Here is a 138,319-nt window from a genome sequence, read left to right on the forward strand (position 1 = left end):
CAGCCTAAACCCAGCAGAAGAAGAGAAATAATAAAGATCAGAGCAGAAATAAACAATATACAATCTAAAAAAACTGTAGAGCAGATCAACGAAACCAGGAGTTGGTTTTTTGAGAGAATAAACAAAATTGCCAAACCTCTAGCCAGGCTTCTCAAAAAGAAAAGGGAGATGACCCAAATAGATAAAATCATGAATGAAAATGGAATGATTACAACCAATCCCTCAGAGATACAAACAATTATCAGGGAATACTATGAAAAATTATATGCCAACAAATTGGACAACCTGGAAGAAATGGACAAATTCCTAAACACCCACACGCTTCCAAAACTCAATCAGGAGGAAATAGAAAGCTTGAACAGACCCATAACCAGCGAAGAAATTGAATCGGTTATCAAAAATCTCCCAACAAATAAGAGTCCAGGACCAGATGGCTTCCCAGGGGAGTTCTACCAGACGTTTAAAGCACAGATCATACCTATCCTTCTCAAGCTATTCCAAGAAATAGAAAGGGAAGGAAAACTTCCAGACTCATTCTATGAAGCCAGTATTACTTTGATTCCTAAACCAGACAGAGACCCAGTAAAAAAAGAGAACTACAGGCCAATGTCTCTGATGAATATGGATGCAAAAATTCTCAATAAGATACTAGCAAATCGAATTCAACAGCATATAAAAAGAATTATTCACCATGATCAAGTGGGATTCATTCCTGGGATGCAGGGCTGGTTCAACATTCGCAAATCGATCAACGTGATACATCAAATTAACGAAAAAAAAGAGAAGAACCATATGATCCTGTCAATCGATGCAGAAAAGGCCTTTGACAAAATCCAGCACCCTTTCTTAATAAAGACCCTTGAGAAAGTCGGGATAGAAGGAACATACTTAAAGATCATAAAAGCCATTTATGAAAAGCCCACAGCTAACATCATCCTCAACGGGGAAAAACTGAGAGCTTTTTCCCTGAGATCAGGAACACGACAGGGAGGTCCACTCTCACCGCTGTTGTTTAACATAGTGCTGGACGTTCTAGCCTCAGCAATCAGACAACAAAAGGAAATCAAAGGCATCCAAATTGGCAAAGATGAAGTCAAGCTTTCGCTTTTTGCAGATGACATGGTATTATACATGGAAAATCCGATAGACTCCACCAAAAGTCTGCTAGAACTGATACATGAATTCAGCAAAGTTGCAGGATACAAAATCAATGTACAGAAATCAGTTGCATTCTTATACACTAACAATGAAGCAACAGAAAGACAAATAAAGAAACTGATCCCATTCACAATTGCACCAAGAAGCATAAAATACCTAGGAATAAACCTAACCAAAGATGTAAAAGATCTGTATGCTGAAAACTATAGAAGGCTTATGAAGGTAATTGAAGAAGATATAAAAAAATGGAAAGACATTCCCTGCTCATGGATTGGAAGAATAAATATTGTCAAAATGTCAATACTACTCAAAGCTATCTACACATTCAATGCAATCCCAATCAAAATTGCACCAGCATTCTTCTCGAAACTAGAACAAGCCATCCTAAAATTCATATGGAACCACAAAAGGCCCCAAATAGCCAAAGTAATTTTGAGGAAGAAGACCAAAGCAGGAGGCATCACAATCCCAGACTTTAGCCTCTACTACAAAGCTGTCATCATCAAGACAGCATGGTATTGGCACAAAAACAGACACATAGACCAATGGAATAGAATAGAAACCCCAGAACTAGACCCACAAACATATGGCCAACTCATCTTTGACAAAGCAGGAAAGAACACCCAATGGAAAAAAGACAGTCTCTTCAACAAATGGTGCTGGGAGAACTGGACAGCAACATGCAGAAGGTTGAAACTAGACCACTTTCTCACACCATTCACAAAAATAAACTCAAAATGGATAAAGGACCTGAATGTGAGACAGGAAACCATCAAAACCTTAGAGGAGAAAGCAGGAAAAGACCTCTCTGACCTCAGCCGTAGCAAACTCTTACTCGGCACATCCCCAAAGGCAAGGGAATTAAAAGCAAAAGTGAATTACTGGGACCTTATGAAGATAAAAAGCTTCTGCACAGCAAAGGAAACAATCAACAAAACTAAAAGGCAACCAACGGAATGGGAAAAGATATTTGCAAATGACATATCGGACAAAGGGCTAGTATCCAAAATCTATAAAGAGCTCACCAAACTCCACACCTGAAAAACAAATAACCCAGTGAAGAAATGGGCAGAAAACATGAATAGACACTTCTCTAAAGAAGACATCCGGATGGCCAACAGGCACATGAAAAGATGTCCAACGTCGCTCCTTATCAGGGAAATACAAATCAAAACCACACTCAGATATCACCTCACGCCAGTCAGAGTGGCCAAAATGAAGAAATCAGGAGACTCTAGATGCTGGAGAGGATGTGGAGAAATGGGAACCCTCTTGCACTGGTGGTGGGAATGCAGATTGGTGCAGCCGCTCTGGAAAGCAGTGTGGAGGTTCCTCAGAAAATTAAAAATAGACCTACCCTATGACCCAGCAATAGCACTGCTAGGAATTTATCCAAGGGATACAGGAGTACTGAGGCATAGGGGCACTTGTACCCCAATGTTTATAGCAGCTCTCTCAACAATAGCAAAATTGTGGAAAGAGCCTAAATGTCCATCAACTGATGAATGGATAAAGAAATTGTGGTTTATATACACAATGGAATACTACGTGGCAATGAGAAAAAATGAAATATGGCCTTTCGTAGCAACGTGGATGGAACTGGAGAGTGTGATGCTAAGTGAAATAAGCCATACAGAGAAAGACAGATACCATATGGTTTCACTCTTATGTGGATCCTGAGAAACGTAACAGAAACCCATGGGGGAGGGGAAGGAAAAAAAAAAAAAAAAAAGAGGTTAGAGTGGGAGAGAGCCAAAGCATAAGAGACTGTTAAAAACTGAGAACAAACTGAGGGTTGATGGGGGGTGGGAGGGAGGGCAGGGTGGGTGATGGGTATTGAGGAGGGCACCTTTTGGGATAAGCACTGGGTGTTGTATGGAAACCAATTTGACAGTAAATTTCATATATTAAAAAATAAAAAAGAAAAAAGAAAAAGAAGTAGGGCCGTGTTTGGCTGGCTCAGTCCTCATAGCATCAGACAATCTAGGGGTTGTAAGTTCCAGCTCCATGTTGGGTGTAGAGATTACCTACAAATAATTTTTTTTACATGTTTATTTTATTTTTGAAAGAGAGAGAGTGTGAAAGTGGGGGAGAGGCAGAGAAGAGGAAGACAGGATCAGAAGCAGACTCCTTGCTGGCAGCAGAGAACCTGGTGTGGGACTCAAACCCACGAACCATGAGATGACCTAAGCTGAAGTCAGACATTTAACCAGCTGAGCCACCCAGGTGTCCAAAAATAAAATCTTAAAGGAAAAAAAAAAAACAACTAGGCACTAAAATTGGCACAAATGGATGAAATGTACAGAAAGAATATCAGAACAGATAAATTAGAGGCACCTTAAAGAGGATGTTTAAAATATTATTCTAATAACAGTGATCAAGTATAATTTTTATATTTTTTATAAACATAGGTATATTTACTTCAGTGTGTCCAGTTTAAGCAATACTATAATTGTAATGTTTCACTTACCCTTGTGATATGCATTTAATTAATTAATGCATTAATTAATAATATGCATGTAGCATCTATGAATAGAATAACAAAGGAGGTCATTGGAAGTCACAGCTGCCAATGACTTATTGTAATAATGAAATCATCCTTTTGTTTTTTTTTAGATTTGCTGGAGGCTTCTAAAGAAAGAAGCTTCCTCATTTTTTTTAATGTTTATTTATTTTTGAGAGAGAGAAAGTGCGCATGAACGATCAGGGGAGGGGAAGAAGAGAGGGGGACAGAGGATCAGGAGCTGCCTCTGTGCTGACAGCAGAGAGCCGGATGTGAAGCTCGAACTCACAAACTGCAAGATCATGACCTGAACTGAAGTCAGATGCTTAACTGACTGAGCCACCCAGGTGCCCCCTCATTAAAAAAAAAAAGGTTTATTTATTTTTTTGGGGGGGTGACCCCCCTAGGTATCCATTGGCTTAAACTTTTTTTAACTGTTCTTACTAAAAATGAAATATTGCTGTGGGTGAGAGAAAAGGGAATATATAGGAATGCTGTACTTTTTGCTATTTTTTTCTGTAAATCTAAAAACTGCTTTAAAATATAAAGTCTAATAGGGTGCCTGGATGGCTCAGTTGATTAAGCGTCTGACTTTAGCTCAGGTCATGATCTCACAATTCCTGAATTTGAGCCCCACATCAATCTCTACACTGACAGATCAGAGCCTGGAGCCTGCTTCAGATTCTGTGTCTCCCTCTCTCTCTCTGCCCCTCCCCAGGTCATGCTCTGTCTCTTTCTCTCTCTCAAGAATAAACATTAAAAAATAAAAATAATTTTTTTTTAAAATATAGAGTCTAAATGGGACACCTGGGTGGCTCAATTGGTTAAGCCTCTGAATCTTGATTTCATCTCTGGTCATGATCTCTCGATTTGTGAGTTCGAGCCCCACACTGGGCTCTCTGCTGTCAGCTCAGAGCCTACTTTGGATCCTCTGTCTCCCTCTCTCTCTGCTCCTCCCCCACTTATGTGCGTGCCCTCGCTCTCTGTCTCAATAATATAAAGTAAAAAAACTTCATAAAATAATTTAAAAAATCTAATATTAAGTTTAATTAAAGAAATTTTTGGGGCGCCCGGGGGGCTCAGTCGGTTGAGCGTCCGACTTCGGCTCAGGTCATGATCTCGCAGTCCATGAGTTCGAGCCCCACATTGGGCTCTGTGCTGATGGCTCAGAGCCTGGAACCTGCTTCGGATTCCGTATCTCCCTCTCTCTCTAACCCTCCCCCGCTCATGCTCTGTCTCTCTCTCTCTGTCAAAAATAAATAAAACATTTAAAAAAATAAAAAAAGAAATTTTTAATGAAATAACCCTTTAAAAATATTTTTAGCTTTATAACCCTATGAAAATTTTATGGCAGTTTGAGCCTTGTTGCATTGCCTTTCCTAAGAAAAATATAAAACTGCATGGGAGAAGATTATAATTGAAGAGATCCTGCAATTTAACGAAAGCAGTTCATATTCGTTAGAGACTGTGTTCTTGCTAAATCTTCAATATGCAAAAGCATTCTAATTTACTTTATTCAATAGAATTCATGATGTGTAAATTAGTAATGCAAATCAAATCATGATTTAAATCTATTTGTTGATCATTTCAAAAAAGATTAAATTGAAATTTAGAATACATTTAAATATTTGTTACTGCAGTATTGAAATTCCAAGAAGATAATTCTAAATATTTTATTAAATTTCTTAAACCTTTAATCCTCACTCCAATATTTCTTATGTATTCACAATAACTCTCTGAAATGATCATTTTCCATTAACATTAACAGTAGAAGAAAAGAAAATCTTTCCTTAACATATTTTATGTGGCTTATCCTAAGGGAGATCTGTCTATCTGTTATCTATCTATCTATCTGTCTGTCTATCTATCTATCTACCTACCTATCTATCCATCCTATCTATCATCTATCTGTTTATACACAATAAAATAGAAATATAGAATCAATCATGAAAGAAGGTAAAAAGTGATCATAATAGTGATGGACTTAGTGTGATTGATCATTTGATTTGCCTTTTAACTTCTTGGAAGCCAGTAGCAAACCAAAACAGGACCAAACTAAGTCAGGTTTCATAACTTTTAGATAGGAAGAAGCATACCTGTTCCTTAAGACATACACATCGTTCTTTCAGGTTTTAAATTCTTATAGCAATTTCTGACAATAGACACAAAGATAAAACGAACTCACTGAGCAATGAAATGGTCTGGTTTTGCTTAATAACAAACAAGACCAAATTTTACATCACTATGTGTTATAATAATTTTGGTAAAAGCTGGGAATATAATATTAAAACTCAAATTAGCATTGGCGATTTTACAAGGGGCTAAGTAATTTAGTTCAAGTGTTGCTTCTCAGGATGTAATTTAATCCAAGGAAAAAACATTACCATAGATGATTTCTCAAGAACTATTCTCTCAACTAAGCTTTCGATATGAGTTCACCAGCAGAAAATTCAAATATAAAATCTGAGGAGCCCCCAGGAATGCAGGTATTCTGCAGCTGATGATGGGTTCTAATTGCAAGTGGGCATGGTAGAATAGAAGACCTTCAAATCTGCATATAAGTAGGTCATATGACTAGGTATCAGAGGACAAAACCAGTGATTTTCCTTTTCCTTAAAAAGTACATTTGAATAGCTCTAACACTTGAATAGCTAGTCACCTGCTATCTCAGTGTTCCACACCAGAACACCCACAACGATCATTTTGGCCTGAAAAAAACTTCAAAACAACTATAGACAACCTGCAATAACATCTCATGGAGGGGCTTCTGGGTGGCTCAGTTGGTTAGGCCTCTGACTTCAGCTCAGGTCATGATCTTGAAGTTCACAGGTTTGGGCCCTGTGCTGACACCCTGGTGCCTGGAGCCTGCTTTGGATTCTGTGTCTCCCTTTCTGTCTGCCCCTCCCCTGCTCATGCTCCGTCTCTGTCTTTTTCCTCTCTATCTCAAAAAGTGAATAAAACATTAAAAAAATTTAATAATGTCTCGTGGAGAACAAAACTGTGAGAGGTAGAGCTCAAAAATATCTCAGTTTTATTAGGTATCTGTGTTATGTGGAATTCTTGTAACTTTTGAGACACTCCTATGTAGATTAGTCATTTAATCTCTACAACAATCTTGTGTTATTGTTATCTTTATTTATAAATAACTGAACTAAGGCACAGACCCATTATATAAACTAATACTTATCCCTAGAAGGGCTTAACATTGCTCTTTGTGTACATATAATTATGTATATGTTGCAAATATCTGTGTATTTAAGGCATACCTTCATTCTCAATTATTTTTTGAAGTTTATTTATTTTTGAGAGAGAGAGAGAGAGGGAGAGTGCGAGCGAACATGAGTAGGGGAGGGGCAGAGAGAGAGAGAGGGAGAGAGAGAATCCCAAGTGGGGCTCAGACCATGAACCATGAGGTCATAATCCAAGCTGAAATGAAGAGTCAGACGCTTAACCAACTGAGCCACCTAGGTGACCCTCAATTATATTTCTAAATTCCCAATAAAGAGACATTTTCTTTCATTTCTCTTTTTAATCCTCAATAACATATAGAGAATGTGTCTGAGAAACAGCAGATATCTAATTATTTAAGTCAGTTGAGGAATAAGAGATTAATCATTATGGTGATAAGCTAGTTATAATATTTTTCTCTTACTGTGGCTATAGAGTTTATGGTTTACTAACAAGCTCATACATTTTTAAAAATTTCTGTGCATTCAGATGGATAATAAAGAAGCAGCTTTGGCTAATCAAAGACAAATTAGTCACTTACTTGCTCAGACATTGAAAGTAAAAGAGATATTGCAAAACAGAATAAAGGTCAAGCTATAAGCATAGTTTAGTGAATCCTCAATGCACAATGATAAGTGAAGCCTGCAGTGGATGAATTCATCTATGTGTAATGGCAGAGAACAGAAGAACTTAGAACTGGGCTTAGGAGATCCATCATTTTGTGTTCTGGTCAAGGAGAAGTTCCACAAAGAAGACTTACAAGGAGCCTCTGGAAGAATGTTGTGTCATGGAATCCAACAGAAGAGGTTTCAAAAAAGAGGAAGTGCCAGCTTTGCCCGATGCTGAGAAGCCAAGGAAGATGACAGAAAAACAGCTGACTAATTTAGTTTTATGGGTTAACTCTTGGCCTTAGCAAGAATAGTGGAGTAATTTGGGAGAATCCATTCTGAAGAAGGTTGAAGATAAACAAAGGAGGTGAGGAAGTGAGTCAGCAAGAGCAGATATTCCTAAAGATGTGATGAGGAAAAGAAAGGGAGGGGTGGAGAGAAGGTTTTGTATTTGACTTTGCAGGTGAAGATTAAACACTGACAACGTAATCCTCAATAGGGTGCTCCAGTATGACTGAAAAGTCAGCCTTTATTCTAGAGTTACAGTAATCATGCAGAGCTTGCTCAGATCCTTGCTGCTTGATAAAATATTATTGTGTTCTTGCAACAAGGGAGTTCTCAAAGGTACCATGGTTCAAACAGAGGGTAGCAGAAACTGCTATTTCCTCCCAATATCCATTCTTCCATTAGAATTTCCAGCTGGGCACAGGGCTCCCAAAATGAAGACAATTCCCCATTCTTCCTTGCAATTGTATGTGGCCAGGAGAGTAATAATCAATGGATACAAATAACAGTATCCTGTAACAGCTTCAGAGACCCTTCCTTAAGAAATGTCTTACATGCCCTTTGACCCACTGTGTCTTTTTCCTTCTTCTTGCTGGAGCTAAAGAGCCATCTTGGACCATCAGGATAGAGGCCTCAGATGATAGAGTAAAAAACTAGAAGAATCCAAAGTCTGCACTCACTTCACAGAAGAGAGTTCCATGGCATTCCTACACTACTTGTATCTGGATGTTAAAGCAAAAGAAAAATAAGCATCTAGTTCAAGCCTCTGATATTTTGAAGGCTACTAACATCCTTAGTCAACTCTAAATCTAACTATATATAGAAGGACAGCAAGAAAAGCCCAGACTGTAACAGAAATGACAAACCATCATTGAGATGAAAATAGGAGTCATTGAAGAAGATTCTATTTGGGAGAAATAATAGTGTTTATTTGAGACCAGGCATCCTGTCCAGGAGTCCTTGATGTTAAGAAGGAAATGGGCATGGAAATGACTGTAACAGAGAGAAATCCCACATGAGGAAATGTGGTCCCATATTATCCAGTCTCCTTGTATATCACTGGTCAATCACAGCAGACAATTTTGCAAAACCTTACTTCAAGAGGAAAAATGAGGCAGATGATGATTCCCTTTTCCTACTTAATGCATACTTACATACTTTGTTAAAACCTATTTAACTGTGTATATATATATTAACCTGTTTAACTGTACATATATATCTCTAATCTGCTTAACTATATATATATACACACACATTATATGTATGTATGTATGTGTATATATATATATATGCATGTGTATATATATATATATATATATATATATATATATATATGCATAGAGTTTAATTTGTGTTGTAAAAGTCTGAGTCCATAATTCTACTGTTTACAAAAAACTTTTTTAATGTTTATTTATTTTTGAGAGAGAGAGGGCGAGAGAGACAGAGAGCAAGTGGGGGAGGGGCAGACAGAGAGGGAAACACAGAATCCAAAGCAGGCTCCAGGCTCTGAGCTGTCAGCACAGAGCCGGATGCAGGGCTCAAACCCATGAACTGCGAGATCACGACCTGAACCAAAGACGCAAGCCTAACTGACTGAGCCACCCAGGCACCCCTGCATTGTTTTTTTTTTTTAAATAGTAAGGCACATTGCAAAGTGTGCAGAAAAGATTCTTCTGGTTATTACTATTTCTTTTTCTTGATTTGAAGAAGTCAAATAAATTTTATATAAAAAATTCACTTTTGAACTAACTACTCAATCTGTTACCAAAAAAAAAAAAAAAAAAAAGCCTGACAGAAACATCATTATCTCTCATAATAAAGGACAGGATTTCTTTTCCATTTATGTGCTTTTTTTTTTTTTTATCAAGGAATCACTATTATAAAATTACATACAATGGGCATGAAGTTTATTCTACAACGCCAGGATAAAAGAAATATCACATTCCCATATTTCTTAAATAAAATGTAATCTGTTCTGAGGTTGGAGGGAAAATTCAACCAATCATTTTTGAAACTCCCTTTCCTGTTTTGGGGAGGTCCTGCACTAATCCTGGACTTCAGTATTGTCAAAACAGTGTGGTTGTGCTATTCTAGGTTCTCCATTGCTTAGCCCTCTTTGCCATTGCTCTCTTGCTTGCAAGATGCTGCTATACAGCCCTGGAGCCTGACTCTTGGGCACGAAATGTCAGGCAGGCTCAGAGATGCATGTCACAGGAAATTTCCCACTGACTTCAGGGTGTGCTTCTCATTGCCACATTCTGAGAGGGTCACTACAGGCCCTCAGGACGTGGTCTCTGCCACCCAGTGGTGGGTTACTTGTCTTATTTCCTGCTGAAGAAAGCTCGAGTTTTCCCAATGTTTGCAAATGTGATTTCTTTTCTCAAATGTACATAGAGAAGATGATAACCCTAGTTCAATTTTTCTCCTAATTATGGCACAGGATTAAACTTATGTAACTCAGAAAGCACATTAACATTTCTTTTGAGCTTATTCTTAAATATTATTCAAGCAACTGACAAGGAGAATAATTTCACTTCTCTGATTTGAATTTCAGTTCTCTTTCTGTCTCCAGTTTACATGCTAAGTGGTAGTGGAATTGGATCATCAACAGTTGTTTCTTCTCTCTTTCGATTGCCTGAAATTGTTAACTCAATCTGAACACATTTTAGCTCTGGTGAGTTTCCTTATGCCAGCTTCTAAATATAAAATTAGTGTGTGTACTAATATGACATGCCTATGTCTTCAAAATTTTTGCAGATGAATTCAGATGTGACTATCCTTATTTATATAAAAGCAACTATTAGTTTTAAAAATCTTTTCTTATTGATTTGTTTTTTGACTTAATAGAAAAAAGTAGAAATCTAACATTAGAATTAAAAAAAATCCTAATCTGATTTAAATTTAATTATGATTCCTTTGACCATTTTAATATTTTTTTGTATTATGATTAAGGCAATAAGTATGACATGTGTTCATTATAGCATTAAATATTGGGATGAACAATGGTGAAATGCTTAAGTTTGTTTACACAAAAAATCTAGAGAACTGGTGTAGTATCATACATACACATATACATACATACACATATATTTAACTTACATATATTAACCCCCCTCCCCCCACCATTAGTCTCCTTTAGAGGATACAAGGGAGGCAACTCATTTTTCTGAAAACAGTAAAGTAAAAGGTCAAATATTTAACTTTCCTTTCTATATGAACTATATTCTGGGAGAACTAAACAGCTGTTGAGGGAATTTTTATCTATTGGAATTTAGTTCCAATAATGAATAAAAAAGAAAAAATAGGATGTCACCATTTTGCAAACCCAAATGAAAGAGTGAATCCAAGTGGTGACTATCAATGGTTGCTAACATCATGGAAAGAGGCCAATAAGATATTATGTATCTGTTGGAAGTATATAACACCACTTATGGGACGGCATTGCGAAAACATTAAACCTGTACGAAACCAAACTTCCAGATGTAGCTATGAGCTTACAAGAAACACACAGGCAAGAGGAACATGTTAAAAGACACTGTGGGGAAAGACAAAGTCCAAATCCTGATAATTCCACAGGCCAAAAGACATGTTTTTTTTTTTCCAAAAAATAAGGTGCAAGGAACAAAAGAGAGAGAACATTATTAGAAATCAATCTAAAAATGTTGACTTTAATTGGATTTTGATTCATACAATTTAAAAATTATAAAATTTATGAAATAATTAGAAATATGAACACCAATGCCTAAATATTTGGCATTATTAGAGAATTATTGTTAAATCCTCAGGTGTGAAAATAATATTATTATGTTTTCGCAAAGAGCAATTTTATTGTAGAAATACATATTGAAATATTTATGGATGAAATGATATGACATATTATATATGCTTCAAAATAATATGCATGGGTAAAGGTATACATGAAACAAGTTTGTCCACATTGAAGTTAGATGGTGGTATTGGATATGAGGGAATTCATTGCATTATTATTTCTACTTTGTAAAGTACTCATCTTTTAAATACACAGGCAGAAAAATTTAGAGATGAAAAGATATGATAAATGATTTGCCTCCAAATTATCCAGCTGTGGGGGCAAGGGTAGGGTGGGTGAATGTACATCTTACGAAATAAGATGTGACCATGAGTTGTTGATACTGAAGCTGAGAGGGTTATTGTACTATTCTACTTTTACATGTGATTGACATTTTCCATAATAAAAAAAATTAAAAGCAAAACAAAATTCACTGTTACTCTGAGAAGCAATAGAGGTAAGTATTCATTTACAATGAAATGTATTCACCTGGCATATCATAATAATTATGAGTACTGAGTAATTCAGGTGTGAAGGAAAAACACTTTAGGAAACAATGCTGCCACAGATAGACTCACTGAGGCACGCAGTATATCATTCAGAATAGCCACCTCCAAATGTGAGGCTTAAAACAAAGTTTATTTACCATGTCAGGCTAAGCTATGCTGCAGTAACAAATCACCCCCAAAATCTCAGTGGTGTATAACTACAAAGTCTATTTCTTATTCTAGAAGTGTTCTGTTCACTGGAATCTCTCAAGCACTCAGACTGATAGAGTAGCCGCAGTATCAAGTCTTGCCTGTTGCTGTGCCCGAGGGACAGCAGGCTCTGGAATATCTTACATTGGTGCGTAAAAAAAATCCAGTGTGCAAAGACACGTGTTACTTCTCATAGTTCACTTGTCTGAATCAGTCACACGGCCCTATTCAACCACAAGGGGGCCCGGAAGTACAATGCCATCGTATGGCCAGAAGAGAGAATTGGAATTATTTGGCAAAGAATTCTGACTTCCTTGCTAAGAGCACCTGGTCATTGTGTTGAAGCTGTATCATATGAGCCCTCCAAATAACTGTACCTGTTGCCACCCCTAAGACAGTCTCCAGACAGAAGTGCTTATCCATCCTTTTGGGTTATTTCCCTGTTAATGACCATACTCATGCAATATATTGTATGCAGTATGCAATGTATTGATTGCATAAGGACTGTAAAGTAACTGGTTGACTCAATTATGAATTTAGCAATACTTCTTAAAAGTGTTCTATTTTCCTTTTGGATTATTAAAGCAATACATTCCCATTGTAAAACACTTAGAAAACATAAAAAACTAGAAAGAGGGAAATCACCCATAATTTCACCTTCCAAAGATAATCACAGTTAATATTTTAGTGGATTTCCTTCCAAACTTTTTCTATGCATTTTAAAAATTAGTTCTCATGGTTACCAAAACTATAGCCATTTCTTCATTAGTGACATTGCTTCAGGTAGCTGATCTAAGTGGCCCTTAAGTAGATAATTTAAAACAAAATTAGCTCTTTTCCTCGTAACATGGGTGTTCTAACATGGTTAGATAGCATTAAATACTAATGATTAACAGTTCCATGTCACTTTCTGTGTTTGGGAGCAATGAACTCCTAGTTCTAAAATTGCTTGTTAGTATAACACCAGCCATGAAACAAATGAATAATTGTAATTGTTATCTTCATTTGCTTCTGGTATTTTCTCCACCCAGACTACCTATGAAAAGGGAACAGCTTTGCAAGTTCATGTTACTGTGGAATTTAAGCCTCTTAAGATAATCAAGATTCTGACAACCTTCAAAATAATGAAAACTGTTTATGGTCCAAGTAAGAACTAGTTCAAGTCTAAAGAATAAGTTGGCCACATATGTTACAATTGGGACGATTTCCTCAAGTCATAACTATTTAGTAATAAATTGGGATCTTTAGAGGTTAAATAATACATGGGAGTTTTTCAATAATTATTACTCAAACTTTGCAAGGTCTCTTTTTCATTAATATTTTATTTGACATTGCATTCAATGTGCAGATTTCTTCTTCATTTCTATCAGCAAAGGAAATCATAGGAAATTTAATTGACAACTCCACAAACATCTTGTTATTTTATGATATTGCAGCAACCTCTCAACTATTAATGTTTGTAAGTAAAAGAATGACACAGTGGATTGTGAACTTCTTAGGGCAAATTTCATGAATTCCCCATCTTTGTGATCCTTACAACTCCAAACCAAGTATAATGAACCACACAGAGGAAATGCCCATAAACAAATAAATGTGATACAAAGTACAATTGCATTTGTATGAGAAAGGTATTCCAGTTTGGGGAGCTTTTTCACTTCCCTTATTATTATTTCATATAAATGTTTGTATTCTGGAATATCTCCTTATAATTTCCAGAAAGGAGATTATTAATTTAGGTCATGCGAAAATTTGTTATGATTTGACAAATAACTTACCAAAATCTTTGTCCTAATTTAGATCCCCAACAGGATGAGTGTTCATTTCACTCTACCCTCACCAATGGAGTTAATTCGCATTTTAAACAAATTGGCTAATTAGATCCACTGGAAATATCTCATTTGTCTTCATTTCATTATTAATGAGTTTGAATATTAGTAAAACATGTACTAGGCACTTATGAATTTATTTTGTGAATTGACCATTCATGTATACAGTTTTCCTATTGATCTGTAAGGTCTTAGTGTTTCTTTTTTTTTTGTTTTAATTTTTTTTTTAACGTTTTATTTATTTTTGAGACAGAGACAGAGCATGAACGGGGGAGGGGCAGAGAGAGAGGGAGACACAGAATCTGAAGCAGGCTCCAGGCTCTGAGCCATCACCCCAGAGCCCGATGCGGGGCTCGAACTCACGGACCGCGAGATAGTGACCTGAGCTGAGGTCGGACACCCAACCGACTGAGCCACCCAGGCGCCCCAAGGTCTTAGTGTTTCTATTTCTATTCTTTGTCCTCACACTATATAGATATAGATATATAGATATAGATATGTGTTATACTATATGAATATTTCTATATAAATATTTCTATCCCAAACACTTGTATCCATGAGTTTCTGCTATTAGATGGTGGTTCCATAAGGGCAATGACCCTTTTATCTGTAAACAACATTTAACGCATAGTAGAGAAATATGCATACAGTACTTTGTAGAACTACTTAGGATTAAGTGAGATAATATAAGCAAAGCATTTAATGCAACGTTTGTCACATGGTAGATGCTCAATAAATTATCAAAATTATCAAGTATCAAGAAAAGTTTTACTGTTGGACTAAAACAACACAATTTCATTTCAGGTTTAGTAAAATCAGAGAAAGAAAATAGAGATTCAGTACTTTTGAAAGAGCACAACCTATTGTTTGTTGCAAACTGCAGATTTAGAATTTGAACCGATTCTCAAATCTTTCACCATAAATCACATCTGAATGAAATACCCCTAACGTACTACATACAACTCTTGAAATTTTTGAAAGACCAGTATGAATTACCGGTAAAACTTTTTGGCAACAGATGGGATTCTTCTCCCCATACCCATGATCTCCTTTTCCCTCACTTAAATTTATAGGAAACTTGTGGTAAAAATAGTAAAGCTCAACAAGCACAAACGTACATCACATGAGGAGCATTTATTTCTCCAGTTGGTTAGCTTTTGTTCTTAGACGCGGGGAGGCAGCTGTTCTCGTGGTCACTGTTAGAAAAGCAGAACTAAAGCAATGAGAGGGAAGGCCAGCAGCCTTGGGAGCAGGCAGTCAACTGGAGGGCTTGAAGCTGGGGGATAGGTGGGAGCTTTTCAGTTGCCGCCGAGAGAAAAACGGGGGTGGGCAACACCAGCGTTAAGTAAAAAGGCTTTCCGGGAGGACAGCGGAGCGGGGAGCAGGACTGGTTCGCTGCCTGGCAGGCGGGCGTGTCCAGTACAGGCCGGTGCGCTGCGCCGGCTCCGCTGAGGCCGTAGGGTGGGGGCGGGGGAAGCTGCGTATAGGTCATCCAAGGGCAAAGGAAGCCGGACACTGACGCAGGTGGCCTCCCGATTCCGGCTCCCAGACGTCTAGGGGGAAACTCAGTCCCCGTCTAATGCGGGTCTTCAAGCTGCCTCATCAACGCACAACCTTCTCAGGCACTTCCGGTAAGAATCCCGGCACCCTCGGCTCAGACCCCGCAGAGCCTCGCGCAGGCGCCTCCGGACTTGGCGGAGGCCGCGGACTCGCAGGGAGGGAGGGAGGGAGTGTGTGTGTGTATGTGTGTGTGTGCGCGCGCGCGCGCGGACTCGAAGGAAGGAGGGGAGTGTGTGTGTGTGTGTGTGTGTGTGTGTGTGTGTGTGTGTGTGTGTGTGTGTGTCGACGGAAAACCTCTTCTGCGCCTGCGCTGTCTGCTCCTCCCCGCCCACCCCGCCTTCCCCCCCAAACAGGTCCGGGGGAAAACAAACCCTGAGCCGACGTAGCTCACCCCCGGGACTCCCGGCCGGGGTCGCTCTTCACTCCTCTGCGCCTCGTCGCATCGAGTCCTCAGAGAGCTCCTCAGGGTTGTGGGGGAGGTAAGAGCCCCCCCCCCCCCCCCCCCCCCCCCCCCCAGTAACTGGCCTCTTGGCCCTCCCCTCACCCCTGCTGCACTCGCGGAGGGGGCGGGGTGGCCGCTGGGTCGGCCGACCTGAGTGCCGGGTCTGGCCCTCCTTTTCCTCCAAGGGCCGAATCTAGGCCCCCGACTTGTTCTCTTTCCGAGCTCCTTGAGTTGGCCAGGGAATCACGACCCTCAAACCTCGTGCCCCTTCGGTAGAGCCTGGCCGGGTGGACCAGGCAGGGAGGGCAATCTCGGCGGCTTTTTGCCGGGTCCCACCCACCCGGGCCGTCGGGAGTGCTCGGGGCTGCGGTGGGAGCGGCCCGGGGGGCCGCGGTGGGGGCTGGGAGAAGTGCCCCCAGGGCTGCCTAGCCCACCTTGGGAGGGGCTGTGCCTGCTAGAGGGGACTGTCGTTCCCGCGGAGAGGTAGCCTGTGCGCTGGGAGGACTCCAGCAGAAGAATCTGTCATCGCCGCCTGTGCTCTTTCGCAAACCCCATTCTCGCACCGATGCATTTTCTCATCATTTTAGATCTGAAGGATGCGGTAGTGTTCCTTTCCTCTACCTTTTCTTTGGTACCTCTGAAAAATCCTAAAAGATGGCCTAACTTTGAAACTATTAACTTACTTGTTCTACCGTGATTACAAATTATTCCAGACTGAGTGTTCTTATTAGCTTGACTCGTGTGGAAACCATCCCATATATTTGATAAAGTCATCTTTTTCATTTAACAAAATAAGGCAATTTGTTGGTTGAATTAGGTTCCTTAAATTATTAGAACTTGTTCCTTCTGAATTGGCAAGAGTGCAGTGGTTTGATCCAGTAAAACTGTAATTTTGCACCCACTTTCTCCCCTTTTTTCTCCCATGGATGTTAAACTGCACACTTAGTGTCACAAAAAATCTTAAATATAATAAAGATTAAGAAAAAATAAGCCATAATTCAACCATTTAAAGTGAATCAACCGCAGTTAATATTTTGACTTTTAATCTCCCAGGGTTTTTTCTCATGGCATTTTCTTAATTAAGATGATGAGATGTTATATACAGTTGGATTGCCCGCTTTTTTTTGCTTAAAATTTTTTAAGTATTTCCTCCAGTTTTTAAAAAGCTTCATGAGTATCTTTATGATGTTTGATTACACAAGTAATACATGAGTGAACTATCTTTTGGAACATTGCAGTTAAAGCTCAGTTCCCATTTAATTATCACCCCAATTGTAATGTTAGGTAATATGATGGTATCACAGTTTTTTTAACCCAGTGGGTTTCAGGATCCCTTTACAAACTTAAAGGTGACTGAAGACTAAAAGATTTTTTTGTTCTTTAATGCAGTATTTTGCTATTTTAGAAATTAAAATTCAGAAAATATTTAAAAATTGTGCATTAAAAACCCTTTATATATTGAATTAAAGAGTATTTTTGAAAAATATATTTTTCTTAAAAAATATAGTGGGAAGGGTGGCATTGTTTTATATTTTTGTAGATCACTAATGTCTGGCTTTATAGAAGACAGCTGGATTCTCAGATTTGCTTGTCTTTTCACTCTTATGTGCTATCTTGTACACTAAAGCATATTAAGAAAGTCCAGACTTGCATAGATAGGTGTTTGGAAAAGGAAGGACCTCACAGATCCCCTGAAAAGTTCTAGAGTCTTCCAGGGGTCCTTAGACCAGTTTGAGAAAGGTGATTTGACTATTCTTATGTTGATGAGCTGTTAGGTTCTTTGAAATTTTGCACCATTACAAACATTGCAGCATTCAAATTTCTTTGTGATGTGTTCCTGCACACAAGTGCTAATGTTTTTCTAGAAGTAGAATTACTTTTGATGCCTGCATAATTTTCTAATGTTGGTGTTTAGATGGTTTCAATTAATGATTTGGTAGAATATCTTTGCATATTTTCAGTTGCTTTGGATTATTTTAAATTTTTAAAAAGAATTGTTACATCAAATGTTAGGAAACTTTTTGAGGCTATTGATACATATTATCACATTGTTTTTCTGAGAGGGTATTCTCGTTTACTTCTTGTCATCGGTATTGGAGATGCTTGTTTTGTCACACCCTTACCAACACTTTTATCATTATTATTATTTTAATAAGTTTTTTAAGTTTATTTTTTTTTAGAGAGAGAGAGACGGTGTGAGCAAGCATGGTGGAAGGGCAGAGAGAGAGAGAGAGAAAGGGAGAGGGAGAATCCCAAGCAAGCTCTGCACCATTAACACAGAGCCTGACACAGGGCTGAGACTCACGAACTGCAAGAGCATGACCTAAGCTGAAATCAAGAGTGGGATGCTTAACCAACTGAGCCACCCAGGCACCCCTGATCCCTTATATTATTAAAAGAAATTATGAGACTCTGGATCTTGGGGGTCGTGAGTTGGAGCCTCATGTTGGGTGTAGAGATCACTAAGAAAAAATTGTGTTCTGATTTAGTAGGCAACAAATGATATATGTTATAATTCAGATTATTTTGATAGTACAGATTGTGCTTTGAATATTTTTTCATAATCTTACTAGTTCCTATTATTTGCCCATTTATAATCCAGTGTCAATGTGTTGTTTTCTAAAGGGTTTTTTAAAAAGTTTATTTATTTATTTTGAGAGAGAGAGCTGGGGAGGAGCAGAAAGAGAGGGAGAGAGAATCCCAAGCAGGCTCTGCACTGTCAGTGTGAGCCTGACCAGGGACTTGAACCCATGAACCTTGATATCATGATCTGAGCCAAAATCAAGAGTTGATGCTCAACTGATAGAGCCACCACATGCCCCCTAAAAGATTTTTAGAAATATATTTGTTTATTTTTTCAGAGAGTGCAAGTGGGGGAGGGGCAGAGAGCGAGCGACAGAGGATCTGAAGCAGGCTCTGCTCTGACAGGCTGATAGCAACAAGCCCGATGTGGGGCTCCCAACTCACAAACTGTGTGTGAGATAATGACCTGAGCTGAAGTTGGACCCTCAACTGACTGAACCACCCAGGTGCCCCGCCCCCTACCAGATTTTTATTATCTTTTTCTTTTTTAATTTTTAAAAATGTTTATTTAGTTTTGAGAGAGAGAGCACGAACAGGGAAGGGGCAGAGAGAGAGGAAGACACAGAAACCGAAGCAGGCTCCAGGGCACAGAGCCTGATGCAGGGCTTGACCTCATGAACTGCAAGATCATGACCTGAGTTGAAGTTGGTACTTAACTAACTGAAATACCCAGGCACCCCTTTATTATCTATTTTATATTGTAAGGATATGCACTATAAGTTTCTAGGAAAGGAAGAAAATTATCTTTTTTGTTATTTACAAAAGTAGTACATTTTTGTAAACAAAAAGTAAAATACAGATATGTATTATGCATTATCTATAGAATTACATAATGTAGATGTGAAAGGCATGCATTATCACAGATACCATTATTACCAGTTTGGTATTTGCCTCTCTATATTTTTTTCCTGTGCCTTTGCTAACTTTTTTTTTTTAACAACTTACTTGTAAAAATGGGTTTGTACTGTACATGACGTTTTGCAATTTGATTTTTAGTCATTTAGTACTCTATACTGGATATTTTCCTATCAAAGTGCATATAACTCTGGGCAAAGTTTAATCCAGAGTGGCTTTAGAAAGACTAATTGTGATCTGTAGTTATCTGATGTCAGGCTCCTGTCCTCTTCTATATTCTCTTCCTAGGTGATCTCATCCATTAACAGTTATGTGCTGCCAGTTCCCAAATCTTTTATCTATCTCAGACTTCTCTCCTGCATTCCAGATCCTTATATTCAACTGCCTATTGGACATCTCCCCCAGGATGTTCTCAAGGTACTTCAAACAACAGTCCAAACGTGAACTTACTTTTTCCCTGAGTCCTGCTCTTCTTTGTATTGCCTGTCATAGTCAGTGGTACCACTGTCTGCTCAGTCACCCATGATGGAAACCTGGCAGTAATCCTAGCTTTCTCCCTTGTTTCACTCTCCAGAATTTCCCATTCTTTAGTCACTTTTCTATTGATCCCTTTTCCATCTGCTCTGCATTATGTCAGTTCAGGCCCTCATTGTGTCTCATCTTAACCATTTAGGAGTCTCCTTACTATTGGTTTTGTTGGTTTTCTGATTAATTTTCCATGTTGTTGCCAATTTTTTTAAAATCATGAAGAGATTTTTAAAAACCATTTTTTGTAAAGGAAATATTGTAAATATGTTATTGTAAATCTGGGAGTATATAAATGGTCAGGTAAGTAAAGATATTACCTAAAACGGGTGCCTGGGTGGGTCAGTCAGTTAAGCGTCCGACTTCGGCTCAGGTCATGATCTCACGGTCTGTGAGTTCGAGCCCCGCGTTGGGCTCTGTGCTGACAGCTCAGAGCTTGGAGCCTTCTTCTGATTCTGTGTCTCCCTCTCTCTCTGACCCTCCCCCATTCATGCTCTGTCTCTCTCTGTCTCAAAAATAAACATTAAAAAAAATTAAAAAAAAAGATATTACCTAAAACAGGTTGCTATATGTACACATAAATAAACTTCTTTAGAATAGGGAGTATATCTTATATTCCATTTGTGTCTTTTTACTGTACATCATAGATTTTTGGCACAGTAAGTACATCTTAGTTGATTGAAATGGGAATTATGTGCAGCTTCAAATGCCATGTTAAAAGGTTTCATTTACGTGGGGCGCCTGGGTGGCTCAGTCGGTTAAGCGGACGACTTCGGCTCAGGTCATGATCTTGGGGTCTGTGAGCTCAAGCCCTGCGTTGGGCTCTGTGCTGACAGCTCAGAGCCTGGAGCCTGTTTCGGATTCTGTGTTTCCCTCTCTCTGACCCTCCTCCGTTCATGCTCTGTGTCTCTCTGTCTCAAAAATAAATAAACGTTAAAAAAAAAGGTTTCATGTACAGTATTTGCATTATATCTTTTATAAATTATTAGATTCTATTATTATTTAATTATCTTTCCTTTTTTGCACCTTTGTAGGCACCTCAAATGACATAATGCTTAGTAGTACACTGGTATACATAGAGATACTCTGTAAACATTTAATGAATTCCATTATTTTTTTAAAAAATGCTGGTTTTTTTCCTAATGAGAGACTATTTCTAGGCCTTCTAGTTCCTGTGCTTTAGTTTTTTAATATTTCTATATTCAGAATTCCTTCAGTACTTAAAAAAATTTTTTTTTAATGTTTATTTACTTTTGAGAGAAAAAGAGAGAGAGAGAGAGAGAGACTGAGGTGTGAGTGGGGGAGGGGCAGAGAGAGGGAGACCCAGAATCTGAAGCAGGCTTCAGGCCCTGAACTGTCAGCACAGAGCCCAGTGCAGGGTTTGAACTCATGGACTGAGATCATGACCTGAGCTGAAGTCGGATGCTCAACTGACTGAGCCAACCAGGCACCGCCTCCCCCACCCCCCGCCAAATTTTTTTTTAGTGTTTATTTTTGAGGGGGAGAGAGAGACAAAGCGTGAGTGGGAGGCAGGGGCAGAGAGAGAGACAGAGAATCTGAAACAGACTCCAAGTTATGATCTCTCAGCACAGAGCCTGATGTGGGGCTCGAACTCACAAATGGTGAGATCATGACCTGAGCTGAAGTCTGATGCTTAACCAACTGAGCCACCCAAGCGCTCCTTAAATTTTTTTTTAATGTTTGTTTATTTTTGAGAGAGAGAGAGACAGAGCATGAGTGGGGAGGGGCAGAGAGAGGGAGACACAGAATCTGAAGCAGGCTCCAGGCTCCGAGCTGTCAGCACAGAGCCCGACATGGGGCTCGAACCCACGCACCATGAGATCATGACTTGAGCTGAAGTTAGACACTTACCTGACTGAGCCACCAAGGCGCCCGATCACCTGACCTTATAAATAATTTTTAAAAATTTGGAAATACTGAGGTTTATTCTTTGTGTCATAAAGTTCTGTAGATACTGACAAATGCTTAATGTCTTATATTCACCACTATAGTATCATATAAAGTAGTTTCACCACCCTAAAAAATCCACGGTGCTTTACTTTCAAGTTCAACTGCCCCCCACCCAAACTACTAGCAATCACTGATGTGTTTATTCTCTTTGTAGTTTTACCTTTTCCAAAATGTCATTTAGAATCATACAGTAGGTAGACTTTTTAAGATTGGCTTCTTTCACATACAATACATATTTAAGGTACATCCCATGTCTTTTTGTGGCTTGTTAGCTTATTTCTTTGTATCATTGAATACTATTCCATTGCATGGATGTATCACAGTTTATTTATCTGTTCATTTACTGAAGGTCATTTTGGATGCTTCCAAATTTTGTCAGTTGTAAAAGAAGCTGTTATAAACTTCACATCTAAATTCTTGTGTGGACATAAATCTTTAAGTCAATTGGGTAAAATACCTAATTGTATGATTGCTGGATCATATGGTAAGACTATGTTTAGTTTTAGACAAACTATTTTTCAGAGTGGCCGTACCATTTTGTATTCCCATCAGGAATAAATGAGAGTTCCTGCTGAATAGCATCCTTGCAGCATTTGGTATTGTCAGTTTTTTGGATTTTAGCCATTGTAATTGATGTAAAATGGTATCTCATTGTTTTAATCTGTAGTCCCTAAAGACAAATGACGTTGAGCATTTTATCATATATTTATTTGCTAACTGTGTGTCATCTTTGGTGAGGTGTCTCTTTGTGGAACTTTTGCCCGTTTAATTGGATTGTTTGTTTTCTAATTATTTAATTTTAGGAGTTTTTTGGAGATTTAGATACAAGTCCTTTATCAGATATGTGTTTTGCAAATGTTATCTCCCAGGATATGGCTTGTCCTCTTATTCTTTTAAGTGTCTTTTTCAGAGCATATGTTTTTTAATTTTAAAGTCTAACTTCATCAGTTTTTTTAATGGATCATGCTATTGTTATGATCATAACCAAACTCATAACCAAACCCAAGGATATGTAGATTTTTCTGTAATGTTTTCTTCAAGAAATATTATAATATATTTTACATTTAGTTCTTTATCCTTTTTAAGTACATTCCTGTGTAAGGTGTAAGGTCCATATCTAGGTTCGTATTTTTGGCATGGGATGTCCCATTTTTGGGATGTCCAGTTTTCTCAGCACCACTTGTTGAAAAGATGAGCCTTTCTCCTTTGAATTGCCTTTGCGCCTTTGTCAAAGATAATTTGACTGTATTTATTTGTGTGGGTCTATTTCCAGGATCTCTATTCTTTTTATTTTTTATTTTTTTATTACTGTTTTTAATGTTTATTTATTTTTGAGACAGATGGAAACAAAGCGTGAGCAGGGGAGGGGCAGAGAGAGAGGGAGACACAGAATCTCGAACAGGCTCCAGGCTCTGGGCTGTCAGCACAGAACCCGATGTGGGGCTCAAGCCCATGAACCATGAGATCATGACCTGAGCTGAAGTCAGATGCTCAACCGACTGAGCCACCCAGGAGCCCCGCAGGCTCTCTATTCTTTTGCACTGGTTTATGTGTCTTTTTTTTTCTTTTTTTTTTTTGCCAGTACTACATTGCTTTAATTATTATAGCTTTATGAGTCTTAAAATTAGAGTGAGTTGTCCAAATTTGTTCTTCTTTTTCAGCGTTATGTTGGCTATTCTAGGTCCTCTTCCTTTCTGTATACACTTTAGAATTCTGAGTTTCCTGAGTCCTACAAAAAAGCTTGCTGGGATCTTGATTGGGACTGCACTGAATCCAGAGATCAAGTTGAGAGGAACTGACATCTTAACAATATGGAGTGTACCTATCCTTGAATGTGGAATATATCTTCATTTAATTAGGTCTTCTTTAATTTTTTTCATTCATATTTTGTAGTTTTCCACATATGGGTCCAGTATGTATTTTGTTAAATTTATACCTAAGTATTTACTCTTTTGATGTGCTATCATAAATGGTATTTTTTAAAATTCCAAATTCCAGTTGTTCCTTGCTCATGTATAGGAATGCATTTGATTTTTGTATATTAACCTTGTATCCAACATCCTTGCTATATTCACTACTCTATTTTGGGGGGGATCAGTTTTTGGGGATTTTCTACATTGAAAATCATGTCATTGCAAATAAAGACAGTTGTAGTTCTTCCTTTCCAAATGGTGTATTTTTTATTTCCTTTCTTACGGCAGTTTCAGTACTCTGTTGAATAGGAGTTGTGAAAGAAGATATCCTTTCCTTGATCCCAATCTTTGATTGGAAAGCATCCAGTTTCTCATCATAATGTATATAATATTAGCTGTAGGCATTTTGTAGCTATTCATCAAATTGAAGAAGTTTCTCTTTGCTCATAACTTGCTGAGGGTTTTTATCATAAGTAAGTGTTGAGTTTTGTCACATGCTTTTTTTTTTTTTTTTTGCATCCATCGATATGATTATATGATAATTCTTTAATCTGTTAATGTGATATTTTCAGAGGTTGAACCAGCCTTGCATACCTGGATAAATTTCACTTGGTTGTTCTGTTAATTTTTTTTATACATTGTTGGATTCTACTTGCTAATATTTTGTTGAGGATTTTTATGTCTGTGTTCATGAGCAATATTGGTGTGTAGTTTTCTTCTTGTAATGTCTGTATTTGGTTTTGGTATTAGATTAATACTGGTCTAATCAAATGAATTAGGAAGGATTCCCTCTGCTTCCTTTTTTCTGAAAGAGATTGTGGAGAACTGGTATTATTTCTTCCTTAAATATTTGGTAAAATTCACCAATGAAGCCATCTGGATCTGGTGATTTGTGGAAGGTTACTAATTATTGATTCAGTTTCATTAATAGATACAGGGCTGTTTGGGTTATCTGTTTCTCTTTGTGTGAGGTTTGGTAGCTTGTGTTTTCCAAGGAAATGGTTTATTTCATCTAAATTATCAAGTTTGGAGGCATAGAGTTGTTCATATTTCCTCATTTTCCTTTAAGTTCATATTATCAGTAATTTTGTTCCCTCTTTCATTTCTGATATGGTAATTTGTGTTTCTCTCTCTTTTTTTTCTTTTTTCCTTTTTTAGTTTGAGACAGCATGTGTGAGCAGGGGAGAGGGGCAGAGGGAGAGAGAGAGAATCTTAAGCTGCCTCCATGCTCAGCATGAAGCCTGATGTAGGGCTCGATCCCATGACCCTGGGACCATGACCTGAGCCAAAATCAAGAGTCGGATGCTCAAGCTACTGAGGCACCCAGGTGCTTCTCTCTTTTCTTGATTAGCCTAATTTATCAGTTTTACTGATTTTTTTTTCAAAGAAAGGAGTTGTTGGTTTCACTGATTTTTTTTTTTTCCTATTTCTCTGTTGCTTTCCTGCTTTTAATCTCATTGTTTTCTGTTCTAATCTTTGTTATCTTTGTTTCTACTTGTTTTGCTCTTCTTACTCTCCTTTTTCTAGTTTCCCAAGGTGGAAGCTTAGATGATTGATTTTTAGATCTTTTTTTAAACATATGCACTTAAGTTATAAATGCCTCTCTATGCACTGCTTTAATTGCATCCAACAAGCTTCACTTGAATTTTTAAGATTTTTGCCATCAATTTTCATGATTGCTCCCTGCCCCCCCCATATGTTCCTTATTTATGGCTTCCTGTTCCTGTGTCATATATGCATTGCTGTTTTTCTGAGAATATTAGTTTCTTTGAAGTTTTCTTCTGTTTCCTGCATTTTTCTCTTATTCCAAGTTCCTTTTGTTTTTTTGGTGTGTGTGTTTTTGTGTACTATTGTATATGTATGATATAACCACAATTTAAAAATGGAAAATGTGTTGACTGGGTGGCCCAGTTGGTTAAGCATCCGACTTCGGCCCAGGTGATGATCTCGTGGCTCATGCATTTGAGCCCCGTGTCAGGCTCTCTGCTGACAACTTGGAGCCTGGAGTGTGTTTTGGATTCTGTCTGCTCCTCCCTTGCTCCCTCCCTCTCTCTCTCTCTTTCTCTGAAAAATAAAATAAAATATTTAAAAAATTTAAAAATGGAAATAAAAGAAGTAATGTGCTTTGTTAAATTAGGATGACATGCCATTATTATTGAAAATTGTTCTGAAGTTTACCTGTTTCCAGAATAATTATTGTTTTTAAAAAAAAAATTTTAATGTTTTTATTTTTGAGACAGAGAGAGACAGAGCATGAGCAAGGGAGGGGCAGAGACAGGGGGGAGACACAGAATCTGAAACAGGCTCCAGGCTCTGAGCTGTCAGCACAGAGCCCGACGCGGGGCTCGAACTCACGGACCGTGAGATCATGACCTGAGCCGAAGTCGGACGCTTAACTGACCAAGCCACCCAGGTGCCCCTAATTATTGTTCTTTTAAGGTGACCTTTTCTGAAGGGTCCTCTACCTTTGGAGTATAAAAGTTTAACTATAGAGTGGCCACCTGTGCATTTCTCTTTATTGAAATGGCTTGGTATAGGGGTTACCTGTATCTGTTGAGTTGTATTTTTCATCAATTCTAGAAAAATTCCTACCATCTTTTTAAGCATCCTTGTTTCATGCTGTCTATCTTCCTTAGAGGTCTCCATTCTTATGATAGATGACTTCTGCCATCCATGTCTCTTACCCTGTCATATGTCCCTCTTGTCTTTCTGGGCTGCCTTTTAGGTTGTTTTTTCAGGTAGGTTTTCTAGTTCATTCATTTTTCTCTTAAGCTGTGTCTAAGCTTTTTAACTCATTTTTAAAGTGTCCTTATTTTTTTCTGGACCTCAAGTGTTCATTTCATGACACTATCATAAATGGTTCTTGTAAAAAACTGTCTCATTTTTGTCTTTTATCCCTCATTTCCCACTCTTATTCTTCACCCCAGGGAACTGTTCAGATGTGCTTAATAATGTATATCTTTTTGTTTGTTATGTATTATTGCAAAATTTATATTGTTGATTATGCTTTACAAAAGTAGCAGTATGGAACAGATTGGAAATTTTTTTTAGAAAAGGTCATTTACCAAAGACAGTGTGAGGAACGTTGCTGTAGAGTGTTCCACCTTCTGGATTTAGTTGATTGCTTTGTTTTGATATCATCTAACTTGTCTCTCTATGCTTGGATTTCCTGTAAATACGTGGTTAGTTCTAAAAGCTTGATTAGATTGAGGTTCAGTTTTTTTGGGTAAGAATATATTATATGGGATATTATGTCTTCCACATGAGGCACATAATGTTTGGTTCTTCCACACTTATTTATTTTTTAATGTTTATTTATTTTTGAGAAACAGAGACAGAGTGTGAGCAGGGGAGGGGCAGAGAGAGGGAGACACAGAATCTGAAACAGGCTCCAGGCTCTGAGCTGTCAGCATAGAGCCCGACGCAGGGCTCGAACTCACGAACTGCGAGATCATGACCTGAGCTGAAGTCACACGCTTAACCGACTGAGCCACCCAGGCACTCCCTTCCATATTTATTGATAGTGAAATTGATCACTGGAAATCAGATGTGTTTGTCTGTTCCCACCATTATAAAGTTCTCCTCCAATCTTTCATCTAACACTTTAATTAACATCCATTGATAGCCATTGCCTAGTCTATTACTTGCATTAAGGATTGCAAAGAGATGATTTAAAAAATTTTAATATACATCTGCATTTATTACCTGAGATTCTTACCTAAAGAACTTTCCTTCAGCAACTACTTAAAGTACATTTTGTTAATAAAGGGAAGGATAAGTTATTGGCTCTTTTCCCTTAATGTATCACCTTTCAGAGCAATGGGTTTATGCCCTGGCAACCCTCTAATGAGTGGTGGTATTTGTTTTTGTTTTTAGTATCATTAAGATCTCTTTGTTTTTTATCTATTTGATTTGTGTTCAGTCCTTTGCAGGCTTAGTTAATTTGATGTTTGGTTGTCCTATTTAAGACAGTAGGAACCCCTTTAACTAGGCTCCTGTGTCCTTTTGATTTTATCCCATTAGTCACTGATAGATTTCTTTAAGGTGTCTCCAGACTTATATGGAGAAGTTCTTGACACAGATCAGAGATTTATCTGCTTTATTCATAAAACTAACTTTTAGTTTTTTTTATATTTCTCTTAATATGTTCATTTTCTATTTCTTTAACTCCTGTTCTTAGCTTACTAATCTTCAGTCTTCTATTCTAACATGAGGATCTAAAGCTGTATTTGAAGTACTGCTTTTGCTGAATCCCATAAGTTTTTACATGCAGTATTTTTATTTGTAAGTGGTATATTTTATATTACCATATCATATATATTATTTGATATAAAGTTCTTATAACTATTTTTAGCATTCACTTATGAATTCTTCTTTGATTATGTACCTTAAGTAACTCATGTCACTTAGATAAGTGTTTTAAAATTTACAATAGTGTATGTGTGTTATGTTGTTAGAGTTGGTTTTCTTGTCATTTTGTATATAGAGAAGCAATTGCTTCAACTAAATTGTAAATTCCTCAAAGGAATTTATTTGTGTCTATTTCTCGACTATGTTTCTCGGTATGCAGTAGATGGCATAATATTTATATGTTAGAGAATTAAATGAACTTTCATGACTTTTTATTTTCTAGGCATAGAGAATTAAATTCTGAATAAGTCTTTAAGTAGGATGGACAGTTATTTTAAAGCAGCAGTCAGTGACTTGGACAGACTCCTAGATGATTTTGAACAGAATCCAGGTGTGTTGGTTTTTAATTTTTGTTACTAATGGAATTTTTAAATGTCTGTGCATCAGTTGTCTAAGATAGAGAGTACTGTTAGCAAATTTGGTTTTAGTTCTGGTCACAAGGTTATATTCTGTAAGGAGTTCATGTTTTATTATAACATGCTAGTTTATTCTTATACAGAATAGAACCAATAGCCAGAAATAGAAGTAAAGAAGCTAGTTTTCTCTACAGATACAAATTTAACTAAAAGACCTTTAAAATCAACATATGAGCCAGCTGAAAGCAACTTGAAAACTTTACATGAATTGGTATTTCATTACTATGAGAGATAGTGTTTTACTCACTTTATTATTTTTTATAATGATATTTTATAAAGACCAACCCCATTTTTTTGAGTTTATTTGTTTGCGAGAGAGAGCACAAGTAGGGGAGGGGCAGAGAGAGAGAGAGAGAGAGAGAGAGAGAGAGAGAGAGAGAGAAGGAACCCAGAGCAGGCTTTGCACTGTCAGTGTGGAGGCTGATGCAGGGCTTGAACACAAGAACCTTGAGATCATGACCTAACTTGAGGTCAGACACTTAACTCACTGGGCCACTCAGGCACCCCTGTTTTACTCATTTTAGAATGAAGACTAGGAAACTGGAGAGAGAACCAAGAAGTTAAATTGTTTTTCAGCTCTTCCTCAGTCTGGTTTTTATAGTGCAGCTGAGTTATTTTGGTGTGTGTGTGTGTGTGTGTGTGTGTGTGTGTGTGTGTGTGTGTGTGTTTCTTTAAAGTTTACTTATTTCTTTTGAGAGAGAGCACGCAAGTGTAGAGGGATGAGTGGGGGAGGGGCAGAGATAAAGGAAGCAGGCTCCAGGTTCTGAGCCGTCAGCACAGAGCCTGATGTAGGGCTTGAACTCATGAACTGTGAGATCATGACCTAAGCTGAAGTCCAATGCTTAACTGACTGAGCCACTCAGTTGCCCCTATTTCAAATGCAACTTTTATCACATTGTGACATTTGCATTGAATAGTAAAAACTCCCAAGTAATTTAAATAAAAATAATGGGGGGTGGAACGCCTGGCTGGCTCAATCAGAGCATGTGACTCTTAATCTCAGGGTTTGAGCCCCACATTGGGTATAGAGACTACTCAAAAATAAAAAAATCTTAAAAAAATGTTTTGGAGGTTGTTACTGTTTGTAAGAAAGTAGTCTACCTCTGGTCTAAAAAAAAGTTCAGTTTAGAAGTCTTAGAAAATGTAACATCTTTGTGACAATTTTAATTTGGCTCTCCTGAATAACATTGTATCTCTCTTTTAATTAGATGAACAAGATTATCTCCGAGATGTGCAAAATGTATATGATTCTAACCACTGTTCAGTTTCTTCAGAGTTGGCTTCCTCCCTACTACCAAAGGATCAACAATGCATTAATTGTTGTGCCTCATCAGAAACATGCTATGAAACAAATCAGATTTCTCCGAAAAAAACACTTGAGGGACTAACTTCTATACAAAATGAAAAAAATGTAACAGGACTTGATCTGCTTTCTTCTGTGGATGGTGGCACTTCAGATGAAATCCAGCCTCTGTATATGGGACGATGTAGTAAACCTGTCTGTGATCTGATAAGTGACATGGGTAACTTAGTTCATGTAACAAATAGTGAAGAAGATATTAAACAATTATTGCCAGATGATTTTAAGTCTAGTGCAGATTCTTTGATTGGATTGGATTTATCTTCAGTGTCAGAAACTCTTCATGCCTCTTCAACAGACCGTGATAATAATACTGTCAGAGAGGAACAGAATGATGTCCACTCTGAATTACAAAATAGAGAAATTAGTGGAGCTGAAGAATTGGGTATAAAAGTAGATACAACACCTTCAGATTCATGTAATTACAGCGGAAAAGAGAATTTAAAGGATAAAAAGATCTCTAATCAGTTAGAGCCAGTTGTTGATGGTTTTAACATGCCATCTGCTTTGACTCAACAAAGTTCTAAAATGTTTGATACCAAAGACAACCTACAACACAAGAACCAGCCATGTGAATTACTAAAAGCTGATAGCTGTTTGGTGGAAGATGAAGTAGACGTGGCAGTCATAGCTGCCACAGAATGTTTAAAAGAAGGCGACTGCACAAGTGCTGTGCCCTGCAGTGTTCCAAAAAATGAAGATTTATACTTACATGACTCAAATTCAAAAGATGAAAATTTCAAATTACCTGACTTTTCCTTTCAGGAAGATAGGACTGCTGTATTTGTAAAACAATCTGCAAAAGAAGACTCAAGAAATATAGGTCTTAAAGATAATCAAGATACAATCCAAGATTCCTCTCCAGCTTTACAGGTTTCAGATGAAGAGATCTATTCCTCATTGACCTGTCTTCCAGTACCTGGGTCTTTGTGTGGATCATTAATTGAAAGTAAAGCACATGGTGATTGTTTATCACAGAATGAACATAAAGATAACACACAAGACCCAGTGACAGTCCATGAAGAAATACAGAAGAGTGTTATTCTGGGTGGGGAACTGTTGAAGGAGACTGATCATTTGAAACAGGAAAAATGTGAAAACGTAATTGAAAAGGTGGGAGATAGAAAGGAAGAGTCCAACCAGATGGTAATCAGAGTTGAATCTTTGGATTACCCTGGTAACACAAATTCTTCTACAGCTACAGAATCTCAACTGGAGCTTTCTGGTGCTGATGCCCCAGAGTTTCCTGATGGTTGTGAAGGTCTCCCTTTTTTAAGCACTGATATCAATGGGCAAGACTTAGATTACTTTAATATTGATGAAGGTATGAAAAGTGGAACACTAATTAGTGATGCTGAACTTGATGCCTTTCTAACTGAACAGTATCTTCAGACTAGTAACATAAAAGCCTTTGAAGAAAATGTGAATGACTCAAAATCTGAAATGAATCATATAGATGTGAAAGGCCTAGATGATGGAAATGTCAGTAATACATATTTCAATGCTGAAACAGGAGCTACTGGGGAAAGTCTTGGTATTAATATGATTTGTGAAACAGTTGATAAACAAAATACAACAGCAAATGGTGGCCTTTCTTTAGGGGAAAAAAGTACAATTGCAAATGAACAAGGGTTACCTAACAATAAATCTGAGATTATGAATGAATTCTCAGTCTCTGATATTAATAGTCAGTCTGTTCATGTTGGAGGGGCTAGACCTAAGCAATTGTTTAGCATTCCATCAAGACCAGGGAGTTCAAAGGAACCAGGTAAACCAGATGTTCCAAATATCCCTGAAAGTGAACCCAGCACAACAAATATGATTGTTCCAACCAATTGTACTACTGATTCTACAGCTGATCCTCAGGTTAGCTTCAACTCTAATTACATTGATATAGAAAGTAATTTTGAAGGTGGATCCACTTTTATAACTGTGGGTGAAGAATCTCTACCTGTAAACACTTGCAAAGAAGGCCTGGTTTTGGGCCTAAAACAACCTACTTGGGTTCCTGATTCAGAAGCTCCAAACTGTATGAACTGCCAGGTCAAATTTACTTTTACGAAAAGGCGACACCACTGCCGAGCATGTGGGAAAGTAAGTTATAAAAATCTTTGTTTTTTATTCTTTTGAAACATTTATTTTTTTTTTAACATTTATTTATCTTGAGAGAGAGTGTGTGCACATGTATGAGCGAGTGGGTGGAGGGGCAGAGAGAGAGGAGAGAGAGAAAATCCCTACCAGGCTCTGTGCTGACAGCACAGAGCCCGACTTGGGGCTCAATACCACAAACTGGGAGATCATGACCTGAACTAAAACCAAGAATCGGACACATAACGGACTGAGGTGCTCCTATTCTTTTGAGACATTTAAAATGAAATTTAATGTTACAAAATGGATTGATAGATGATTTAAAGTTTTAATTTAAAATCATTATTTTTCACCTACGTGGAAATAAATAAAACACTTTCATTTTATAGATTGCTTGAGAATGAATAAATGTCACATTGTCGTTAGTATTACATACTGGGAAATAAGGAATACTAATTACTAGTTTTTATGAAATCTAAAGAATATGTGTCTTTATCTCTCTAACATTTACACTTGAGATGTCCCAAATTCATTATATCCCCCTGGGTCCTTGAAGTCTTAATTTCAAGACCATTTTGCAGTTAGTGTTAGAGAGTCTATCTAGGGAAATACTGGGAGAAAGAAAAACAAATTGGTTGCCACAAGGTTCAGAATGCTGAAGCTGGCGTTGTTTGCATTCTGACTGCATTGACTATAAACTCTAAGGGTTTCCTATAGAAATAACATTTAATTCTTTCAATTTTTTATTTGTATTCATTTATTTTCATTTTATTTATTTTAAAGAGAGAGTGAGTAGGGGAGAGGGGCAGAGGGAGGGAGAGAGAGAGAGAGAGAGAGAGAGAGAGAGAGAACCCCAAACAGCTCCATGCTCAGCACAGACCCCAGTGTGACCTGAGCTGAAATCAAAAGTTGGATGCTCAACCGACTAAGCCACCCAGGCACCCAACATTGCATTTTTTATTCAGCATTGATTTTCAATATTGGGTTGGTCTCAGATCACCCCTCTTTTCTTTTAGAAAAATAATGACATTCTACCTTTAAAAGTTGTAAATAAAGGACCACAGAAAACTTTTTAAATTGTAAAGTTACTCATTAAAGAACATTTTTGTTCCTTTCCAATGAACAGAATTGACTTAAAGGAATTCCCCTTGTGAGAGATACAATTTTATTTTTATTTTTTTATTATTTAAAAAAATTTTTTTAAAGTTTTATTTATTTTTGATAGAGAGTGAGAGAGCATGAGCTGGGGAGAAGCAGAGAGAGAGAGAGAGAGAGAGAGAGAGAGAGAGAGAATGAATCCAAAGCAGACTCTAGGCTCTGAGCTTTCAGCCCAGAGCCTGATGTGGGGCTCAAACTCATGAACCACAAGATCATGACATGAGCTGAATTCGATGCTTAACCAATTGAGCCACCTAGCCACTCCAGAGATATGATTTTAAGTTGCAGAAACCTCATTGAAGTAAAACAAACAAAAAATAATTATTTTAATAACTATCTATGATTATGGTGATTAGAAAAATTATTTATATCATCAAAAAAATGGTGTTTGGTTAATTAGATTTTGGGCCTCCTCTCTCCCTGCCTCCTGTAGGTATAAACATGCTTGACACAAAACCAAATTCGATATTTTATTCTTTATAGGTCTTTTGTGGTGTCTGTTGTAATAGGAAGTGCAAACTGCAGTATCTAGAAAAGGAAGCAAGAGTATGTGTAGTCTGCTTTGAGTCTATAAGTAAAGGTGAGTATTAACCTGACATATTTTCTTCCAGTAATTGAATATATCTTAAAAACAATTGGATTGTGACAAAGAAAAACTTCTTTATTTTCTTAAGGCGAGGACCTAGTGTTGACTTATCTGGCTTAGGTGGGCCATCCCACGGCTTGGTTTCTCTTCTTTTTGTTCTACTCTCACAATTAATACTACCAATCCGGAAAGGAAGCAGTTTCTGGAGTGGCAGTTCATTAACTTTTAACAGGTACCAAGTCCCTAAATGCTGCATTTCATCTGCCTATTTGTTTTGTCAACATCATTGTCATCCTTATCATCTTAATCTAAACTTTTATAGAATAGTTACTGTTGAATAGTATTTAGTGTTACACACTAATAGCATAAGGCAAGATAATTGTTCCCACCCTTTAGAAAATTATAATCTAAGATGGGAATAAAAAATAAGGTAGTAATATTTATGATTTTATATATAAATTCATAGAACTGTCACAGTATTAGCACATTTTGTCTCATATTTTTTTCCCTTCTCAATTTTAGAATTTTGTTTGTATGAATTTCCCATTGTTTCTGGCTCCCTAGCTTAGCTACCATTATCAGCAATAGTCTTGGTAGTCTTATTTGTGTTCTCACAGTATGTGTGTGTGTGTGTGTGTGTGTGTGTGTGTTGTATTGTGCTTTTTCCCTCAAATACACATTTGCTCTTTTGAGTACTTCTTGGCATTTTGAAAGATTTGTTGACAGTTTAATTCCCAGCAAATATGACTTGGGACTTTTCAATACCAGACCTGTGCTTTTAGCTCAGGTACTGCTTCCCCTGTGAGCTAGGAGAATAAATACCTGATAATAATTTGTTTTTCTCTTTTGAATGAAGATAAAATTTTTCATCAGTTTTCCAAAAAGCTCTGATGGGAGTCTATTAGCCTGAGGTAAGCTACTTTACTCCCTGTTGTTGCCCCTTGCTCTGGAAGATAACAGAGTGTGAACTTTTTATATTTCCATATTACCAACATTGTTTATGAAGAGGTTAGTTTAAGACTTTATAGTTGTTTTGGTTTTTTTCCCATGCTGTTTCAGTAGCCCCAGAAGACTGCTGGTGCTGGTGGTCAGACAGCCTGCTAGAATTCAGGAATAGAATTCAGGCTCCCACATAATTCTCTCTCCCTACTTGAAAAAAAATAAAATAGCCACTAATATTTGAAACATTATTTGAGTTGACATGTCAGAGTTTTAGGTGAACATTCAAACATTTTGACTGTAAGGTACCAGGAGAAAAGATGCAGTCATTAAAGAGACTCAGTAGGATTTTGGGATCATGCTTTGGTTTCTCAAAGAAAATATCTTGGAATGAATTTGGTTATTTAGTTATCTGTTTTATTTATTCTGTATGATACCTTCTAGAATATATTCTCACAGTTCTATTTAACATTAATTTATACACCACAAGAAAACAGACACAAGTTATTTTAATATCAACTTTAGGGTTGAAGATGGTAGACGTGACCATTTAAAATAATGTTATTAAATAAGATGAGAAAGATGGCTCAAGAAGGGTTGTTAGATTCCATAAAGGATTAAGAAGAAAAGATAGTTTAAATAGAGATTATGGATAATGAGGAAGCTGTGCTGAGACTGTGTAAGTTTCAAGGAAGCCTGCATGTGAGTGCCATTAGGTAGATTTGGGGCAAGTTGGATATTACTCAAAACTCAGAGTAAGATGTTTGGATTTTATTTGGTGAGGGGAAGCTGATTCATGAGAGTGCTGTCATTCAGTGGCCTTTGAGGAAGATGACTGTAGCAGTGGCAACATATCTAGCAGATTGGTTTGGAGAAATGCTGAAGGGAGAGCTCTCAGTGCCTGTTCTATGTTATTTGGATAAAAAATCATTCACCAACATTCAAGCAATATTTTGCATTTTGGAGCTTTAGCTGTGAAAGAATGTATTTCCTGTTCTCGTGGAGCTTAGGAATGTGGGGAGAGATGGATAGTTAGGAAAGAGAATATCAGATGGTGATAATATCCTAAATGAAAATAAAAGATTATAAGAGGGATGGATAGTGCCGGATTGGTAACAAGAAGTAGTGTTTTTTAATGTTGGGCAGAATAAGGCTTTATGATATGACATGAGAGCAGAGACTTAAAGTGAGAGGATAAAGCTGAGAATAAAGTGAGTATTTGTGGAAGAACATTCCAGGCAGAGAGAATAAGAGCCAAGACTCTAAGCTAGGAGAGTGCTTATTTGACTTGTTGAAGAACAAGGAGGCCTGGTGGCTGGATCATAATGAGCAAGTGGGATCGTAGTGAGAGATGAGGTCAGAGAGCTAAGTGGGAAGACAGAGGAGGTAGGGATGTAGACTGTGTAGGGTCTTGTGAGCCACTGTAACAACTGGGATTTTCACTCCAGTTGGGAACCAGTTAAAGGATTTTAAACAGGAATGATGTGGTAGGATTTATGTCTTAAAAGAATCACACTGAACTGTGTCAAAAACAGACTGTAGGGGTACAAGGACAAAAACCAAGACAGTCATATTAAATAGCAGTTATTTCCTTTAGTAGATATCAAACATATGCTAAATAGAATATTGAGACAATTGGTAACTTATAGTGAAGTAGGGTGCTGCCAGCTGGAGTAAGGTCATTGTCTTTGCCAAGTGCCACTTCTTTTTCTTGCTTAGCCATTGAGTTCTTTCTCCTCACAACTTGAAAAAATAGATAATTTATCATAATTTACTTTGAAGTTCAAAAATATTTTAATATTTTAATATTTTCCCCCTTTATAGCTCAGGCATTCGAAAGGATGATGAGTCCAACTGGTTCTAATCTTAAATCTAATCATTCTGATGAATGTGCCAACATCCAGCCTCTTCAGGAGAGTCAAACATCCAGTATACCTTCACCTACAACTTTACCGATCTCAGCACTTAAACAACCAAGTGTTGAAGGTAATTAGAAGAAAATGCTGTGTCTTAGACTAAAGATAATTTTTAATGGAATTTTTCTAGTTTGATAGAGTCTAGCGAGGACTAGACTAGATATCAGAAGAAATTTAGTACGGGGAACTGGTAGGTATATGTGTTAGAAGGCTAGAAGAGCAAAAATGGCATGCTCAAGTGACTCAGAGATTGCTAACTGCAGGAAACAACCACTACCCATAGGGTTGGGGTAATGAACGGTGAAAGGCAGTATTCTATTTTTTTTTTTAAATGTTTATTTATTTTTGAGACCGAGAGAGACACAGCATGAGCAGGGAAGGGGCAGAGAGAGAGGGAGACACAGAATGGGAAGCAGGCTCCAGGCTCTGAGCTGTCAGCACAGAGCCCGACGCGGGGCTTGAACTCACGAACTGTGAGATCATGACCTGAGCCGAAGTCGGACGCTTAACTGACTGAGCCACCCAGGCGCCCCTGAAAGGCAGTATTCTAGAACTCAGTGCAGGAGTACCAGGAGGTGTTTGGTTCTCAGAACTGGGATTCAGGGCTTGGGGTACTATGTGGCTGGTATTGTGATTTCTGGGGGAGCACCAAGTGGCAAATCCTGGAACCATCAAGGGCTCTCATACAATTGGTGTTCAGTTGAGCAAAGGAGTGATCCAGGCTTGATATTAGGAGTACTGAAAATTGCATGGCATGCACGTGTATCTGGTGGTACTGCTGCTGTAAGGATCCTGGAAGGAATTGGAAACAGAATTCCTTCTCTTCCCACCTTCCAGTCTCCCACCAACATTATTGGCAGAACATGGTCAGAGCCAACCAGCAAGGGGGTCTGGGAGTTGCACTTTCCAGACTTTAGCCTGGCATCAAAGAGCACCTTATATAGAAGGGTGGGCTTGGGTTTGAGAGACAAGTAAGTAACTGGCACATCTCCCTCTCTTCAAAAATGTGTTTTTAAATGTATATTTTACTACAATAAAAATGTTTTTAAAACCTATTTAAAAATCTTTGGGTTCTCTGGTCTTTTTTTTATAGCTGTTGTAGTTTAGGGTCTTCAGTAAAGCCTGTGTACATTTTTTTAAAATGTTTATGAGAGAGAGAGAGAGAGAGAGAGAGAGAGAGAGAGAGAGAGAATATGAGTGGGGTAGGGGCAGAGAGAGAGGGAGACACAGAATCCGAAGCATCTCCAGGCTCTGAGCTGTCAGCACAGAGCCAAGCGGGGCTCAGACTCATGAACTGTGAGATCATGACCTGAGCCGAAGTTGTACACTCAACGACTGAGCCACCCAGGTGACCCAGTCTGTGTACATTTTTAAACGTAAACTATTAGCCTCTAACTTGCTAGAAGATAAGTGTAAATGTCAGTTAAAGGCAAATTCAGATACTTCTGATAATTATTTTGGATTTCAGTTTATCTTTTTAATTTTAAGTATACTTTTTAAAAAAAAATTTTTAAATATCTATTTATTTTGGAGAGAGAGAGAGACAGAACGTGAGGAGGGGAGGGACAGAGAGAGAGAGGGAGATACAGAATCTGAAGCAGGCGCCAGGCTCTGAGCTGTCAGCACAGAGTCCAATGCAGGGCTTGAACTCACTATGAGATCATGACCTGAGCCGAAGTTGGATGCTTAACCAACTGAGCCACCCAGGCGCCCCTCAGTTTATCTCTTAATACAGCTGTTTTCCATTTGTCATTATAACTTAAATAAGATTCAGAATATATGGTTGTATGTTATAGCTCTAAAATGAATAAATATACTTTAAAAATATTTACATATTCTAGGGGCGCCTGGGTGGCTCAGTCGGTTAAGCGTCTGACTTTGGCTCAGGTCATGATCCCATGGTTCATGAGTTCGAGCCCCGCATTGGGCTCTGTGCTGACAGAGCCTGGAGCCTGCTTCAGATTCTGTGTCTCCCTCTCTCTCTGCCCCTCCCCCGCTCACACTCTGTCTCTCTGTCTCTCTCTCTCCCTCTCTCTCTCTCTCTCTCACAAATAAACATTAAAAAAATTTTTTTAAAATATTTACATATTGTCTTATCTTGACATCCTAAATTATTAAATTATAAAAGTATTGCAGATACATGAAAGATACCGTATTTAAATTTTTTTTAACATTTATTTATTTCTGAGACAGAATGCAAGTGGGGAAAGGGCAAAGAGAGAGGGAGACAGAATCTGAAGCAGGCTTCAGGTTTTGAGCTGTCAGCACACAGAGCCTGGGGTGAGGCTCAAACTCACAAATCCTGAGATCATGACCTGAGCCGAAGTCAGATGCTTAACTGACTGAGCCCCCAGGAGCCCCGAAAGATACCTTATTTAGAATGTCTATCCATAATGCAAAAGTTATATGTGATGCCAGTTTTCTCAGTGTTATCTGTATTATGTTCTAGAAGGTAGATGTCAATCTTTTGATTTTTATATTCTAAAACCATCTGGCAGCTTTTTTCATAACCTCCATCTGTGGATGCTTTGTAATAAAAGAGAACATATATTTATGCTGATAGCTAATTATTTTCTCCAAATTTGGGAGGGAAATATTAATAAAATCCAATATCCATATTATAAGAACAAAAATTATTATGCTTCTTTTGTTAAGTAAATTAAAAATAAGAAATGACTTCTGATGCACAAGTGATCTTGTTGCCCTTTTTAGACTTTTTATACTTCTTTCTGTTTTTCCATGTTTTTCTTTGCTTATCTACCATCCTCCAGTGTACTCCATTTTTCCACCTTGTGCTGTGGTCTTTAAATTTTATTCAGTTTTCACTCACTCCTCAGAAACGTATGCTTAGTAATACAGGCTTTAAATCTGCCCCCAGTGTCCTAAAGATATAACCTGTCCTGTCCACTTTTTCTGAGTATGTAATTCCCAGTGTTACTCCTTCCTTTTTTATGAATTAGGAAAAGACTTCCATTCTGGGTAGATAAATCATAAAAGGTCATTTCTCTAGGCCTTTGCAATCCTGAGAAGGCAGGTCTTGCCAATGGGTAGCAAGAAGCTTTTGAAATCACTTCCCAACCGATTTAGTATTAAATCATTGTAATATTACCAAATTCAAGTACTTTACTTTATAAACTGATCCTAGGATTATGCTCCAAAGAACAGAAGAGAGTATGGTTCGCAGATGGTATACTGCCCAATGGTGAGGTTGCAGATACAACAAAATTATCATCTGGAAGTAAAAGGTGTCCTGAAGACGTTAGTCCTCTCTTGCCTGATATGCCCTTGGTAAGGAATCTAAAGAATGACTTGTTGATTTAATAAGATTTTATTTTAAGTATATTCTGTAGCATGATTATTATAGTACTTATTTTTTTTAATACTGTGAGCTTCCTAAAGTGAGAAATATATGATGTAGTGAATATATTTTAGATTTTACCTTTTTTAAAAACATTTATTTTGAGAGAGAGAAAGAGAACATACATGTGAGAGGGAAGGGCAGAGAGAGGGAGAGAGAGAATCCTCAGCAAGTTCCACCCTGTCAGGGCAGAGCCCAACATGGGGCTCAGTCTCACAAGCTGTGAGATCATGACCTGAGCAGAAATCAAGAGCCAGATGCTTAACTGACTGAGCCACCCAGGCACCCCGGATTTTACCTTTTTTAATGTCAGTTTAAGGTCATGATTCTCAGACTATTTGCTCTCAGGATGCCTTTATGCTCTTAAAACTTACTTAGACCTTCAAAGAGCTACTATAGGTTATGTGGGTTATACCTAGTGATAATTCCTGTATTAAAATTGTGAAAAATATAAAAGTTAATTTAAAAATAAATTTGTCATATTAATAGAAGTAGTATTTTTATAGACATTTCAAAATAAAAGTTGAGTGAGAGGAATGACACTTTCATATTTTTGCAAAATTCTTTGATGTCTGTCTTAATACAAGATTCTCACATCTGCTTCCATATTCAGTCTGTTGTGTTATGTTGCTTTTAGTTAAATTATATGAAGAAAATCCTAGGACCTCACTGACTCCCTGAAAGGATCTTGAGGACCTCAGAGATCTCTGACTCACATTTTTAAAAAAATTTTTCCTAATCTTTATTTATTTTTGAGAGATAGAGAGAGTGCAAGCAGGGGAGGAACAGAGAGAGGGTGGGGGACACAGAATCCAAAGCAGGCTCCAGGCTCTAAGCTGTCAGCAAAGAGCCTGACGCGGGGCTCAAACCCACAAACCATGAGATCATGACCTGAGCTGATGTCGGACGCTTAACCGACTGAGCCACCCAGACGCCCCCCTGACTTACGTTTTAAGAACCACTGGTGTAACAAAATAGAACTGAGATTTAGTAATTTAATTTAGACTAATATGTGTTTAGTGATTTTCATACATTCAATAAAGTATCTGATAGTGGTATTTATGTTTGCATTTAAACAAATATGCTAGGTGTTAAATAAAAGATAAGTAAGACGGAATCCCAGCCCACTAAGAACTCTTATTGTAAAGTAGCAAAATATTAATAGAAGTGAGTATTAATACATGAAGTTGGAATGCTTTTACTCAGTAAACAAATTTATTGAGCATCTACTCTGTGCCAGTTACCTGATTTATCCTGGGTATAGACAAGATTGTTATGTATCCTACTCTGTTTAAATTCACATAGCATATAAACCTATGCTTTTTTGTCAGGGTTCATGAGCTAGAATTTACAAATAGCCATAATTACCCAAAGTATGTTTCTTAGCTAACACCTACCCTCAATTGATATTTTAACAAAATAAAAGTTCTAAACAGGCTAGTAAGATTTACTTGAGTTCAAACTGGTTCTCATTTAATAATGACTCAGCTTTGGCCAGTTCAAAAAGAAAGGGGCTTTATTGAAGCCAGCTTGAAATGTTGTTTATTGGTGGTTACTAGTGAGGAATATACCTACCACTCTGCTTCCTAACCACTCCCCTCCCTGCTCTACCTGCTGATCTCTCCCTTGGTCCCCTCCCCACACCCAAGGCTTTTTGGCTATTGTCAGGAGAGTTTAGTTGAACTAAATTTGCTTAGTGTGTGATATGGTACAGGATCCTGAAGTTCTTCTTGCCTCCTTTTTCTAGTCTATAAAATTAAAGTCATTAACACCTACTGAGTATATGATATAGTAAAGTTAAGTCTTACTCTTCAGAATTTAAAGAGGCAAAATGGTACTGTTTCTTGGCAAATTTGGCTTCTGAAGAATTTCCGAGCCCATTTTGGTTTTATTTATTCTTGTTAAAAAGGTATCTTTGGTTATAGCGATTAACATTTCACAGTTGAACAGAGAATATGAACTGATGTGTTTTGTTTTGTTTTTTTAATTCCATATTTTACAGACAGTAAACACAGTGGATCATGCCCATTCTACTGCAGTGGAGAAAGCAAACAATGAGATAGGAGAGATAACAAGTGACATAATTCGGAGTCCTATTTCTCAGGTTCCATCTGTGAAAAAACTGCCTATAAACACAGGAACTGAGGGGTTACCTACTTCTTGTTCTTTTACACTAAATGATGATGTTTTTGCAGAAATTGAGGGACCACCTACTCCTACTGATGTCTTAGTTCACAGCAATTTACCTGTTGCTAGTACTTCGGATTATAGGTTACTGTGTGATATTGACAAGAATGTCTGCAATAAGATTAGTCTTCTACCTAATGATGAGGACAGTTTGCCCCCTCTTATGGTTGCATCTGGAGAAAAGGGATCAGGTAGGATAGCAGTTATTTAAATTTTTTTTTTTTAACATTTATTTATTTTATTTTTGAGACAGAGAGAGACAAAGCATGAACGGGGGAGGGTCAGAGAGAGGGAGACACAGAATCTGAAACAGGCTCCAGGCTCTGAGCTGTCAGCACAGAGCCCGACGCGGGGCTCGAACTCACGGACCGCGAGATCATGACCTGAGCCTAAGTCGGCCGCTTAACCGACTGAGCCACCCAAGCGGCCCTATTTAAATTTTAAAAGAGGGTTTTTTTGAAAGAATGTACTGGTGAATTTTGTGATGTATGAAATGTACTTTTTAGGCTTAGACAATTTGGTTGAAATATGTACTATGGCTTGGTATCTTAAGTTTACAAAAAGTCTTATTATGTGAAAACAAATTCTAAAAAGATCTGAACTTTTGAGTTGAATGGATATGATTCATTTATGACATCTTGAGTCCCTAATTTAGAATGAGGCAAAAGTCTAGTTCAACAGGGAAACTCATTGATTTTTAGTCCTGAAAATATTTCCATTGTTTTAGGGTTTTGTTATTTTTTCCCCTGCCCCCCTCCCCCCATATCATTTTTCTTTAAAGGAGCATAGCGCCCAAAGAAGAGAGTATTGGATTGGACAGCAAAGTAGGAACTTTAGTTCCTCATTTACTACTTAATACATCTATGACTTGAAGCATGTTATTTAATCTCTATGGGCTTCAGTTTCCTGTGTAAAAGAAGAGAACCTGTACGATCTCTAAGGTCCTTTTCAAGCTGGAGTTTCTGTGGCTAGCTCCCAACTCAGAGTAGTTCCCTAGGATACATCCTTGTCACCCCAGGCATTATGCTGCATCCTGCAACATGAAATGATTATGTTCTTTGCATCATAATATAGGGGAATAAAGCTTAGGATCTCTGTTCTGTCAGTAGGAGCTATTTCATGAACCTGCCTGTAGTGGCAGAAATACCTTAAGTCCTATACTTTGCTTGTTTTCCTGTTGATGATATCAAGATGTTTTTTGACACTTGGTCACTGACATAGGGCATATGGCAGCAAGCAGTATGTACAATTTGAGAGTTATAAAGCTGTACTTTCAAGAGTTGTAAATTTCAGAATTTATAAATAGAGTGGCTGGCAGTCTGGAATCCACTTTACAAAAATGTGTGTTTTAAAATTGCATAAATATGCTGTTTAATCAACGTATTTGCATATATACTACATATATAATATACTATGTCAGGGCTTATATGTATTATAGCATTAATATCTTTACATAAATAGAAAAGAATGAGTACATAATAATAGTTGTCCAGGGCATTGACTGATTTTTATGAAATGGGTTTGCTTTTGTTACTAAGTTTGATCAAGCTATTGAAGGATTTCTAAATGTGTTTTTTTTGTTTTTATTGCAAGCATATTTAACTGGAAGTTATATTCTAACGAATATGTTACTTTCATGATTTAGTGCCTGTAATAGAAGAACACCCATCTCATGAGCAAATCATTTTGCTTCTTGAAAGCAAAAGTTTTCGTCCTGTTACATTTGTCTTAAATGCTAATCTACTTGTGAATGTCAAGATAGTATTTTGTAAGTAATGATTAATCTTTCTTTGCCTAATTGGTATGCAGAATTTCTGAAATTAATTAATTGAATTTTGACTGGCAACTATAAAAAGTAAGCATTGGGTATTGAATTTTTAGCCACAAAGGAATATAGATTTTTTAGATTTATATTCAGTGGAACTTGAAACGAAAGCTTAAAGATTTCTACTAGTGTCTTTCAGTCAGTGCTAGGTTAAGCTTATGGGCTCCTAGCTGAGCTATATTTTGATATTAATGATATAATTGACTGTGTTTCATATAGCTTTTAGATGAATTGAAATTTGGTAATTAAATAAGAATCTTGATTTAATAGCAATAAAGACAGTTTTAGAGTAAGTGACATGTGACCTAATTAAAAGTAAGGAAGTAAATAATCCTCAGTACTTAACAATGCATCTCTCAGCGTTTCATTCTCTGAAACAAACTTAATTGATTCTTACCCACTACATTTCAGCATATTAGTGCATCTTTTATTTTATTTTTTATTTTAGTGTTATTTATTAATTGACTCTATAAGATAATCTTTCATCCTTTCTTTTACATTAATCTTATATAATTTAAAGTGTTTTTTTGTGAGGAGAACTTTGGGAAAATAAGGAATTTGAAAAGTTGTGCTTCATGCAAAGGACAACTACATTAGTTTCTGTGGTTAAAAGAAGTTGACATTTATAGTTGTATGCTTTTATCACTTAAGATTCCTCAGACAAATATTGGTACTTCTCAACCAATGGATTGCATGGCTTGGGACAGGCAGAAATAATTATTCTATTATTATGTTTGCCAAATGAAGATGCTATTCCGACCGACATCTTCAAACTATTTATCACCATCTATAAGGATGCTCTAAAAGGTATAGCATTTTATTTTGAACTGTTCAGACCAGGGGATGGATAAATTAATTAAAGGCATTTATGCTTTTGGCTATGCTAACTGTGCTAAAGATTTATTTTGTGAAGAGATTGCTGATGTCTTAAAAGATTTTCAGTCATTTTCAGTCATTTTCAATTTTCATCATTTTCAGTCACCTTAAATCTAGCATTTTATGTAATTAGTGTCTTTAAACAGTTTTTTTTTTTAATTTTAAAAATGGAAATATATTTGCCTTCATTTTTTTATATATGTCTATATTGTTTTCTTACTATCTGTGTAGGATTGGGGGAGATAAGAATTTTCACTTGGTCATGCAGTGCAGAGAAAAATTTTAAACTACCTGTGGTTAGAAACATTTTCAAAATTTTGTTCACAATTCTCAGTCTCCAGGAATAACTGAGCTTTGTACACATAAGTTACTCAATTGATGATGCTTCAAGAGTGGAAATAAGAAAAAAAAAATCTACGTTGCTTTTATTTAAGAAAGTTTATACTGCAACATTCAAACTTAGAATGCCTCTCAGAACAATTTAAAAATCTTCTTATTAATGATTTTATTTCTAGGAAAATACATAGAAAACTTGGACAATATAACTTTTACTGAGAGTTTTCTCAGTAGCAAGGATCATGGAGGATTTCTGTTTATTACACCTACTTTTCAGAAACTTGATGATCTCCTATTACCAAGTAATCCTTTTCTTTGTGGAATTCTTATCCAGAAGCTAGAGATTCCCTGGGCAAAGGTTTTTCCTATGCGTTTAATGTTGAGACTGGGTGCAGAATATAAAGGTAAGTTTTAGAATAATAAGTTAAATCACATAGGTTCATATGTACTAAATGTAAAATAAGAATTTCAGTGATATCATTAAAATCAATTTTTTAATGGATTTAAGGGGACTACTTTTGTTTTGATATATTTTTAAAATTCCAAAACAGCCTTTCTCTACTACCAAATGAACTGTCTAGACAACCTTGGTATATCATGAAGTTTTAGATGTTGATAGCTATATTAACTTACCTTAAAAAAATTTGTTTTTAAATTTTAGAACAAAACATAGAAAACATTGAAAAGTTTTCTTAAAAGCATATACCGTAGGGAGTACATTTTGTTACATTTCCTATATTTTAAGAAGGTAAATGATTTCCCCTCTAAATTTGTGTACATCATGAAACCAAACATGAAAGATTATGAAATAATGGTCTGGGTTTATGTATATGGTTATTTCTAAGTTGAAATAATTTCTGGTGTTAAACTTTTTGAATTCCCACCCTTCATCCCTGACTTTTTTCAAGAAATTATTTATTGCATGTAAAATATATCTAATGAAATTTTAGGTATTTGATTATAATTTAATTAAAATAGGTATTTTCTTGGAGGAAAATTAAATGTAGGGGGTTTATAAAATTTATAAAATATTTCAAGATGGGCAGATTCAGTGAGATATAAATCTCCCTCTTTGGCAAATTTATTATGCTGTTTGATTTTAGGGGGAGGTCTTTACCATTTAGGATTTAAACATGTGATGCTATTATGTAAAACGTAAATTTTATTTCAGGTTTTTTATTGTATAAACTACAGAGCTTAGGAAATTTAATTCTGTGTCAGTTATTTCATACATTCAGCCTGATATTTTGTCTCTGATATAAATATTTGAATGCTATTTTTATGAGAAGTTAGGTTAATATATAACCTTAAGTCGTTATGGAACATATAATATATAACTTTGGCCAGTGTTTTGGTTAGTATCACTTATAGATACTAAATCTGTTTTTCTCATGCTCAAAGAAGCAAAATCATGGAGCAACTTGTGGGACTTATCAGAAGATCACAGGGGTTGGAGCCCAAAAGCTATGATAGCTGTTTAGTGATGATGAGGATAAAAATCATGAGTTATACAGGTTTTTCCTGCTACCTGAAAGTAGAACATTCCTATAAAACCTTTTTAAAGCCAAAATGGCGTAAAGGAAAGAAGCTATCACCACTTCATAAGCACAAAAATCTGTTTCATAGTGAAAACAGGAAGTCACATAGGTCTTTTGTAAAAGCAAAGTGGTATTAAAGCAAACTTGGATGAGGGAGAAACCTGTACATACATAGAAGTTAATTAGTTTTAGCTGTTTTCTGAGTTCTTTATGTATTGGTGGATTTTAGATATAAAGAGGCATGGTGTCCATGCCTCTTTAGGCATGAACTTGGAAGTACTGTGTGTGTGTGTGTGTGTGTGTGTGTGTGTGTGTGTGTGTGTGTGTGTTAGAGAAAATGGATGTATGGAAAATTTAATGACAAAAGTTAGAGTTCCAAGATTAAAGGATAGAAATAATGGTCTGAAAGCAGTAATTATTAGAAATAGTAGTAGAAAGTGGGGATTATCTACACATTTGCATTGAGACTGTTTGTTTGGATTATCATTCAGTGTTGGATTAGGTGATTTAAGAGATCCCTTTGTAACCCTGACAGAACGTTGTCTTTCTAAATAAGCCATAACCTTTGAAAATACTGTTTCAAATAAAATTACTTCAAGTTGTAGGGGCGCCTGGGTGGCTCAGTCGGTTGAGCGTCCGACTTCGGCTCAGGTCATGATCTCACAGTTCGTGGGTTCGAGCCCCGCATCAGGCTCTGTGCTGACCGCTTGCTCAGAGCCTGGAGCCTGCTTCAGATTCTGTGTCTCCTACTCTCTCTGCCCCTCCCCCGTTCACGCTTTGTCTCACTCTGTTTCTCAAAAATAAATATAAATGTAAAAAAAAAAATTAAAAAAAATTACTTCAAGTTGTAAAGGATGCTCCCTCATTCATAAAAGATGGAGTGAAAAGTCATCACATATCTTAATCAGATCACTTATCATTTTAATGTCTTTTACCACTAACATCTGTGTCTTTTTCCATTCTGTACCCTCTGCCCTCTAAATAACATAGTTGTCCTTTTAAAAACCAAAAAGTATGTTTGTAATAGCAAAGATGTGAGTTGCTCTGACTTAAATTTTAAAAATAGATAATGTCAGGTAATATGTGTTTTCTTAGAATATTAAGAAAGAATATTTGTATGACAGGTATGAGAGAGGTTTGTTTAAGAACTAGGCTGAGAACTGAAAGTTAAAATGTTTTCTGCTTTTTATTATTATAGAAATGTCTTACCTTTTCTTCCAGAAGCGTGCTGCACTGCTAACCAAATACCTTTTCCTTTTGGTGAATAATATTTATAGTGCCTTAAAGGAAGAGAAAAGTAGTTACGTGATAGACTCCACCTTTCTTCTGTTTCTCTGCATTGATTTTTTTGACTCTGTGTACCCCTTTTATCATGCTGACCCAAGAACTATAAAAGTTTACTACCATCTGTAAATTAGCACAATTGAATATTAATTTTAAATGTCTTAAAAATCCTGAATTATTCATTTCTGTTTAAATTGTCAGAACTTTATAGGGGTATATCAGATCACTGATTTTCCAGCCATTATCGTTTTGTGAAATCAACATGTATAATGAAAAGATTAAATACTTTGGAATGAAGCAAGCCTAATTTCAAATCTGTTTCACTGGTGATTAACTTAGTCACCATAGACAATTTTATTAATTTCTGTGTCTCTCCTCTCCCATTTGTAAAGTATGGGTAGACATACTTGCCTCACTGGGTTGTTTTAGGGCTTAAATAAGATAATGTATATAAAGTTTGCAGTTCAGTGTAGCCTCCAGTAAATACACACTATGGGTTAATGTATCTCTCACTTTCCCCAGAGAACTGATTGGGTATGTATCTATCCATAATCTTTGAAAAATGAGAATTAGAAGTAATAAATTCAAGACTTTTTTGGGGTTTTATTGATGGTAACCAGTTTGCCTTTCTTATCTATAGTATATCCTGCTCCTCTAACAAGTATCAGAGGCCGAAAACCTCTTTTTGGAGAAATAGGACATACTATTATGAACTTACTTGTTGTGAGTAATCAAACAATTAAGTGTTCTTACATTGTTAACTTTAATATTTTATTTAGCATATTTTATATGTTTGCATTTTCCTCTATTAATTTGGCATATTTGGTATAATGAGAGTTTGTTTATAATATATCTTTATTTAGATAAATGGGCTCTGTTTCTAATGGATTGCTTTTTAGAATACATCTCTTAATTTATGTGTACCTGATTCTGATTGCCTTTTGATTCATTCTGCTGCATTGCTAACACATTTAGGTAATGTGAGATCTACACAGTTATTGAAGTGTTAGTAAAAGTAATTAGTAACAATGTTAGTAAAGTCAGTCAGTTTGGTGATTTTGAGCAAATTGTGGCCTGAGTTTCCTCATTTGTAATAGGAAGGATTGGATTAGATAATCTCAGGTTCCCTTCTACCTTTAATTTAAATAATTGTTTTATTTGTAACCATAAAAAAGTATTTGGACTTATTTTTTTTTTTTTGAGTGGACTTATTTTTAATTTATACATGTTTACTTTGAAGACTTATTTTGGAAGATTTATAATTAGAAAGAGGACATCACCCCTAAATACTACAGAATTTTTCCTGAGAATGATATTCTTTATTACTATTGTGGAGTAGCTAGGAGAATTAGTTGGTTTTTCAAGTTGGTACTACTTTCTGTATGGCATTTTGATAGTTATATATCACAAGTCTTAAAATGATGGACATTATTAAAAAAGTATTTAATGAATGGGTAAAATGCTCATGGATAGTTTAAGGTTTATGGAAATGTCATTATTTTATATGTAGGACCTTCGAAATTACCAGTATACCTTGCATACCATAGACCAGCTATTGATTCATATGGAAATGGGGAAGAGCTGCATAAAAATACCTCGGAAAAAATACAATGATGTAAGTTTAATTTCTTCATGCAGATTTTGAAGATAATTATTGAACATTAGATTTCTTTAAAGGTGTGTTAAATTTGTTTTGAATCAGACTGTCTAATACATAATGGCAAAAAATAATATTTTTGAAATTAAAAAAAATTTTTTTAACATTTATTTATTTTTGAGAGACAGAGAGAGGCAGAGTATGAGCAGGGGAGGGGCAGAGAGGGAGACACAGAATTCGAAGCAGGCTGCAGGCTCCGAGCTGTCAGCACACAGCCTGCTGCGGGGCCCGAACTTACAAATCGCGAGATCATGACCTGAGCCAAAGTCGGACGCTCAACCAACTGAGCACCCAGGCACCCCAATATTTTTGAAATTTTAGATTTGTTTCCTAATAAGGGATTTGTTTTTTCTTTACTGTTTTTTTTAATGTTTATTTTGAGACCGAGAAAGAGAGTGCACACAAGCAGGGGAGGGGTACAGAGAGAGGGAGAGAGAGAATCCCAAGCAGGGTGCACGCTTTCAGGGCAGAGCCCAATTTGGGGCTCAGTCTCACAGACAGTAGGATCATGACCTGAGCCAAAATCAAGAGTCAGAGGCTTAACTGACTAAGCCACCCAGGTGCCCCTTTACTGTTTTATCTGTTAATTGAGGTGATTTTATGTTAAAACATTGGTTTCTATCACATTCTCAGGGAGTTGTCTAGACCAAAGCTTGATAATAAAGAAGAAGCTTAGAAGCTGGTTGGAAATGTGGCCCTTTGAATGATTGTAACTAATAAGGACATAGCATGTTAATAGTGTTTCTAAATGGTGGTTTTTTTTCCCCCAGGTGATGAAAGTTATAAATTCTTCTAATGAGCATGTCATTAGCATTGGAGCTAGTTTTAGTACTGAAGCAGATTCTCACCTAGTCTGTATACAGAATGATGGCATTTATCAAACACAGGCCAACAGTGCCACTGGCCATCCTAGAAAAGGTAAGTGTTGGTTCCTAGTATTGATCTATAAAAGGACCTCAATAAATGGAATTCCATCCAAAGGGGAAATATATATATATTTTACTTATTTGCTGAATTGATGATGATAATACAGTTTGCTTTAAAATTTTAGCTACACAGGGGCATCTGGGTGGCTCAGTCGGTTGAGTGTCTGAGTTCGGCTCAGGTCATGATCTAGCGGTTGACCAGTTCGAGCCCCACCTTGGGTTCTGTGCTGACAGCTCAGAGTCTGGAGCCTGCTTCGGATTGTGTGTCTCCCTCTGCCCCTCCCCTGCTCACACTCTCTCTCTGTCTCAAAAATAAAAGAAAACATAAAATAAAAAATAAAATTTTAGCTACAGAGATTAAAAATTGCTTCTAATTTGTGTTTTTTTCTTGGGCTACATTAGGTTTAAAGGTTAAACATTATATTTATTTTGATATCTTCAGGTTTAATTTATCCCATGTGGTATGAATTTTATTTTCAGTAATTTCTCTCTGGAATGAGGTGTTTGTCACCTTTGTTTGCTCTTTGCTTCAACTCTTCTTAGGGGAGTACAGGGTGGATAAAGAATGAGGAATGATTTATAATTTTTTTTAATGTTTATTTATTTTTGAGAGAGAGACACATAGAGCGTGAGTTGGGGAGGGGCAGAGAGAGAGGGAGACACAGAATCCAAAGCAGGCACCAGGCTCTGAACTGTCAGCACAGAGCCTGATGCAGGGTTTGAACCCACGAACCATGAGGTCATGACCTGAGCCGAAGTCGGAAGGTTAACTGACCATGCCACCCAGGTGCCCCGAGAATGATTTATAAAATTATAAGTGGCTGGGGATATAAAAATGGTAAAGGTGGTAGAGTAGCTTATGTGAGTGTCATTACTCTCACTTCTGGCTGAATGGCCTCAATGACTACTGTGATTGCCAAATCCTTGCAATAGAGGGCCTAACAAATTGAAAGTTAAGTGAAAGTGAGTATTTCATAAAAGTAATACATTTTTATAAAATACATATTTTTTAAAAAGTATTTTTAAAAAAGGGGGCACCAGGTGGCTCATCAGGTAACTGTCTGACTCTTGATTTTGGCTCAGGTCATGATCTTACAGTTTGTAAGGTAGAGCCCCGTGTTGGACTCTACACTGACACTGCAGAGCCTGCTTTGGATTCTCTCTCTCACCCTCTCTCTCTGCCTCTCCCTTGCTCTCTCGCTGCCTCTCAAAATAAGTAAATAAACTTAAAAAAATTTTTAAGTATTTTAAATAAAAAATAAAGTTTTAAAAGTCTGATATTCTAGCTGCTAATAAAATTTTTGCCTCTGATTATAAAGGTAATATATATTTACAGTAAGTTTAGAGAATGTGTTTTAAAAAATAGTAAAAGAAAAAATAGTGCCAAGGTATGGCCATTGTTGACATTAACATATTTCCTTCTTATATTAGTAGATATCTATTAAGTAGAAGATTTTACTGGATATTTATATTTTTAATTTAACATGTCATTAACACTTTTGTTATTGAAACTCAACAACTATTTAATATTTGTTTGAATAGGTATATATTTTATAAAATTTTAAAGGTATAAATATCTACAGTGTAAAACCTCCTTTCTTCCCTTGACCGTGAAGCTCATCTGTTTTCCTCCCCACAGGCAACCAAACCAATGTTATCAATTTTTTGTACATCCTTTCAGAAAAATTTTTGCTTGCATGTATATTTAAGCAAATACACACACACATCATCCTTACACTTAAAAAATTTTTTTTAATTTTTTATTTAGTTTTGAGAGACAGAGAGAGCACAAGTGGGGAAGGGGCAGAGAGAGGGAGACAAAGAATCTGAAGCAGGCTCCAGGCTCTGAGCTGTCAGCACAAGCAGGGCTCAAACTCACAAACTGTGAGATCGTGACCTGAGCTGAAGTCGGACGCTTAACCAACTGAGCCACCCAGGCTCCCCACTTCCACTTTTTTAAACAAGTCATAACATGTATTCCATTCTGCACCTTGCTTTTTCTTTTAGCACATCTTGGAGATGATTCTGTGTTAGTATAAAAAGAACTTTTGTATTCTACGTAACTTTACACTTTTTATGTGTTCATCATTCATTTATTTCTTCCTTATTAATGGACATAGTGAGTACCAATTCTTGGTTATTTATAAAAATGTACTATGAATAACCTTGTATATGTATATATTCCTGGTAGTGGAATTGCAATTTTAATAGGTAATTATCAAGTTGTCTTCCATAGAGGTTGCTCTGATTTATGGTCTTACCATTAGTGGATGTTTGATTTCCCATTCTCTGACATAGACACAAACATTTTAAGTAGTACAGTAGCTGTCAATTATTAGATACAAACATTACCTAACCTTTATGCAGTATTTTTTATCTTAATTTGGTCTAGTTTTTTTTTATTAGCTTTCTAATATAAGTGGTATGGTATGGGCATGGCATTTATCAAGTACTTAAATATGCCATGCTCCACATTATACATTTAACAAATATATAGTATTTCAAAAAAAGGTAACATTAGGGGCACCTACCTATTTGGCTTAGTTGGTTGAGTGTCAGACTCTTGATTTTGCTCAGGTCATGAACTCAGGGTTGTGGGATCGAGCCCTTTGGTGGGCTCTGTGTTGAATGTGGAGCCTGCTTGGGATTCTGTCTCTCTCTCCATCTGTCTCACTGTGTCCCTGGCCCCGCTCACACTCCTGCTCTCTCTCTAAAAAAAAAAAAAAAAAAAAAAAAAAAGCAATATTAAGACTTTTTTTTTATCAGTGACAGGTGCAAGTTTTGTGGTATTCAATGGAGCTCTCAAAACATCTTCAGGATTTCTTGCTAAGTCCAGCATAGTTGAAGGTATGAATTTCATTTTTAAGATTGTTTTAACGTAAAGATGTTTTCCATTTCCTTTTAAAATGTATTTGACACAAAAGAACATATGTAAGTTAGAAAGCACACTACCACAAATTTATATGAAATCATTACCCAACTCAAGGACCAGAATATTGCCAATATTTGGGTCTACCTTAAGCATAACAACTCTGCCATAGGCTGCACGTCCTGCCTGTACAGAGCCTAACAGTCAGTCTGAGGTGAGAACTTAGGGTGTTTCCTTAGCATGCACACACCCTGATCATGCACACAGTATTGTACATGTGTGTGGCCTTCTAAATTCCCAGAAATATGTTAGAGCTTTTCAAAACCTTATGGCCATCACATTCTCCAGCTTTTCCTTTTAAGTGTTTGGTTGGCCTATTGTTTGCCTCTTCTGTTCATCTGCTGCACAGGTGGCTCCACTGTTAATCATTGGCCTCTAATTGTTTTTGACAAATGCTCCCTGAGAAAGGCCTTTTTGTACTGGGCAAAATACCCAAGTCAAAATTATCAATTCTCTGGTAATGAGACTTTGAAGGAGCTCTGACCTCCTTTTGCCCTTTCCTGTGGCTACCAGGCTTTTGGTTTTTACCATGATTGTAGGCTGTTGGTTTTTAAGGCTTCCACTCAGCTAGAGAGGAGAGGATGGGAATAGGAAAGTTAAAATGACAGAAAGCCCAAAGCTTGCTTTTTTTATGAAGATCCAGCCATTTTTCTTGAATAAATATCCCCCAGATTGCTGCAAGACTTTAGTTAATTTCCAGAGTTCTAAAAAAGTTTCTTGTGACATTTTATTAGTTCCCTTGTTCTTTTTATGGAGGAGAGTATTTTGGGAGATTCTTAAGTCTGCTTTTTCACTAATGTCCTCCCTACTATCTCAAACATAGGTTTATAGGAAATTCTCTTATCTTTGGTGCCATGCACATACTTTATTCTTTTTTTTAGTAGTGCCTTGGCCACTTTAAGCCTTTCAGTTTTCCACATTAAATTTAGGACCAACTTGTCAGGTCCTAATGGTCCATTGGAATTTTTATTGGAATTGCGTTAAATCAATTAGTTTAATTTTGAGAAAAACTGACTTATTTTCCATTCTCAGTGTTCCTATCCATAAAAATGGGCTATCCTTAATTTAGGTAATGTTCACTGTCTTTTAGTGAAATTTTATAGGGGCACCTGGGTGGCTCAGTCAGAAGACCATGCAACTCTTGATCTCAGGGTTGGGGGTTTGAGCCCCATATTGGGTGTAGAGATTATTTAAAAATAAAATCTTTTAAAAAATTAAAAACTTAAATTTTATAGTTTTTGTATAGGTCTTGCATGTCTTCTTTTGATTTATTTCTGTAACAGATTTTATTGCTGATGTAAATGTATCTTTTTAAAGTTTTTGTTTTGATGTCTAGAAATTCATTTATTTCTGTATTTTTATCTTATAACCAGTAACACTGCTGAATTCTCATTGTTTACAATAATTTACCTATAGATCTTTTTAGAGTTTTCTTTATAGCTCAGTATATCATATTTTAATAATGGTAATTTTGCTTATTTCTTTACAGTCCATCTGGCTTTTATTTTTCTTGATTATTGGCTAGGTCTACCAGTTGAAGCAGTGAATGTAAATGCTCTTGTCTAGATCCATGTTTGTCAAATAATACCTTTTAAAAATAAGTGAGCTTTTATGATTCAATTTTGTGTGCCATCTCTGTCATTCTGATAATGGATGTGAGGTATCCAATTATATTTTTTCTTATTTCTTATCACATATCTTCAGGCTTTTTAAATGTTTTGGGGTTTTTTGTTTGTTTCATCATGATAAGTGTACTGCTTAATCCCTGTCACCTATTACACCCATCCACCTCCTCTGTGGTAACTATCAGTTTGTTCTCTACACTTAAGAGTCTGTTTCTTGGTTTATCTCTTTTTTTTCTTTCCTTATTTGTTTTGTTTCTTTAATTCCACATATGAGTGAAATCATGTCGTATTTGTCTTTCTCTGACTGACTTACTTTGCATAGCATTATACTCTCTACCTCTATCCACATTGTTGCAGAGGGCAAGATTTCATTTTTTTATGGCTGAGTAATATTCTGTGTGTGTGTGTGTGTGTGTGTATCACATCTTCTTTATCTGTTTATCTGTCAGTGGACACTTGGGCTGCTTCCCTAGTTTGGCTATTGTAAATAATGCTGCTTTAAACAAAGGGGTGCATGTATCCCTTGAATTAGTGTTTTTTATTTATTTTTTGGGTAAATATCCATTAGTGAGATTATTGGATTATAGGGTAGTTCTATTTTTAATTTTTTGAGGAACCACCCTGCTACCTTCCACAGTGGCTGCACCACTTTGCCTTACTACCAGCAGTACACAAGGATTCCTTTTTCTCCACATCTTCACCAACCCCTCTTGTTACTTGTATTGTGGATTTTAGCCATTCTCACAGGTATGAGGTGATATCTCATTGTGGTTTTGATTTGCATTTGCCTGATGATGAGTGATGTTGAGCATCTTTTCATGTGTCTATTGGCCATCTGGATGTCTTCTGCCCATTTTTAAATTGGAATATTTGTTTTTTGGGGTATTGAGCTGTATATGTTCTTTATATATTTTGGATACTAACCCTTTATCAGATATATCATTTGCAAATACATTCGGCCATTCAGGATGTTGCCTTTTAATTTCGTTGTGTTTACTGTGCAGAAACTTTTTGTTTTGATGTAGTCTCAATAGTTTATTTTTACTTAGATTTCTCTTGACTCAGGAGACATATCTAGAAAAATGTTGCTGTCACCTATGTCAGAGAAATTACTGTCTGTGCTCTTTTCAAGGATTTTTATGGTTTCAGGTCTCACATTTAGGTCTTTAATCTGTTTTGAGTTTATTTTTGTGTATGGTATAAGAAAGTGGTCCAGTTTCATTCCTTTTTTTTTTTTTAAAGACAGAGCATGTGCATGCATGAGCAGGGAAGGGGGAGAGGGAGAGGGAGGGAGAGAATCATAAAGCAGGCTCCATGCCTAGCATGAAGCCCAAAGTGAGGCTTGATTATGCAACCGTAGATCATGACCTGAGCCAAAATCAAGAGTTGGATGCTTAACCAGCTGAGTCACCAGGGCACCCCCCCAGTTTCATTCTTTTGCATGTAGCTGTCCAGTTTCCCCAGTATCATTTATTGAAGAGACTATCATTTTCGTTATTTATTCATCCCTCCTTTGTCAAGGATTAATTGACCATATAATTGTGGGCTTATTTCTGGGTTTTCTCTTCTGTTCCACTGATCTATGTGTATATTTTTATGCTAGTACCATTCTGTTTTAATTACTACTGCTTTGTAATATAATTTGAAGTCTGAAATTGTGATACCTCCAGTTTTGTTTGTCTTCTTCAAGATTGCTTTGGCTAGTCAGGGTCATTTCTGGTTCCATACAAATTATAGAATTGTTTGTTCTAGTTATGTGAAAAATGCTGTAGGTATCTTGATAGGGATTACATGAAATCTGTAGATTGCTTTGGGTAGTATAGACCTTTAAACAATGTTTGTTCTTCCACCCCATGGGCATGGAATGTCTTTCCATTTCTTTGTATCATCTTGAATTTCTTTTGTCAGTGTTTTATAGTTTTGAGAGTACAGATCTTTCACTTCTTTGGTTAAGTTTATTCCTAGATATTTTATTGTTCTTGGTGCAATTGCTTTGTTTTCCTTTTTTTAAATTTTTTTGGTTTATTTTTGAGAGAGAGTGAGCGAGCAGTAGCGGGGGAGGGGCAGGGAGGGAGACAGAATCCAAAAGCAGGCTTCAGTCCCTGAGCGGTCAGCACAGAGCCTGACACAGGGCTTGAACTCACAAGCCGTGAGATCATGACCTGAGCTGAAGTCAGACACTTAACTGACTGAGCCACCCAGGTGCCCCTGTTTTTGGTGCAGTTGTAAATGGGATTGTTTCCTTAATTTTACTCTGTGTTTATCAGTGTATAGGAACACGACCAATTTCTGTACATTGGTTTTGTATCCTGAGACTTCACTGAAGTTACTTATCAGTTCTAGTTAAGTTTTTGGTGGAGTCTTTTAAGATTTTTAAAAAAATTTTTAATGTGTATTTATTTTTGAGAGAGGGAGAGAGACAGAGCATGAGTGGGGGAGGGGCAGCAGGAGAGGGAGACACAGAATCTGAAGCAGGCTCTAGGCTCTGAGCTGTCAGCACAGAGTCCAACATGGGACTTGAATTCAGGAATGAGATCATGACCTGAGGCAAAGTTGGACACTTAACCGACTGAGCCATCCAGGCACCCCTAAGATTTTTAATATATAGTATTATGTCATCTGCAAATAGTGAGAGTTTTACTTCTTCCTTACCAGTTTGGATGCCTTTAATTTCTTCATGTTCTTTAATTGCTGTGGCTAGGACTTCATTACTATGTTGAATAAAAGTGGGGAGAATGAACATCCTTGTCTTATTCCTGACCTTAGGGGTAAAGCTCTCAGTTTTTCACCATGGAGTATGATATTGGCCTTTATTTCATATAAGGCCTTTATTAAGTTGAGGGATGTTCCCTCTAGACTTCCTTTAGAGAGGGTTTTTATCACAAATAGATGTTGTACTTTGCTGAGTGCTTTTTCTGAATCTATTGAAATTATTGTAGGCTTTTTCATGTTTTACTTTTTTGTGGTGGGTTTTGATTTTGCTCCATTTTTCAGGGCAGCATTTTGTCCTATGACCTCAGTCCTCTGACCTAAGAGTTGTTCATTTTCAGTTTGTTCAGTATTTTTCTTCTTGTAAGAATGGGAGTGACAACTTCAAACTCTTTATATGTTGGAGTAGACACTAGATGTCAGTATCATTTTTTGTAATACCAGTTGGCTGGCTTTTGTTGATCTGAAGCTGTATTTATTTGTTATTTTTGAAGGATATTTTTGTTAGATTTAGAATTCTTTGAAAGTTTTAATCATCATTAAAGATGTCATGTTGTCTCTTGGCCTCCATTGCTTCTAATGAAAAGTCAGCATAATTTTTTACATTTGTTTCCCCATATTTAATGTGCCCTTTTCTCCAGATGTTTTCAAGATATCCTTTTTATCTTTGGTTTTCACCAGTTTTACTGTGATGTGCCTTTATGTGGTTTTCTTTATATTTTTCCTGCTTGGCATTTATGGAGCTTCTTGAATATGGATCAATATTTGTCATCAAATCTTGGGAATTTCCTACCACTATTTTTTAAATATTCCTATCTTTTTCTCCTGGGAGATATCTATATATTTTTATCTGTATATATGTATATGTATATTTATATCTATATCTCTTTTATACCATCCCTTGGGTCCTTGATGTTCTGTTTATTTTTCTTTAATCATTTTTCTCTGGGTTCTTTGGATCGGATAATTTTCATTGACCTTTCTTCATGTTCTCTGAGTCTTTTTTTTTTTTTTTTTGCCATCTTCAATCTACTATTAAGCTTATCCATTGAGGTTTCAGTTTCAAGTTACTAGAACTTTTCAGTTCTAGAATTTCCCTTTGTTTTCTTTTAGTCTCTATTTCTGTTAATATTTTTTTTAATGTTTATTCATTTAGCCCATATTTGCTTTTCATTCTTTGAAAGTTTTGCTTTAGGTCTTTAAATATATTTTAGAATAGATGTTTTCAAGTGTGTGTTTAATACAGCATCTTGGCTATGTATCTATCTCATGGTTGGTTTCAGTTGTTTAGAGGCTCACATTTTCTTGTAGTTCTCTCTGGTAATTTTTGATTATATACTTGTCACTGTTAATATGCTTAGAGACTTGAGATTCTATTAACTTTTTCTGAAGAAGGTTTATATTTAAGCAGGCATTTTCATGGCAAATCATGTTGAGCTTGTGTAGTCTGTATTTTTCACTTTGTTAACAGATGGATCTGTGGAACTCCTAAGGTGTTTACAATCTGGCAGGACACTTCTCCAAATCTGTTTTGCCTACAGATTTTGTAAGGGCTTTGGTTTTTGTTTGTTTGTTTTTGTTTTGCCACAGTGCAAGTTAATGAGATGTTAATAAGGTCTCTCTACTTTGGTTGGTCCAGAGTGTCAGTATCTCCCAGCATTGCTTGGTTTCTAGTATCTCTGTTATGTTCCAAGCCTAATAGCTATTCTCTGTTAGGCTTCATCTAATCTAACTCGAATACTGTGTCCGCAATTCTTGTCCAAGGACTCAAAGGGATCCTTACACACAGTCATCTGGTGTCTCCCCCTTCAGTGTCTTGGCCCCAGATTCCAGGCTTCCCCAAACTTATCTCTGACTTCTCAGCCCAGTAATGGCCATTGTAGGTTTAATGGGTCACCATGCAGAAATTGTCTTGAAGCCTAGAACCTGGGCAATTGTGGGTGTACCTGTTGAGTTTTCCTCTAGGAATCACAGTATTGCACTTCATGTTGTTCACTACCTGAAAACAATTACCTCATATATTTTGTCTAGTTTTATGACTGGTTGTTATGATAGGGCAGTTTGGCATCAGTAATTTCATCATAGTAATGAAAATTCTTTCCATTGTTTGTTTTTTTTTTAAAAAGAGGGGGGCGCTTGGGTGGCTCAGTTGGTTAAGCTTTGACTCTTAATTTTGGCTCAGGTCATGATCTCTTGGTTCATGAGAGTGAGCCCCACGTCAAGGTATGTGCTAATAGCACGGAGCCTGCTTGGGATTCTCTCACTCTCCCTTTCTCTCTGCCCTTCCCCCACTTACACTCACTCTTTTTCTCTCTCAAAATAAATAAACATTACAAAAAGTTTAAAAAAGAATCCTTAACTTTGAAATACTTTTATTTCTTAGTAGAAAATCATTAAAATCATTTAACAGATGATATAAAACTTGTATCTTGTGCAGAACATATTTTGATAGCAAATTTTATGGATTAGATATATAAATTGATATTTAATAAAAGGAATGAAACAACTCATGAGTGAAACAACTCATTTTTAGATGGCTTAATGGTACAAATAACACCAGAGACCATGGATGGCTTGCGACTAGCTCTACGAGAACAGAAAGACTTTAAAATTACGTGTGGGAAAGTTGATGCTGTAGACCTCAGAGAATATGTGGATATCTGCTGGGTAGATTCTGAAGAGAAAGGAAACAAAGGGTAGGAATTTTTTGTTACTAAAATATAATTGATTTGATGGAAGGGGAAGGATAAAAATGCCCTGCTAACAAAATTAAGCATTTTATGAGTCAATATAGAATTATACCATTAATTTAAATGCCTATACTCTAATGAGTGGTCTTTTTTTTTCAAACATGTGCTTAACCAGCCTCATGTATATTTTCTTTTTTTTTTGTTTTGTTTTTTTGTTTTGTTTTTGTTTTTGTTTTTGTTTTTTTTTTCATGTATATTTTCTTGACTAAGATGCTATAAATTATTAAAGAGTGGTCACTTTGGGAGAGGGACAGTGATAAAATGTGCACTTTGTAGCAATGTGACCTTGATACCAAGGTTGAAAAAGGCAACATATTTTTTCTGTTGTTTGGTACCTATTTTTGTGAAGTAAGTAAAGGATACCCTTTGAGTGTTTATTCTTTTTTATGTTGATTCACCGTAAATACAATAACTGAATTTAATAATATATACATTAGAGGCCGTATAGAATATTACTGCCACTCCTTCCTTTCAGTTATCCATTTTCTTGCTCTTTTGGAGATTGGCTAAAGGGTCTATAGTAAAGAAGGAAAAAGAGGGCTAATGCTGAAGGATTCCAAAACCAAGTTATTGAAATTCCTCAGACAGCTTTTCTTTTAGGAGTCTAAGGCATTTTAGACCTCAGGTCTGTATTGGGCATATGAAAGAGTAGATATAATTTGCTACACAATCAAGAAATCTTGGTAAATGTTTTAATTATTTGTAAATATTATTTAAATATTTGTAGGTAATGAGCTGTCTTACTGCTATAAATTTATAGTTTTCATATATTTTCTCCTTATTCAAATCTAATGACTCATTTCATAGAAAGCATTTTGGTACTAATAATACTACCATATTGTGTTTTATTCTGTTAGTGTTATTAGTTCGGTGGATGGAATATCATTACAAGGATTTCCAAGTGAAAAAATAAAACTGGAAGCAGATTTTGAAACTGATGAGAAGACTGTAAAGTGTACTGAGGTAACTGAGAAAGAAGATTCCTTCCCTTTATATGTTGTGTTTGGATATGTTTTTTTTTTTTTTTTAACTTGGGAGATTTCTCATTGCAGCTTATTAACACTTTTTATATTACATGTTGAAACACACACATATTTTCATCCCAGACTGCCTTCTGTATACCAGATTTGGATTTCCGTAAGATTATTTCAGGCTTTGTATGGTACTGCCTGTACTCCCTGCCGGCTCATAGTTAAGTTTCGGCAGCATTGCCATCTTTGTATAGTAATATGTTATTTGACTGTATTATTTTCATTTTTCTCTTATTTTATAAAAAATAAAATATTTTATAAATATCAGTTTATAATCAGCATTCACAATGGAAAATTATTTTTGCATGTTTCAACTTTAAACTAAGAGGTTATGGAATTATAGATTCTCAACCCCTTAGTCTATGTCCATACTCTCCCTCACTCTACCTCCTGAGTCAGGCAATCAGTGTTACTCGTTTCTTAGGTATTCTCTGTGATTTTATGCATGTACAAGATACAGAGAAACTATAGAGGACATAGAAACTATAGAATATTATTTCTTTGTATGATTTTTAGCTTCATTAAGATCCTTACAGGAAGGTGATCTTATAGGGTGGACTCATTTGTATCCTTCTCTAAACTGAACTAACAGGGTTTTTGTTGCCACAGGTTAATTTTAGGTTAAAATAGCTAAGTCTTGCCATATTCCAGAATCTTTGGTTTTAAGCTCTTACTACTTACTACTTACTAATGTGTGTATATATAGATAATGCTTTTAACTTGTGAATTCCATGGCACTAACACTGGAATTTTATTAATAAAGTTGAATTGAAAATAGCAGTTATATTTTTCAAGCTACTTTTAATCTTAATCATGACTTGTTTCCTAATTAAATACATTTCAGGTGTTCTACTTTCTAAAGGACCAGGATTTATCTATTTCAGCAACTCGTTATCAGTTTGCAAAAGAAATAGCCATGGCTTGTAGTGCTGCACTGTGTCCTCACCTGAAAACTCTGAAGAGTAATGGGATGAATAAAATTGGTCTCAGAGTTTCCACTGATACTGATATGGTGAGGCATTTTTTGGTAATGTATTTTTGAAATGAATGTATCATATATTAAATAATCAAAAGTTTTTTCTTTAACCTTTTATTTGGGACAAATGAAGAGAACTAAAATTTGTTGAACATCAATGTGTACTACACATTGCATGTACATTATCATCTTTAACTCTCTTCAACAGTGGTCAGCAAACTTTTATGTAAAAGGTGAGACAGTAAATATCTTAGGCATTGTGGGCTGACGGCTTTTACAACTAACTATTCAGTCCTGCCATTATAGTGCAAAAGCAGCCATAGACCGTATATAAACTAATGAGTTCACTGTGTTCCAGTGAAAGTTTGTTTACAAAATAACTGGTGGGCCAGGTTGGCCCACGGGCCATAGTTTGCTGACCTCTGCACCATAGCAGTCCTACTTGATAAGTAGGTTTTTAATTTTTTAAATTCTGACTTTGTTCACATGATTTAAAATTACAGAATTCGAGAAATGTTAAAAAAAGGAAAACCTTAGTCTTCTTTCCTATGTTTTTCTCTAATGTGTCTTTCCTTCCTGTGAGTCTCCTTTACTACTCACACAAAATTCTTCATTTCTAACACTTCTGGTCACCAGATATGTAGAGAAACTACACCCACCGGCAAGTGGTTCTCAGACTCCAGCAGGATATCCAGAAATTCAACTCAATTTTGACACTTTATACCCAGAGAGAGAACATCAGATCCCATAGGTTAAGGGTTCATTCCTACAAGACTGTTCCCCCACACCCCTTCAGATGCTAATCATAAGCCCAGGTTGTCCGCTCTGTTTCTGAACAACCAGCTATAGATCAGAAATTCTAACAACCTCCTCCTTGGTTTTAATTAATTTCCTAGAGTGGCTCACAGAATTCAGGGAAACACTTATGTTTACCAGTTTATTAAAGGATATACACAGATGAAGACATATACATAGGGTGAGGTCTGGGAGGTTCTCAAGCATAGGCACGTCTGTCCCGGTGAAGTTGGGGTATGTCACCCTCCTAGTGTGGCTGTATTAGCCAGCCTAAAGCTCTCTAAACTCCCCACTAGTGGGATTTTATGGAGGCTTTCTTATGTTGGTAGGATCAAATAGTAATGCCATTTTTAGCCCCTCTCCTCTCTCTGGACAGGTAAGGGTAGAGCTGAAAAATCTAAAGCTTCTAATTATGGCTTGGTCTTTCTGGTGACCAGTCCCCATTCAGGAACCCACCCAGAGTCACTTCATTAGAGTAAAAGATACTCCTAGTGCTCTTATCACTTAGGAATGTATAAGGGTTTTAGGAGCCCTGTGTCACAGACAGTGTAAAATACAAATATGAGAACAAGAGACACTTAACAGTGTTCTTATCAATTAAGAAATTACAAGGGTAGAGGTGTCTGAGTGGCTCAGTCGGTTAAGTGTCCAACTCTTGATCTTGGAGCAGGTCATGATTTCATGGTGGGATGGAGTCCCGCCTTGGGCTCTGCATTGACAGCATGGAGCCTTCTTGGGATTCTCTCTCACCCTCTCTCTCTCTGCACCTCCCCAGCTTGAGCTCTATCTCTCAAAACAAATTAAAAAAATATATGTGTGAATATATATATACGTATATATACATATATATATACGTATATATACGTGTATGTGTGTGTATATATATATATGTGTATATATATATAATTACTAGGGTGTCAGGAGCCCTATACCAGAAACCAGGGGCAGAGAATGATATATATATTCTGTTGTCTCACAAGCGTGTATAATAGGACCATCTTTTCAAACATTTCCAGAGAGCAATATTCATGTTGTAGTCCATGTAATGGGTAGCCCCTAGAGATATTAACTCCAGATTATAATGTAAATGGTTCCCAGTAGAGTTGTATAAGATAATAGCCCTGGAAAGATCTCCTTCCCACTCTTGACTCCCAACCCCTATAGTCTATCTCCATACTCTTCTTCATCCTCCATTCCTGGTCACACAATCAGTGTTATCCATTTCTATGTAGTCTTTATGAATTTTTGCATGTACAAGCAAATAAGTATATAAATCCTTTTTATTCCTCCTTTTACTCTTATTTTTTAACCTTGCTCTTTCAATCTGTGTTTTAGAGATATTTCATATGACTACATATTCTTTTTAACAGTTGCATAGTAGTCATTTCTTATATAAATGTACTATAATTTATTTATAACTAGTTTTTATGTACTGATTGACATTTAGGTTATCCACAATATTTTGCTTCTGCATAAGTGTGAGTATATAACATTCTTAGAGTAGAATTGCCAGGTGTAAGTTTGTACTCAATAGATATTACCATATTGTCTCAAACAGAGGTTACTACCACAATTTGTGTGAGAGAGTTCTTCCCCCAAATCTTTATCAAAGCAGTATGTAATCAAATTTTTGACTTTTACCAATTTTATAGGTAAAAAATGATACTCCAGTATTATTTTAATGTGCATTTCTGTTTCCAACATCCAATATAATCAATTTTAAAGCAGGTTCTTCATTAGAATGGTTAATCTAAACATGAATGAGTTCATATACTGAGGGTTTGCTTTTCTTCAGTCAGGATGTGTTATACTCATAGTTCTTTTGGAAAGAACTTCTACTTTGATCTTACTATTAAAAATTCCTTTTTCAAGTAAGCATCTGGTAATTATTTGTTTCAGTAGCCCAATTATTTTTTTTAGTCAAATGTATTAAAATGTAATTTTCACCAGCAACATTACATTCAAATATTAAATATTTTTGCAACAACAAATTCAAAATAATTTTAAGTAGATTTTTTTTTAATACCATAGGTTTTTATTTATAAGTCATGTTGGTAATTATTTAAAACCTTAGTTCTCTAGTGTGTTTACATGTGCATTGAGAAGAAACCTGAAGTATGAAGTAGTGGTATTTAAACAATTTTCATGATGTCTATGGGAAAGACACTTACAACTTATGTAGCAGATAAAAGAATATATAGGAGATGTGAAACATTAGTTTATGAAGTATTTATCAAGTATTTTCTTAACATGCTTAAACTGATATTTTATATTAGTTTGTATTCATCTGCTGAGTTAAGCAAGATTGCTTACTTTCTAGGGTTGACTTACCAAGATTTTTTTTTTCCAGGTTGAATTTCAGGCAGGATCTGATGGCCGACTTCTTCCTCAGCATTATTTAAATGATCTTGATAGTGCTCTAATCCCTGTACTCCATGGTGGGACCTCCAGCTCTACTAGTTTACCATTAGAAATAGAATTAGTATTTTTCATTATAGAAAATCTTTTTTAGTGAAAGATATGAGTAATATATATTGCAAAGTAATTTGTTAAAACTAAATCCACTAAAACTGAAATGCCACAGACACTAAAAGTAAAGATTTGCTGTTTGAAACATGTAAGTTTTGCTTTTTAGGTAGGAAATGATCTTTTTAAATCATTAGCACAATATTTAAATCTCTAAAAATTTAAGAGACCCACAGTTTTTGAAGCTCTGACTTAATACAAGTTCTATAAAGACAAAGATTTTTTCTGTCTTTAATAAATTTGTAGCATTTACTGTGTTATTTAAATGCAAAGCCAAAGTATCTGCACTTATGTATACCTCTTTATGCCAAGAATGATTTTAATGAAGGCTCTTTTCAGATGTAACCTTATGAGGGAAATAGCTGTTACATATGCCAGTTACATTGCTGGCTTCTAGAGTCTGTTAAAAATGAATTTCAATGGCACAGTTTCCAGATCTTAGTCTTATAATTCTTTGAATAAGGCAGATAACGTATTTGTATAATTGGAGTGGAGACCTACCTCCATGATTAGATAAACTCTGATTATTTGGATCAAAATCAGAATTTTGCCTTTTTTCTTCTCAAATTATTATATATATATATATATATGTATATATATATATACATATATATATATATTTACACACACACACATATATATGGTTTTCTTCTTTATTAAATGGGTATTCTTAAAATAATTGTGGGTGCTTCAGAATTTTGTGCTTATATATTTAAATACATTGTTTTTATAGCAAAAACATGTGATTCAGTATATGTTTTATAAGTCTTTAATAATTTATAAATAGGTAATATTTTTGTATTGCAGTGCATTATGTTTTCTCCTTTCCTTCCAAAATATACCCCACTGTATTTACCACTTCTAAGAGTGATGGACAACAGGCCATATGACCCTTGAAGTAGTCATTATGTAGCAATAAATGAAGCCTAAAACAGGATTTTTTTAACTTCTCCTTTAAACCTTAGAACTTTCTTGGCGAGTCTGCATATTTTCAGTGACACCAATGTACTAAATATACATTTTAATGAACTAATTACTTTTGCATATTTTATATTCTCTATATGGTAGTTATTTTTTATAACAGGATATTAACCTAAGTTAAATTCTATGTGTTTGAAACTGTTACAGAACTTTCCTCTTCAAACAGCAAAATTGTAAGAAGTACTTTGTGTTAAGAAAAAAAAAAAAGTAAAGGGGATATTTTAGTTAGTCCTATAATTTACATTATATGAATATAATCATTATTTTCATGTTTCTTTTTTATTCTTATGTGGTATATGTTTTTGTATCAAAACACTCATTGTATATTTCAAGAAAAAAAAAAACTACACTAAATAACCCTGATGTAAGAAAAAGACTTATGAAGCATCTCAACACTAAATAACCCTGATGTAAGAAAAATACTTATGAAGACCAAGTCAGGGTTATAACTCAGGATCTGAGTCTCAGGCTAGGAGAGACTGAGAATTTTACTCCATTGGTCATATGGTTCCTACTGAATCACATCTGTAGTACTAGCCAAAGACACCCTATGAAGGAGATTATCAGTCTCCTGGAAGTAGCTACTTCATAAGCAATGTAAAATGTTGCAGCTATTAAATAAAAAGGCAACACAAAGTAACCTGTGAAATTTATTGAATGGTATAGGATAAAAACAATTGCATATCAAACTCAGTTTATGTTTTCTGTGTATACTGTGTGTTTATTTTGCAGTATAAGTAGTTGCACAGTCTATGAATACTGAAATTACTTTAAAATAACAATTTGGTGCAGGGTGCTTCCCTTGATATAGGATAGGATAGGATTTGGATTTGTTTTCATAAAGTCTCTACAATTAATAAAAATTGGAATAATGTGCCTTTGGAGGCACATTTTGAAGTGTTCTTTGTAGCTGTACAATATGTTTCTGAATGCCATTGTTACTTATTTGGTCATGTTCTTCACATTGGTACTTATTTTGAAATTTTAATTTTTTTAAAGGTGAAGAAATAGAATGGTTCTTTGTATTCAGTCTGCACTGATCTGTTTTGGTCTTACGCCTTTTAGTATTGCTCTTTTTCTCTGAATTTTGAAATATGAAGTAAAATCTAGCCCACTTGTTCTATGCAGCCACCAAACAAACTTTGTGTCTATATACTTGCTATGTACAGAGCACTTTATTAGGCTTCACTGGTTGACAGATGAATAAAGTATTTCTGTCCCTAATGGAACTGAATATGTGAAGCAGATAATTAACAAAGTAAAAGTAATTGCTATAATAGAGATATGAATCTTGACTACGTGGTTGGAAAACAACCCAGGAGGATGGCTATACCAATAAGGAGAAGGTTACCTGAGAACTTGTTAGATAGTGGGCATTAAACTTGGCTAGGTAAGAGATAAAAATCTGAAAAGTAGGTAATATATAGAAAGACTGGACCTTCTCTTGTATGAATATCTCACCTTCTGATTTAATCATAAAAGCAGTAGCCTGACTATGGTATCTCAACTGCCTAAATTTATAATATCCTAGATTCAAATATTGTTTTATAAGAACAGAACTTTTCTTTTTTTAGTAGCAAGTATAACTTTGATAACTTGACTCCTATTTTAAAAGAAAATATCCTGAAATAAACCAGAAACCTACAAAACCATCTTAGGTTTTAATTTTTTTCTTTGTGATTAAAAAAATATATTTCAGGGGTGCCTGGGTGGCTCAGTTGGTTGAATGTCCAACTTCTGATTTTGGCTCAGGTCACGATCTCATGGATTGTGAGTTCAAGCCTTACATCAGGCAGTGCAGAGCCTGCTTGGGATTCTCTCTCTTTCCCCTTCGCTGCCCCTCCCCCACTCATTCTCCCCCCCCCCCCAACATTAAAAAACTTAAAAAGTTTCATATATATTTATATATTATATATATATATATTTACACAGACACACACACATGATTCAAAAATCAGAATAATATACAAAACTTATTGTAGGGTCATCTGGGTGGTTCAGTCGGTTAAGCATTCAATTTCAGCTCAGGTCATGATCTTGCAGTTCATGGGTTTGAGCCCCATGCTGGCTGTGTGCTGACAACTCAGAGCCCGTACCCTGCTTCGGATCCTGTGTCTCCCTCTCTCTCTGCCCCTCCCCCCACCTTGCTCTCTGTCTCTGTCTCTGTGTGTCTCTCTGTCAAAAAGAAAAATAAACATTAAAAAGAAACTTATCAATGTAAAATTTACCTTCCACGTGTCTACCTTGTTCTTCTTACCCTCCAATCTCAACAAGTAATCATTTTTATTAGTTTCTTTTTTTTAAATTTTTTTAATGTTTTATTTATTTTTGAGAGAGAGCATGAGTGGGGGAGGGGCAGAGAGAGGGGGAGACCCAGAATCTGAAGCAGGCTCCAGGTTCCAAGCTGTCAGCACAGAGCCTGACGCAGAGCTTGAACCCATGAACTGTGAGATCATGACCTGAGCTACCCAGGAGTCCCATTTCATATGTATCTTCTCACAGTTTAGGTGTAGTAGCAGCAAATACAGATACATGTATTTTTTCCTCTTTTCATTTTTTATACACAAAAATGTAGCGTGGTGTTTATACTGAAGAACACATTCACTTCCTCAATTACTTTGAGTTATGAGGTTCATATTTAGAATTTTAAAGGTTTTGTTCCTTCTCAAACCACTATTGATAAAAGCTTATTAATTGCAGAAAGACAAAATCCTGTTACTGGAATTAGGACCATATGTTTCAGTGGGAGGACTATTTTTCTCATAACAATTTTTTTATTACTAAAACACTTGCAAGCTTATTTTTTATTTGAGCTATACTTAAAATTTTTTAAGACACCAAGCCTTGCCATCTAAATTTATCTTTTGCTATATAATCGACATTTTCTTTTCACATCAGATTTTTGTAGTTTCAAATCTTTTATTTTTTCTTTTGTATTAAGCTTGGAACAATTTAATATTTAACACTCTTTAGGAAATACTTTGTGCATCTGCACTGATAAAATTGCAACCATATTTTTCATGCTTTATACAAATGAAGAAGTAGGTCTAACTCAAGTGCTTTATTATGAACCTCTGAATATAATAAAGGTTTTCTTTTTCTTTTGGTAAAATACAGTGCTTCCCAGCCTCCAATATAACCCCCAGTGATCCCTACCTCCTGATATTCATACCCTTGTGTAGTCCCTCCCACATAACACTGTTGGTCTTTGCGACCAATAGAATATGGCAGAAGGGTTGGGATGTTATTTCTAAGACTGTTGTGAAAAACTATCCCTTCTATCTTTGGTGCATTTCTTCCCACTCTTCCTTTCCTCCTTTTTTTTCTATCCTTTCTTCTTCACTCTGTGCCTCCCTTCCTGTCTGTTAGATCACTCATTCTTGGGGAAGCCAGGTGCCAGGCATGGGCAGCACCATGGGGAGGCCCATTTGACAAAGAACTGAAGCCAACAGCCAAATGAGTGGAAGTGGATCCTACAACCCCAGTCAAGCCTTCAAATTGCAGTCACAGCCAAAAGGTTGTGACCTCACGATAACCACCAAAATAAGCCATTCTCTGATTCCTGAACCTCAGAAACTAAGATTATAAATTTTTCTGGTGCTAAATTTTCTGGTGATTTGTTATATGCAGCAAGTACTATTAGATAACTAATATAATATTTTTGAGCAGCTATACACAAAAATTGCTAAAAGTGATTAACTCTTAATAGAATAAAGCATATTTCCTAGCAACATTTATGGATTACATGCCACAAGTAGGATGTGCTATGTGCAGAGAATACCAATAGAATAGGGTTTGGCCATATAGGAACAAAGATGGAGTTGTGGGAAACTTCCTGTTTCTGGGAATTGCATGTTGGGATACTTAGATCCATTCTTCTGCTGAAAACCTAAGGTGATTAAAATACAAAACTCTTCTTAAAGCATCAAGATATTAGGAATGTTCAAGAGGAAAGAGAAAAAGAGAAGTTGGCATGTGGTCCTATTTGAGACAAACTTACAGGGTGAGGGGGGGTAGATATCAAAGTTCAAGAGCCACACAAGGTTGTGCATCTAATCAGAATCATGAACCTAATGGGAATTTTCCCACAAGGCTGAGACACACCAACCCCAAAGGGTTTTAGCCTTGGGATGAGGAGGAACCAGAAGTACAAAGTATTATAAAACTGTAGCCAAATTTAGAATTGCCTACATCATCCAAACTCTTAAGCATTTAACTTGCTTTAAGGTGTTCCACTCTGCAGAAGGAATAAAAATGTAAATCTTCTCCATAGCAAAGTAATTTCATTACAGGCCTCAAATTACTTTTCAAGTATAACATTTACTAACACACAGTTAAATAAGGAGTCATGTAAGGAAATGACTCCAGAGCCAAGAACTAGTAGAAATAATGAAAAACTCCTTTAGGTATTAGATTCCTGATTTCTGTGTTTAAAAAATAGGTGTGAGGTACCTGAAGGGAATGGGACACCATAAAAAGTGATGGAGCTAATTTGGGAAAACACTGAATACACATGTTGCAAGAATATATAAAAACTCTAAAGCTCTAATTAAGTAGGTTTAATGGTAGGATAGAATACAGCCATTGGGGAAAATTTATAAATAAGGATATAAATCAGGAAAAATTCTCCAGAGGTGCAGCCTGGAAAGACAACAAGTTGGAAAGAAACATATACAGCAGGTATTGAGAAGTCATAATATATGCTTAACTAGCTTCAGGAGACAGCAGAATAGGACACAACAAATACTTAAAAACATTTTTTTTAGGGGCACCTGGGTGGCTCAGTGGGTTAAGTGGCTGACTTTGGCTCAGGTCGTGATCTCGTGGTCTGTGAGTTAGAGCCCTGCATCAGGCTCAGTGCTGACCGCTTGGAGCCTGGAGCCTGCTTCAGATTCTGTGTCTCCCTCTCTCTCTAGCTCTCCCCCGTTTGTGCTCTGTCTCTCTCTGTCTTTCAAAAATGAATAAATATTAAAAAAAAATTGTAATGTTTAACTTTGAGAGAGAACACGAGCAGGGGAGGGGCAGAGAGATGGAGACAAAGAATCTGAAGCTGTTAGCACAGAGCCCAATGGCTGAGCTCAAACCCATTAGCTGTAAGATCATGACTTGAGCCAAAGTTGGACGCTTAACTGATTGAGCCACCCAGGCACCCCTCAACAAATATTTTTAAATATAAACTTTTGAAAACTGATGAAAGACATTACTCCACAGATTTAGGAAGCTAGACAACTCCCAAACAAAAAGGAATCATTATAGACACATAGGAAAACAGGAACTGCCAGCTGGCACAGAGTCCAAGTAACAGTTTTGCTCTCTCTAGTCAAAAAAACAGGAAAAAAGGAGTTGGGGCCATGAGACAGACCTTTTGAATTTACTTGCCTTATTCCCGGAGAGCTGCAGAAAAGCAGCATGCGCGCGCGCACACACACACACACCCTCCTCACCATGTGTAAACCCTGTGAGGGAACCTTGCCCTACACCAAGCTAGAGACAGCAAAACAGCATCACCCCCCTCTACCCACTGGTGCAGTGGTGGCAGACAATCAGACTGCTGGGTGGAATACTGGGAATGGTTAAGGGAGGCCGAAAGCCCCGACCTTCTACCAGAAGACCAAGGAGGAGGATCTTGGAACCAGAGAATGTGGGTAAAGATCATAGGAAGTGAACCTCCAAATTTGTGTATAAAATCCTGGACCAGTCCCAAGCTGTGCATGTGTGAAACTGACCAGAAGCAGCTGAGTAAGGGTTTTAAACACTGAACTACACTGCATATCACTATAGGCATTAACTCAGAGATAATGTGGCATAAAGTAAATATCACAATAAAGCAAGTCAAATTTGAATTTTTTGACTTCCCAGCGCACATAAAAGTTATGTTCATACTATACTGTTTTCTACTAAGCTGTGATAGCATTATGTCTAAAAAACAACTTACATGCCTTAATTTTAAAATTCTTTATTGCTAAAAAATGTTAACCATCATTTGAGCTTTCAGCACACCATAATCTTTTTGCTGGTAGAGGGTCTTTATCAACCAAGTTTATGTAATATTCTAAATCTTTGGTGTCATTTCAGTAATCTTCACAGCATCTTCAACGGGAGTAGATATCATCTCAAGGAACCACTTTCTTTGCTCATCAATAAGAAGCAAGTGCTCATCTGTTCAAGTTTTATCATGAGATGGTAGCAATTCAGTTACATCTCCAGCTCTACTTCTAATTCTAGTTATCTTGCTATCTGCATCACATCTGTAGTTATGTCCTGCACTGAAGCCCTGAACCCCTCAAAATCATCCATGAGGGCTGGAATTAACTTCTCCCAAACTGGGTAGTGTTGATACTTTGACCTCTTCCTATGAGTCACAAATGTTCATAACAGCATCTACACTGGTGAATCCTTTCGAGAAGGTTTTCAGATGACTGCCCAGATCCATCACAGGAATCAATACACAGCTCTAGCCTTACAAAATATTTTTTTCTTTTTCTTTTTCTTTGAGAAACAGTGTGTGTGTGGGGGGTGGGGAGCAGGGATGAGGGGCAGAGGGAGAGACAGAATCTTAAGCAGGCTCCACGTTCAGCACAGAGTCCAATGCAGGGGTCAATCCCACGACCTTGGGATCATGACCTGAGCCAAAATCAAGAGTCACATGCTCAACTGACTCAGCCACCCAGGTGCCCCACAAAATGTATTTCTTAAATAAGGCCTGAAAATAGAAATGACTCCTTAATCAATGGGCTGCAGAATGGATATAGTACTAGCAGGCATGAAAGTAACATTAATCTCATTGTACATCTCCATTAGAGCTCTTGGGTGGCCAGGGGAATTGTCAATGAGCTGTCATATCTTGAAAGAAATCTTTTTTTTGAGCAGTAGGTCTCAACAGTGGGCTTAAAATATTCAGTAAACCAGGGCGCCTGGGTGGCTTAGTCGGTTAAGCATCCGACTTCGGCTCAGGTCATGATCTCATGGTCCGTGAGTTCGAGCCCTGCATCGGGCTCTGTACTGACAGCTCAGAGCCTGGAGCCTGCTTCGGATTCTGTGTCTTCCTGTCTCTCTGACCCTCCCCCATTCACGCTCTGTCTCTCTCTGTCTCAAAAATAAATAATAAAAAAATTTAAAAATTAAAAAAAAATATTCAGTAAACTATAGTGAGAAAATGCTGTTGGAAAAATGGCACTGATAGACTTGTTTGACACAGGGTTGCCACAAACCTTCAATTTGTGAAAAACACAATTATCTGTGAAGTGCAATATAATGACTATAATGAGGTATGCCTGGATGCAGGTTTCAGACTGGCCACTGGGTGGAGCACGATCAGGGCAGATTAGAACCGCACTATAATGGTATTGAAAACTAAATTATCATTGGAACCACAACCCACATACAGCTGTCCAGAATATGTGGCCTGAACTAACAGGATGGGCTACAAGCTAAAACAAACCAAACAAAAACAAAAACATTCTTCTGAAGACTTGAACAGGACTGAGAGTTTCATAATATTCAATATATGTAGGAAATAATCCAAATAACATGTAAAACATTAGGGAGATCTAAACAACTCTAAAGGGAAAAGACAATGAACAATAGCCAATTCTGGGGTTAGTCAAATTTTGGAATTATCAGAAAAAGACAACATGTTATTTTAATCATGTTCCACAAAGCAAGGGCAAACACTATTGAAATGAATGGAAAGGTAGAAGTCTTCACCAAAGAAAGAGAAGCTATAAAAAGAACCAAATTGAAATTTTATAAGTGAAAAATACAAATAACAAAAAATTTACTAGAGGGTTTTAATAGAATAGAGACAACCAAGGGAAGCATCAGCAAATTTAAAGATACATCAGTAGAAATTATCCAGCCTAAATGACAAAGGGAAAAAAAGGCTTTGAGACTTATGAGAAAATATCAAAAGGCCTAATATTCATGTTATAGGAGTTGCAAAAGAAGAGGAGAAAAGACTGGAAGAAAAAAACATTTGAAGAAATAATGGCTGGGGTGCCTGGGTGGCTCAGTCAGTTAAGCGTCTGACTCTTGGTTTCAGCTCAGGTCATGATCTCATGGTTCATGAGTTTGAGTCCAGCATCAGGCTCTGTGCTGAAAGTGTGGAGCCTGCTTGGGATTCTCTCTCCCTCTCTCTCTGCCCCTCCCCACCTCTCAAAAATAAATAAACATTTAAAAAAAAAAAAAGGATGACTGAAAATTTCCAAAATGTGGTGAAAGACATAAATTTATATACGTTTACCTAAAATTATATTTACAGCAGTTCTACTGGCATAGAAAATGCTAAAAAGTTAAAAACCATACCCAGGCACATCATAACCAAACTGATGAAGTAAACATAAAGATCTTGGAAAGAGCCAGAGGAAAAGGACACTGCACATTTTTTGGAGAACAAAGATTTGAATTATGTTGTATTTCTTACCAGAAACCAGAGAAAGTGGAACATCACTTGTAGAGTGCTTTAAAAAAACAAAGCAAAAACAATTATGAACCCAGAATCCTTTAACTAGTAAATATATCCTTCAGGAATCAAAGTGAAATAAAGACATTTTCAGAAAAAGAAAAATGTAAGATAATTCACTACCAGAACTTCTGTAAAAGAAATGGTAATGAAAATTTATAGGGAAGGGAAATGATAGAAAAGGGAACCTTGGAATGCCATGAAAGAAGGAAAAACAACAAAAATGGTAATATTTAATAAATAGAAAGGACTATTTCTTCACCTTTTAAGTTTGCTAAAATATGTATAACTGCTGAAATAAAAAATATATAACACTGACAGGATGTTCACCATATATAGATCTAATACATAAGAGAACTACATCCTAATGGGAGGATAGTAAAGGGACCTATATGGTTGTAAGGTTTCTATATTTTACTTGACGTGACAAAAATTCAAAGTAGATTGCAAAAAGTTTGGGATGCAATAATCTCTAGAGTAATCACTAAACAATATACGCATGGAGATTTACTTTTTAAAAGTCAACATATAAATTAAAATGAAATTGTGTAAAATAAAAAATTCAAAAGTGGGACACTTGGATGGCTCAGTCGGTTAAGCATCTGACTCTTGATTTCGACTCAGGTCATGATCTCATGGTTCGTGAGTAGAAGCCCCACACTAGGATCTGTGCTGACAATGTAGAGCCTGCTTGGGATCCTCTCTCTCTGAGCATCTCCCACTCATGCTTGCGTGAGCACTGCCTCTTTCTCAAAATATCAAAATATGTGGACAAAGAGAAACAACACATTCTGTCAAAATAAGTATGGTTCCAGAAGCTCTCACTGGGGCTATAGCAGTGAGTCGTAGAGAAAGAGAGACACCGAAGCTTTTGCATTCCCAAATCACTGGGAATAAAAGGTAATGTTCTGAACTGTAAGTGCTTTTAAAAGCTTAGTTCCCATCCTTTGCAATTTAAGTTGAAAACAACTGTAACTATAAAGTAAAAGGAGGACTTTGTGGACAAGTCAAACTAAGAGCCTGATATTCAGGATAAATTCTAGAAACAAAGTAGAGTACTCAAAGTTTAGTCTTACAATAGTTGACTTAAAGACTAAGAGTCACAGTTAAAATAAATCTGGATATATCCTATCATTATGAATCCGCTTTTCTAAAAGTTTCAGTTTTATTATCCCCGATTAATATGCTCACTGTTTTTCTATTATTAAATGGTGGCAACTGTGTAAAAATTAAAACAGATTATTCTGTCTTGAAAGTTCTGTACCACATTGACCTTAACCTTCTCCATAATAGTAAAATTTGGTAGATTCTTATTCAGAATCTCTATACTGTAAGTATATAGTATTTTTCTAATTGTTTTAGGTCATGAAGAAACTAAACCCCCTCCCCAAGGGAAAAACACACATAAACATAAAATTCTGCATAGAATTTAAGGAGATACCATATTTATTAAACAACAACAACAACAACAACATCCCTGACTTCTAAGAGAAATTTGGAAAACAAACTAAAATTAAAGTCTTACCGAAAATAAGATACTACTCTAAGCCACAATTCCTGCCTCATCTCACACTTTAAAACAAATCTCCTCAGGATATTCACATACCCCATCAAAAGCTATTTTATTTATTTATTTTTAAATGTTTATTTATTTTTGAGACAGAGAGAGACACAGCATGAGCAGGGAAGGGGCAGAGAGAGAGGGAAACACAGAATCCGAAGCAGGCTCCAGGCTCTGAGCTGTCAGCACAGAGCCCGACGCGGGGCCTGAACTCACGAACCGTGAGATCATGACCTGAGCCGAAGTCGGACACTTAACCGATGGAGCCACCCAGGCGCCCCAAAAGCTATTTTTTTTAAAAACAACAACACTTTGGCAGCCTTCAGACTCAAAATTATTAATGTTGCCAGAAGGATGAGCTTGGGTAAAAAAGTAAAAATTTGTAAGTTATTGAAGTATCTGTCTTATAAATTTTTTTTTAACATTTATTTATTTTTGAGACAGAGAGAGAGTATGAACGGAGGAGGGTCCGAGAGAGGGAGACACAGAATCCGAAACAGGCTCCAGGCTCTGAGCTGTCAGCACAGAGCCCGACGCGGGGCTCGAACCCACGGACAGCAAGATCATGACCTAAGCCAAAGTCGGATGCCCAACCGACTGAGCCACCCAGGCGCCCCGAAGTGTCTGTCTTATAAAAGAAGTCCTTCTCACAGGCAGAAGAGCTTTTGGAGACCACTGCCAGGGTGATCATGAGAATCTTTAACACTCCTCTGTGACAATCTGCAGTTGTCTGTGTCAATTTGACTTGCAAATTGTGCCAATCATTTGTATATTTATGTATATATATGTATATTTATGTATATATATGTATATTTATGTGTATGTATATATATATATATATATATATATATATATATATATGTATATACACACACACACACACACAAGTGCTGAGTGGGAAATAACCAAATTCTAAGGCCAGCTACACTCTTACCCAAGAGTGAGTTATGTATACTGAATCAAAGGTCATGCTCCCCTGATGGCCTCATCTTATTCCGCTCCTCTACTATGTACGTCACCACTTCTACCCAGACTGCGTTACTCAGAACTAACAATACACTATTTATTCCTATTTATTTATATCATCAAAACCATCTCTAAACTCTCAGATCAATGCCCATTTGTTACTTTCTAATCTCATAAGTTTCTATGTATCTGCTATCCTTTCCTCAATGTATCATATACCCTTAACTCGTGAAACCTTTCCTTTGTGCCAAAAAAAGCAATTAGATACATATTTGGTACGAAAATTCCCATTCAAAAGTAGAGAAAATAGTATGATGATGCTCCATGTACTGATCCTATAACTCAGATTCAACAATTTTCAAGATTTTCCACTTTTGCTTCATCTATCCCTTTATTTCTTTGCGGGAGTGTGTTCAACCAAATCTCAGACATCATCATTTCATGCTAAATACTTCAGTATGCAGCTCTAAAAAATGGACAGTGAACAGTAATTTTAATTGAGTCAGTAATTATAAAATATATGAAAATATTGACCTAATACCGTGACCAATAGGTGATAAAAACTTTTGAACTGCAACTGATACCATCAAGAAAGTGAAAAAAGCACCTACAAAATGGGAGAAAATATTTGCAAATCATATATATTAAGGGGCTTGTAGTCAGACTTTATAAGAAATTTTTATAATTCAACAAAAAACCCCACAAACAACCCTATTAAAAATGAGCAAATGATTTGAATAAACCTTTCTCCAAAAAATATATATATAGTCAATAAGCACTTGAAAATATGGTCAACATTATTAATCACTAGGGAAATGCAAGTCAAGACTAAAATGAGACAATACTTCATTTTCCACTTGGATGGCTGTCATTAAAAAAAATCAACAGATAGCAACAGATAGCAACAGACAGCATTCTCTGTTGAGAATGTAGATAAATTGGAACCCTCATACATTGCTGGAGGGAATGTAAAATGGAGTAGCTGCTTTGAAAAACTGGCAGTTCCTCAAAAAGTTAAACATAGAGTTACCGTATAAACCAGTAATTCTACTCCAAGAGAAATACCTTCCACATACTTCCACACAGAATCTATACATGAATGCTTACAGCAGCTTAGTCATTAGTAGCCAAAAAGCAGAAACAACACAAATGTCCATTAACTGATGAATGGTCAAGTGTGAAATCTACCAACAGTGCAATTTTTCTAGGTCATGAAGAATAAAATACTGATGCATGCTCCAATGTGGACGAAGCTTGCAAACATATGCTAAATGAAAGAAGCCAGTCACAAAGACCATTACCTTGTAGGATTCCATTTATATGAAGTGGCCAGCATAGGCAAATCCATAGAAACAAAAATAAGATTTATGGTTGCAAAGGGTTGGGGAGGAAATGGAAAGCAGCTGCTTTGGGGGTGATCAAAATGTTGATTGTGGTGTAGTTGCAAAATTCTATGAATACGCTGACTTGAACACTTTAAATGTATAACTTTTTTTTATCATTAGGGAAATGCAAATCAAATACGAGTCAACCAATTATATATCTCAAAGATCTTTTTTTTTTTTAAAGACCACTGAAATCATTGAAATTTACTGTTTTCTGAAACTCTCGAAATCTTTTTGATTCAGCTAGAGAACATCCAGAGAATACTGAAAGCCTGACTGAAGACAAATTGAAATAATTACAACCCAAGTGTGAAAAGACTAAAAAGATATAAAAATCTGCAGTGCTGCCATTCGTGTTATGCGTAGGTGATGTGTTGTTATCTTAATTTGACAACTGAGTTGTATTAGGGTCACAGGACCCGAAAATGGCAGTGCTATGCTGCTAACTCAGATCAGTCTGACTCTGCCTGAGGTCTTTTTCTAGCTTCAGCGTCGCTGGCGCAAAGTAGGGAGTTGAGGGCAAAGAAGGTAGTGGGTAAGAGAATACAGTTGTTAGTGTTTCCTGAGTGAACACTAGTACAGAAGAAGAGGGAGACAAAACTTGCAAGTTCTCACTTCTAAAATCCTTGTGAAGCAACGCTCATTTTTATGGAGAAATGATTCCATGTCATTTTAGGATGGCACTAAAATAAAAAATATATATATATCCAACTTTAAAAAATCGTACCCCATGCAAGTGACTTCTTTCAATCTCGGCGTTTCATCCTCTGCCTTCCTGACGTAAAGTTCTTCAGAAGAACAACCCGTTTTCCCACTACCTTTCAAAAGAGCAATTCGCGCGACACTTGGACCGCGGACACCAGAGCGGAGACTGCGCGCTCGCGCAACTCGAGCCTCAGTCTCTGCGCGTGCGCACCGCTTCCCGGTCTCCTTCCGCCTCCGACTGGGGAACCTCGGCTCCGGCGCTCTGTGGGCCGTAGGTGGCGGCTCTTTTGTTTACAGTGTGTTGTTTGTTGAGTCGCGTTTCCACGCCACCTGTGACGGTCAGCGGCGGTTGCCCACGGCTCAGCGCCTCCGCGACTGCGGCCGGTCGTTGCCATGACAGCGACCGCTGGGGGCCCTGGTAAGCGCGGATCCGGCCTTTGTGGGTCCCTGAAGGGCTTCCCTCGATTGGCTCGCAGTCCTGCACTTGGGCGTGGCGCCTATGGTTGGAGCGTTTTGAGAGACTCCTCTGATAGCACCACTGTCTTTTCCTGATGGAGGTCCACTTCCTCAGTGCGCCCACAACGGAGTGGCCTAGAACTTTGGTTCCTCCTGTGGGCCTTGAAAGAAAAGCCGATGGGATGGCCAAGAATAGCAAGAATATTGCACCCTTTCTAAAAAGGTTATTTTCTAAAAAGATTATTTTCACTTTTGCTATTACAAACAATGTTATATCAAATATCCTTGTGCCAAATGTGTCACTTACCACATATAGGCATATTTATCTATGGCATAAGTTTATGAAAGTGGAATTTCTGGGTAAATGTATTTTTCTTTTTTTTTTTTTTTAATTTTTCTTTTTTAAAAGTCTTTATTGAGATATAATTTCCAAACAATACAACTCATTTATTTAAAGCATACAATTCAGTGGTTTTTAATATGTCAGAGTTGTGTAACCATCACCACAATCAATTTGTGGTGAGCTGAAATCAAGAGTCGGACGCTTAACGGAGCCACCCAGGCACCCCTAATTCAAATATTTTTAAAATTGCTACATATTTTCTTCTGAGTCTAAAGAGTGTGTGACTGTTGCATATACTAAATAGAACCACATGTTTGGGGCCATAGTGGATGCCATAGCTAACTCTCACCTTTATTCTATAGCCCTATATACAGAGTGGTTGCTAAGTTCCATGCATGTTAGTTAGAACTTCTCTTTATATGTTCCTCCATTCTCTAATCAAAATTTACTTTTTCTCAATGTCTTATTGGAAGTTTCTGCTGGTTATTTTCAGGTTTTTAACTATTGTTAGGCAGAGTTAAGAAACAAATAATTAACAGAAGATATAATCTCATGCAGAAGGAATTTGCAGGCAATTGATAGGCACTAAAATGTTTAAATTAATATATAAGAATTATGTGGGTAACTATTTTTCTCACTGTTATATTGGGATATTACACAGTATGGAGTAGATTTGGATTCAAGTATTACAGTCTTGGTTAACTCACATATTTTAATGCTTAATAGAAAATCTGGATATCCAAAAAGTAGTTGATGGATATGGGAATTATGTATATTTGTACATGGTAAACAAATCTATAAATAATAGCTCAGGAATTTAGTCACTGATATAAATTTTGCCCACATTCATAATCCCAAGGTGCATATGCTTAAATGTATAGCTTAAGATTCTAAATTGTTAATATAAATATAGAATGGGGCCTCTGGTGGAGAAAACAATTAAGCTGTACACAGTTTAAAAGGTTTTAATACAGCTTTTTTTAAAGTTAATATAATTATTTTGAGAGAGAGAGAGAGAGACAGAACCCAAATGTCCATTGATGGATGAATGGATAAAGAAGATGTGGTATATATATATATACACACACACACACACACACACACACACACACACACACACACACACACACACTGGAGTATTACTCAGCAAGCAAAAAGAATGAGATCTTGCCATTTGCAACTACATGGATGGAACTAAAGGATATTATGCTAAGTGAAATTAGTCAGTTGGAGAAAGACAAATATCATATGACTTCATTCATATGAGGACTTTAAGATACAGAACAGATGAACATAAGGAAAGGGAAGCAAAAATAATATAAAAACAGGGAGGTAGACAAAACGTAAAAGACTCTTAAATATAGAGAACAAACAGGTTTGCTGGAGGGTTTGTGAGAGGGGGAATGGGCTAAATGGGTAAGGGGCATTAAGGAATCTACTCCTGAAATCATTGTTGTGCCCTATGCTAACTTGGCTGTAAATTTAAAAAAATAATAAATTATTAATAAAAAAACCCAACACTCAAGATCCTAAAAGAAATGTTTAATTCATAAAAAACAATCCTTTTTTTTTTTAATATAAATGTCATTTTAGGATCTTGGAGTGAAAATATACTAGAATATTTTCTGAGAAATAACCACATCACAACAGAAGATGGCGCTGAGATCATCTGGTATCATGCTGCTAACCACAAGGCACAGGTGAATGAGGCACTGAAAAGTAAGTCAATACAGTTTCTTGTATTCACATTGCATAATAGATTAATTCCACTCTTTTTTTGGTATCCGGGCATATTTTCAGGTTTCAAAGACTTAGAAGATCAAAGTGTAAATTCTAGGCCGACATAAACATTTTTATAAAATATCTCATTTTGTTTACAAAATGAACAGATTTCCATAATGGAAGGATTTTCTTATTTTCCAGAAGTGGACTTGCCTTTTCTGTGTCTGTTTGAAACTTTCAATGTATTTACATTTCCTTATATACTATAGTGATTGGAGTAAAATTTTTGAGGTCACTGTTGTATGTCTTACATATTTTTGTGTCTTTCATAGTGTGTTAAGGAAAGGGTCAATAAATATTTGTTGAATGGATGGATGAAGCCTTTGTATACTAATTTATAATTAATTTCCTTGGTCAGTATTTATGCTTAGGCTAGAAACTAAGACTTTGGTTTACTAACTCAATCTATAATCATCTGTATCTATATATCTATATCTGTACCTATAGATATCTGTATCTATCACTAGTCTATATCTATATATTGTCTATCTAGTCTATATCTAATACCTAGACCTAGACCTACACCTACACCTACATCTTCATATCCATCTATATCTATATCTTCCTTCTTTATAGATGAACATGATAGCAGTTTTTTCAGCCTTTTCCTAAGAAGTACTCCTCTTGGCTGCAGCAGCACAAGAGACTGAAAGCATATAACGAGAGAGGTCTGGGGCATAACTTGAAGTGACCCAGTACAACAAGGAAAATTCCTCAGTCCCAAGTTTTGCTATAAAAATCTATGCATCTTTTGCATCCTACTCAATTGTGTATCTGGATAATGTGTCTGAATATATATTTATTTTATTGTAAAGATACTGTTTTAAATTGTTATTCTTTGCTCCTCAAAGGGAGGAGCTTTGGTTTAATATTGAATCCTTGATACCTAAAACAATACCTAACACATAATAACACACAGTGATTCTTTAATAAGTGAATTTTAGCAAAAGCAATGCTTCAGGAAAAAAGCTGATTAGTGGTTTCCAGGAACTGGCCAGAGCAGAAAATAGGGAGTGAATGCTAATGGATACAGGGTTTCTTTATGGGATAATGAAATTTTTCTGGAATTAGATAGTGGTAGTGGTTGTACACCATTCTGAATATTCTAAAAATCACTGAATGGTATGCTTTAAAGGGTGAATTTTATGGTATGTGAATTATATATCAATTTTTTTAAATGGAAAAAAAAAGGTGAAATTTCTGTTTACAGACAATTGGTTGTATATGTAGAAAATCAAAGTTTCTTCAGATAAATGATTGTTAAGTCATGAGTAAATTTAGAAAGCCTCAGGATACAAAGTCAAAACAAAATAAATTTTAATTCTATGTAATAACTAAAAATTTAGAAAAATCTTTAAAATTTTCAATTCATAATAGTCTGTGTGGAAATCTTTTACTAGAAATAATCTAATTAAATATGGATACTTTACTTTTAAGTGTGTTTTAAAAATGCTGGTGGAAAGTCATTTCCAATTGCTGGCAGTCTGATGTTGACCTGGGAAGTTTTCATAGGCTACTTAGTGTTCAGATAATGTCCTTTTTACATTCGGTTTGGTAAAACCAGAGAGCTAAGTTTTATAGTTTGGGAATGCTCTTCACAAATCCCTTTTTTAAGCCATGGCTAGTTTCGTAAATTCTTGTTAGTCCAAAGGAGAGGAGACAGACAGCCTCCTGCAGGCATGCATGCTGTATTTAACTGGTTTTCTCATTTCTTCCAGAATATTTAAATGTAGTATAACTATTATTAATAGAGCTGTTTCAGTTTGATTAACTTGTAAAACTGGGTTTTTAACAATATCTGTGACTTAAAAAAAAAACAAAGTACAGGAGGAGAAATGTAAAAGTACCACCTGGTATTACACTGTCAAAACATCCAGATCACAGACTAATGATCACAGACTAATGATCACAGACTAATGTAACATTTCAGCATGTATATTTTAAACACATTCATTTTAAAAGATACGTTGGAAAAAAATGGAAAACGATTTAAGTCTTTTTGAGAAAAAAAATGTTTTTTTTTTAAGCCTTGAAAAAAGCCTTTGTAACATCTTTAGGAAAAGTGTGACTATAATAAATATCTGTAGTTTCTAATTTGAAGAATGAGAAGATAAAAATATTATTTTTATTCTCAGAAACGTCAACAAACACTTATTAATCCTTGTTTTGTATGCTCATTTTGCTATGTCCTGGGAAGAAATTAAATGCTGTAACAACAGTGTAAGAGCTCTATGACATAGGGAAAGGCATTTAATTCTTCACCACCTGTTTGCTCATCTGTGAAACAAACATGTAAAGGCCTAGCACTTAGTACCTGGCACTTAGTAGTTACCCAGTAAATGTTAGTTTTTATTCTCCTCAACAGGCTCCTGAATATGACATCTTCTGCAGTCCTTATTTTATCAGCATTAACTTAAGTTCTTTTATTTGGACAGGTCCTGCTCACATGATAGAGGCTGATGTCCTTCTTCCAAGTGATGGATCAGAATATAGCCAACCAATCATGGCCCATCCTCCTGAAACAAATAGTGATAATACTTTACAGGAATGGCTGACTGAAGTTATAAAAAGCAATAAAGGCATCAAACTGGATTTTAAGAGGTATTTGTATAAACATTTTCAGTTTTTTAGTTGTTATAACAATGGAAAAAAAGGATTCATAGCATCACATATCTGTGCTTGACTAACTTTAAATTGAAAATAGAATTGTAAACTAATATGTTTCAAGAATGGACCTAAGACCCATTGAGTTGTTTAATAAGATTGTTTCTTGGGAACTCTTTGAAGATAAAATTAATTTTTACAAAGGAATTTATCATATATTACCATTGTGATAATAGAATGGTAAATTTAAAATGCTACTTTCATTAAAAAGTGGTCTGAGACAGAGTTGGCAGTAGTTTGAGAAGTTAATGCATATCCTACTTGATTTATATTTGTATATGGGGAATTATCTAGAAGTCTTTAATAATCCAAGAGTTCTTTAAAAATAATATTTGGAAGTATTGATAATGAAGGGCAAGATTAAGTGTCATTTCCTTTCCGGTGGCTATCATGGGAAATTTTACTTTTGTGCCATTTTGGCTATATAAAAATTATAAGTAAAGCCAGGAATATATTGTGATACCACAAAAGCTCACCATAAGCCCCATGAAGGCGACTGCTAATGAAAATCTAGGGTTTGTGGTAAATATACCTTATCTCTGAACAATATTTTTAAATGGCATTTTCTTAGGAAATTAATAATGATTTGGAAATCTTACTAATAGAATTATCAATATGACTCTAATCATTTGTTGTAGGGCTAAATGTACCAGTAAACTTCATTATACTGTTGGTGAATGAAAGAGCTATGTTAAGATCTTAAAGTTTTTAGAGTGGTGAATGGCCCAAACTCTATTTTATTGACAAAGAAACTTAGTCCCAGAGAAGTTAAATGATTGACCCAGGGACAATAGCTAAACTTGACAGCTGAGCTAGGATGAGATCCAAGGTATAGTGTTCTCTGTACCATGAAATAAAGCGTTTGATCTTTAATGTTTGGTGATTCAGAGTTTTAGCACTCTTTGCCGTTTCATGTGTATGTTTACTATTGCCTACTGAATTGTCCTCTCTAATATATTCCTTGGCTCTTCACCAGTCAGATCAACCGATTCATTCCTAGCAGCTATCCAAAAGGGCTGAGGCACTAAAAAAAAGATTTTTCAAATTTTTTGGTCATAACATATTTGAAGGGGAATGAATTTATGGACATTTATAGTGTGTCAGACATTGTTCTAAGAGCACTAAATGTGTTCATTTATTTAGTCCTTATAACAATCCTAGGAGGTAGCTTATTGCTATCATCCTCATTTTCTTGATGAGGGAACAAAGGCAGAGAAGAGTAAGTAGCCTGCTTGTTGTCACATAGTAGGAAAGCTACTAGCCTGGCTGAAGAGTTCACACTGTGAACCCAAACTCTGTACTACCTCTGTAAAAGTAGCTGAATAACCTATTAGTTAAATTTTACTAGTTCTTATTATATGCTTTTAAGTTATTCTGTTTGGTATACAAATAATAATTAAATATTAAAATTTTATGTGTAAGTTTCCTATAGAATGTAATTTTAAATGGTTTATTGTGTTTTTTGTGATTGATGATTTTTATTTTCTAATCCCCAATTTCTAAACAAAGTTAATAGGTAAATAGGTATGATACTCAGAAGTTTGACTTACAAATAACTTTTTAGGAAAAAAACCTATCCTATAAAAACAAAGTTCATATTCTTCCTAGGAATTTAAGTAAGTACCACAAAAGGGAAATTTTAGGTGGTATACTGATCAGAACTTCCCTCTTCAAGTGATCATCTTGGCCAGCCTTTGTCAGGTTTTGTTTTTTAAATATATGAAATTTATTGTCAAATTGGTTTCCATACAACACCCAGTGCTCATCCCAAAAGATGCCCTCTTCAATACCCATCACCCACCCTCCCCTCCCTCCCACCCCCCATCAGCCCTCATTTTGTTCTCAAGTAGCCTTTGTCAGTTTTTTATGAGACACTTAATACATGTTAGAATTGAGAATGTTAGCCACTGTTATTTCTAATTAGAATTACATGGTATTGCCAGCGTTACCTTGATTTCAAAAGCAAAGACCCCACTAAAAAGGAGAACTAAAGACCAATTTCCCTGATGAACATGGATGCAAAAATTCTCAACAGGATACTAGAAAACAGAATCCAACAATACATTGAAAGAATTATTCACCATGATCAAGTGGGATTTATTCCTGGGCTGCAGGGCTGGTTCAATATCCGCAAATCTATCAATGTGATACATCAAATTAATAAAAGAAAAGATAAGAACCAGATGATCCTCTTAATAGATGCAGCAAAAGCATTTGCCAAAATACAGCATTTCTTGATAACCCTCAAGAAAGTAGGGATGAAGGAGCATACCTCAAGATCATAAAGTCTCTATATGAAAGACCCATAGCTAATATCATCCTCAATGGGGAAAAACTGAGAACTTTTCCCCTAACAGGAACACGACACTACTGTTATTCAACATAGTGTTGGAAGTCCTAGCCTCAGCAATCAGACAACAAAAAGAAATAAAAGGCATCTAAATTGGCAAGGAAGAAGTCAAACTTCCACTCTTTGCAGATGACAGGATACTCTTACATGATATTCTACTCTACTTTTGGGAAAACGCAAAAGACTCTACCAAAAAAACTTCTGGAACTGATACATGAATTCAGAAAAGTCACAGGATATAAAATCAGCATTCAGAAATCAGATGCATTTCTATACACCAATAATAAAGCAGCAGAAAGAGAAATCAAGGAATCTATCTCATTTACAATTGCATTGAAAACCATAAAATACCTAGGAATAAACTTAAACAAAGAGGTAAAAGATCTGTATGTTGAAAACTATAGGCAGCTTATGAAAGAAATTGAAGAAGACACAAAAAAAAAATGGAAAAATATTCCATGCTCATGGATTGGAAGAACAAATACTGTTAAAATGTTGATATTACCCAAAGCAATCTACGTATTTAATGCAATCTCTATCAAAATAACACCAGCATTCTTCACAGAGCTAGAACAAACAATTTTAAAATTTGTATGGAACCATAAAAGACCCCAAATAGGCAAAGTAATGTTGAAATAAAAAACCAGGGGCTCCTGGGTGGCTCGGTTCATTACTCGTCCAACTTCAGCTCAGGTCATGATCTTGTGGTTCATGGGTTCAAGCCCCGCATTGGGCTGTGTGCTGACAGCTCAGAACCTGGAACCTGCTTCAGATTCTGTGTCTCCCTCTTTTTTTGCCCCTCTCCTGCTTGTACTCTGTCTCTGTCTCTCAAAAATAAATAAATGTTTAAAAAAAAGAAAAAGAAAACCAAGCTAGGGGCATCACAATTTCAGACTTCAAGCCATATTACAAAGCTGTAATTATAAATACAGTATGGTACTGGCACAAAAACAGACACATAGATCAATGAAACAGAATAGAGAACCCAGGAATGGACCCACAAATGTATGCCCAGCTCATCTTTGACAAAGCAGGAAAGAATATCCAATGGAAAAAAGAGAGTCTTTTCAGCAAATGGTGTTGGGAAAACTGGACAGTGACATGCAGAAGAATGAACCTGGGCCACTTTCTTACACCATACACAAAAATAAACTCAAAATGGATGAAAGACCTAAGTGTAAAGACAGTAAACTATCAAAATCTTAGAGGAGAAAACAGTCAACACCTCTTTGACCTCAGCCACGGCAGTTTCTTACTACACACGTCCCCTGAGGCAAAGGAAACAAAAGCAAAAATGAAGTATTGAGACCTCATCAAGATAAAAAGCTTCTGCACAGTGAAGCAAACAATCAAGAAAACAGTCATTGCAAATGACATACCAGATAAAGGGTTAGTATCTAAAACCTATAAAGAACTTACCAAATTCAACATCCAAAAAACAAAGAATTTGGTGAAGAAATAGGCAAAAGACATAAACAGACTATTTTCCAAAGAAGACATCCAGATGGCTAACAGACACATGAAAAGATGCTCAACATCATTCATCATCAGGTAAATACAAATCAAAACTACAATGAGATACCACCTCATACCTGTTAGAATGGCTAAAATTAACAACTCAGGAAGCAACAGATATTGCAAGAATGCAGAGAAAGGGGAACACTTTTGCACCGCTGGTGCAAACGCAAACTAGTGCGGCCATTCTGGAAAACAGTATGGAGTTTCCTCAAAAAATTGAAAACAGAGCTACCATATCACCCAGCTATTGCACTAGTAGGTATTCATCCAAAGGATACAAAACTGCTCATTCAAAGGGGCACATGCATCCCAATGTTTATAGCAGCACTATCAACAATAGCCAAAGTATGGAAAGAGCCCAAATGTGCATCGACTGATGAATGGATAAAGAAGATGTGGTACATATATACAATGGAATACTACTTGGCAGTGAAAAAGAATGAAATCTTGCCATGTGCAATAACGTGGATGGAGCTGGAGTGTTTTATGCTAAATTAAGTCAGTAGTAAGTCTGTCAGAGAAAGGCAAATATCATATGATTTCACTCATCTGTGGAATTTAAGAAACAAAACAGATGAACATAGAGGAAGGGAAGGAAAAATAAGATAAAAACAGAGAGGGAGGCAAATCATAAGAGATTCTTAAATACAGAGAACAAACTGAGGGTTGCTGGAGGGGTGTTGGGTGGGGGTGGGCTAAATGGGTGATGGGCATTAAGGAGGGCACTTGTTGGAATGAGCACTGGATATTATATGTAAGTGATGAATCACTAAATTCTAGTCCTAAAACCCTTATTACACTGTATGTTAACTAACTTTAAAAACATACAAAAAACAAATTTACTATATGGATGTACTTTAGAGATACCACCTAGAATTAGAATCATTAAAGACTGAATTTGAATATGCTAAAATAAATTATTACATGGTATTAGTAGATTAATTGGGAGAGATGTATCATTTTGTAATATTTACAAATTTGTTACATGTTCCAGGCTAGGAACATGGTATGTTATTCTTTCAGGTATACATTATATATTGCTGTTGGGCCAAATTCATCCTCAGTCTTTTTTTTCTTTTTTTTTCCAAAAATGTTATGACTTTTCCTTGATATTTACTCTTCCAGAAGAATTTTATATTTATTTTATTCTATTTTAGAGAGAGAGAGAGAGAGATTGTGGGTGGGGGAGAGGGGCAGAGGGAGAGAGAGAGAATCTCAAGCAGGCTCCGTGTGGTGCTTGCTACGGGGTTCTATCCCACAACCCTGGCATAGCTACTGGAGCCGAAACAAAGAGTTAGATGCTCTACTGACTGAGCCACCCAGGCGACCCCAGAAGAATTTGATAATTGTTTTGTCAGATTCCAGAAAATAAAAAACTACAACAACAAAAACTTTTATTTTCCTTAGTAAGATTTTATGTTTTTTTTAAATATAGGTTTTGTTTTTCTTATTTAAATTTCTGATAAGGGGAAGTGGCATTACAATAATCTATATTAGCAATAATTAAAATATTTACATATAAAAAAAGAATACATGTATTAAATTCTTGTTTCATTATGTTCTGTGTCATAGCTCCTTATGGTTAACTGCACAGTGCTTTGCACATAGTAGACACTTAATATATGTTGGTGGATTCAATCTTGGGGAGAATACGCTGAGATTATATATTATCTGATGGGAAACCATTATTCAACAGCCCTATATTATTTTACTAGATTGAGAAAGCCTAAGACTCTCCCTCCTGAATATAAACTAGAAATTAGTGTTTAACCCAACCTCCAAAGACACCAGATTTCTTAAGAAACCAGAATTCTTTCTGGAAAAAGAGATGTTGCCAGAGGTACATAGATTAGTTTAGGTTTTCCTCCAGATCCACCCATGAAGAGCAGAACCCCACAGTAACTTGGCTTCTCCTGTAGGCCTTGAAAAACAAGCTTTGGAGGCACAGCTGCAAGTTGCTTGGTACCAAAAATAGGGGTGCCAGATCTCAGAATTGTGGTTTTAACATGGCCCTGATACTGTTTAAGGCAGAAAGCATTTAGGACAGAGAAATGACAGTCTCTAAATTAAAGTCTGCTAGGTCCAGCATTAGAGTTTATTACACTAAAATCTAGGGCCTCCATTTCAGGGCAAGAAGAATAAGCAAAAAGAAGCTCACAACATGGGGGCAGAGTAAAGAAAGACTGGGGGCTGGTTTTCAATGGTTTTAATGAACAGTATCCTTGCTCACTAATTAATTGGACCTAATAAATAATGAGGTTATCAGTTTCTCCCGTTACAGTAAGAGGCCTGAAAGGAGTGAGGTGAAGAATGGTAGAAGTATAGGCAGGAGGAGTCCAGTCCATTAAGAAAGTTGTAATGTGAGGAGAGGGTACTGAATGTTCTTCCCTCTGACAGGCATTTCCCAGAATCTTAGCCTCCCATTGTAGTATTCACTAAAAGCTAATTTTCTTTTTAAATTTTTATTTAAATTCTAGTTAGTTAACATACCTTGCAAAAATGGTTTCGGGAGTAGAATTCAGTGATTCATCAGTTACATACAACACTCAGTACTCATCTTAACAAGTGCCTTCCTTAATGCCCATCACCCATCTATCCCATCCTTCACTCACCTCCTTCCATCAACCCTCAATTTGTTCTGTCATTAAGAGTCTCTTGTGGTTTGTTTTCCTCTCTTCTCTTTTCCCCCCCTCCCCTATGTTCATCTGTTTTAGTTAAATTCCACAGGTGAGCGAAATCATATGGTATTTGTCTTTCTCTGTTTGACTCTTTCATTTAGCATAATATACTCTAGCTCCATCCACGTTGTTGCAAATGAGAAGTTTTCATTCTTTTGGATAGCTGAGTAATATTCCATGGTATGTATACCACATCTTGCTTATCTATTTGTCTGTCAATGGACTTTTGGGCTCTCTCCATAGTTTGACTATTGTTGGTAATGCTGCTGTAAACATTGGGGTGCATGTACGTCTTCGAACCTGTATTTTTGTATCCTTTGGTAAATACCGAGTAGTGCAATTGCTGGATCATAGGGTAGTTCTATTTTTAACGTTTTGAGGAACCTCCATACTGTTCTCCAGAGTGGCTGCACCAGTTTGCATTCCCCCGAACAGTGCATAAGGGTAAAGCTAATTTTCTTAGAAGCAAACTTAAAGGTTCAGAAGAGATTCAGAAGTATAAGTAGTGTTGTAGTTCAGTAAAGTTATATATATTCTTAAAAAGTAAAATTTATGTAGGCTGATTGAAACCTTACTGTTTTAAAACCTATAGATGTCAGAATAGATGAAGAAAAGAGTGAAGCTGCTTTTTTATTTAAAAGTAACTGAAATATAGTTGTCTCTAGTTTTAAGAAAAGATGCTTGTTTTTAATTTATTTTTAAATGTTTATTTATTTATTTTGAAAGAGAGATGGGGAGAGGGCAGAGAGAGAGAGGGAGAGAGAGAATCTCAAGCAGGCTCTGTGTTGTCAGCACAGAGCAAGATCAACTTACGAACCATGAGATCATGACCTGAGCTGAAATCAAGTCACATGGTTAACAGACTGAGCCACCCAGGCACCCCCAAAAAAGATGCTTATGAAATGAAAATGAAATCTGTAAAAGTTTTAAGAAAATATTATAATTTTACACTTTGCAATCAGTTTTAGAAACATGTTTATGCATCCAAATTTATAAGAATACGTGAAGGAAAAGAGGCTCTTTTCTCTGAGGTCATGAGCCAATATTAAAGACACAGTGCTTGGGTACACATTAGGTATTTTAATAAATGTGAATTTTCAGATTATAAATGTATCTAATTTTAAATCTTGTTTATACATTCTCTTATGAGTGAATATTTGTGTATTTTCTGAAATTATTTTATACTGAGTGATCCTAATACAGAGATTTGAAACCTCAGTCTGTCTACAAATAGTGACATTATTCGTACATTTATAGTACCTTTCAGGTACCTTCATGAATAATAAGTATAAATCAACGTTTTGAGATGTGGAATATGTTAACTTTCCCCTCTGGTTCTATGTGATCTTTGAATTTATTTAACTTAGGCATTATTGTATTATACTTTTATTAGGAAGTTGAGAACATTGAAAACAGTAGTCTCAAAGAACTTCTTTTTATTTTTACTTTAGGAATGTATCTTATTGACAGCAAACTATATTTTTAGTCTAGCAGCTGTGGAACCATCCATGATGCTCCTGGAAAATGTGAAGAGGCATCTGCAGCGTCCTGTGTGGATTAATGCTGATATTCTTCCTGGTCCAAATGGAAATAGCAGAGTAGTGGATGCAAAACCTTTTATAGACACAGTGACATCCTTCTTTCCAGATGTGACGTTTTCCCTGGGTTGGACAACAGGATGGCATCCTGAGAAAGTCAATGAAGGTAATAATTTTTAAAATGTATTTCTTTTTGATCAAATTAAAATCTACTTGAAATCTAAAAATAACACTTCTCAGTACAAAACCAAAAACTTATTCCATAATCTAAGAGCCTAATGGAGAGAAAGGTCTGGTCCTAAAGGCATCTGTATGACTCTTCTTTCTTTTATTTCATATAGACACTGCATTCATTGGTGATATTCTGTTACCAAACTTCTATGGGAAATATTTATTTACAAGGTCTAGATTAACAAAAGCTGCCTCTTTATAAATTTTAAACATATCCTGAGTTGTCTATTTGAACTTGGAAAACATAATATACTCTTTTTACCTTGGAGCAAACTTCCTATGTCAGATGAAAGATAAAGAAGTAGTAACAAAAACTTAGCCAGTGATGTGAGGCCAGAAGTAAGGGGAGTGTGGTTGAAGAGCACAAGTTCTGTTCTGTAGACAGTGGGAGGCCCTTAAAAGTAGTTTGCTAGAACTTTGGCACCCTCACGTTCTCTTTGGTTGGACAGGGGAGTGAGAGGCCATGAGACTCTCCTCTAGTCCAGTCCCTTCTTTCCTTTCACCTTTTCCCTTCAGGATGGACCTGACATTCAGATTATTTTCCCTGGTTGAAACTGACTATGCTATTTGGGTTCATCTTTCTATTTCTTCATACATACCTAGGTAGTGATTTCCAGATAAACAGTTCTCAAGAACCATGAGATCAGGACCTGACGGGAGATCAAGAGTCAGATGCTCAAGCAACCGAACCACCCAGGCGCCCAGAGATTTAGTCTTTATCCTGTGTTCAGGGCATTCATTTTTTTACTTATTTGCATTTATTGTTTTCAGATGTTAACTTTTTAGCCCAACGTAAGATTAGAGTAACTGCTATCAAGTGAGTAGTGACATTTAGGTTTAACCCCCTGGTCCAACAGTTAATAAGATTGAGAGAAAAAGCAATATGCTTTAACTTAATTCTAATTCTTTAATTCATTTTAATTTTATTAATTTCATTAAAGAATATTGCTTATAATTCAAAGTGTTTAAATAAGGTAAACTATAAACAGTTTAGTAACTTCCTTACTGATTCCAATTCCTTTTATCACTGTTTAGTATAATTCTGGCTTAACCTGATCCTTGAACTGAATAATACCATATCTGGGTTTGAAGTCATTGTGGTGTTGAATGTCTCCAGGCTACTTTTCTTTCACTGTCCTCTTGTCATTACCAACATGCACTTTATGCTCCCTTACTTGTTATTTCACAGATTTAGAAAAGAGAGTTAAAAGTTTATAGTCATGTAAATATAGCTTTTGTTAGCAGTCCCTTTTTCTAATTAAAAAGATATAGGGGCACCTGGGTGGTGCAGTTGGTTAAGTGTCTAACTGTTGATCTCAGCTCAGGTCATGATCTCACAGTTTGTGAATTCGAGCCCCACATCGGCCTCTATGCTGATGGTCCATAGCCTGCTTCAGATTCTGTCTCTCTTTCTCTCTGCCCCTTCCCCACTTGTGCTCTTTATCTGTCTCTCAAAATACATAAATAAATAAACGAACAAAAATTTAAAAAACGATAGTTTTTCATATTTTTCAGGAAAGCAGAACTTTCCCCTTTTTTCATAAGGAGTTTAGCTGCTAAACTAACATATTTACTTAGGCTTTCTGTAAAATGTTCCTGTATTGACCAGTACTTTTTACAGCCTGCTTTTGATAGAGTTTAGTGTTATTTAAAAAATAGAAAATTTTTTTCTGAAGCTTTTATAAATAGGCAAGTGTGTTTTCCACAATGTCTTAATAAGATTTAAAATGCATGTATGAAAGTCATTTTTACCACTATTTCTACTTTAGGTAAAATGTATAAATAATTTGGACTAGCCAAAAAACAACCATGAAGATAATTATTACTTAAAATTTTTTAAATGTTTTATTTATTTACTTTGAGAGAGAGAGAGAGAGAGAGAGAGAGCATGCACAAGTGGGAAAGGGGCAGAGAGAGAGGGAGGAAGAGACAATCCCAATCAGGCTCCACACCACCAGTGCAGAACCCAGTGTGGGGCTTGAACCCATGAACTGTGAGATCATGACCTGAGGTGAAGTCAGACTCGTAGTCAACTGAGCCACCCAGGTGCCCCGATAATTATTAATTAAACGTCTAGTACCTAGCAGCCATCTTTCTCTTGGAAAAGAATACTTAATTACACAATGGAAAATATAAGTTTATAGAGAATATTAATGATGCAGATATACCTATGGGAAGAGCTTTAGAATCTTTAAGGTATAGTGTCAAAATTTGCTTTTTTTGTGCTTGAGAGATTAGTAAAACCTTTTTTTTTTTAATGTTTATTTATTTATTTTTTTAGAGAGAGACCGAGTATGAGCAGGGGAGGGGCAGAGAAAGAAGGAGACAGAATCTGAAGCAGGCTCCAGGCTCTGAGCTGTCAGCACAGAGCCTGATGTGGGGCTTGAACTCATGAATCGTGAGATCATGACCTGAGCCGAAGCTGGACGCTTAACCGACAGAGCCACCCCGGTGCCCCATAAAACCTTTTTAATATTTTAATGTTTTGTTAAATTTTCTCTTGGTCAGTTGTGGCATGATTTTAGAATTAATTTTTTGTCTACATTTTCCACTGAAAATTTTTTCATGTATTAAGTGGTTTTTTAAGTCACTCTGTATCCAAATGGAAATTTTTATAAATTATCTGTGAATTTACCTATTTATAAGTAATTTAACTTAGTTCCTTATTTTTTAAATAAGTTTTATGTATTTATATATTTTGAGAGAGAGAGACAGAGTGAGTGGGGGAGGGGCAGAGAGAGAGGGAGACAGAGAATCCCAAACAAGCTCCTCACTGTCAGCAGGGAGCCGGATGCAGGGCTCAAACTCACAAAACCTGGAGATCATGACTTGAGCTGAAACCAAGACCCACAACCAACTGAGCCACCCAGGCTCCCCTAGTTTCTTATTTAATTGACTTTCAGTATTCCAGTTAGAAAAATGGAATTTCTTTCTTTAATTTCAGGTTACAGTTGGACAATGGTGAAAGAAATGGAATATATATGTAAGGACCTAAATCTGCCTGTAACATTTCCTGTCAGAGCAGCATTAGTTAGGCAGTCTTGTTCTCAGTTACTCTGGCTGTTAAAGAAATCAAACAGGTATGTATAAGTTTAACAATGTAGGATGTGCATGTGAGTGCATGTGTAAGAGAGACAGAAAGAGGATGAAAACTGATTATGTAGACAGTGTGTATGAGAAAAAGATAGAATGAGCCCCGATTGTGAAGCAAGCAGATTCCCTCACTCGAATGAAACTCTCAGTTAACCTTAACTTATATAACATCATGTCTTTCACCTCTGTTCCTTACCAAAGTTTTTGAACACTGTAGGTGCCCAGTAAATGTCCTTTTTAAATGATGTTATACATTCTCAAAAAGTTGTAAGAGGATAAAATATTTTCTCTTTGAATTCTATCCTAATTTCACAAGTTTTTTCTGTATCAAAATTTTATCTTTTTAATATGTAATAAAAATTAGTTGAACCACTATTAAATATTAAAGTATACTATAAAGATACAAATATTGAAACAACTTTGATACTATCTTTTTAATATACTTGTCAGTAGAACAGCAGGGAAAACCCAGAAATAAACCCAAATCTATCATGGAACTTAGTTTAGGAGAAGCTGGCATTTCAAATCATTGGAGTAAAAGTTTAGTGTAGTGTTGGGAAAATAGGCCAACTCTGCAGAAAAGGCAAAACTGGCACTGCTCCTTAATCTTTTTTCCACAGTAAATTCCAGGTGAATTAAATACTTGAAAATCAAACATTAAATACATAAAGAAAAAGTGTGATGTTTTATATAGTTTCAGAAAGGAGAAGATCTTTCTTAGTAAGGCACAGAATCTAAATGTTATTGCTGACACAAAGTTACCAGAGAAAGAACTCTAATACATATCTATTTTAAAAAATAGAGTTTTATTTGAGCCCAAATTAGGACAGCTGCCTGGGAAACACAATATTCACAGGGAGGAAAGTGCTCCAGAGAATGAACATGTTTACAGGGTATATACTTTTTAACATCTTGTAAAAGCTCAAAAGATTATAGATTAGCGTATAGGCAGGAATCATGTGTTTTAAACATCATCAAATGCAGGGAGTAGAGGCATTGATCAATATCTCAAGGACAAGATGGTTTTCCTTTAGGCTGCTCATTTACAAAGCAGATGTATAATGCATGCCTGGCAGGCCATAAATCAGGCTTTTGGTTTGAACAAAGTTTCTGTACAGTCGTGCTGACTTAGAAGGAAATTTAAAATGGTTGCCCTTCAGAGGCCTTTAGAGAGTTTTTCCCTTCATAACTATAAAAGGAGAGTTTGATACATTTGAATACATAAAAATGGAAAGATTCTGGTAAAACTATCCTTGATGCATACGTTAGACTGATGTAAAGAATTCTAATAAAGAATTTTCCCAACTCATCCAGAAAAAACTCAGTTTGGTAATTTACTATATTAGAGTAAGGGAATCAGATACTCATACATTAAAGAAGTATTCACATTCCTGTGGATAGTGAATTTTTACTAAATACCTTTTCAGTTTCTGTGAAAATGATCTTGTTTTTTTCCCCAATATCTATTAATAAAATAAATTATGGCACTATTTCATAATATTGAATTATCTTCACATTTCCAGAATAAACCCCATTTGATCATGATATATTCTTTTAATATGCTGCTGAATTTTATTGATAAATTTTAGTTAGGAGGTTTGCATTTGAAAGTGAGACTGGTCTGTAGCTTTTTTTCTTTCTCAGTTTTAGGTATAAATGTCATGTGCATTTCAATAAAAATGCTAAGAACCATTCCTTTTTCTTTGTTCTGGGATATTAAAAAAAACAACATTGAGGGGCACCTGGATGGTTCAATCAGTTAAGACAACTTCTTGATCTCGGCTCAGGTCATGATCTCATGGTTCCTGAGGTCCAGCCCCGAGTTGGGCTCTGCGCTGACAGTGCAGAGCCTGCTTGGGACTGTTTTTCCCTCCCTTTCCCACTCCCCCACTCACTCTGTCTCCCAAAATAAATAAATAAACTTAAAAAAAAATAAAACAAAACATTGAAATGGCCTGTACCTGATTTGGTAAACAATCCAAACCTAGTGTTTTGAGAAAAGATTAACTTGTACAACCTTTTTATTATATGGTAAGTGGTCCCTTGATTTTCTGTCTTCTGGGGGGCCAATTTTGATATACTGTATTTTTCTAGAAAATTATTAATTTCACCCAGGTTTTGAAGTTTATTTATTCACAGATGACTCAAATAGCTTCGCATTCTTTTAATTTCTTCTGTTGGAGAGGAAGTATTCCTCTTTCCTTTAAGGTCCTTCTAGCTGGACTAAATAAATTGATGTGACAGAGAACAGCTGGAGAAAATCAAATTTAATAGCATACTTATGGGGAATCTACACAGACATTGAAAATCTAAAGACTGTGAGGCAACAGCAGGCTTATAGGAGCTGAGGAGGAGGGTAGGGATCTGAGGATACAAAGGGTCTTGAGAAAGACCATTAGTAGGAAGGTAGATGTTTGAAAAATAAATGTTACCCTATTATGTACATAAGTTTCCCAACTTGTTCTCCGTTTTTCTCTCTCTCAAAAATAAACATTAAAAAATTAAAATATTCATGATATATTATTTGGTACATATTCACATCTCTTTTATCTTAATGAAGAATTAATTATTAAAGGGGGGTCATACACTGTCCAGGGCCTGGCCCTTCAGGAGGTGTTTTTTGGAGAGTGTGACTTGCTCTCTGTTGTTGTGACTTTGGTTATTTTATTTCCCTAGTCGTAGTGATGTTTTGGACCATCCACCAGGTGGGCTTTGATTTGTTCTTTGAAGTAGCCCTATAAAGGAAAACAAACAGACAAACAGGAAACAAAAACACACATATCAAACAAACAAAAACAAAAAACCTAAAAACTAAAAACAATCCAAAAGCAAAAAACCAGAAACACCAGCTACAAGTAAAGAACAGGGTGGAGGCGATGCTGATGGAAGAGCAAATAGAAATGACAGGGGCGGAGAAAAAGAAAAAATAAACATTGACCAGGCAGAGGGACTAAAAGCCTTAATCCAGAGAGAGAGAAAAGGAAAATAAGAAAGGAGGCAGGGAAAAAGAAAGGAAGATAAAGTTACCCAGACAGAGAAACTGTACGGCTTGATTATTCCAGAGAGAGAGAAAGGAGTGTAAAGAAGGAAGTGTAGAACATGTATCAAGAGAATGGATTAAATATGTCTGTTTAAACAAACCAATAACCAAAGTACCCAGCCTACAGGAGGGAAGAGATAAGAGGGAGAAATGGGTCGGGGGGAGAATATATCTAAATAACAAGAATTGTTCTAGAATTAATCCAGGCTACGCAATAGCACTGGTCTGGAGGATGGAGCCGTCTGGTTCCACAGCGTCAATCCCACTCCAAAAGATATGCAGTTACCCAGCGTTGGAGGGGCATGGTTTGGTGTAGGCTGGTCCCACCTCCACTGTGGGCCCCGCAGACGAATACCTGAGGCCCCACCTTGGCGGTGGTGGGAAGAAAAATGGGGGTTCCCAGTCTCGTCTCCATGACCCCGTGTGTCAAATCACTCCTTTGGAGCCATCCTCACTGTGCCGTGGGTGCAGACGAGACTGTCTGTCTCACTCCGCTGACTCCTTTGCCCCGGGGGCTTGGCTGGGAGTTAAACTCCCGCTCAGTGCGCCCCAGTACTGGGTAAGCACCTCCCCATACGAGGTCCCGGCTGGTTTTGTCCTGTGCCGGAATCCTTCAGGGGAGGGAACCGGTTTCTCCTGCTGCAGACTGCACCCCGATCTACCGCTGAACCCGGGTGGCTCCCCTCTTCCCCAGGTGTGCGAGCGGGGCAGCGGGCCCCAATCCAAAGATGGGACCTGCAGTTAGAGATGGGACCCCTCTCCATCCCAGTCCAAGGTTTTTTTCCCTTGTCCAGATACAGCCCTACGCTTCCCCAGCTGCTCTTTCTCTTCCCTTTGTCTGTGGGTAGAAGGGGATCCCTCCCCTGCGTGCCTACACTGCCCGTTTTATCTCCCACAGTTCGCAATCACCCACCTATGGTCTCTCAAGTTGTCTTGATTTCTCCCTGGTAGACTCAGTCTCTTTTCCTCCCAGACTCTTCAATGAAGAGTTAATTATAAGTTTATTATTAAAAGGTCTTGGTCTGTTGATTGATATTTTACCTAAGCTCACATTGTCTTTGGCCTGAATACTTGGCCATATATTTTTTTGAAAAATAAATTTATAGTTTTATTTTTCATTCATTTTTTGAAGAGTGATTTATTGTCATTAAAAAAATAGTTTTTAACCTATAGAAAAGTTGCAAAACACTTTCTACATCTCTGTTACCCAGATTCCCCAATTGTTAACTTTTTCCTGCATTTATTTATTATTTCTCTGTTTTTTTTTCTATTTATATTTTTTCCTTGCATGATGCCTTGTTATCCTTAAGTACTCCTGAGTGTACTTCCTCAAGCAAAGGCAGGCTTCTATATTACTACTATGCAGCCTCCCAATCAGAAAACCAGCATTAATACAACAGTACCATGCAGTCCTCAGACCCATTCAGATTTTATCAACCATTCAAAAAAATGCTTCTTTTTTCCTTGGGGTCCAAGAAACCTTCTGAGAACATGTCTTATATTTAGTTGTCATGTCTCATCAGTCTCCTTCAGTCTGGAATAGTTCCTCAGTCTTTCCCAATCTCATATACTTGACAGTCTTAAAAAATGACAGGGCTTTTATTATGAAAGATGTTCTCAACTTGGATCAGTTCGATATTTTCCTCATTTTTCTCATGCTTGTGTTCTTAGGAGACTTAGGTACTTTCCCTGTCCCAGTTCTCAAATTGACCACTTCTTCAAGGATAACTGCTTGATTACAGTGGCGGATAGTATTTAGAAAGTGAAATCTGGGAGTTTGGTATGATCATTGCTACTCGAGTGTCATTGCTTCTAGGACATCTCAGTGGACAGCTAGTAAATACTTGTCTGTGTATGTGTGTGTGTATTTGTGTGTACAAACACACACCATGCATACACACACACCTACACACACAACAATATATACATCTAAAACCATTTTTTTTTAAGTTTATTTATTTTAATAGAGAGTGGGGATTGAGAGAAATCCCAAGCAAGGTGCAGAGCCCAAGTGCAGAGCCCAATGCGGGGCTCGATCCCATGAACTGTAAGATCATGACCTGAGCCAAAATCAAGAGTCAGACACTTAACCAAGTGAGCCACCCAGGCACCCCTACATCTATAGCCATTTCTATGTGTATATATACATGTATAAAATCCATGAGTTCATAATGAAATTCTAATTTCAACCCCAACCCCTTAGGGTTCTTTCTAGCAGTCTTTTCTTTGTTATAAATTTCTTATCAGATACTTAGATACCTGACTCCCACTAATTTAATCTAATAACCATTTAAAAGAAGAGTTTAACTTATTTACATTATTTATAAAAAGACAGATATGTTGGTCTTGTTTGGTCTTGTTTCTGTCATTTTTTTTGAAGTAGCATACTTGTTACTTTGTATAGCATTGAAAACATTTCTTTCTTTTTTTGAGAGAGAGAGAGAATGGGGGAGGGGCAGAGAAAGAAGGAGAGAGAGAATCTTAAGCAGGTTCCACACTTAGTGTGGAGCCCCACTCAGGGTTCAATCTCACGACCATGAGATCATGATCGTGAGATCATGGTCTGGACCGAAGTCAAGAGTCTGACACTTAACTGAGCTACCCAGTCACTCCTGAAAATACTTCACTGTAGCTGTTTCCTTTGCTTTGTATTTTAATTTTAATAATTTGTGAGGTTCATTTTTCCCTTTTGATTATTCATGACTGTAATTTCCATAAAGTATGCTTAATCTGCTTCTTTAAAGGTACCTGTTAATTTCTTCCTGTGAACAATAATAAAATTAGTGTACTTCTTTACCCCTTTCACCTAATTTTGACTGTACTCTCTTTTATTGTCAACTTTGAACTTTATAGTCAATGGTAAATTGGCTGTCTATAAAATTCTTGGCTCACAGTGCCTTTCCTTGAGGATTTTGAAAACATTGCTCCTCTGGTTTCTACTGAGTGTTGATGTGGCAAAGGTTGAAGCCAGTCTGATTTTTTTTTTTCCTCTTTTAAGTGTCTTGATTTGGCAGGAGTTATTGGGGGACAACTGAATGTAGAAAGTGTTGTTTTCAGTATATAGATTAAAATGTCTTTTCTGGAATATATCTGTGAATTATATTTTGAAATACTTGTTTTATTTGTAAACTAAGTTTTCTCTTTCAGGGATTCTAGTTATGAATATTTAGATCTCTGTTGCCTATCTTTGGCATCTATTATTTTCTCTTTAGTCTTTCTTTGCTTTTTATTTATTTGGATTTTATTTTTCTTGATTTTATAATTTGTCTTCTATATCTCTTACAATATTTTCCACAATGCCTATTTTTCCTCGTATATCTTCAGACTTCACTTTATTTCTATAATAGTACTAATTCTTTATTTCTTTCCTATAATCTGCCAATTAATGTTTTATTATGTCTTCGGTACCATCTTGCAACCTCTTCCATAGCTCATATCTCTGCTTTGTGCTCTTTCTTCAAAGAAGCAGTTGCATCATTTAAAAAATGTTGGTTATGGCTTTCATCTGCCTTGATGGTTTTCTTTAAATTTTACATATATTTCAGCTATCTGATAGTTTTTTATTTTGTTACTTTTTAATTTTTTTTTTAAGTTTATTTATTTTGAGAGAGAGTGAGCCCACGAACAGGGGAGGGGCAGAGAGAGAGGGAGAGAGAGAATCCCAAGCAGGCTCTGAACTGTCAGTGCTGAGCCCGACATGGGACTCAAGCCAATTAACTGAGCTGAAATTAAGAGTCAGATGTTTAACTGACTGAGCCACCCAGGTACCCATATCTGACAGTTTTTTTAAAGATGATGTTTTTATTTCTCCATCTGCCATTTATTTATCCTTATTATTTTCTTATACTCTTGTACTTCTCCTTATTTTATTTTGATTACTGCAGTTTATTTTTTTTACTTTTTAAAGTTTATTTATTTATTTGGGGTGGAGAGGGGCAGAGATGGAGAGAGAGAGAATCCCAAGTAGGCTCCGTGCTGTCAATGCAGAGTCCAATGTGGGGATTGAACCCAAGAATCGTGAGATCATGACCTCAGCTGAAGTTGAATGCTTAACTGACTGAGCCACCCAGGTGCCCCAATTGCTGCATTTTAGAGAAAGTCATTTTTTTTTTTTCTGGACAGGCTACTTGCCCAAAGTGCATATTGCAGAGGAATTAAAACTATGCTTCTTATGACCAGAGAGTTTTATGTGTGAGTGTGTTTAGCCTTTAACGTTTCCCAGTGAATAGAGGTAGGCAGTTGTGGTATCTCTAAGTAGAATCTTTTATCTATTGCTTATATTTAAAATTTTGAGTTTCCACAGGACTAAATAGTCTGATGTGCACAACTGTGACTTTTCTGTGTTAACTCTTTCCTTGTTTCTATAACTTCTTGGGACCAAACCTACCCCAAGAAAGCCTCCATTTGTAGCTCAGGGATGCCATTCCCACTGTTGCAAAGTGTTTAGGTAGAGTCTGCCCCTCATCTAGAAGTGTCTTTGGTAGGCTTTCTCTGTAATCTACAGACATGGGCAAATTCTCTTCACTTCCTTACATACTCATCTGGCTTTAATCTCTGTTGCTGTTGGAAACTTTTCACCTGTTTTATAATTTTTAGTTTCAGTTCTTTCTTAATTTCATTGAAGATGGGGTTTCTATTTTCATTCTTTTGTTCTTTTTGCTGCCCCTGGGTAATTCCTAGGAGGAAAAAGAGGCAGTGCTGACTTTAGGCTGCTATGTTCAAATAAGAAGTTTCTACCTCCTATTTCTTTCATTACTACTACCTCAGTTTTCTCACGTTCTCTCTATGAAGTCATTTTCTTTCCTAAAATTTCTCATTTGAATATTGCACTCTGTTCAAGTCAAATTCTTATTTTTTAAGATTACTTTATTTATTTTGAGAGAGAGAGAGAGAGTGACGAGGAGAGGGGCAGAGAGAGAGGGAGAGAGAATTCCAAGCTCCGTGCTGTCAGCACAGAGCCTGACTTAGGGCTGGACCTCACAAAGTGTGAGGTCATGACCTGAGCCAAATATCAAGAGTCAAACGCTCAACCCAACCATATTCAAGTCAAATTCCTAAACTCTATAATTAAGTACTCATATTTACCCCCTTCAGTTTGAAACTCCCTTGTGTTTGGCTCCATGGCATTGCACCAGATGGATTTATCTACTTCTCTGTCTAGTTCTCTTTTGTTTTGTTTATTTTTGTTGAATTGTTTTTGCCTCTTCCTAATTTTGGAATTCTCTTAACGACATTTTTTTTTTTTTTGAGAGACAGAGAGAGACAGAGCATGAACAGGGGAGGGGGAGAGAGAGAGAGAGAGAGAGAGAGAGAGGGAGAGAGGGAGGGATACACAGAATCCAAAGCAGGCTCCAGGAAGCCTGATGTGGGGCTTAAACCCATGAATGCAAGATCATGACCTGAGCTGAAATCAGACGCTCAACCGACTCAGCCACGCAGGTGCCCCTCTTAACAACATTTCTTTCACAGTCTTTTTTAAATATGAAAGGTAAAATAGCAAAGCTTTAATGGAATATATCACTAGAGAATATCTTCATAACATTGGGGATGGGAAGGGATTCTTTTTTTTGTTTAATTTTTTTATAACATTTATTTATTATTGAGAGACAGACACAGAGCGTGAGCAGGGGAGAGGCAGAGAGAGGGGGAGACACAGAATTGGAAGCAGGCCTCAGGCTCCAAGCTGTCAGCACAGAGCCCGACACGGGGCTCGAACTCACAAACTACGAGATCATGGCCTGAGCCGAAGTCGGTCACCCAACCAACTGAGCCACCCAGGCCCCGAGAAGGGATTCTTAAGATATAAAAATCACTAGCCATAAAGAATATGTTTGAGTAATTTGAATACATTAAAATTCAGAAATTGTTCCTGTCAAAAGATACCATGAAGAACATGAACAGATTAGGCACAGAGTTGGGGAATATTTTTGTATCTCAAAAGGGCTCTAATAGAGAATATACAAAGAAGTATATATTCTATTATTTGTATGTCACAATTTATTTGTTTTATTATTGAATGACATTTGGATTGTTTCATGGTTTTGACTGTTACAGGGATTGCTGCTGTGAACATACACACACACGCATGCACACACACACACATCCTGGTGTACATATGCCTACATTTATAAAGGTTGTATAGGGAGGGAATATCTAGGAATAGAATTTCTAGGTCATAGAGTATTCATAGCTTCTACTTTAGTAGATAATGCTAAACCGTATTCTAAAGAAAATGGATTAACTGCAGCTACATGTTTCAACTTGGAGAAATTTCACAAACTATATTCAGTAAAAGAACTAAGACCAAAAAATATTATATACCATATGATTCCATTTACATAAAAATAACTAACAGGCAAAAATTGAACTGTACTTTTTACAGATGGATATATAGCCAGTAAATAAAGAAAAACAAGAAAATGACTACCACCAAGGTCAAGGTTGTGAGGTCTCCAGGGGAGAGGAGAGGTTGTGATAGCACAGTGACATACAGGTACCTCCCAAGGTAGTGATGGTGATGGTGTGCTCTCTTTCTTGATTTGGGTTTTGGTTACACTGGAGTTCATTTTATAATAATTTGTTAAAATTCATATTTATGGTTTTATGGGTTTTTCCTATATATTTCATAATGAAAAGGGCTTAAAAAATAAAACCTGAGAACTGATTTGAATGAACATAATTTAAGGTACCCTTAGGCAATTTGTCTTCCTATTTCACTTTAAATATAATAGAGGGAGGATTAAAAGAGGTACAGTAACTTTGTAGAGCTCTTTTTTTAATCTAAATCCATATCTGTGTCACCATAGTGTTCAAATAAAGTAATAGATGCCATTTTAGCAAAAATATAGGGTTTTTAAAGTATTTTTCCAGTCTTATTAGAAATAATTGAAATACATCAATATATACACCATGATAGTTAGATTTACATTTATTGTGAAACGATTATCATAATAGGTTCAGCAAACCTTTATCTTCTCATATAAATACAGTAAAAAGAAAAAAAGGAAAAGGAAAAAATTCCCCTTGTGATGAGGACTCTTAGGATTTACTCTCAGGGCACCTGGGTGGCTCAGTTGATTTAGCATCCTACTCTTGATTTCAGCTCAGGTCATGATCTCCCAGTTCATGGGATCAAGCCCTGCATTGGGATCTGTGTTACAGCGTGGAGCCTGCTTGGGATTCTCTCTCTCCTCTCTCTCTACTCCTCCCCCTGTTTGTGCTCTCTCTTTCTCTTTCTCTCTCAAAATAAAGAAATAACCTTTTTTTGTGTAAAAAAAGGATTCACTGTCTAAACACTTTTCCTATGTAATCATACAGCAGTGTTAACTTTACTCATCATTTTGTACATTACATCCTTAGTATTTATTTATCTTCTAACTGGAAGTTTATACCTTTGACCACCTTCCTCTATTACCCCTTCCCCACCCTCGACCCCTGGTAACCACAAGACTGATCTCTTTTTCTGTGAAGGTTTTGTTTTTCTTTTAGATTCTACATATAAGTTAGATTGTACAGTACTTCTTTTCCTGTCTAACTTGCTTTACTTAGCATAATGCCTTCAAAGTCCATCCATCGTGTTGCAAATGGTAGGATTTCCCCATTTTTTATGGCTGAATAATACTACATTGTATATATGTATATACTACAACTTTTTTATCCCTTCATCTATTGATGGACATGATTGTTTCAATGTCTTTGTTATTGTAAATAATGCTGATATGAACATGAGGGTGCAGATATTTTTTTGAATTGATGTTTTTGAATTGATGTTTTTGCTTCCTTTGGATATGTTCCCAGAAGTGGAATTGCTGGATCATATGGTAGTTCTATTTTTATTTTTTTGAGGGTCCTCCATACTATTTTTCATAGTGGCTGCACCAATTTATAATCCTACCAATAGTGCACAAGGGTTCCCTTTTCTTAACATCCATGCCAGCATTTGTTATCTTGCGCCTTGTTGAAGATGACCGTACTAACATGTATGAGGTGATATCTCATTGTGGTTTAGATTTACATTTCCATAATGAACAGTGATGTTGAGTATCTTTTCATTACCTGTTGGCCTTTCATATATCTTCTTTGGAAAAATGTCTTTCCCCATTTTTAAATTGGGTTATTTGATGGTTTTTTTGCTATAATTATCACTGTTAGTTTTTTTTTGCTGTTAGTTCTTTATGTATTTTAGATATTAACTCCTTACCTAATATACGGTTTGCAAATATTTTTTCCCATTCCCTAAGTTGTTTTTTCAATTTGTTGCTATGGGGAAACCTTTTTAGTTTGATTTAATCCCACCTGTTTATTTTTTATTTTGTTGTTTGTACTTTAGGTGTCATATCCAAACAATCATTACCAAGACTTATGTCAGGAAGCTTTTTTCCTATGTTTTCTTGTAGGAGTTTTATGGTTTCAGGTCTTATTTTTAAGTCTTTAACCCATTTCAAGTTAATTTTCGTGACTGGTTTAAGGTATAGGTTCAATTTCATTCTTTTCCATGTGATTATCCAATTATCCTAGTACCATATATTGAAGAGACTTTTTTTCTCCTTTGAATATCCTTGGCTTCCTTGTCAAATACTAGTTGGCAGTTTATACTTGGGTTTATTTTTTGGCTCTTGATTCTGTTCTCTTTGTCTATTTGTCTGTTTTTATGCCAATACCACACTGTTTTGATGACTATTGCTATATAGTATAACTTGAAATCAGGAAGTATAATGCCTCTTGCTTTATTCTTCTTTTTCAAGATTTCTTTGGCTATTCAGGGTCTTTCCTGGTTCCATATAAATTTTAGGAGATTTTTTTTCTACTTCTGTAAAAAATGCCATTGGAATCTTGATAGGGATTGCATTGAATCTTTTGGTGGGATTAACATCTTAATAATATTAATTCTTCCACTATGTGAAGACAGGATACCTTTCCTTTTCTTTGTGTCTTCTTTGATTTCTTTCATCCATGTCTTACAGTTTTCAGCATAAAAATTTTTCATTTCCTGGTTAAATCTATTCCTATGTCTTTTATTGTTTTGATGCTGTTGTAAATGAGATCAATTTCTTTATTTCTTTTTCAGAAATTTCACTGTTAGTGTATAGAAATGCTACTGATTTTTTTTTGTATGTTAATTTTGTATCCTGCAACTTTACTGAAATCATTGATTAGATCTAACAGATTTCTGGTTGAGTCTTTATACCAAATCTATGTATAAAAGTGTGTCATCTGCAAACAGAGACAATTGTACTTCTTTCTTTCTAATTCTTATAGCTTTTACTTCTTTTTCTTGCCTGATTGCTGTAGCTAGGACTTCCAGTACTGTGTTGAATAGGAGTGGTGAGACTGAGCATCCTAGTCTTGTTCCTGATCTGAGAGGAAAAGTTTTCATCCTGTCACCATTGAGTATGGTGTTAGCTGTGGACTTGTCATATATGGCCTTTATTATGTTGAGATATGTTTGTTCTGAGCCTAATTTACTGAGTTTTTATCATGAGTGGGTGGTGAATGTTGTCAAATGCTTTTTTGTACTTACTGAAATGATCATATGATTCTTTTCTTTCATTCTATTAAATGTGACATGTAACATTGATTTGTATGTGTTGAACTGTCTTTGCATCACAGAGATAAATCCCACTTGATCATGGTGTATGATCTTTTATTGTGCTGCAGAATTCAATTTGGTAGTATTTTACTGGAAATTTTTACATCTGTATTCGTCAGGGATATTGGTTTATAGATTTCCTTTTTAGTAGTGTTCTTTTCTAGTTTTGGTGTCAGGATAATGCTGATCTTGTCAAATAAATTTAGAATTGTTTCCTTCTCTTCAGTTATTTGGAAAAGTTGGAGAAGAATTGGTTTTAATTCTTTAAATGTTTAGAAAATTCACCAGTGAAGCCACCTGGTCCTGGGCTTTTCTTCATTAGGAAGTTTTTAATTACTGATTCAATTTCTTTACTAGTAATTGATCTATCCATATTTTTAATTTCTTTCTGATTCAGTCTTGGTAAGTCATAAGAAATATAGTTTGTAAAGTAATTCCTATTTGTGTGTGTATGTGTGTGTGTGTGTGTGTGTGTGTGTGTGTGTGTGTGTGTATCCTCGCTTGTAGTTTAAAATTTCTTTTTGGTTTGCCACATAATGCTGCTATGGAATGAAATTCAAAATACTTTTCTCTGTTACATTTCCAGAATGATGTCACCATCCTTAAGGACAGGAATATGTCAACATAGCAAGAATATATACCTTGGTTAGATTATTTCTTATTAATAGTAGAAGAGGTGCTTTGGAGATTTCTTCCTGGATTCTGAGATGTTTATAGGGAAAACAAATGTGAAGCTACTTACCAGCTTTGCATTTTCTCAGTTTCTGATGCATTAGGGGTATTGTGGATTTTTTAAGAGTTTTTTTTTAAGTTTATTTATTTTGAGAGAGAAAGAGAGTGAGAGAGAGCCTGTGCAAGGGAGGTGCAGAGAAAGAGAGAGAGAGAGAGAGAGAGAGAGAGAGAGAGAGAGAGAGAGAGAGAGAGAATCCCAAGCAGGCTCCATGCTGCTAGCACAGAGCCTGATGCGGGGCTTGATTCCATCAACTGTGAGATCATGACCTGAGCCAAAATCAAGAGTTGGATGCTTAACCAACTCAGCCACTCAGGTGCACTGTGACAAGAGTACTTTAATAGAAGTAATGTTTACTTAAAGAATATACAATTTAAGTAACATTAAAATTCTGAATATATTCTTCACATCCATAATAAATCTGCATATGTTATTATTGTTTTTTTAACTCCAGAAAAGAATCTGAATTTATTCTGTTTGGCATCCTTAGTGACATCTCTTGGCATTCTTATATCTCATATAACCCACCCCCCCGACCCCGCCACCGACCAGAAGGGAGAGCAGGGCCATTTATAAGTGAATATGAATGTTGGTAATATCAGTGGCATTTACATCTCTTCATAATCTCTTGCAGTCATGCTTTTGACTCTACCCATCCTGCTGAAAAAAAAACCAAGTTAGAGCTGTAGCTTTTGTGTAGGGAACATATTCCTTGATCAGCAATACAATCTCTTTAGTTTTTTTGTCCAAACTTTGGCCCATTTTCAGTGTTACCAGTCTGGGTTTCCAAAGCCATTTAACATTCCTGTAACTCAGATATAGCAGTTACCTAATTTAGCTGACAGCAATGTGAATTTTTTTTTCTCTCTAGTCCTTTTGATGTTGATGAAAGAATGAAACAGAAACTATATGTTCTAGCACTGCTAATTAATTTTTTTGTCTGTGAATTTGGGTTAAAGATAAATGAGAGTAACTATTTTTAGGCTTATTGGAATTCCTCATCACTGTTTCTTATCTTTTACTTTTCACTGTATAATTCTGTTTTATTTTAATGCAGGTACAGCCTGACTATTTGGACTGGGAAAAATGATAACTATTCCATTGAAGATTTACTTTGCATTAGAGACCATTTTGACAAAAAACAAGTTTTCTATGACATCTTGGAACCACAAAACCATGAATTTCAACAAGCCATTGGAGTCAAAGTTAATCTCTAAGAAGATTCTTCTAAGTTATTTCATGTTTTGGTTTCATAATCCCCTGCTTTGGTCTGAACTAATTACCACATAAATTATGATGATTGACTTATTCTCCACATCATCTAATCAAAGAACACTTAGTGCTTACTTTATTAGGCATATATCCTTATGATACTGTACTTACTTAAAACATTTGGAAAGAAGAGGGGTGCCTGGGTGGCTCAGTCAGTTAAGTGTCCAACTTTGGCTTGGGTCATGATCTCACAGCTCATGGGCTCAAGCCCCATGTCAGGCTCTATGCTGACAGCTCAGAGCCTGGAGCCTGCTTCTGTCACTCTCTGCCTCTACCCCACTCATGCCGTGTCTTTCTCTCAAATATAAATAAACATTAAAAATTTTTAAAAAAGATTTGGAAATAAGATATTTCAGTGGGTCTGTTGTAATAATAATTTAGGAAGATTATGCTTTGAAAACCTTTATAAAAATATGATTTTGATATACTGAAGGTAATTGAAAGAATTTACATGTTATAGCTTGGATATAAATCACATTTTGTTGGCACTTGTATTACAGAGATTCAACAAAATTCTGGCACCCTCTTTCTTTTTTCCTGGAGAACTGGTTATTTCAGAAATTACAGAAGAGTAAGAGGGCTTTAAAAATGTTCTAACTTTCACACAGGTGAGCACCTTTATCATGACAGAATAAAATCCACTTACTGAAAACAATATAGATTAAATTAGATGGATCTAGCATTTCCATATTATTGGGAGCATGCTGGCAACTGTGTATGTATTTTGTATTCTTTATTTCCATCATAATATTTTATCTATAGTGAGTACAATACTACTGGAGAGCATAATTTTTTTTTTATTGCCACATGGTTTCTTTTTTTTTATGATACAATTTATTGTCAAATTGGCTTACATACAACACCCAGTGTTCATCCCAACAATTGCCCTCCTCAATGCCCATCACCCATTTTCCAATCTCCCCCACCCCCATCCACCCTCAGTTTGGTCTCTGTATTTAAGAGTCTCTTATGGTTTGCCTTCCTCCCTGTCTGTTTGTAACTATTTTTTCCCCTTTCCCTCCCCGATGGTCTTCTGTTAAGCTTCTCAAGATCCACATATGAGTGAAAAGATATGGTATCTGTCTTTCTCTGCCTGGCTTATTTCACTTAACATAATACCCTCCAGTTCCATCCACATTGCTGCAAATGACCAGATTTCATTCTTCCTCATTGCCAAGTAGGATTCCATTGTATATATAAACCACATCTTCTTTATCCATTCATCAGTTGATGGCCATTTAGCCTCTTTCCATAATTTGGCTATTGGTGAGTGTGCTGCTATAAACATTGGGGTACAAGTGCCCCTATGCATCAGCACTCCTGTATCCCTTGGGTAAATCCCTAGCGCTGCTGTTGCTGGGTCATAGGGTAGTTCTATTTTTAATTTTTTGAGGAACCTTCACACTATCTTCCAGAGCAGCTTGAAGAGTAGAATTTTAATCCTAGTGACACATCATTTGATTTTCATTTCTCACCAGCACCACCTTAGGCCCTTATTCAGGCCCTTCAGGGCCTTGTTCAGGCCCTTATTTTACTGCTAGAACTTCAGAAACTTGTTCTTCATGTCTTCATTGTTCACACTCTACTCAGAGATGCTCTGAGTATTTCTGCTGAAGAAAGCTTTTATAAGTGCCTCTTGCAAATTAGAAACCTCCAGGGGCCTCTTACATGCAACTTTATTGAATTTTACTCTTAAAGACCATCCACAATGTAGCCCACTCTAAAAGTCAATTCAGTGACCTTCAGTGCTTCATTTCAAAAATGCCTGCAACATCAATGGTCTCCAGACCTTCCTTTAACAGTTAATTTTAACTATTTAATATTGTTCACTAATTATGTCATACATGTTAGTTATATTTCTTCAGCTAGGTTAGAAAGCCCTTCATGGTAAGGGTGCATTCTTAACTGTCCTTTATAGTATGTGGCTTAGTCTTGAGCAAGGTATTCAGAAAAACATGTACTTCTTTCATTTATTAAAAAGAAACTTACTAATGAATGTCCTAAGATATGTAATTTGCCTTGGTTTATCAGCCATTTTCTCCCAGAAGATAAAGTGGTATATAGTGAAAATATAATTTTGAATTCAGATAGACTTCCCTTATAGCCCCACCTCTGTCCCTTACTAGCTATAGATTTTTGGAAGTATTTAACCTCATTGAATCTTGATTTCCTTATCTATAAAATGGAGGGAAAATGAGGATTTTCTTGTAGTTGTTATGAAGATTGAGATTCATGTAATAGAGGATCTAGCTCAATGCTCAACGCATAGTAAGTACTCAACAGACAAGGTTAGTTCCCTTCTTCTAGACTTGTCATATGATCATATCCATTGTAGATAAATACAGTGAGGAGTATAACATGAAACATTGTAGACATAGAAGTATTTAAAGAAGACAATTATATTTCCACTTTAAATTTTAGCTCCAACTAAATACAGTCCTATTTGTCAAATAATACCTAAAACTTCACTTTCTATGGTTGTTTGCCAAAAACAAAAGATAAAATTTTATAATTACAAAATTTTAACAATTGGAACAAAGAATAATTTAAAATTATAATAAAAAGTAAAGCTTAGTTTACAAATTTTCTAAATGAACTGCATTTTAATGAGGTTTTAAATAAAATTTCATTTGTCCAGAAGATTATTTTTGCTACTTGATTATTTGACCCTTGATAATAGTTTTAAAAATATTAATCTTAAGGCAAAATTCTTTTATTTTGAGAACTTTATCAGCTGAGTATCACTTAGATTAAGATTTAAAGCTGTATTTACTATCAACAATAACCAAAGTATGGAAAGAGCCCAAATATCCATTGATGGATGAATGGATAAAGAAGATGTGGTTTATATACACAATGGAGTATTATTTGGCAATCAAAAAGAATGAAATCTTGCCATTTGCAACTACGTGGATGGAACTGGAAGGTATTATGCTAAGTAAAATTAGTCAGAGAAAGACAAAAATCATATGACTTCACTCATATAAGGACTCTAAGAGACAAAACAGATGAATATAAGGGAAGGGAAACAAAAATAATATAAAAACAGGGAGGGGGACAAAACAGAAGAGACTCATAAATATGGAGAACAAACTGAAGGTTACTGGAGGGGTTGTGGGAGGGGGGATGGGTTAAATGGGTAAGGGCACTAAGGAATCTACTCCTGAAATCATTGTTGCACTGTATGCTAATTTGGATGTAAATTAAAAAAAAAATAAAAAAAGTTTTGAAAAGACAAAACAAAACAAATAAACGAATTCATCAGTTGCCTTATAGAGTCAAGGTACAAATTCTAATTCATCTCTATATCCTAATTTTAAAAAACGGAAATTTTATAAATGATACTTTTAATGATATAATAAAAAATGTTGAAAGACTAAAAAAAAGATTTAGAGCTGTATTTTAAATTGTTTTGGGGAACAAAAATATGTAAGGGAATTATAAAATGTATGCTGTTGAAAATAAATTATTAGTGGATATTCACATGGAAAAAAATAACTTTGATCCCTACTTCATACCATACAGAAATAATAATTTGACTTGAATCTTAGGTCCAAATGTGAAAACTAAAATTAAGGATTTAAAAGAGAATGAAGGAGAATGTTTTCGTGACTTTGGAGTAGGCAACAATTTCTTTTTTTAATTACAGCTTTGTAGAGGTATAATTGACATATAAAATTGTCAGATGTTTCCAATTTTTTTCCTATTTCCCCCACATCCAAGGCAATGATGTCTCATAACACAACACTAATCATAAAAGAAAAAATTGATTGGGGTGCCTGGGTGACTTATTTTGTTGAGTGTCTGACTTCGGCTCAAGTCGTGATCTCAGGGTTCCTGAGTTAGAGCCCTGAATGGGCCTCGTTACCATCAGCACAGGGCCTGCTGCGGGTCCTCTATCTCCCTCTTTCTTCTCCCCTCCCCTGCTCAATGTCTCTCTCAAAAATAAATAAAACATTAAAAAAAAGAAAAAAATGGGTTAATAGGCTTTATCAAAATTTAACACTTATCATCAAAAGACTCCATTAATACCTATCTGACAAAGGTCTCATAGTCAGAATCTTTGGAGAACTCCTATAAACTAATTCTTAAAAAGAAGCTAAACAACTCAACTAAAAATGGGCAAAAGGACAGACACTTCATAACTTGGTTAATTAACAATAATTATAGGGGCGCCTGGGTGGCTCAGTGGGTTAAGCAGCCGACTTCCGCTCAGGTGATGATCTCGCAGTCCGTGAGTTCTAGCGCCATGTCGGGCTCTGTGCTGACAGCTCAGAGCCTGGAGCCTGCTTCAGATTCTGTGTCTCCCTCTCTCTGACCCTCCCCTGTTCATGCTCTGTCTCTTCCTGTCTCAAAAATAAATAAACATTAAAAATAAAGAAATAATAATTATAAAAAGGCCTTAATGTAGGAGAATGCAATACAATACTATATGAACAGTGAGACTCTACATTTATCAATATGGAAAGATGTTATCTTGCAGGCTGCAAAACAGATGTTTGGTATCCTATTTATGTAAAATTATATGACTTTATATGCATTTGTATACATAGGAAAATATTTGGGAAGAAGTTCCCAGACACAAAATAAGTATAACTTATTTTTCCCCTCCAGGTTCTCAAGTCTAATGTTTGGTGTTGAGAACTCATGGCATCCAAGGGCTATTTCCCAAGTTTGGCAGAGCAATCCTGGTCCTAGAAGAGACTTTGGTACGAGATCCAATTGTTCAAAAAAAATCAGAGCTTTAATAAGTACGGTTGAGGGGTGCCTGGGTGGCTTAGCCAGTTAAGCATCCGACTTTGGTTCAGGTCGTGATCTCATGGTTTGTGAGATGAAGCCCCACATTGGGCTCTATGCTGACAGCTCAGAGCCTGGAGCCTGCTTTGGATTCTGTGTTTCCCTCTCTCTCTGCCTACCCCTGCTCACACTCTGTCTTTCTCTCTCTCAAAAATAAACACTAAAAAAAAAAAAAAAAGTATGGTTGATATGGCCCTGTAAAAGTGATGTCATTACTAATTAGTCAGATATATACTCATTTACCAAGTGGGAAATTGTTAAAGATTATTCACAACAGATTGGTTACTTGCTTGTTTGTTGGAGTTAAAATCTTGGGGTTTTTCCTTGTAATTATAAAAATTAAGTACCTAGTGAATATATAGAAAAATGCCCTATCTCTCATCTTGAAATTTAAGGTATGAGCCTGCCTAGTAAGAGCCTACAATCTGCTTATAATAATAAATCCGTGAATCAATGCAAGGAAAAGTTCACTGATAGAAAGATGAAGATAGTAGCACTGAAGAACTTTTTATCTAGAAAATGGGAGTATAATGAATAAATGAAACCAAGACCACCTGATAACCAGGTCTTGGAAGAAGCCAGGCAGGATCTAGGAGTTCTTGGGACCTCAGCAGCAGGAGCTCAGGGTCTTTGTTCTAGTGTCTACTGTACCACACCAGTGTCATTTTTTACTTGTGACTGTGATTGCTTCTCTCTCTTCTTTGTATCTAACATCCTTTGGGCAAGGACCTTGATTTGTCCAGTCACTTGTGTCTTCAGGGCTTAGTAGGAATACTGAAAGGAAGGAAGAGGCAGGCATTTAATTGATGTCTGATGGACTGAAGCTGTGCAAATAATTCAGAAATGATTTCTGCCTCAAGGATCTTAAAATCTAGGAAGAGAGATCTATAGACAATAAGACAATAAGTTGGATATTTGCTGTAACTCCTGTGATGGAACTATACACCAGGTTGTGGCAACAGACAGCATTTTGTTCTAATTGAGAGAAAACACTTAAAGTTGTGTCTTGAATGAGTAAGATTCACTAAGTAGAGTAAGAGAGGGAAGGGTCTTTCAGACAGAGGCACATGCGCAGAGGAACTCTAAGTGAGGGAAGAGACTTATCTGACCTGTTCAAAAAGTTTATAAAGACACCACACTATGAGGCTGGGCACTGAGGCAGGGGCCAGATTCATTTTCTGAGCCAAGGAGCTGGCTCCTTTTCTCTTAGGCCATAGGAATCATTCATTGCACCATTTTAAGTAGGGGAGCTTTAATACCGGTTTTGAGTGTTAGAAAGGTGTTTATAATGGCATGAGAAGAAGATTTGGAATTCTTGAAGTTAAGGGAGATGAAGCCCTGAATTAAAGTGGTAGCAAAAGCAGATGGAAATGCTCAAGAAACAGAGGAAAGAGGTTACAAAGGGAGAACTTGCAAGAGTTTTTAAGCTCGTTGAATGGAGAGTATGGGAGAGAGGGAAGAATCTAGCGAATCTATATTTTAATTAAAAATTTTTTTTAATGTTTATTTTTGAGAGAGAGAGAGTGAGCAGTGTGAGCAGTGGGACGGGCATAGAGAGAGAGGGAGACACAGAACCTGAAGCAGGCTCCACGCTCTGAACTGTCAGCTCAGAACCCCACTCAGGGCTTGAATCCATGTGAGTGAGCAGGGGACTGGCATAGAGAGAGAGGGAGACACAGAACCTGAAGCAGGCTCCACGCTCTGAACTGTCAGCTCAGAACCCCACTCAGGGCTTGAATCCATGAACCATGAGATCATGACCTGAGCCCAAGTTGGATGCTTAACTGACTGAGCCACTCAGGCACGCTGTGAATATATTGTTTGCTAGGTAACAGAAGGTCAAGTGGTGCTACTAACCCAAACAAGATAGGACAGAGGCCACATGTAACTATACTTTTCAGTCATTTGTTGATAGTGCTCTTTTATAAGTACGGTTCTTTCCAACTTGGAAAGAACGCTTGAAAACCCCATCTGCCTGTCCCTTAACTCACTTACCTCCTACTCTAACTTTAGAAAGGATGCTCTTTTTTTTTTTTTTTAACTGGACCAGTTTCTTAAAGACTCTCTAAGTAATTGCTACTTTACTACATATTTTAATTATTCCATAATTTTCAATAATGTAACTATTTCCACAGCCCCACCATCAGTGAAGAGAGAAAACAGGGCTTGAAAGGGGCCCACTCAGCCTCCTGCCCTGTAGCGAGGTTCTTGTTTCTATGCTTCTGCCTAAGAAAGGAATCAGTCTGACTAAATCTGGTGGCTGAACTCTTCTGGGCTTGCTTGCCACTACAGAATGTTCATTAAGGCTGGTCATTGCCTTTTTCTTTATGTTTTCCTTGGGATGAAAGAATGTAATAAGAGTTTGAAAATCTTAACCGAAATATTGACTGTGAGAGTCTTTTGCTACTTTGTGAATTCAAGAGATGATCAAAAACTCTGGATTAAAGTAGAAAGCCATGACCTCTTCACAGAGCCTGTTGAGCTCAGCTCCTAAACCAAGGTTTTTTAAGGAGTCTTTCATGACTTCCCCAGGAAGACCTCTGGGCTTTCTCCTGAGGTACCTTCTCTGCTGGATTATAATTATTTTACAGGTTTGTGTTTTGTTCTCAGCTGTGTTGTTTTAGAGGAAGAAACTATTCATTTTTATATGATGTCTGGTCAGAATAGGCCCCTAACAAATGGGATGGATGGATGGATGGACACAAAACCTCGGTAATTTTCTTAGACCGGTTATTCTTACAGTGTGGCGCACAAACCCCTCAGTGCCCCTGAGACCCTTTCAGGAGATTCATGAGGTCAAAACCATTTGTGAAATTGTTATTATTTCACACACAAAAAACAGGATTTGCCTGTTTCGTGTAAATACGATGATGTTGGAAAAACAATGGTGGGTGAAACTGTTGATGTCTTAGTATAAATCAAGTTCATGGCATCAGTTAGCAATCATATTCTCCACTGCCACACACTCACATTAGAAAGGAAAAAAAAAAGACTTAGAAGTATCATCAATGATTCAGCAAAAATTATTATTTTGAACATTTATTAACATCTTGCCTCTTTAATGTAGTCTGTGTGACAAAATGGGAGGTAAACACAGAATAGTTCTGCTGTATACTGAAATTCAGTGGTTGTCCTAAAGAAAAGCACATGTTGCAAACAGAGCTAGTCATTTTTTTCATGGGAAAAATATTTACTGGAAAGAACAACTGACAGACTAGTTATTCAGTCTTGGGTATTTGGCACATATTTTCTCAAAAATGAACAAAGCAAGTTTGTCACTTCGAGGAAAACAACTGACAGTATCTGTTGCCAGTTACAAAACCTGAGCTTTTACATGAAAAATTAGAATTTGAATAAACTTGAATCCATCATTGTGAACTTGACAATTCCCAATGCTTAAAGACTTTTTTTCTGATACCAGTGGCAATATTAATAAATGTTATTTTTAATGTAATTTAATATAACACAATGTATTATAATAAAATGTGTCAATATTTGGAAGATCTGAATAACTCAAAGATTCATTATTTTCCAAATGACTAGTCCATGATATTATAAAACCTTGCATGAGTAAGGAATCCATTCAAATTGCAAGATAGTACAGTGAATATAGTGTAATTGAATATGAAAATTCATTGATGTAGTTTCAGATTCCACATTATAGCTAAACTTTTAAGAAAGTACCACTTACCCAAGTTTTAGTATCAAAGAAGACTATCCACAATTATCTGAAAAGCCCATTATTTCTTCCTTTTACAATTATACATTTGTGTGAAGCCATATTTTCTTCATATGTTTCAACTAAAACAACATATTATAACAGATTGAATGCAGAAACAGGACAATCCAGCTGTTTTCTATTAAGCCAAGGATTAAAGGGATTTGTGAAACCATAAAACAATACCACTCTTTTCACTAAGTATATTTTGGAAAATATAGTTATTTATTCTAACATGAATGGGTTTGTTGTTATTTTAAAAGAATTAGCATTTTTAAAGTTTTCCAGGTTTTTAAAAAATGTTTATTTTGAGAGAGAGAGAGAATGCATGAGCTGGGGAGGGGCAGAGAGAGAGAGGAGAGAGAGACTCCTAAGCAGGGTCTGTTTTGTGATCACAGAGCCCAACGTGGGACTCAGTCTCAGAAACCGCCAGATCATGACCTGAGCCAAAATCAAGAGTTGGATGCTCAACTGACTGAGCCACCCAGGCGTCCCAAATTCTCCACATTAATAGGACTCAAAGTTGCAGGTACAGAATAGCAATTTTTTGTTTTGAAATTGGTAAGAAGAACCTTTGGAAAGTGTTTTTGCCTGACAATCAAAATTTAAATTTCTGCCACTATAACCAATACTTATTGAATATGAAAATAAAACTAAGAAGTCATGTATGTGATTGAAGTCCAAAAATGTAACTAAGTTCAATCATTAATTTCAACTTTTCCCACTGAATCTAGAATTGTTAATACATAGAGTGTCTCAATCTTTAAAAAGACTTTAAAGATTTTTCATTAAAATGAATCTCATTAAATCTCTGATCAACATCCATCCTCTGCCTGTTTCCAAAAAAATGTGGTTCATATCTTCCTTGGACAGAGTTTTCCATAGATAAACTGCTCTAGGAACTAAAGTGTTAATATATTTCTGTGACTTCAATTTTCTGGTGCCAGTTTATCTTAATTTGGAGGATTCTGGACTAAGTCAGTGTTTCTGTCCCTTCCGTATTTAAGATCAGCTATTTAATCTCAATTGAGTCTTTTATCTTCTGGCTAAATGATATCAATTCTTTCACCTCTTTTAATGTTTTTTTCCTAGATTTTTTATTATCTTTATCTTCTTACATATATATTGTACGATGTGCTATCTAGAATTAAAAAACTATTTCAGATTTGCTCTACCAGTAGTAAGATTCACTAGTAGAAACTGGTTAATCTTTTAACAATATAGTCTTAGCTCTGTTAGGAGTCCTGACAAACTTGTTAACTTAGTATCTAACTAAAACTGTTAGAGTTTTTCCATGTAAATTATTGATTTTCTAATCTTAAGCAATTGATTTTCAAAACCTAAATGTAGCCTACTCATGATCCTTATACTTTGATCCAATGTTTCAGCTAATTGAAATTCTTTTAAATTGTTTTTGTTGTGATTTGTTGTGTTAGCTACTCTTGCCAGATTTTCCTCTCCTGGCCTTCCCTTTAAGAAGTGTAGACATTCAGGGGGGCCTGGCTGGCTTAGTCAGGGGTTGGGGGGATAGTGTGTGTCTCTTGATCTTGGGGTCATGAGTTTGAGCCCCACAATGGGTGTAGAGATTACTTAAATAAATAAACTTAAAAAAAAAAAAAGAATTGTAGACATTCAAAGAAGGTATACAAAGAGATAGGATGTCACCATGGGAAGGCCAATGGGCAGTTCCAGTAAATTTAGTGGATTTACTATCATCCAGATCTGGTCCTCTTATCTTGGAGACTTAGAAATGACTTAGAAATGTGACTTAGAGCTAAGGAATATTGGCACTAAACAAGGCTATATAAACTTAACTATTATTTTATTTAGAATTGTGACTTCCAAGAAGACTGTGCCTTCTTGTTTTAAAATGTAGGTTTTATTACTATTCACATATGTTGAAGCCAACAGATCAGGAGACAGTTATATTGAAAAATGTAGTTTGTTACTTAAAATTCCCAAGAGGAGGCAAGCATTCTACATCACATAGGGCCAATGTGGGAAAGTACCAGGGTCTGCCTGGAGGCAGAGTAGTAAGGGGAAAACTTGGGAAAGATCCTTCATTATGGTTTCTATAAGAATGAATGAGGCAGGGTAAGCAGGCTTAGGTTTGGCTAGTTTGAATAATTTTGGTGGTTTCTGAGGTGTAGGAGCTGTCTCTGGTTGTTTGGTACCTGATCCTGGCTTGATTAGGGCAGGCGGGTAGTTGCCTTGAGTGAGAGAGCCCTGTGAGAGCCTGATAAAGGAGATATTTGGAGTATATGGATTCTGGATTGGTTGGTTTGCATACATAATTGCATTGTGTATGCATTGCATACATAATGCATACATTGGTTGGTTTGCCACATTCTGTGGCAAGTTATTTTCTATCTCTAGGAATTAGCTAACCTTGGGAGGGGCAGTCCATCCACTGTCAACAAGGCCCTAAGATATCAAAGCATCAGAAAATAAACAAAATTAAAAAACATGATTAATACAATTGTCATCATCCTGACAAGTTAATTTCTTCCTTTATTAAAAAAAAATGTATATTTATTTATTTTGAGAGAGAGTGTGCATGTATGCAAGCAGGGGAGGGGCAGAGAGGGAGAGAGAGAGTCCCAACCAGGCTCTACACTGTCAGCACAGTGCCCTACTTGGGGCTCGATCTCACAAACCATAAGATCATGACTTGAGCCAAAATCAAGAGTCAGACTTTTTTTTTTTTTTTCAAAAAAAATTTTTTTTAACGTTTATTTATTTTGGAGACAGAGAGAGACAGAGCATGAATGGGGGAGGGTCAGAGAGAGGGAGACACAGAATCCAACAGGCTCCAGGCTCTGAGCTGTCAGCACAGAGCCCAATGCGGGGCTCAAACTCACGGACCGCGAGATCATGACCTGAGCCGAAGTTAGCCGCTTAACCGACTGAGCCACCCAGGTGCCCCAAGATGCAGATGTTTAACTGAGCCATCCAGGTGCCCCATTTTTTTTTTTTTTTCGCCATTCTTCCCTTTAAACAAGCTACATAGGAATCAAATTATTAGAAGGTTACATAGTGAATATTTAAGCGGAACAAGGGTAGTTTTATCATTTGAGATTTTAAATGGTTCAGGTACTTGATAACTGATGCGTACATCTCCACCAAAGAATATGCCAGGCAGGTGTTCACCACCTTGCCTGGACACTGCTTGGATAGGACACTGTCCCCACTTGTCTCTGTAACTAGGACTGCCCTATGTTCTCCCCAAAATTATCTTTGCTGTGAATAAGTATTAGCTGTACTCTTTGGAAATCCTAGCCACAAGTAACTAAGAATGGTACCTGTAAAACTAATGAGTGAAGTGTCATCATACCTTGAAATTAAAGTTAAATTATACTTCTATGTTAAGTTAAAATATAGCACATGTATACATATCTGATTCCTGTTGAAAACATCTGTGACTTACCATTGGGATCCTAGTGATATAGTCCACTTAATAGAGTGAAAAGTCCCATAGGATGGTTTTGCATACTAACTCAAGCAACCTTAGCCCCTAACATGTTTTTAGGATTGATGGAAGACTAAGAGCTCTTCTAAATATGGCCTTCAACGGGGGCACCTGGGTGGCTCAATCAGTTAAGTGTCTGACTTTGGCTGAGATCATGATCTCGCCATTCATGGGTTCCACCCAGCTTGGGGCTCTGTGCTGACAGCTCAGAACCTGGAGCCTGCTTTGGACTCTGTGTCTCCCTCTCTCCCTGTCCCTCTCCTGCTCATGCTCTGTCTGTCTCTCTCTCAAAAACAAATAAACATTAAAAAAGTAAAATAAATATGACCTTCAACGAACTTTAATCCTATTAAATATTTTTTGCACATTGGGATGTGAATTGCATCCCAATTCACATTTATTGCATAAATTTCTGAATAACAGAAAGTTATTGTTTCTTAGTTTTCTATTTACTCAAAGTAACATGTGGCACAGTTTCTCCTGAGATTATGTTGAAATATTTATCATTAGTATTTGAAATAAATAAAAAGCAATGATAATCAAAATAACATTTAAAATCTTTATTGATACCATTTTGTTTATGAACTACTCTATTTACATATTTTTCCAGACTATATCCTTACAACTCAAAGCCAAGCACTTTTCTCAATATTAAAACTTGCAAAAAGGGTTTAGCTACCTATAAACATCAGGTACAATTCTAAGTTCTGAATCAAAAAATATTTCTAATGTAATTTACATTATTGTTCTTCAAAACATTAAATGGAAAACCTCCAATTATTTTTTTCAAATAAAAGCCACAAGAAATTAAATAATTACCATGTACATTACAACTTGCTTATATCAAATTACCAAGTATCATGCCAATTGTTAGGATATCCTCTACTAATAGGCAAAGAAATAAAGTTGTATATGACAGTCATCAAATTAATATACTCAGGTTTTATATAATTTGACTTATTCTTTGTTGTAAAACTGCTAGATTGAAATGAGGATTTTTTGTATAAACACCACATTTTGAAATCAGACAGATAATATAGTCATTTTGTAACATTTTATGATAGTAGCATGGTATTCATTTATTTAATTAGAAGTTATTCATAGGTCCTAAATACTAGGTGATTGGAATGTCACGCGAAGGAAATTACCCTTATTATTCTTATTATATAAATATCTAATGATTATATATTAGAAATTAAAGATACTGTTTAATTTTGGCCGAATATTTAGTATATTTTGTAATTAAGTTTCTACTGGCTTTCTTAATTTTAGCTAATCTAAGATAATCTAATAATCAGTTTTTCTTTTCTAAAACGAAGCAAGCATATAGTTTCTATTTGTGATAAATTCCCATTTTTTGGTTGTCCTTAGAACGACAAGAGTAATTTGATATAAGTAAAGAGGAACACTTCTAAACCTTTTGCTTTATCTTGTTGTTGAGAACCTATATATAGGCTTTAAAAAATAATAGCAGGAATTAAAAGATATGGAGAAACAATTCCATGAAATTACATTAAAATCAAAATAAAGCAAAAAACAGCACACCAGCACTTCACATAGATTATTACTAGCTTGTAAAACTGATCTGTCACTTGGAGTTGATTAAACTGACCATACGAATATTGGCTGCCTAGTCTACTATAATAGGTTGGTCTTTTTAAAATTTGAATTAGAAAAAAAATTTTAATTTTAATTAGATTTCACCTACCTGCAGTCAACATTTTTTAAGAATTAGTTCATTCTTTCTTTATGCCTTAGGCTTTGTACCTTTGGCTTATTGTTCATAGAACATTTTAATAGCTGTCCCTTTTTTTTTTATGCTTTTGGCATCATGGAAATTACAATCTTATTTGTTGACTTTTAATGTTAAAAATATTTATTGATTTGAATGCAGTGTTTCCTAATAAAATATCTGAAAAATCTGAAAAAAATTTTAAAGTCATCTCCACCACATGTGACTTTTTTTTTTTTTTTTTGCTGATTTTTGCTTAAATTAAAAACTTGGACCATATGAAGATTGTTAAATATTAGAGGTTTTGAGAAGTATAGCTTCAATTTTGTTTGAGAGAATTTCCTTAGCAGAAACTATGTATTATTTGTGTGTCCACGGTACCTAATATGATACACAGTATATTTTGATACCTCTAACAATTATGGACTAACCAATTATAGGATTTTAAAAGATGAACATTTGAGATTTATTTTCTGGTTCTATATTTCTCTGATGTAGACATTTGAACAAAATGTGCTTTCTAGTCATCTCTTAAAAATTTACTAATTGCTTAATTTGTTCTGTTTGCAGTGATTGTCTCCTTAACAACATTTTTTTACTTTTGAATTCTTTGGGGAACATAGGAACTGTTGGCATTAGCACTTTTTGACCACAAGAAAGGAGGCTGGAAATCTTATTATTGACATTGATATCAGAGATGGGGGGATGAGGATTCACATTTAAGGGTGGCAGAAATCCTGGTCTGGCTTGCGTGATACCGTGATCTAAAGGGAAAGCTCCTGAACCACGCCTTTCTAAAATTGCATGATTTCTCCTGCTCAAGGGACCTGGTGAGATATTCTCCAACAATTCTTTGGGCCCTGACAACAGGGAAGGAGACGGTGAGAGGATCTTTTTCTTTCCTATAAGTGCTTTGCCATCTTCTAAAGTTGCAGGGGTAAGACCAGCCGAGAGCTGGGAATCAGAGCTGTAGTGATTTGCCCCTGAGTTTCTTTTTTGGACTATACTTCTTAAGGTGGAAGCAAATATCGTCTGGTTAGAGTCTGGATCTGGCTCAGCAGGGATTTCAATGCATTGCTGATTTCCTTCTGAAAAAAATGATTGATAATTTATTTCATCATATGACATCTTTCTTGAGCTGGCCTGATTTAAGGCTCTCAGCAAATGTGCAGTGTCTTTTACATCAATACTTTGGTGCCTAGTGATGAATCGCTTGGAAAGTGCCAGCCCATTGGTTTTGTAGGACAATTCTTCCTCTGGAGTAATATCCTGGAGCTCCTCTTGCAAGGAGGCCACTCTGTTTTGGTGCATGAATAAGGGAGGACTCTTGATCCAGGTTGGAGCCTGGGGTAGCTTGGGACCATTAGAGGCCACAGAAGCCTTCCTCACAGGGGAGCCTGGGTCCTGTGTGTCATCACTATTTCCTGAGAGCTCCAGACCTTTAAAGCCAAAAAGTGTCATTTCAGTTTCAGAAGAATGTGTAAGTGGCAACGAAGCTGTTTTTATGTCTATTTCTGAAGGAGTGGCACAGGAGGCTGGGGAATGACACCCATCCATATCTACAGGAGGCATATTTAAGTACTGTTTGGTAGTGTGCCTACCGGAGGGTGATTTTGCTGTCGTTATAATAATGACCTCTTTCCCTTTTGCCTTGCAAGCACTAAGTAGAACTTTCAGGGTCTCTCTATCCTCTGAATTTATAGCATAAACAAGGGCTGAGTAACTAGAATGATCTTGCAAGCTGAGATCAGCCCCACTGTTTAGGAGCAGGGAAACAACTTCAGGACCGGCTTTTTCTAAGCAAGCATGCATCAAAGCAGTTTTCCCAGATTTGTCCTGTATGTTGGGGTCAGCATTGTTTTCTAACAGGTATTTAACCATTTTGGCTTTACTGACACTCTGGTGATCAACATGTTTGGTCTTACAAGCGATCATTAAAGGTGTTTCCCCACGGTCATTGCTCTCATTAATGTATGCACCACCTTCTAGCAAGAGTCTTGTGAGGCGAAGCCGGCTCTGATGGACTGCTTTGATCAGGGAATTTCCATCACTTGAAATTTCTATACCTTCATCCATCTTCAAAAGTCAGAATCAAAACCTGGTTATCAAAGAATATGAAGAACAAAAGATTAGCCGGAATCCCAATTTATATTCATGTTGTTATTGATAATTTCTGAAATATATATGTATAGAGCAACAGTACATAAATGAGATTATGTTATTAATATAGAACAAAAAAGTGAACTGCAAAATAAAATAAATTTTGAATAGTAACAGCCTTTAGGTAATTATAAACTAAAATTTACTTTCAAAACCTTCATCTAGTACCAATGGAATACTTCCCTAAATTCCACAATAATTAAACAATAATGCACTTATTTTCTACTTGTGAAAAATATTTTAAAAACAATACTAAAATGTAAATTGAAGCAAAAATTCCAAAAGTGTGTGTAATTGCAACTGAATCAATTAAAATATAGCATATTTATGGCAGATTAATCTAAAAACTTCTCAGGGTTAGATTACTTAAATGTGCTCTTAATTAAATAATGCAACTATTACTTAGATTTTCAATTTAAGGGCATTTCTATGTTTCTTTTAAAGGATGAAAAATCATTTGAACTACAAGACATTAAGTAACTGACATAATGTCTGGAACTCACACTGAGATGGGAATGGTGGGCATGTGATTATGCATTTTCCTTGATTTCATTATTTAAATCAAACACTAGATTATGAAGCCAGCCACATTCAGTTGGTTTACTTTTTTTTTTTTTTTTTTTTTTTGAGAGGGAGAGAGAGTGCACATGAGCAGGGGAAGAGAGAAGCTCAGCAGGCTCCCTGCTGTCAGGGCAGAGCCTGAGGCAGGGTTCCTGGGTGGGTGGCTCAATCTCCCAAATCGTGAGATCATGACCTGAGCCAAAATCAAGAGTTGGACATTTAACCAACCCACTGAGCCACCCAGGAGCCCCTGTTGGGTTACATTTTGACAACAGTACATTTGCTCTGAAAAAGTTCTAGGCTAGAAATGTGAGTGAGGTCATGTAGTCTTTATAAGCATTTTATTTTTTATCTTTAAAACTAAAAATTACTTTTATTTAAATAATTTAGATTCAAACTCCTTCAACAGATAATTCCATCAGTTGATAAGAATTATGTCTTTAGGGGCTCCTGGCTGGCTCAGTCAGTAGAGCATGCAACTCTTGATCTCGGGGATGTGAGTTCAAGCCCCACACTGGGCGTATAGCTTACTGAAAGAGAAAGAAAGGAAGGAATGAAGGAAGGAAGGAAGGAAGAAAAGGAAAGAAAGAAAGGAAGGAAGAAAGGAAGGAAGAAAGAAAGAAAAGATTGTGTATTATGTCTTCACCTAGAACTGAGGAAATGTTTGTTTTTGAATAGTGCTTAGAGCTGGGGAGAAAAATCAAATGGAGTTTATATTATATTTATTTATTTAAAACTTATTTATTTACTTACTTATATTTTTGACAGAGAGAGAGGGCACAATGATTGAGGGGCACAGTCAGAGGGAGAGCGAAAGAATCCCACACAAGCTCCGCACTGTCAGCACCCACCCTTGAAGCTGGGCTCCAGCTCACCCTACGCAAAGCTCAAACTCACGAACCATGAGATCATGACTTGAGCTAAAATCAGATGCCCAACCAACTAAGCCACTCATGTACCCCAAGTTTATATAATATTTAAATCTCTTTTATTTAATGAAGTAGGTTTTAGAAATTGAGAAGTATTATTTATTCTACTCATTTACTTTTATTTGTTTAATGTTTATTTCTGAGAGAGAGAGCAGGCACGTGTGCAAGCAGGGGAGGGACAGTGAGAGGGGGACAGAGAATCCACAGCAGGCTCTGTGCTGACAGCAGAGAGCCTGATGTGGGGCTTGAACCCACAAACCATGAGATCATGACCTGAGCTGAAGTTGGACGCTTAACCTACTGAGCCACCCAGGTGCCCCTATTTTACTCATTTACTTTTAAATTAACAATATGGGACATGAGTTTTTATTGGATAATAGAATAGATAATAAATATAATGACTTCTTAACAGAAAAAGAGGTGAAGAGAACAGAAAGAAAATGAAGGGGGAAAGAAGGCATGCACACAGAACTTAATCTAACAGCTAGCTGTAAGCTCCTATTATATCTTGGGCATGGAGCTACAAAGGTACATGCCCTAGCCCTAAAGAGCTTACTCAGTTGTTTGGAAGAGACACCATATAAGCAGCTGGTTATGAGTTAAAGTCAGGAGAATATACAGACTTTGGTGGCTTGGGGACTGAGGGGCTCACAGAGGCCACCCAATTGAGCTGGGTTTGGACTGCTAAGAGTTTGGTAGGCAGACAAAGTAGGAAGAGAGAAGTAGAGAATGTTCCTTGTGCAAAAACCTAGAGGTTTAAAATAGCAGTTATTTATCATAAATCAGGCTCTATTTATGCTGATGTAGCCAAACTTTAGAAAAATATTTTAGCAGATGGTAATAGTTAGGGTGAATGTGGCAGAACACACACCTCTACTTTTGCTCCTTCCTGAACAATCCCCTGAAACTAAAGAATTTTTTTTTTAATTTTTAAAAAAGATTTTATTTTTAAATAATCTCTACACCCAACATGGGAACTGAACTCACAACCCTGAGATTAAGAGTTACACATTCCACTGCCTGAGCCAGTCAGGTGCCTGAAGAATTGTTAAAAAGACATAAATTCACAAGGATAGCACGAAAAGGAGAGAAGACAACAGCAACATTTGGAAGCCAGAAAGCAGGTGGACCAGTGGTGACCAAACTAGCCAACCTGAAAAGGCTGTGCCTCAGGTCATTCGTGATAAAGCTGATAACTAAGCCCACAGACACTGCGGAATCCTCTAGAGAGGCAGTAAGCAGGGAGCTCTAGAACTGGGTGGGTGGTGGAGTGAATGGCTAAAATAATGAGGACTAGGTGAAAAGTTGTCGGAGAAGCAGTTAGATCCCTAAGTCCTTGCTATTCACAATGGGACCCTACCTTGGACCAGCAGCACACCATTCCCTGAAGCTTAATCTTAGGCTCCATCCCAGACCTACTGAACCAGAGCCTACATTTTAACTAGATCCTCAGGTGATTTAGATGTTCATTAAAATTTGAGAAACACTGCCTCAGGTCATTCCTTCACTCCAAGCCACTAGGAGATAGGATACTACCCATCTCATCTGAGATGTCCAGAGCTTTATTCTCCAGAAATGGTGAAACAGAAGGGCCTCTGGACTGGAAGACATCCAACATATTTGAGGACAAGAAAATAGGAAATAAGTGATTGGATGCTTACTGACCACCGAGTGACGGGACTCACAGCCTTCCCCCCGATGCAACTCCAAGAAGCCTGGTAGCTGTACCTTTATTATTCAGTATAATATCATTATACTCTCCTCTCAAGAATCTGACCTGTCTTAAAAAAAAATACCTAAGAGTACTAACCACAGGGATTCCTTAACACGCCACCCAGATCATCCTACAGTGAGGTTTAAAGATTATAAGCCTTGGGGCACCTGGGTGGCTCAGTTGGTTAAGCAGCCAGCTCTTGATTTAGGCTCAGGCCATGATCTCACAGTTGTGAGATAGAGCTCTGTGTCTGGTTCTGAGCTGGGCAGATTCTCTTTCTGCCCCTCCCTTGCTTGCTCTCTCTCACTTTCTCTCTCTCAAAAAAAAAAAAAGAAAGAAAAAAAGAAAGGAAGGAAGGAAGGAAGAAGGAAAATAAAGAAAGAAAAGAAAAGAAAGATTACAAGCCTCACCCATGTGCTCAAGGCTTCTCATCAGCTTTTTATTTTTTTAATTTTTTTTAAAATTTACTTTTGAGACAGAGACAGAGCATGAGTGGGGGAGGGGCAGAGAGAGGGAGACAGAATCTGAAGCAGGCTCCAGGCTCTGAGCTGTCAACACACAGCCTTATTTTTATTTTTTCTAATATTTATTTATCTGAGAGAGAAAGAGTGCATGCATGGGAGCAGGGGTGGGGCACAGAGAGAGAGAGAGAGAGAGAGAGAGAGAGAGAGAATCCCAAGCAGGCTCTGAGCTTTCATCACAGAGCCCAGTGTGGGGCTTGATCTCAAGAAACATGAGATCATGACCTGAGCTGAAATCAAGAGCAGAAGCTTAACCGACTGACCCATCCAGGTGCCCCTTCATCAGCTTTTTAAATCAAGCCTTTTAATTATGAACAGATAATAAAAAACAAAACAAAACAAAAAAAGCCTCTTACCTTAAAGATAGAGACCAGAACAAATAGTAAAAAAAGGCAACTTGGAGGAAACAGGTATTAGCCAGGAAAATGAGAATTTCGAAACCTTACTATCCTCAAAGAGATAAGACGATGTTGTAACCATGAAACAAAAATAAGATTCTATGAAAAAAGAATATTCAGGGGGTGCCTGGGTGGCTGAGTTGGTTAAGCATCTGACTCTTGATTTTGGCTCAAGTCATGATGTTGCCATTTGTGAGATTGAGCCCCACGCTGGGCTCTGCACTGACAGTGAGGAGCCTGCTTGGAATTCTCTCTCACTCTTTATCCCTGCCCACCCCCCTCAAAATAAATAAACTTAAAAAAAAAGAATACTCAGAGACCATAAAAAGGGTTCTCAAAAGATAAAAACACCATACAAACTGCAAAACTCAATAGAAGGGTTAGATGATAATGTTGATAAAATCTCTAGCAGTTAAGCAAAAAGAACAGGACAGGAAAAAAAAGAAAATTAGGGGTCTACACTAGGAAATCGAACATTCAACTACTAGAAGTTCTGGCAAGACAAAAATAGTGGGGGTGGGAGAAGGGGCAAACAGGAAAGGAAATGATGCCTGAGATCAAGAAAAATTTCATGCGTGACTTGAGTTTCCAAATTGAAGGTGTCCAATTAGAACATAGCACAATAGATGAAAATGGACCCTGGCCATGGCACATGGTTGTAAGTCTCTAGAACACTGAAAGCAAAGAAGATTTCACAGGCTTGGGGGCAGGATGTGGGGAGTGGGGTGGATAAGTCACATGCCAAAGTATCAAGAATTACAATGGATTCAGATATATCAACAATAGTAAAAGACAGTGGAGGAAAGTCTTTAAAAATCTGAAGGCAAAATGCTTCCCAGCTTAGAATTCTGTATCTAGCCAAACCATCAGTCAAGATTGGAGATATACTCTTAATAATCTACTGAAGGATATAATCTACCAAGATGAAACAGTAGAACAAGAAAGATGAAACAAGGTACCAGAGGCTGGAGATCATCTTAGAGGAGAAGCACAAGAAACCCCAGGAAGATGGTGAAGGGCCAGGATAATGGATGTGCACAGACATCATCTCTGAGATCATACTATCATTTTACCATCTTCTTAACTGAGAACCAGATGCCCAGGTGAGCCTGCCCTCAGTTCTTATCTCTACTTTCTTCGTCCTGACCACGTCTCTCCTCCCTCCTCTATACTCTGCTTTCTGGGGCATCCGGTGCCACTATTTTTAGCTCTGCTCAATTGTTCTGCTTTGACCTGCTTCGAGACCTGGGGATAAGTCATGGTGAGCCTAGGAGGAGAAGGACTAAACATTCATTCCCCTTGGATATCCAGAACCTGGACTATACTGAAGCCCTGCCAGAAGCCCTATAATGGTGAGCCCCTTGTTTCCCAGGACTCCTACTCTTGCTCAGAAGGGGCTCTTATAAACACTGGGCCAAACTCTGATCCAGAGATTGTTAAACTTACCTTCTCCTGAGAGCTTTAGTCATATATCGGTGCTATATGCCTTTCTTTGTTCAACTAATTTTGTGCTTGCTACCTAGTTTAACAATTTACTTAAGGATCATATACAAGTGGGAAACTTAAAAAAAAAAAAGTAATGATTAACACAGGAGTCAAGGGAAAGTTACTTTTTGGTGGGGGGAGGGAGAGCAATGCAATTAGGAAGGGACACACATTGCTTTCATTTTAAGGTTTGGTTAATGTTCTGTTTCTAATCTGGGTGGTTTGTTATTTATTTTATTATTCTTTAAAAGAACATATTTCACATACTCTTCTGTATGATAGTACTAATCTGTTGGTTTTTTGTTTTTTTTTTTTTTTTGGTAAAATAGATCATGTATACAGACAAGAGCATAATAGCACTTACATAAGATATGTTCCATAATTAAAATTTATTTTTTTAGGGATGCCTGGGTGGCTCAGTTGGCTAAGCGCCTGACTTCAGCTCAGGTCATGATCTCATGGTTAATGGGTTTGAGCCCTGCGTCAGGCTTTGTGCTGAGAGCTCAGAGCCTGGAGCCTGCTTCGGATTCTGTATCTCTCTCTCTCTTTCTCTCTCTCTGCCCCTCCCCTACTTGTTCTCTGTCTCTCAAAAATAAATATTAAAAATTATTTTTTTAAAAATTTATTTATTTATTTTGAAAGAGAGCAAGTGAGCAGGGGAGGGGCAAAGAGAGGGAGAGAGAGAATCCCAAGCAGGCTCTGCACTGTCAGCACAGAGCCTGATACAGGACTCAATCTCATGAACTGTGAGATCATGACCTGAGCCAAAATGAAGAGTCAGACGCTTAACTGAGCCACCCAGGCGCCCCTCATAATTAAAATTTGAAGAGCCATCTTAGATCATAACTTCTTACAACGTGGTATTATCAATAGTATTTATGTCTAGACTTTCTTACGCCTAGGAGTTTCAACTTGTGAGCTCCTGAAAGGCAGTATTCAAAAGAATATACTTATTCATTCTGCTTTAGTATCACTCATGATGTTAATAAGCAAAGAACAACATTCAATATATACATACATAAATATAATGAAAGTGAATGCTGCAATTTTTGTCTGCCTATGCAACATTCTATAAAAGCTATTCCAAAGCCCGGCATACCTGCAATTTGGGACCTTAGGAATTTAGGATTGGTTGACAGCTTGGGTCCCAACTGAGGTCTATTCTGAAGGCAAAGCATTTGAAAAGGGTTCACAAAAGAAATCCTTCAGCATTTTTCACATACAAATGGGTTTAATAAAGCAGAGATGTAGAGAAATTAGCTGCAATATAATATCAAATATAGAAACCATTTAGAAGCTGCAATTCTAGAAGAGATACAGTATTAGTCATGTAAAAACACCTTTGACCAAAAGTGACATTTGAGGAACATATTCAAATGAAAACAAGTTGCCAGACACCAGATTTCAATACTAAACTCTCATACAGTTTCTACTTTTGGGACCAACCTTGTTTTGTTTTGTTTTGTTTTTAAATAAACACTCTTACAAGAATCCTTTGGAAAGACTTTAAAATCTTTTCACCCACCCTCATGTTAAAGGCTTTCTCCACAACACTAAGCCTCACCACTTTCTGTCATCATTTCTCTCACCAAGGTTGGTATCAGAAGGTTCTGAGAAAAGAAGGGGAGCTGGCCATGTACTTCTGGCTGGGCTGCTTGAGGCCACTGCCCCACTGTGGTCCTGTGGGAAGGGAGGGTGCCGTGGGCTCCAGGGCTCTCTGAAGAAGCTGGGCAGTGGCACCACTAGCTAGTGGCACCTAGTGAATCTGTCTTGTGGATGTAGGCATACTCCCTCTCCAGTACTCTCCTGAGCACTGGAGAACTGTCTAGAAAAAAAACAGCAACAACAAGGGCTTACTCTTTGTTCATTTTAAAGACTTCTAAAGCCCCTTGGGTTGCTCACTTTTTAAACTGTTCACATTTAAGTGGAATAATTCTAAAATTGTTTAAAATTAAGTTTCACAGAGAAAAAAAGCTGTCAGATACTTTATTGTCCATACACGTTTGGTTTCCTAGTGTCTCATAATCAGTACCTTACTGGAATAATCCCTTTGTCTTTATGATTTTACTCTCTCTTAGTTCTTTTATCATGGCTCATTCACCTGCACATCAAAAATGCTGATATTAAAGTTCAATTTATCTACTCTTCATTGAACTAAGCCCTACCTGTGATGAAGATCCTTCTCAAGCCTATGATTATCCTACTTCAGAAATGTTCTTGCTTCCTGTCTCCTCCTGTGAAACATCCTCATTGAGCGCTGATACTGTATTAACATTCAGTCAGACCCTTTGTTATAATGTAGCATATAAATAATCCACAAATGCAGTTACACCGTCCAAATAGATAACAGTTCAACTGGAGAAAGTTGAGGAGTCAGACAAACCCAGATTTCCATCCCGATTCCCCCATGTGCTAGCTGTATGCCACAGTTCAATCTCTCAGCCTCTGTCTTGGGTTCCTCATCTGTGGGATGACAACGGTCTAAGGATCTACCGTTCATCCCCCGTAGGGGGTGGAGCAAGGTGATGAAATCAGACATCTAGAAAAAGACTTTCCTATCGTGCCTTAATACTCACTGTATTCTTCTTTTTACAAATTTTATCTCAGAATTTAGACTTCTTTTATTTTTATCATGTCTTTAATTCACAGGCTACTTAAATAACAGATAAAATATTTAAAATGTAGTTTTTTAAAGATCTATGAATAATGTTTTGTAAACATATATGGAATCTATTAAGTGAATATGGAAAAAAAGAGCCTTAAATGTACTTTCCTTATAGTTTCCAAATAGAATAATTTCAGCATATTTAAGCTTAATCAACAAACAGCTGGACAGATTGCTTTTTATTTTAAAATTAGAATGTCTTTAACATCTCTTAGGATTCATCATGGCATACTTACTATACTCTTTTAGTGCCTCTCTCTACTCCCAAGACCCCGCTGAAATTACAACTTAGTTATTTAAAAAATTTAAGCAGATGCGTATTCTGAAGAACAAAGAAAACTTGGAGGACAGATATATCGTGAGAGGAGCAATTAATTTCAAACAAGCTTTGGAAAGAGAGTGGGGATGGTGGTGTACTAAACTGCCTCAGCATCCCAGAGGCTGCCACATAGAGCCACTAGGAGGTGGCCCCCACATTGCCCACAGGACCCATGAAGTTTAGGGGCGAGAGGCCCCAAGTGCCACAGAAAGTGGCAATGAGGCACAGGGCAGAAAATGAGGGTGGTTCAAAGTCTGTGGACAGAACATCTAGACCCCTGGGGAACTTTTTCCCACCCAAAGTAGAGAACCACTGTTCTAGGCAAGATTTCTTCTCTGAACAGATCCATCAGAAAAGCTGAAAATAGGGGATAAGGTGAGAGTCTATGGGCTGAACAGTGGAATCCCCAGATCTCACTCAGCCCTGCTAGCAGGAGACTAGAAGCCAGGAAAAAGAAGTAAAAAAGCACTGGGTCTTAGAATTATGAGCCCTATTAAAAATACCTGTTGATAAATGAAGCAATTCAAATAACTGCATTCGCCCCTCAGACACCCACTCCAAATGGAAATAGAAAGTTACCTGAAAACGTTATTCAAAATTTCAGACTTCACTTATGTCTTTTCTCTCCCTGGATGAATTTTTTGTCAGCCAGCTGTCAGCTCCTCCTGAAGGAAATCAAAGCTATTCAGAGTTACATAAATACCAATAATTTGTTCCACGCGTCTCTCCCATTTGGAGTCTAGGTTTTTAATTCCTTCTTAAGACAGCCCTACAGTGTTTGTTCAGTTAATTATATTTCAGTGATTAGGAGTCTGTAAAAGTGTCTGGAGTGGATCCCAGGCACCGCCATCCTGCGTGTGCAGGCCGAAGCTTGGCCTGCAAGGGCGCTGGGGTTGAAAGGGCCATAGCATTCACCTGGCCTAGCACCCTATCACCCTGTTCCATACAGATGAGGAAGCCAAGGGAGGCAGGGTGGGACACCTCCCAGTCACTCCTCTTACTCCCCTGCTTACCAGGACTTAATTAGATCTTCCTGTGTCCTTTCTCTTGCTTTCTTATTTCCTTGCTTCTTGGATACCAGCTTCCCATAGAGTAGAGTTGTTTTGAGTACCTGATTTGGGTGGTACCAACCATGGCCAGTACCACATGGGCTGAGGTATTTAAAAAGCCATCTTGCAGATGATAGGCTTGGCCTTCCTTATGGCTCTTTTCCTGCAAGCCACCCCCATTTTCCTTGCATTCAGAGAGAGCTGTTCTTTTCCTTTGAGACTCTTACTCTACCTCCAAATAGGATTGGTGTTCCTGCCCATAAAGGGCAAGGGGGCTGGAAATTAACAAGGGCTTCAAGTTGGATTTTCAGCCCTTCACCCTTGCTCCAGGTTGTCATGTCTTTGTGCTGCCCGCAAGGGGATCAGAGCATGCTCACAAGGGGCAGCAGTCTATGTATTAGAGACTGGGGCTCTGTCTCTTCCCAAGTTATCAACCCTTGGGAAGCTGATCCTCTGAGATTCAGTTTCCTCATCCTAAAATTGAGATAATATCTACAGAAGATGATCATAAGAATTTTAAAAAGATCATTTGTGATTTAGGAATTAAAAAAAAAATACCAGTTTCTACACATGCATCACTAAATGTATATCCTGGGCTAAGGGGTCTGACAGTGGGAGGCCAAAGTACCTACACCAATGGGGTTTCCACTTTCCATGGGCATAATCACATGGAGAGCTTATTAAAAATAAGATTTCTGGCTCCACTCCCACATATTCAATAGGGGGTGCTTCCTATGTACACTTGGAGAAAATATGTGACAAACTCTTCCTCATCCAGTCCCACTTCCTACTTGTCAGCCCGCCCGCCCCCCTCAGGCTCCTACCAGGCTGTCTCCATCATCCGTCTCCTGGAGGAGGCAAAGGGCAAAGATGACTGCCATAGCCTAGAGACGGATGAAGGAGCCCAGGGGTCTAGAGAAGAGTACAGCCCTGAGTTTGAATGGGCCAGGCGCTGTAGGTCTGCTGTTCTGCCCTTCCCAGACAGGTCTGAAAAATCCAGAGGTGTAGTGGGCAGCCCAAGGCCGGGATGTGGGAGCTAGTGGCCCTTAGACTGAACCAAGTCTGCCTGCCACAAGCAAAACGTGTGTCCTCTTGCCATGCAAGGAAAGGGGCAGAGCCAGAACAAAAGATGCATCTAAGACTGTCCCAGGAAATGTAATGACTTGCCAGGAAAAGTGTTCTTCACTGGCACCGGCTTGTAGGAAATATTTCGAAACTGCCCAAGGGAAGGAGTAGCTGGTAAGGTTTGCTTTGTTTCCCACACAAAGCCAAAAAGGACTGGTGTCTTCTAGTTA

The 138,319-nt window shown here is 36.7% G+C and overlaps 3 protein-coding genes and 1 long non-coding RNA gene across 19 annotated transcripts in view; 2 read left to right on the forward strand and 2 right to left on the reverse strand.

Moving 5' to 3' along the window:
- Positions 1-15,602: 15,602 nt before the first annotated feature.
- ZFYVE16 (zinc finger FYVE-type containing 16) lies at positions 15,603-73,613 on the forward strand. 6 transcript variants are annotated; one of them, XM_007079804.3, is made up of 18 exons: positions 15,661-15,745; positions 28,597-28,704; positions 29,998-32,243; positions 33,879-33,975; positions 36,745-36,906; positions 39,982-40,124; positions 42,197-42,572; positions 44,027-44,149; positions 44,858-45,013; positions 45,598-45,822; positions 48,881-48,963; positions 49,751-49,855; positions 50,668-50,815; positions 53,590-53,670; positions 60,620-60,782; positions 61,694-61,799; positions 62,712-62,879; positions 65,989-66,776. In XM_007079804.3, the coding sequence occupies exons 2-18, from the start codon at positions 28,635-28,637 to the stop codon at positions 66,148-66,150; spliced, it is 4,614 nt and encodes a 1,537-aa protein (XP_007079866.1). In that variant the 5' UTR covers positions 15,661-15,745; positions 28,597-28,634; the 3' UTR covers positions 66,151-66,776. The 6 variants fall into 6 exon arrangements, with proteins under 6 accessions (XP_042845166.1, XP_007079866.1, XP_042845170.1 ...); XM_042989233.1 differs by lacking the exons at positions 15,661-15,745; positions 65,989-66,776 and adding exons at positions 15,947-16,153; positions 73,221-73,613; XM_042989228.1 differs by lacking the exon at positions 15,661-15,745 and adding an exon at positions 15,949-16,153.
- LOC122239513 lies at positions 36,538-80,542 on the reverse strand. Of its 5 annotated transcripts, XR_006218708.1 has the most exons (4): positions 80,246-80,542; positions 65,970-66,091; positions 48,166-48,236; positions 36,538-36,663 (listed from the first exon to the last, which is right to left on the reverse strand). It is a non-coding gene; the product is annotated as an uncharacterized LOC122239513 (long non-coding RNA). The 5 variants fall into 5 exon arrangements; XR_006218703.1 differs by lacking the exon at positions 36,538-36,663 and having other exon boundaries at positions 47,737-48,236; XR_006218707.1 differs by lacking the exon at positions 36,538-36,663 and having other exon boundaries at positions 47,737-48,236; positions 65,970-66,094.
- On the forward strand, positions 80,438-120,459 carry FAM151B (family with sequence similarity 151 member B). 6 transcript variants are annotated; one of them, XR_006218691.1, is made up of 8 exons: positions 80,438-80,641; positions 82,616-82,741; positions 85,240-85,405; positions 93,501-93,718; positions 96,728-96,863; positions 112,008-112,115; positions 116,122-116,216; positions 120,421-120,459. XR_006218691.1 is itself a non-coding variant. In XM_007079802.3 (7 exons), the coding sequence occupies exons 1-6, from the start codon at positions 80,617-80,619 to the stop codon at positions 112,102-112,104; spliced, it is 768 nt and encodes a 255-aa protein (XP_007079864.1). In that variant the 5' UTR covers positions 80,438-80,616; the 3' UTR covers positions 112,105-112,115; positions 116,122-116,271. The 6 variants fall into 6 exon arrangements, 3 of the variants coding, with proteins under 3 accessions (XP_007079864.1, XP_007079863.1, XP_042845190.1); XR_006218700.1 differs by lacking the exons at positions 116,122-116,216; positions 120,421-120,459 and adding an exon at positions 106,299-106,409 and having other exon boundaries at positions 112,008-112,070; XR_006218699.1 differs by lacking the exons at positions 112,008-112,115; positions 116,122-116,216; positions 120,421-120,459 and adding exons at positions 106,299-106,421; positions 111,293-111,369.
- A 5,014-nt stretch (positions 120,460-125,473) lies between these two features.
- The window catches only part of ANKRD34B (ankyrin repeat domain 34B), a 14,165-nt gene continuing 1,319 nt past the window's right edge, over positions 125,474-138,319 (reverse strand). The window contains exons 3-5 of one of the 2 annotated variants that reach the window (XM_015536532.2): positions 136,555-136,640; positions 134,581-134,816; positions 125,474-127,321 (exon numbers count right to left, since the gene is read on the reverse strand). In XM_015536532.2, the coding sequence (XP_015392018.1) occupies positions 125,755-127,299 (1,545 nt within the window). In that variant the 5' untranslated portion in view covers positions 127,300-127,321; positions 134,581-134,816; positions 136,555-136,640 and the 3' untranslated portion in view covers positions 125,474-125,754. Of the gene's footprint in view, positions 127,322-134,090; positions 134,315-134,580; positions 134,817-136,554; positions 136,641-138,319 lie in introns of those variants that run through there. The other variant, XM_042989273.1, reaches the window with a different exon arrangement.

This window comes from Panthera tigris, chromosome A1 (assembly GCF_018350195.1).
Source record: "Panthera tigris isolate Pti1 chromosome A1, P.tigris_Pti1_mat1.1, whole genome shotgun sequence".
NCBI classification, from domain to species: Eukaryota; Metazoa; Chordata; class Mammalia; order Carnivora; family Felidae; genus Panthera; species Panthera tigris.

What these genes read in the sequence shown, in the direction of transcription:
- ZFYVE16 (XM_007079804.3), top strand. Translation starts at nt 28,635, where the DNA reads ATGGACAGTTATTTTAAAGCAGCAGTCAGTGACTTGGACAGACTCCTA. An exon ending in TCTTGCCTGATATGCCCTTG is followed by an intron (nt 40,125 to 42,196) that starts GTAAGGAATCTA and finishes CATATTTTACAG; the next exon opens with ACAGTAAACACAGTGGATCA. An exon ending in CTATTATGAACTTACTTGTT is followed by an intron (nt 48,964 to 49,750) that starts GTGAGTAATCAA and finishes TTTTATATGTAG; the next exon opens with GACCTTCGAAATTACCAGTA.
- FAM151B (XM_007079801.3), top strand. Translation starts at nt 80,617, where the DNA reads ATGACAGCGACCGCTGGGGGCCCTG. An exon ending in GGTGAATGAGGCACTGAAAA is followed by an intron (nt 82,742 to 85,239) that starts GTAAGTCAATAC and finishes TTATTTGGACAG; the next exon opens with GTCCTGCTCACATGATAGAG. An exon ending in ATCAAACTGGATTTTAAGAG is followed by an intron (nt 85,406 to 93,500) that starts GTATTTGTATAA and finishes CTATATTTTTAG; the next exon opens with TCTAGCAGCTGTGGAACCAT.